Below are 118,652 nucleotides of genomic sequence, written 5' to 3' on the forward strand. Positions count from 1 at the left end.
GGTCTGCCCTGCTCTGCTGCCCTTCTCCGAGAGTCAAGTGTCTGTCCACAGGCACGGGCCATGGATGGTGGTGCCTGGCAGAACAGCCTGCTAAGAGCACTTGGGGAAAGCTGCAACGTAGACAGTGGGATCGAGTGCACCCTCAGCAAATTAGAGATGACACACCAAGCTGAGTGGTGTGGTTGATACGATAGAAGGAAGGGATGCCATCTGAAGGGACCTGGACAAGCTTGAAAAGTGGGCCCATGTGAACGTAATGAGGTTCAACAAGTCTACATGTTAACGCAGGGTGGTGCACTTGGGCTGGGGCAATCCCAGAAAGGAGTACAGACTGGGAGAAGAACCTATTGAGAGCAGCCCTACAGAGAAGGAATTGGGGGTTCTGTTGGACGAAAAGCTTGACATGAGTTGGCAGCGTGCACTTGCAGCCCAGAAGGCCAACTGTGTCCTGGGCTGCATCAACAGAGGGGTGACCAGCAGGGGAGGGAGGTGGTTGTCCCCCTCTGCTCTGCCCTCGTGAGGCCCCACCTGGTGCCTTGTGTCCAGGTCCGGAGCCCCCAGCACAAGAAGGATGTGGGGCTGTTAGAGAGGGCCCAGAGGAGGGCCACGAAGATGATCAAGGGGCTGGAGCACCTCTCTAGGAAGACAGCTGAGAGAGCTGGGGCTGTTCAGCCTGGAGAAGAGAAGGATCCAGGGTGACCTCACTGCTGTCTTTCAGTACTTGAAGGGGGCTTATAAAAAAAGTGGAGAGCAACTCTTTGCTCAATCAGATATTGACAGGATGAGGGGGAATGGTGTTAAACTAAAAGACTAAAAGGTTTAGATTAGAGGTTAGGAGGAAATTCTTTGCTCACAGGGTGGCGAGGCACTGGAACAGGTTGTCCAGAGAAGCTGTGGATACCCCATCCCTGGAGGTGTTCAAGACCAGGGTGGATGATGCCCTGGGCAACCTGATCTAGTGGGTGGCATCCCTGCTATGGCAGGGGGCTTGGAACTGGGTGATCTTTGAGGGCCCTTCTAACTCGAGCCATTCTGTGATTCTCTGATTCTTTCCCTGTTCTCTGCTCCATCCCTAATCTTAACATTTGAGTTACTCTGGCTGTTGCTGAGCACACATCAAATACTCTATCACAATTCTTGCTGCTGAGCTGCAACAGTTCAGAGCTGGGTATGTGCACAGTAGGGCTGCTTCTCCCCATTTGTGTATTTTCACCTATGTTGAACATAATCTGCCTTTTTTATTCCGCTCACTGTATGTTGTTTGGTCTTCCAGCAGTCTTTGCAGCTGGCAGATGTCTTTACTAACCTGAATAACTTAATACTATCTGCTCCCTTGCTGTTCACAGCATTTCCCAGCCTGTGTCTGCATGTGTTAAGCAGCCTTGCTCCCAGCACGCGCTTCCCCCTCCCAACACACGCAGTTCCACTGCTGGCTCCCTTGCTAAGTGGCCGTGCCTTGCCGTACCTTTCCTCAGCTCTTGCAGCAATTTCCTTACCCCAGCAGCAATTGCCACAGTTTGACTGTGTACAGAAATCTCCCTGTTGCTCCTCCACAACCCAGTTCTTAGGGGAAATAGTAAATACACATTACCTGCTTGCCTGCTGTGTGTAATTTATGTTTCTATTCCCCTTTTATGTCTCCACTCAGAGTCTGCCCTCCCTTCTGCCTGTTTACCCAGCTCAGTCCTGGCACAGAGGGGCCCTCATGTCTGGATGCTCACCTTGTCCCCTCCCAGTTCCGCAGTGTCAGCCTGCACGGGGATTTCAGGGCTCTGTGTCGGTCTGTATCATCATTTTGTCTGATCTAGCTCTATGCTCTCCTGATGAACGCCCTCCTCTGCTGTTCCTCTGCACTTCCTAGTTCAGCATTACAGTGCCTTCCTGGTGAGCCTCCTCCCAACAAGCCCATGGCATGCTGATGTTTCGCTGAGGATTATTCTAGTTCTAGCTGGACTAGGCTTTGAGTAACCTGGTCTAGTGCGAGGTGTCCCTGCCCATGGCACGGGGGTTAGACTTAGATCATCTTTAAGGTCCCTTCCAACCCAAACCATTCCATGATTCTGTGATTCTGATAGGAATGGTTGTGCTGTGCCAGGGCAAGAGCCTGTCCATCCCAGTGTCTTCTCTCATGCAGCAGCTGGCCACGGGCCCTCTTACACCATAGCACCATGTAGGACTGTGAGATCTGGAGACACACATGGGCCATTCAGGCTGATTTTGGCTAAGCATTTTCTAATCCATTTCCAGGAAAGAGTAGAAGTCTAGAAGATGAATATGAAGCCTTTTGGTTTGTATGGGAGCCTAAATCATCGAGTCCCCCTGGAGCTGGAATTTCAGTGCCTGCAGGTTGGTGTGGGAGGAAGCTGAACTAACTCCAATACAAAGTACAGAGAGGCCTGAGAGCTATAAAATATCCCCTTGACAGTGTGTCACTTCGAGTAAATTGCAGCATTTCCTGTGTTTTGATGTGCTCATAATTAAGGTGGTGGCAAGTTCAATTGCAGTTAAATCAGCCCAGAGCACAGGTCTGCATTTCCACTATGCTGCAGCCAGCTTTGTCCAGTGTCAGAGCCTACACTGAGCATGTAACAACAGTGCAAGCCCGTACTGACACCTCCCTGATTGTGTCTCCCATCTCCAAGTAAACTGTGGCTCAGGAACCTCCTGGGACTGAGTATTTCCATGCATTTAACAGCCCACTCCCAGTAATTTGTCCCATGCCTTTTTGAGCCCATGCGACTCTCTGGACTACGCAGCAGATTATGGTAAGGAGTTCCAAAGCAAATCTACATTTTCTTTCACCTATCAGCTACAAAAACCACGGTGAGAACTTGATTTTTCGAGGATGCAACTGAGTTAATTAAAGCAAATAGCCAAAGACAATGAATCTAAGGTTTGTATGTTTCCTTTTATTAAGCAGTAGTAGAATTATTCAGTACTGAACTGTATGACACAGTGGTCCAGAGGCTGTCTCTACTCCAGAAACATGCACATGGGCTGCATTTGAAGGGAGGAAATGTCAACTCAGGACATGGAATGGCAAAAGAAGATGAGAAACATACCGAAGGAAACAGCTGGAGGTAGCAGCTTCTGTACCACCAGCTCCCCTTACTGCTGGCTGCATACAGGGACAGCTTTGGCTACAAGTACAGAAAGACAACATATGCTACCATTTCTCAGCTCTTGCATGGATCCAACAAAAAACTCTCTATAGAGGCTCTCAGGAGAGCTGGACAACTGAAGGGAGGGAAAGCAAAAAATCTGAGTGATTTGATTGTACACATCAGAGAGAGACCAAACCACTCCCAATTAAGGGTATATGTGGTTTAGAGGCCTCCAGAAATATTGGATGGACTGAGGCAGTAACAGCAAACACAGATAATGGATATGAGCCCAGTAACACTTAACATCGGCCTGACATGATGCCTACATGGAAATGTGTTCTCCATGCAGGAGGCAGGCATGCAAAACTAAAACTATGGCAATGCCACACTGATCTTCTAAAAAAAATGTTTCCAATATGTAAAGATACAGAAGAAAGAATGAATAAAATTTCATTTCTCATTACACCTCATACAAAGACATCCTTATATCTAAAGAAATATAAAGGAAAAAGTACAACATCTTACACCAAACTGACTGGAAATAAGCCAGGCTGATTCATGAATTCCAGTTAAATTATAGAAGACAATGGATTAAAACGCTATAAAGAAATGCTCAGATGAGTCACCTAAACACCGTAACTGCTGTACAAACATTACAAAACATGAAAGAGAAGAAGGAAATACTCTACGAATAATAAGAAAAAAGAATATATTTAAAAAATGTCAAAAATGCCAGCAGCAAAACAAGTCCCAACAAAGAAAAAATTCTTCACCAATGAAATAACACGGAAAAAAAAAGTAGAGGGTTTTATGATTAATTAGAGAAAATATTAAGGAAATAAAGATTAGAGTCTGGGTCAAGAACGCAGCGGCGCAGGAGCTGCATGTAGGTGAGGTTCTCGTGCGTGTTGGGGTCGAAGAAGCCCTTGGTGTCGTCGCTGGGGTCGGAGAGGATCTGGTTCATCTGCTGGTCAAAGTAGCCGCGCTTGTAGGCAGCCTCGACGGGGAGGCGGTGGCTGTGCACGGGGTCGATGATGCCGCCGGTGGCGATCTGGGCCTCGAGCAGGCGGATGCCGTGCTCCTTGACGATGAGCTCCTTCTTCATGGCCTGGAAGAGGGAGATCTGGTCGCCGGTGTAGGGGTCGGTGTAGCCCGTCACGGCCCTCTCGGCCGACAGCAGCTTCTCGTGCAGCTCGCTGCCCACCAGCCCGGACGAGACGGCCTCGTCCACGGAGAGCTTCTGGTTGCTGAGCGGGTCGACGAGGAAGCCGGTGGCAGCCTGCGCCTCCAGCAGCACCAGGGCCGTGCCCTGCCTCAGGATGCCCTTCCACATGGCCTGGTAGATGCTCATCTTCTCCATCTTGGCCGGGTCGGCCTTGGACGGCACCAGCACACCGGCGATGCAGCCCGTGCCGTCCAGGTAGCGCTTGACGGAGGCCATTTCCGTCACCTGCTGCACCGTCTTGGAGCCCTGCACCAGGTCGGCCAGCGTGTCCTTGTCGATGATGCCCGAGTCCAGCAGGTCCGAGGCGGTCACCTGCCGCCTGAGGCCCGTGAATTTCACCTTGCTGCTCTGCTCCACCGCCTCCTGGATGAGGACGCTGAGGAGCCTCGCCAGCTCGTCCAGCGCCAGGCTGCCGTCGCGCACCTTCCCCAGCAGCTCCTGCCTCTTCGCCTCGGACACGTACTTGGAGAAGAGGAGCTCCCACAGGGAGACCTTCCTGCCGTGGAAGCCGCCCGCCGAGACCTCGACGGTGTGGGACGTCAGGGCCCGCTCCAGCTCCAGCTCCCGTTCTTGCTCCCGCTCGCGCTCGCGCTCGCGCCGGGAGCCCGCGGCCTCGCCGTTCTCAGCCGGCGGCGGGGCCTCCCGCTGCGTGGGCTTGCGGGCCAGGGCGGCGCCGTGGCCCTGGCCCTCGGCCCCGCTGATGATGGCGGTGAGGAGGGTGATCATCTCGGAGATGGCCAGCGTCCCCGCCTTGTACTTGCGCAGGAGGTCCTGGCGCCGGTGCTCGGGGATGTAGCGAGAGAAGAGGAGCTCCCAGACGGTGACGCTCTGGCCCTGGAAGAGCCCCACGCTGACGGTGGTGCGGGCAGCCTGCAGGGCTTTGCGGGCGTCCTCGCTCAGCTGGTAGAGCACCGAGCCCTTGTCCATCAGCTGCAGCATGAGCAGCCCCGTGTCCGGGTCGGGCACGCAGCGGCGCAGGAGCTGCATGTAGGTGAGGTTCTCGTGCGTGTTGGGGTCGAAGAAGCCCTTGGTGTCGTCGCTGGGGTCGGAGAGGATCTGGTTCATCTGCTGGTCAAAGTAGCCGCGCTTGTAGGCAGCCTCGACGGGGAGGCGGTGGCTGTGCACGGGGTCGATGATGCCGCCGGTGGCGATCTGGGCCTCGAGCAGGCGGATGCCGTGCTCCTTGACGATGAGCTCCTTCTTCATGGCCTGGAAGAGGGAGATCTGGTCGCCGGTGTAGGGGTCGGTGTAGCCCGTCACGGCCCTCTCGGCCGACAGCAGCTTCTCGTGCAGCTCGCTGCCCACCAGCCCGGACGAGACGGCCTCGTCCACGGAGAGCTTCTGGTTGCTGAGCGGGTCGACGAGGAAGCCGGTGGCAGCCTGCGCCTCCAGCAGCACCAGGGCCGTGCCCTGCCTCAGGATGCCCTTCCACATGGCCTGGTAGATGCTCATCTTCTCCATCTTGGCCGGGTCGGCCTTGGACGGCACCAGCACGCCGGCGATGCAGCCCGTGCCGTCCAGGTAGCGCTTGACGGAGGCCATTTCCGTCACCTGCTGCACCGTCTTGGAGCCCTGCACCAGGTCGGCCAGCGTGTCCTTGTCGATGATGCCCGAGTCCAGCAGGTCCGAGGCGGTCACCTGCCGCCTGAGGCCCGTGAATTTCACCTTGCTGCTCTGCTCCACCGCCTCCTGGATGAGGACGCTGAGGAGCCTCGCCAGCTCGTCCAGCGCCAGGCTGCCGTCGCGCACCTTCCCCAGCAGCTCCTGCCTCTTTGCCTCGGACACGTACTTGGAGAAGAGGAGCTCCCACAGGGAGACCTTCCTGCCGTGGAAGCCGCCCGCCGAGACCTCGACGGTGTGGGACGTCAGGGCCCGCTCCAGCTCCAGCTCCCGTTCTTGCTCCCGCTCGCGCTCGCGCTCGCGCCGGGAGCCCGCGGCCTCGCCGTTCTCAGCCGGCGGCGGGGCCTCCCGCTGCGTGGGCTTGCGGGCCAGGGCGGCGCCGTGGCCCTGGCCCTCGGCCCCGCTGATGATGGCGGTGAGGAGGGTGATCATCTCGGAGATGGCCAGCGTCCCCGCCTTGTACTTGCGCAGGAGGTCCTGGCGCCGGTGCTCGGGGATGTAGCGAGAGAAGAGGAGCTCCCAGACGGTGACGCTCTGGCCCTGGAAGAGCCCCACGCTGACGGTGGTGCGGGCAGCCTGCAGGGCTTTGCGGGCGTCCTCGCTCAGCTGGTAGAGCACCGAGCCCTTGTCCATCAGCTGCAGCATGAGCAGCCCCGTGTCCGGGTCGGGCACGCAGCGGCGCAGGAGCTGCATGTAGGTGAGGTTCTCGTGCGTGTTGGGGTCGAAGAAGCCCTTGGTGTCGTCGCTGGGGTCGGAGAGGATCTGGTTCATCTGCTGGTCAAAGTAGCCGCGCTTGTAGGCAGCCTCGACGGGGAGGCGGTGGCTGTGCACGGGGTCGATGATGCCGCCGGTGGCGATCTGGGCCTCGAGCAGGCGGATGCCGTGCTCCTTGACGATGAGCTCCTTCTTCATGGCCTGGAAGAGGGAGATCTGGTCGCCGGTGTAGGGGTCGGTGTAGCCCGTCACGGCCCTCTCGGCCGACAGCAGCTTCTCGTGCAGCTCGCTGCCCACCAGCCCGGACGAGACGGCCTCGTCCACGGAGAGCTTCTGGTTGCTGAGCGGGTCGACGAGGAAGCCGGTGGCAGCCTGCGCCTCCAGCAGCACCAGGGCCGTGCCCTGCCTCAGGATGCCCTTCCACATGGCCTGGTAGATGCTCATCTTCTCCATCTTGGCCGGGTCGGCCTTGGACGGCACCAGCACGCCGGCGATGCAGCCCGTGCCGTCCAGGTAGCGCTTGACGGAGGCCATTTCCGTCACCTGCTGCACCGTCTTGGAGCCCTGCACCAGGTCGGCCAGCGTGTCCTTGTCGATGATGCCCGAGTCCAGCAGGTCCGAGGCGGTCACCTGCCGCCTGAGGCCCGTGAATTTCACCTTGCTGCTCTGCTCCACCGCCTCCTGGATGAGGACGCTGAGGAGCCTCGCCAGCTCGTCCAGCGCCAGGCTGCCGTCGCGCACCTTCCCCAGCAGCTCCTGCCTCTTTGCCTCGGACACGTACTTGGAGAAGAGGAGCTCCCACAGGGAGACCTTCCTGCCGTGGAAGCCGCCCGCCGAGACCTCGACGGTGTGGGACGTCAGGGCCCGCTCCAGCTCCAGCTCCCGTTCTTGCTCCCGCTCGCGCTCGCGCTCGCGCCGGGAGCCCGCGGCCTCGCCGTTCTCAGCCGGCGGCGGGGCCTCCCGCTGCGTGGGCTTGCGGGCCAGGGCGGCGCCGTGGCCCTGGCCCTCGGCCCCGCTGATGATGGCGGTGAGGAGGGTGATCATCTCGGAGATGGCCAGCGTCCCCGCCTTGTACTTGCGCAGGAGGTCCTGGCGCCGGTGCTCGGGGATGTAGCGAGAGAAGAGGAGCTCCCAGACGGTGACGCTCTGGCCCTGGAAGAGCCCCACGCTGACGGTGGTGCGGGCAGCCTGCAGGGCTTTGCGGGCGTCCTCGCTCAGCTGGTAGAGCACCGAGCCCTTGTCCATCAGCTGCAGCATGAGCAGCCCCGTGTCCGGGTCGGGCACGCAGCGGCGCAGGAGCTGCATGTAGGTGAGGTTCTCGTGCGTGTTGGGGTCGAAGAAGCCCTTGGTGTCGTCGCTGGGGTCGGAGAGGATCTGGTTCATCTGCTGGTCAAAGTAGCCGCGCTTGTAGGCAGCCTCGACGGGGAGGCGGTGGCTGTGCACGGGGTCGATGATGCCGCCGGTGGCGATCTGGGCCTCGAGCAGGCGGATGCCGTGCTCCTTGACGATGAGCTCCTTCTTCATGGCCTGGAAGAGGGAGATCTGGTCGCCGGTGTAGGGGTCGGTGTAGCCCGTCACGGCCCTCTCGGCCGACAGCAGCTTCTCGTGCAGCTCGCTGCCCACCAGCCCGGACGAGACGGCCTCGTCCACGGAGAGCTTCTGGTTGCTGAGCGGGTCGACGAGGAAGCCGGTGGCAGCCTGCGCCTCCAGCAGCACCAGGGCCGTGCCCTGCCTCAGGATGCCCTTCCACATGGCCTGGTAGATGCTCATCTTCTCCATCTTGGCCGGGTCGGCCTTGGACGGCACCAGCACGCCGGCGATGCAGCCCGTGCCGTCCAGGTAGCGCTTGACGGAGGCCATTTCCGTCACCTGCTGCACCGTCTTGGAGCCCTGCACCAGGTCGGCCAGCGTGTCCTTGTCGATGATGCCCGAGTCCAGCAGGTCCGAGGCGGTCACCTGCCGCCTGATGCCCGTGAATTTCACCTTGCTGCTCTGCTCCACCGCCTCCTGGATGAGGACGCTGAGGAGCCTCGCCAGCTCGTCCAGCGCCAGGCTGCCGTCGCGCACCTTCCCCAGCAGCTCCTGCCTCTTCGCCTCGGACACGTACTTGGAGAAGAGGAGCTCCCACAGGGAGACCTTCCTGCCGTGGAAGCCGCCCGCCGAGACCTCGACGGTGTGGGACGTCAGGGCCCGCTCCAGCTCCAGCTCCCGTTCTTGCTCCCGCTCGCGCTCGCGCTCGCGCTCCCGCCGGGAGCCCGCGGCCTCGCCGTTCTCAGCCGGCGGCGGGGCCTCCCGCTGCGTGGGCTTGCGGGCCAGGGCGGCGCCGTGGCCCTGGCCCTCGGCCCCGCTGATGATGGCGGTGAGGAGGGTGATCATCTCGGAGATGGCCAGCGTCCCCGCCTTGTACTTGCGCAGGAGGTCCTGGCGCCGGTGCTCGGGGATGTAGCGAGAGAAGAGGAGCTCCCAGACGGTGACGCTCTGGCCCTGGAAGAGCCCCACGCTGACGGTGGTGCGGGCAGCCTGCAGGGCTTTGCGGGCGTCCTCGCTCAGCTGGTAGAGCACCGAGCCCTTGTCCATCAGCTGCAGCATGAGCAGCCCCGTGTCCGGGTCGGGCACGCAGCGGCGCAGGAGCTGCATGTAGGTGAGGTTCTCGTGCGTGTTGGGGTCGAAGAAGCCCTTGGTGTCGTCGCTGGGGTCGGAGAGGATCTGGTTCATCTGCTGGTCAAAGTAGCCGCGCTTGTAGGCAGCCTCGACGGGGAGGCGGTGGCTGTGCACGGGGTCGATGATGCCGCCGGTGGCGATCTGGGCCTCGAGCAGGCGGATGCCGTGCTCCTTGACGATGAGCTCCTTCTTCATGGCCTGGAAGAGGGAGATCTGGTCGCCGGTGTAGGGGTCGGTGTAGCCCGTCACGGCCCTCTCGGCCGACAGCAGCTTCTCGTGCAGCTCGCTGCCCACCAGCCCGGACGAGACGGCCTCGTCCACGGAGAGCTTCTGGTTGCTGAGCGGGTCGACGAGGAAGCCGGTGGCAGCCTGCGCCTCCAGCAGCACCAGGGCCGTGCCCTGCCTCAGGATGCCCTTCCACATGGCCTGGTAGATGCTCATCTTCTCCATCTTGGCCGGGTCGGCCTTGGACGGCACCAGCACGCCGGCGATGCAGCCCGTGCCGTCCAGGTAGCGCTTGACGGAGGCCATTTCCGTCACCTGCTGCACCGTCTTGGAGCCCTGCACCAGGTCGGCCAGCGTGTCCTTGTCGATGATGCCCGAGTCCAGCAGGTCCGAGGCGGTCACCTGCCGCCTGATGCCCGTGAATTTCACCTTGCTGCTCTGCTCCACCGCCTCCTGGATGAGGACGCTGAGGAGCCTCGCCAGCTCGTCCAGCGCCAGGCTGCCGTCGCGCACCTTCCCCAGCAGCTCCTGCCTCTTCGCCTCGGACACGTACTTGGAGAAGAGGAGCTCCCACAGGGAGACCTTCCTGCCGTGGAAGCCGCCCGCCGAGACCTCGACGGTGTGGGACGTCAGGGCCCGCTCCAGCTCCAGCTCCCGTTCTTGCTCCCGCTCGCGCTCGCGCTCGCGCCGGGAGCCCGCGGCCTCGCCGTTCTCAGCCGGCGGCGGGGCCTCCCGCTGCGTGGGCTTGCGGGCCAGGGCGGCGCCGTGGCCCTGGCCCTCGGCCCCGCTGATGATGGCGGTGAGGAGGGTGATCATCTCGGAGATGGCCAGCGTCCCCGCCTTGTACTTGCGCAGGAGGTCCTGGCGCCGGTGCTCGGGGATGTAGCGAGAGAAGAGGAGCTCCCAGACGGTGACGCTCTGGCCCTGGAAGAGCCCCACGCTGACGGTGGTGCGGGCAGCCTGCAGGGCTTTGCGGGCGTCCTCGCTCAGCTGGTAGAGCACCGAGCCCTTGTCCATCAGCTGCAGCATGAGCAGCCCCGTGTCCGGGTCGGGCACGCAGCGGCGCAGGAGCTGCATGTAGGTGAGGTTCTCGTGCGTGTTGGGGTCGAAGAAGCCCTTGGTGTCGTCGCTGGGGTCGGAGAGGATCTGGTTCATCTGCTGGTCAAAGTAGCCGCGCTTGTAGGCAGCCTCGACGGGGAGGCGGTGGCTGTGCACGGGGTCGATGATGCCGCCGGTGGCGATCTGGGCCTCGAGCAGGCGGATGCCGTGCTCCTTGACGATGAGCTCCTTCTTCATGGCCTGGAAGAGGGAGATCTGGTCGCCGGTGTAGGGGTCGGTGTAGCCCGTCACGGCCCTCTCGGCCGACAGCAGCTTCTCGTGCAGCTCGCTGCCCACCAGCCCGGACGAGACGGCCTCGTCCACGGAGAGCTTCTGGTTGCTGAGCGGGTCGACGAGGAAGCCGGTGGCAGCCTGCGCCTCCAGCAGCACCAGGGCCGTGCCCTGCCTCAGGATGCCCTTCCACATGGCCTGGTAGATGCTCATCTTCTCCATCTTGGCCGGGTCGGCCTTGGACGGCACCAGCACGCCGGCGATGCAGCCCGTGCCGTCCAGGTAGCGCTTGACGGAGGCCATTTCCGTCACCTGCTGCACCGTCTTGGAGCCCTGCACCAGGTCGGCCAGCGTGTCCTTGTCGATGATGCCCGAGTCCAGCAGGTCCGAGGCGGTCACCTGCCGCCTGAGGCCCGTGAATTTCACCTTGCTGCTCTGCTCCACCGCCTCCTGGATGAGGACGCTGAGGAGCCTCGCCAGCTCGTCCAGCGCCAGGCTGCCGTCGCGCACCTTCCCCAGCAGCTCCTGCCTCTTCGCCTCGGACACGTACTTGGAGAAGAGGAGCTCCCACAGGGAGACCTTCCTGCCGTGGAAGCCGCCCGCCGAGACCTCGACGGTGTGGGACGTCAGGGCCCGCTCCAGCTCCAGCTCCCGTTCTTGCTCGCGCTCGCGCTCGTGCTCGCGCTCCCGCCGGGAGCCCGCGGCCTCGCCGTTCTCAGCCGGCGGCGGGGCCTCCCGCTGCGTGGGCTTGCGGGCCAGGGCGGCGCCATGGCCCTGGCCCTCGGCCCCGCTGATGATGGCGGTGAGGAGGGTGATCATCTCGGAGATGGCCAGCGTCCCCGCCTTGTACTTGCGCAGGAGGTCCTGGCGCCGGTGCTCGGGGATGTAGCGAGAGAAGAGGAGCTCCCAGACGGTGACGCTCTGGCCCTGGAAGAGCCCCACGCTGACGGTGGTGCGGGCAGCCTGCAGGGCTTTGCGGGCGTCCTCGCTCAGCTGGTAGAGCACCGAGCCCTTGTCCATCAGCTGCAGCATGAGCAGCCCCGTGTCCGGGTCGGGCACGCAGCGGCGCAGGAGCTGCATGTAGGTGAGGTTCTCGTGCGTGTTGGGGTCGAAGAAGCCCTTGGTGTCGTCGCTGGGGTCGGAGAGGATCTGGTTCATCTGCTGGTCAAAGTAGCCGCGCTTGTAGGCAGCCTCGACGGGGAGGCGGTGGCTGTGCACGGGGTCGATGATGCCGCCGGTGGCGATCTGGGCCTCGAGCAGGCGGATGCCGTGCTCCTTGACGATGAGCTCCTTCTTCATGGCCTGGAAGAGGGAGATCTGGTCGCCGGTGTAGGGGTCGGTGTAGCCCGTCACGGCCCTCTCGGCCGACAGCAGCTTCTCGTGCAGCTCGCTGCCCACCAGCCCGGACGAGACGGCCTCGTCCACGGAGAGCTTCTGGTTGCTGAGCGGGTCGACGAGGAAGCCGGTGGCAGCCTGCGCCTCCAGCAGCACCAGGGCCGTGCCCTGCCTCAGGATGCCCTTCCACATGGCCTGGTAGATGCTCATCTTCTCCATCTTGGCCGGGTCGGCCTTGGACGGCACCAGCACGCCGGCGATGCAGCCCGTGCCGTCCAGGTAGCGCTTGACGGAGGCCATTTCCGTCACCTGCTGCACCGTCTTGGAGCCCTGCACCAGGTCGGCCAGCGTGTCCTTGTCGATGATGCCCGAGTCCAGCAGGTCCGAGGCGGTCACCTGCCGCCTGATGCCCGTGAATTTCACCTTGCTGCTCTGCTCCACCGCCTCCTGGATGAGGACGCTGAGGAGCCTGGCCAGCTCGTCCAGCGCCAGGCTGCCGTCGCGCACCTTCCCCAGCAGCTCCTGCCTCTTCGCCTCGGACACGTACTTGGAGAAGAGGAGCTCCCACAGGGAGACCTTCCTGCCGTGGAAGCCGCCCGCCGAGACCTCGATGGTGTGGGACGTCAGGGCCCGCTCCAGCTCCAGCTCCCGTTCTTGCTCGCGCTCGCGCTCGCTCCGGGAGCCCGCGGCCTCGCCGTTCTCAGCCGGCGGCGGGGCCTCCCGCTGCGTGGGCTTGCGGGCCAGGGCGGCGCCGTGGCCCTGGCCCTCGGCCCCGCTGATGATGGCGGTGAGGAGGGTGATCATCTCGGAGATGGCCAGCGTCCCCGCCTTGTACTTGCGCAGGAGGTCCTGGCGCCGGTGCTCGGGGATGTAGCGAGAGAAGAGGAGCTCCCAGACGGTGACGCTCTGGCCCTGGAAGAGCCCCACGCTGACGGTGGTGCGGGCAGCCTGCAGGGCTTTGCGGGCGTCCTCGCTCAGCTGGTAGAGCACCGAGCCCTTGTCCATCAGCTGCAGCATGAGCAGCCCCGTGTCCGGGTCGGGCATGCAGCGGCGCAGGAGCTGCATGTAGGTGAGGTTCTCGTGCGTGTTGGGGTCGAAGAAGCCCTTGGTGTCGTCGCTGGGGTCGGAGAGGATCTGGTTCATCTGCTGGTCAAAGTAGCCGCGCTTGTAGGCAGCCTCGACGGGGAGGCGGTGGCTGTGCACGGGGTCGATGATGCCGCCGGTGGCGATCTGGGCCTCGAGCAGGCGGATGCCGTGCTCCTTGACGATGAGCTCCTTCTTCATGGCCTGGAAGAGGGAGATCTGGTCGCCGGTGTAGGGGTCGGTGTAGCCCGTCACGGCCCTCTCGGCCGACAGCAGCTTCTCGTGCAGCTCGCTGCCCACCAGCCCGGACGAGACGGCCTCGTCCACGGAGAGCTTCTGGTTGCTGAGCGGGTCGACGAGGAAGCCGGTGGCAGCCTGCGCCTCCAGCAGCACCAGGGCCGTGCCCTGCCTCAGGATGCCCTTCCACATGGCCTGGTAGATGCTCATCTTCTCCATCTTGGCCGGGTCGGCCTTGGACGGCACCAGCACGCCGGCGATGCAGCCCGTGCCGTCCAGGTAGCGCTTGACGGAGGCCATTTCCGTCACCTGCTGCACCGTCTTGGAGCCCTGCACCAGGTCGGCCAGCGTGTCCTTGTCGATGATGCCCGAGTCCAGCAGGTCCGAGGCGGTCACCTGCCGCCTGATGCCCGTGAATTTCACCTTGCTGCTCTGCTCCACCGCCTCCTGGATGAGGACGCTGAGGAGCCTCGCCAGCTCGTCCAGCGCCAGGCTGCCGTCGCGCACCTTCCCCAGCAGCTCCTGCCTCTTTGCCTCGGACACGTACTTGGAGAAGAGGAGCTCCCACAGGGAGACCTTCCTGCCGTGGAAGCCGCCCGCCGAGACCTCGACGGTGTGGGACGTCAGGGCCCGCTCCAGCTCCAGCTCCCGTTCTTGCTCCCGCTCGCGCTCGCGCTCGCGCTCCCGCCGGGAGCCCGCGGCCTCGCCGTTCTCAGCCGGCGGCGGGGCCTCCCGCTGCGTGGGCTTGCGGGCCAGGGCGGCGCCGTGGCCCTGGCCCTCGGCCCCGCTGATGATGGCGGTGAGGAGGGTGATCATCTCGGAGATGGCCAGCGTCCCCGCCTTGTACTTGCGCAGGAGGTCCTGGCGCCGGTGCTCGGGGATGTAGCGAGAGAAGAGGAGCTCCCAGACGGTGACGCTCTGGCCCTGGAAGAGCCCCACGCTGACGGTGGTGCGGGCAGCCTGCAGGGCTTTGCGGGCGTCCTCGCTCAGCTGGTAGAGCACCGAGCCCTTGTCCATCAGCTGCAGCATGAGCAGCCCCGTGTCCGGGTCGGGCACGCAGCGGCGCAGGAGCTGCATGTAGGTGAGGTTCTCGTGCGTGTTGGGGTCGAAGAAGCCCTTGGTGTCGTCGCTGGGGTCGGAGAGGATCTGGTTCATCTGCTGGTCAAAGTAGCCGCGCTTGTAGGCAGCCTCGACGGGGAGGCGGTGGCTGTGCACGGGGTCGATGATGCCGCCGGTGGCGATCTGGGCCTCGAGCAGGCGGATGCCGTGCTCCTTGACGATGAGCTCCTTCTTCATGGCCTGGAAGAGGGAGATCTGGTCGCCGGTGTAGGGGTCGGTGTAGCCCGTCACGGCCCTCTCGGCCGACAGCAGCTTCTCGTGCAGCTCGCTGCCCACCAGCCCGGACGAGACGGCCTCGTCCACGGAGAGCTTCTGGTTGCTGAGCGGGTCGACGAGGAAGCCGGTGGCAGCCTGCGCCTCCAGCAGCACCAGGGCCGTGCCCTGCCTCAGGATGCCCTTCCACATGGCCTGGTAGATGCTCATCTTCTCCATCTTGGCCGGGTCGGCCTTGGACGGCACCAGCACGCCGGCGATGCAGCCCGTGCCGTCCAGGTAGCGCTTGACGGAGGCCATTTCCGTCACCTGCTGCACCGTCTTGGAGCCCTGCACCAGGTCGGCCAGCGTGTCCTTGTCGATGATGCCCGAGTCCAGCAGGTCCGAGGCGGTCACCTGCCGCCTGATGCCCGTGAATTTCACCTTGCTGCTCTGCTCCACCGCCTCCTGGATGAGGACGCTGAGGAGCCTCGCCAGCTCGTCCAGCGCCAGGCTGCCGTCGCGCACCTTCCCCAGCAGCTCCTGCCTCTTCGCCTCGGACACGTACTTGGAGAAGAGGAGCTCCCACAGGGAGACCTTCCTGCCGTGGAAGCCGCCCGCCGAGACCTCGACGGTGTGGGACGTCAGGGCCCGCTCCAGCTCCAGCTCCCGTTCTTGCTCCCGCTCGCGCTCGCTCCGGGAGCCCGCGGCCTCGCCGTTCTCAGCCGGCGGCGGGGCCTCCCGCTGCGTGGGCTTGCGGGCCAGGGCGGCGCCGTGGCCCTGGCCCTCGGCCCCGCTGATGATGGCGGTGAGGAGGGTGATCATCTCGGAGATGGCCAGCGTCCCCGCCTTGTACTTGCGCAGGAGGTCCTGGCGCCGGTGCTCGGGGATGTAGCGAGAGAAGAGGAGCTCCCAGACGGTGACGCTCTGGCCCTGGAAGAGCCCCACGCTGACGGTGGTGCGGGCAGCCTGCAGGGCTTTGCGGGCGTCCTCGCTCAGCTGGTAGAGCACCGAGCCCTTGTCCATCAGCTGCAGCATGAGCAGCCCCGTGTCCGGGTCGGGCACGCAGCGGCGCAGGAGCTGCATGTAGGTGAGGTTCTCGTGCGTGTTGGGGTCGAAGAAGCCCTTGGTGTCGTCGCTGGGGTCGGAGAGGATCTGGTTCATCTGCTGGTCAAAGTAGCCGCGCTTGTAGGCAGCCTCGACGGGGAGGCGGTGGCTGTGCACGGGGTCGATGATGCCGCCGGTGGCGATCTGGGCCTCGAGCAGGCGGATGCCGTGCTCCTTGACGATGAGCTCCTTCTTCATGGCCTGGAAGAGGGAGATCTGGTCGCCGGTGTAGGGGTCGGTGTAGCCCGTCACGGCCCTCTCGGCCGACAGCAGCTTCTCGTGCAGCTCGCTGCCCACCAGCCCGGACGAGACGGCCTCGTCCACGGAGAGCTTCTGGTTGCTGAGCGGGTCGACGAGGAAGCCGGTGGCAGCCTGCGCCTCCAGCAGCACCAGGGCCGTGCCCTGCCTCAGGATGCCCTTCCACATGGCCTGGTAGATGCTCATCTTCTCCATCTTGGCCGGGTCGGCCTTGGACGGCACCAGCACGCCGGCGATGCAGCCCGTGCCGTCCAGGTAGCGCTTGACGGAGGCCATTTCCGTCACCTGCTGCACCGTCTTGGAGCCCTGCACCAGGTCGGCCAGCGTGTCCTTGTCGATGATGCCCGAGTCCAGCAGGTCCGAGGCGGTCACCTGCCGCCTGATGCCCGTGAATTTCACCTTGCTGCTCTGCTCCACCGCCTCCTGGATGAGGACGCTGAGGAGCCTGGCCAGCTCGTCCAGCGCCAGGCTGCCGTCGCGCACCTTCCCCAGCAGCTCCTGCCTCTTCGCCTCGGACACGTACTTGGAGAAGGGGAGCTCCCACAGGGAGACCTTCCTGCCGTGGAAGCCGCCCGCCGAGACCTCGACGGTGTGGGACGTCAGGGCCCGCTCCAGCTCCAGCTCCCGTTCTTGCTCCCGCTCGCGCTCGCGCTCGCGCTCCCGCCGGGAGCCCGCGGCCTCGCCGTTCTCAGCCGGCGGCGGGGCCTCCCGCTGCGTGGGCTTGCGGGCCAGGGCGGCGCCGTGGCCCTGGCCCTCGGCCCCGCTGATGATGGCGGTGAGGAGGGTGATCATCTCGGAGATGGCCAGCGTCCCCGCCTTGTACTTGTGCAGGAGGTCCTGGCGCCGGTGCTCGGGGATGTAGCGAGAGAAGAGGAGCTCCCAGACGGTGACGCTCTGGCCCTGGAAGAGCCCCACGCTGACGGTGGTGCGGGCAGCCTGCAGGGCTTTGCGGGCGTCCTCGCTCAGCTGGTAGAGCACCGAGCCCTTGTCCATCAGCTGCAGCATGAGCAGCCCCGTGTCCGGGTCGGGCACGCAGCGGCGCAGGAGCTGCATGTAGGTGAGGTTCTCGTGCGTGTTGGGGTCGAAGAAGCCCTTGGTGTCGTCGCTGGGGTCGGAGAGGATCTGGTTCATCTGCTGGTCAAAGTAGCCGCGCTTGTAGGCAGCCTCGACGGGGAGGCGGTGGCTGTGCACGGGGTCGATGATGCCGCCGGTGGCGATCTGGGCCTCGAGCAGGCGGATGCCGTGCTCCTTGACGATGAGCTCCTTCTTCATGGCCTGGAAGAGGGAGATCTGGTCGCCGGTGTAGGGGTTGGTGTAGCCCGTCACGGCCCTCTCGGCCGACAGCAGCTTCTCGTGCAGCTCGCTGCCCACCAGCCCGGACGAGACGGCCTCGTCCACGGAGAGCTTCTGGTTGCTGAGCGGGTCGACGAGGAAGCCGGTGGCAGCCTGCGCCTCCAGCAGCACCAGGGCCGTGCCCTGCCTCAGGATGCCCTTCCACATGGCCTGGTAGATGCTCATCTTCTCCATCTTGGCCGGGTCGGCCTTGGACGGCACCAGCACGCCGGCGATGCAGCCCGTGCCGTCCAGGTAGCGCTTGACGGAGGCCATTTCCGTCACCTGCTGCACCGTCTTGGAGCCCTGCACCAGGTCGGCCAGCGTGTCCTTGTCGATGATGCCCGAGTCCAGCAGGTCCGAGGCGGTCACCTGCCGCCTGATGCCCGTGAATTTCACCTTGCTGCTCTGCTCCACCGCCTCCTGGATGAGGACGCTGAGGAGCCTCGCCAGCTCGTCCAGCGCCAGGCTGCCGTCGCGCACCTTCCCCAGCAGCTCCTGCCTCTTCGCCTCGGACACGTACTTGGAGAAGAGGAGCTCCCACAGGGAGACCTTCCTGCCGTGGAAGCCGCCCGCCGAGACCTCGACGGTGTGGGACGTCAGGGCCCGCTCCAGCTCCAGCTCCCGTTCTTGCTCCCGCTCGCGCTCGCGCTCGCGCTCCCGCCGGGAGCCCGCGGCCTCGCCGTTCTCAGCCGGCGGCGGGGCCTCCCGCTGCGTGGGCTTGCGGGCCAGGGCGGCGCCGTGGCCCTGGCCCTCGGCCCCGCTGATGATGGCGGTGAGGAGGGTGATCATCTCGGAGATGGCCAGCGTCCCCGCCTTGTACTTGCGCAGGAGGTCCTGGCGCCGGTGCTCGGGGATGTAGCGAGAGAAGAGGAGCTCCCAGACGGTGACGCTCTGGCCCTGGAAGAGCCCCACGCTGACGGTGGTGCGGGCAGCCTGCAGGGCTTTGCGGGCGTCCTCGCTCAGCTGGTAGAGCACCGAGCCCTTGTCCATCAGCTGCAGCATGAGCAGCCCCGTGTCCGGGTCGGGCACGCAGCGGCGCAGGAGCTGCATGTAGGTGAGGTTCTCATGCGTGTTGGGGTCGAAGAAGCCCTTGGTGTCGTCGCTGGGGTCGGAGAGGATCTGGTTCATCTGCTGGTCAAAGTAGCCGCGCTTGTAGGCAGCCTCGACGGGGAGGCGGTGGCTGTGCACGGGGTCGATGATGCCGCCGGTGGCGATCTGGGCCTCGAGCAGGCGGATGCCATGCTCCTTGACGATGAGCTCCTTCTTCATGGCCTGGAAGAGGGACATCTTCTGTCCTGTGCAGGGGTGTGTGTAGCCCGTCACAGCTTTTTCTGCACAAAGAAGTTTCTTCTGTAATTCACTGCCCACCAGCCCTGATGTGACAGCTTCATCCACAGATATCTTTTTGTTTTTGACTGGGTCTATGATGAAGCCGGTGGCAGCCTGTGCCTCCAGCAGCACTAGTGCTGTCCCTGGCCTCAGGATGCCCTTCCACATGGCCTGGTAGATGCTCATCTTCTCCATCTTGGTGGGGTCAGCCCTGGATGGCACAAGCACACCAGCAATGCTTCCAGTTCCCTCAAGGTATCTTCTCACATTATCCATTTGCGCTATTTCTTGTGCTGTTTCCTTTCCTTCCTGGAGTTTCTGCATAGTTTCTTCTGTGATTATCTCTGCACTGAGAAGTTCCGATGCAGTAATTTGTTGTCTTATTCCTTGGAACCAAACGTCACTTCTGTCCTCCTCTTTTTCTTTAATGATATTTAGTATTGTTTCAATGATTCTTTGTATAATGTGGTGGGATTCCTCTTTATATTTTTTCACCAGTTCTTTTCTTTTCTCTTCTGTGATGTACTCAGAACAGAGAAGTTCCCAGAGTGATAATTCATTCCCTTTGTATTTTCCAACAGACACTTGTACCTTTGTTGATATTAGGGCTTGTTTTGTTTGCTCATCAATGTAGAAATAGTCATCTTCCTTCTCCATGACCTGCAGCAGGTACAGTCCAGTATCTCTGTCTTTGGAACATCTTTGCAGGAGCTGACTGTAACTTATTTTCTCATGAGTATTTGGATCTATGAAACCTTTGCTGCCATGATCTGGATCAGAAAGCAGGAGAAACGTATCGCCATCCAAGTAGCCCCTCCGGTAGGCCACATTCACAGGGATGCGGTGGCTGTGCACAGGGTCGATGATGCCACCAGTGGCAATCTGGGCCTCAAGAAGGCGGATGCCGTGCTCCTTCATTATTATCTTATTCATTATGGCCTGGAAGAGGGATATTTTAGTGCCTGTCTGGGGATCTGCATATCCTGTCACGGCTTTTTCTGCTGACAGGAGCTTCTCGTGCAACTCGCTGCCCACCAACTTGGCCAAGACGGCCTCGTCCACGGAGAGCTTCTTATTTGTCAGTGGATCAACAATGAAGCCGGTGGCAGCCTGCGCCTCCAGCAGCCCCAGTGCACATTGCTCTGAGAGCAGACCCCTCTTCAGGGCCTGGTAGATGCTCATTGTCTCTTTCCTTGATGGAAGTAGAACTCCTGCGATGCATCCGGTGCCATCCAGGTACCTTTTTACCGTGTCCTTCTTTGTGAGGCTATGAAGCGAGAGACTTCCATCCTGCAGCTGATCCAGGGTCTTCTTGTCAATTATCTCGGAGTTAAACAATTCTGACACTGACACCTCACCTCGGAGTCCTTTGACCTTGAGGGCTTCTGCTTTTTGCTCCGTATCCTCAATTGTTTTGAGGATGAGAGCTATAAGGTTTTCCAGAGTTAGAGTTTTACATTTATATTGCTTCACTAGTTCTTTCCTTTTCTGCTCAGAGATGTAATGGGAACAGAGAATTTCCCAGACAGAAACTGTTTGGTCCTTGAATTTTCCAACTGTCACTTTAATGGGCTTTGAGTGCAAAACCTGTTTTGTCAATTCATCTATGTAGAAGTACCTTCCCCCTTCTTGGACAACTTGTAGCATGTACAACCCAGTCTCTGAATCTTGGACACATCTCTCCAGGAGCTGCATGTAGGTGAGGTTCTCGTGCGTGTTGGGGTCGAAGAAGCCCTTGGTGTCATCACTGGGGTCGGAGAGGATCCGGTTCATCTCCTCATCGAAGTAGCCGCGCTTGTAGGCCACTTCCACGGGGAGGCGGTGGCTGTGCACGGGGTCGATGATGCCGCCGGTGGCAATCTGGGCCTCGAGCAGGCGGATGCCGTGGCTCTTCACTATTAGTCCTTGTTTCATGGCTTCAAATAGGGACATTGGTGCTTTTGTGTAGGGGTCAATGTAGCCTGTCACAGCTCTTTCTGCACAGAGTAGCTTTTCAAAAATTTCACACCCAATTAGACCTGCCTTAAATGCTTCCTCCACTGAAAATTTCTTGTTTCTCTCTGGGTCAATGATGTAGCCGGTAGCAGCCTGTGCCTCCAGCAACACCAGTGCTGTCCCCGGCCTCAGAATGCCCTTCCTCATGGCCTGGTAGATGCTCATCTTCTCATTGCTTGGCTGTATAAGGACTCCTGCTATGAAATTGCTGCCCTCCAAGTATCTGCGGACAGAGTCCATTTCAGTGACTTCTTTAACTGTTTTCTTCCCCTGGTTGAGCTCATCAAGGGTTTTTTTGTCTATCAGTTGTGACTGGAAGAGATCACTGGCGGACACTCTTTTCCGCAGACCTTTGAATGCAAACTTCTTTCCTTGCACCTCAGTTTCTTTGATGATTTTCATGACAATCATTATGATTTCATGCAGCACTTCGGTATTTTCATCTTTGTACTTTTGCACCAGCTCTCTTCTTTTTCTGTCTGAGATGTATTCAGAGTTGAGAAGATCCCAGACTGACACCGTCTGTCCTTTGAACCGTCCTATGTTGACACAGACAGTCACAGATTTCAGCATCTCCATGGTTTGTTCATCCACATAGAACATTGCATTTTCCGACAGGGGAAGGAACCAGAGGCCTGTCTCAGCCTCATAAATGCACCTGTCCTTCAGCTGCTGGTAGGTCACGTTCTCCTTTGTATTTGGATCAAAAAAGATTTTGGTGCTGTCATTCAGCTGGGTGAGGTTTTGGTTTAAGTCCTCATCATAGAAGCCGTACCTGTATGCAGCCTGGAGTGGAAGGTGATGATGGTGAATAGGGTCAATGACTCCTCCTGTGGCCAGCTGGGCCTCTAGCAAAGGAATGGCTTCACCCAGAGGAATGAGCTCTTTCCTGACCGCCTGGCACAGGGAGATGGAGCTCCCTGTGTAGGGGTCTGTGTAGCCAGTCACTGCCCTCTCAGCTAGGAGAAGCTTCTCAGTGAGCTCCTCACCAACAACAGCTGCTCTCACAGCATCCCTCACGCTGAGTCTCTGGTTTGTTGCTGGGTCAGTTAGGTACCCTGTGGCTGCCTGAGCTTCCAGCAGCTTCAGAGCAGCCCCAGGGAGGAGGAGATTGTTTTTCATGGCATTGTAAAAACTCATCTTCTTTTTGGATGCCTGTATGATTACCCCGGCTATGCTGCCTGTGCCCTGCAAGTACCTCTTCACACTCTCCATTTCAGCCACTTCCTCGGGAGTTCTTATGCCCTGAGCTAGTTCTTCAAACATCTTCTCAGTAATGATGCCAGCCTCCAGCAACCAGACCGCGGGGACACTTCCCTGCAAGCCCTGGAAGGTGATGTGGGTGCAGGCTTTCATCTCCATCTCCCTTACCAGTCTGAGCACAAGAGCTACCAACTGCTGCAGTGACAGTTCCTTAGCACGGAACCTCTCCACAAAGTCACTCCTCTGCTCGTCAGTGAAATACCCAGAGTGGATTAGCTCCCAGAGGGAGACCCCTTTTTCCTTCACCATAGTTTCCTTGAAAAGCTGTTGGATTTGTTCATCTGTGTAGACAGGAACTGCTGTCTCTGGTAGAGGCAGCAAGTGGAAGCCAGAGATCTCATCCTTCTGGCAGCGCTCGATGAGCTCAGCGTAGGTCACGGTCTCTTTGCTGTCTGGGACACAGAAGGCTCTGTTGCTGTCACTGGGCTTAGAAAGGGCCTTGCTTGTGTCCTCATCCAGGCACCCTCGCTTTTGGGCAGCTTCTATGGGGAGATGGTGGCCACATGTTGGGTCAATGATGCCTCCTGTAGCCATCTGCACCTCCATCAGCTGCATGGCCTGTTTGTCAGTGATCAGGCCCTTCTTCATAGCCTGGAAGAGAGGTATCTTCTTGCCTGTGAAAGGATCCTTATAGCCTGACACAGCCCCTTCTGCTTGCTGCAGCTTCTCATGGACTTCTGGCCCAATGACTCCTTCCTTGACGGCGTCATCCACGCAGAGTTTCTGGTTGTTCACTGGGTCAATGATAAAGCCTGTGGCAGCCTGGGCCTCTAGGAGTGGTAGGGCTACTCCAGGTACCATGATGTTCTGTTTCATGGCCTCATAAATGCTTATCCTCTGGTTTGATGGCTGGAGTACAATCCCCCCGATGCTGCCAGAGCCATAGAGGTATCTTCTGACAGAGTCCATGCGCAGGACTTCCTCTGGTGTGACGGATCCCTCCAACACCTTCTCAAACAGGGCCCTGTCAATGATGCCCGTGTCCATCAGGTGATAAGCGCTGATGCTGCCTCTCATGGCTGGGAACTTGATGGGGGCCCATTTTTTGATTTCCTCCTCTAGCATGATCCGGATTTGCTCCAGGGTGAGCTTCCTCAGCCGGTAGTGGTTGAAGATCTCTCGGCGCCTCCCCTCGCTGAAGTACTCGGAGTTCAGCAGGTCCCACACCGAGACCTTCTCCCCGCGTAAGCGCCCAAACCTGACAGGCATCCAGGAGTTCCTGAACAGCTGCCTGGTGGCGTCGTCAATGAACTGGCGCTTCCTGCTGTTCAGAGGAAGGAGGCAGAGCCCGGTGGACGGCTCTGTGATGCACTTCTCTTTCAGCTGCAGGTAGGTGAGGTTCTCGTGCGTGTTGGGGTCGAAGAAGCCCTTGGTGTCATCGCTGGGGTCAGAAAGGATTACATTCATCTTCTTGTCGAAGTAGCCCCGCTTGTAGGCCACCTCCACGGGGATGCGGTGGCTATTGACAGGGTCGATGATGCCTCCGGTGGCGATCTGGGCCTCGAGCAGGCGGATAGCGTGCTCCTTGACAATGAGCTCCTTCTTCATGGCCTGGAAGAGGGAGATCTTGGTCCCTGAGTAAGGATCTCTGTAGCCAGTGACTGATTTCTCTGCAGTCAGTAGCTTGTCATAAACATCTGGACCAATGACATTTGCTTGTAAAGCCTCATCTACAGAATAGCTTTTGTTGGCAGCTGGGTCAATGATAAATCCGGTGGCAGCCTGTGCCTCCAGGAGGATCAGTGATGTTCCTGGCCGTAAAAATCCTTTCCTCTTTGCCTGGTAGATGCTCATCTTCTCCTGGGAGTCAGGAAGCAGCAACCCAGCAATGCTACCTGTCCCTTGCAGGTACTTCTTGACAGTGTCCATGCTGACAACTTCTTTGGCTGATGTTTCTCCTTCCTTCAGTTTCTTAAACAAATCTTTGTTGATGATTTCAGAGCTCAGGAGCTGGTCAGCTGTCACGCGACCCCTCAGTCCTTCAAAGGTGACATTGGCAGTGGAAGCCATTTCTTCAATGGTGACACTGACTGCCTTGGCCAATTGTTGCATAGAGAGCGTCCCTGCAAGGTACTGCTGGGTGAGAGCAGCTCTTTGCTCACTCTGGATGTAGTCTGAGAAGAGGAGTTTCCAGAGAGACACTGATTTTCCTTTGAATTTACCTAAAGTAATGGGTACCTTTGTGTTTTCCAGAGCCGTTTGGGTCTTGTGGTCAAAGAAGACGGGGGTTCCCTTGGGTCCTTCTCCACTGTCTCCACTAAGTGGCAGCAGGAGGAGCCCTGTGTTGGGATCAGTGACACATCGCTTTAGCAGGTCTGCATAGGTCAGCTTCTCCTTGGAGTTGGGGTCAAAGAACCCTTTCAGTTCATCAGCAGGACTGGAGAGGAGCTGTCTGGTGGTCTCATCCAAGTATCCCCACTTGCAAGCTGTCTCTGTGGGGACACGGAAGTGCCGGCCCGGAGCAATGATGCCCCCTGTAGCCATCTGAGCCTCCAGAAGGCAAATGCCGTGGTCCCTGGGGATGAAGGCCTTCCTGACGGCTTGGAACAGGGAGAGCATTTCCCCAGTGTAGGGGTCCCTGTACCCAGTGATGGTCCTCTCAGCTGAAGACAGTTTCTCATGAAGCTCTGGGCCGATGAGGCCAATCCTGACAGCCTCATCAACAGAGAAGGTTTTGTTCTTTATGGGGTCTGTCAGGCTGCCAGTGGAGGCCTGGACTTGCAGGAGTGTCAGAGCAGTGCCAGGCAGGAGGAGATGCTCTCGCAGGGCCTGGTAAAGGCTTTTCCGCTCACCAGAAGGCAGGACAACACCAGCGATGCTCCTTGTCCCACGCAGGAACTGCTGGACAGAGTCACTCTCTGCTACCTCCTGGGCAGAAACTCTTCCCTCCTCAAGACCTCTGAACGTGTCGGGGCTGATGATGCCAGCCTCCAGCAGATCCCTGCTGCTCACCCTTCCTCCCAGCCCTGCGAATGTGATTTGCAGGGGCAAGAGGAGGAAGCCTGAGGCTGGATCAACAACACACCTCTTCATAAGCTCCATGTAGGTGACCCTCTCCATAGTACTGGGGTCGAGGAACCCTTTGCTGTCCTCGTTGCTGGGGTCAGAGAAGAGCTGCCTCATCTCTTCATCTAAATATCCCCTCTCACAGGCAACATCTGCTGGGAGCCGGCAGCCTGTGGCTGGGTCAATGACGCCTCCGGTTGCCATCTGGGCCTCTAGCAGCCGGGCTCCTTGCTCTCTCCCAATCAGGTCCTTCTGGATTGCCTGGTAGAGGGAGATTTTCTCTTCTGTGTAGGGATCCACAAAGCCAGTGGCAGCTTTCTCTGCAGAGACCAGCTTCTCCTTCAGCTCCAGCCCCACCAGCCCCAGGTGCACAGCTTCTGCTACAGAGACGTGCCTGTTCTTCACCGGGTCAGCAATGAAGCCCATGGCTGCCTGGGCCTCCAGAAGAAAGAGCGCCGGATCCAAGCTCAGAAGATGCTCTCTGGTGGCATCATAAAAGCTCATTATCTTCTTCAAAGCCTCTACATACACTCCAGCAATGCTGCCAGGTACCTCTGAAGGCTCACTGGCAGCATCCATTGCTGCCACATCCCCGCCAGCTGCTTTCTGTTTGCAAGGCAGTGTGCCCTGGCAGCAGTGGTTTGTTCCTGGCACATCTTCCTGGTGAGACATGGGGGCAGTGTGGCCATTCACTGCTGGCTTGCTCGCCATCCTTCCTCTGCGCACTCCTTCCACAGCTTTCTGCAGAGATGGGAGAGAGAATGGGGACGCTCACTGAGAAATCAACTCTTTTATGCTTTGTGGGCTAAATTGGGGAAAAAGGGAAAAGAAATATCACACAGGCAGTGGGAAGTAACAGCCAAAGGTGGAGCACATTTGAGGCAGTGTGCTTGTCCCTGCCCCTGGCGTGCAGAGCCAGTCCTGCCAGAGGCAAGCACACCACGGGTCCATACTGGATGCACTGGGATATCTTGATGTGCAAGAGAGATTGGGGCTCCACCTGTGGGGCCCGTGGGGCACTGGGCTGAGGCAGGTCCAGCTCCTGAGAGGAGAAAAGGCCCCACGAGCTGTAACGTGCATTTGGTCACCAGTCTGAGCAGGGCTTTAGGCTGTTTCGGGTGGCACTTCAAAGGCCAGGAGGGCAGCTGGTGTGGGGCGAAGCACCAGGCCAGGGCAGCAGCCCCAAGGAGGACCTGCACTCATCGGGGTGCTGCTGGACGCGGCAATGGGACAAACAAGCCCCGAGGCAGCATGAACGGCTGCAGCCTCTGCCAGGGGCCGGTGGTCAGCCTGGTCAGCAGGGGCCAGAGCAGCCCCAGCAGAACCCCGGGGGTCCTTTGGTGCTGTGGGGTGGGCTGTCTGCCCTGCCTGGGGACAGACGGTGTGGGCAGAGGGGGCAGGAGGGAGCGGGGCCAAGGGAAGCAGCACAAGGAGAAGCTGGTGGGTGCCGCAGGCCACACTGGGAGCACATTAACCTGCAAGCCTGCCTGCACACTTGAAAAGCTGCTGGGCACGCTGGGATTGACCACAATACGGCCATTACACAGGCAAATAACATGCCAGCAGGGAGCCGGAGGCTGTCAGGCACTGCGCTGTGCAAAACAGAGGGCTGGAGGGCGTGCGGAGAGCGACTTTTCACATGGGTGGGTAGTGACAGGACGAGGGGGAACGGTTTTGAACTGAAAGAGAGGAACTTTAGATTAGACATTAGGAGGAAATTCTTTACTCAGAGGGTGGTGAGGCAGTGGAACAGGTTGCCCAGAGAAGCGGTGGATGTCCTGTCCCTGGAAGTGCTCAAGGCCAGGCTGGATGGGGCTTTGAGCAACCTGGTCCCATGGGAGGTGTCCCTGCCCATGGCAGGAGGGTGGAACTAGAGGACCTTTAAGGTCCCTTCCAACCCGAACCATGCTATAATTCTATGATTCTATCATTTCTTGCTAGGCTGGAGTTTTGCAGGGGTCTGGGAGCTGTGGTGAGGCACGGCCTGAGGGCCACACAGAGGAGCCTCAACGTCTGCAGCCTCTCACAGCTTCAGTCCCACGGCTGGGAGCTGGTTCTGCCGCAGGATCGAGGCACAAGGGACCGAGCACAAGGCGCTGCAGCAGGCAGACAGCAGCCGCTGGCCTGAGCTGCCATGGCCAAGCTGGCTGGGTGGTGGGGCTGGCGGGCTGCAATGCTCTGGGCTGCGAGGACACAGCCGGAGAGGGAACGGGAATGGGAATGGCAGCTCCTGGAGCCGTGCCCTGGGGCCCAGCACCCTCGCAGGCAGCAGTGGGGAGGAAGGCATGCCAGCCCCTGGGGAACCATGCCCCGTGCACCCACTGCAGTGGTCGCACCAAGCGGGGACAGCGAGGACCGGCTGCGTCTCAGCACCAGGGAGTGGATCCTGCCCTCAGCTCACAGACCCACATCCACCAGAGTAAACACAGCAAGAGCTCAGAGCAGGGTGCCGTGCCCTTCCAACAGGCTCTGCGCTCCCGGCTCTGTGCCCCTGTGCCCCCTCCAGCTCCTCCCGCTCCCCCAGCACCTTTGCCTCACTCCTGGCCGTGCTCCAGGCTCCGTCCCCACAGGAGAGGTCCCAGCAGGCTCCGTCTGCCCGAGATGTCATCGCAGGCACTGCTGCACGGGCTCGGATCTGCCCAGGCAGTGCCGCCTGTTTGCAGGTTTGGGATTGCATCCAGCTGTGGCGCCGAGAGGTGGGGACGGCAGAGGGAAGGGCCGTCGGTGCTCCTGCCCCTGGGAAGGGCTGTCCTGGGACAGACAGGGCCAGGGGAGCAGGGACATGGGGGGTTCTGCACGGTGAGGGGGCTGCTGCTTGGTGGGACAGGGGCAGTCGCTCTGCCCCGCACTCTGGGCCCTCTGCTCTGTCCCCTGGGTTCCTACGTGCTGGTGCCCTGTGCCTGGGACATACTTGAAATGCAAAGGGGCTGGCAGCACCTCACCACCTGCTTTGCCTGCACACTGCTGGAACCGTGCAGGGTTGTGAGAGCTTCTCCAGGCCCGCAGCCCTTTCCTGGCAGCGCTGCCAGGAGACGGGGAGGCACTCAGCTCAGCCACGCGCACTCAGGGGTGGGCAGTGCTGGTGCGGCTGCGGGGTCCGCAGAGCCCCACGCAGATCCCTGCAGGTCTCTGGTCAGAGCCAGACACCAGCACCGGGGTGCAGAGGGGATTTGGGCACTGCCACCCATCACAGGATAGCTCCCAGAAGGGTCAGGGGCTGGGGCAGAGACCCCCTGGGGCAGAGCTGGGGCTGCTGCTCCTCAGGGCTGTCCCCAGAGCAGCACGGGGAGGAGGCAGCGGGTGTACAGGTGGAGGAAGGACGCTTCTCCCGGTAATCAGAAAGCGTCAGCCCCATGGAAACTTTTAGTAACTGGCTCTGCCTACAAAGCCAGGTCGATTCCTGGCTGCGTTTCAGGCGCTGGCATCCGCAGCCCTCCCTGAGGCCACAGTCTGTCCTAGCGTGGGCAGCCTCCCTAGCAGCGGTACTCGCCGCTCCGCACCTTTCTGGCTGCGTCAGGAAACGCGCTGGCTCTGGTGCAAGCCATGGCCTTAGATGGTACCTCAGGTCTGCGCATCCCCTTTGTGCCCCTGGAGCCGCTCGGCACAACCCCCTCGCCAGCGTGAGTCACGGCAGGGAGGCTTTGCCTCACACCCAGCGCGCGGGCGCATTCCAGATACGCCTGCCCGGGTGCTCCACGGACGCCCCCTGCACATCCGCACAAACAGGGCTGGCGCCAGCTGGGGAGGGAGACATGGGGAGAAGGGACAGGTTTTACTTGCAGGGTGGGGGGCTTGGTTTCGGGGAGGAGGTGTGCCTGCCGGGGGAGGCCCCAGAGCAGAGGGAAGGGAGCAGGGCTGTGGGTGGGAGCCCGGCAGGGCGGTGGAGAGGGCTGTGGGGTGGCCCCGGGTGGAAGGGGCTAACGCCGGGGGCATTTCAGGGGGAGGGAGAGCAACAGAGGAGTTTGCTGGGGCAGCGACAGAGGGGCGATAGGAACAGGGAGAGGAGCTTGAGGGGTCCTTGCTTTGAATAGGACTGGGGGCAGCCCAGAACCCCTTTTGGGGCAGTGCCCATCTGGGGAGGGGCGCAGAGGACACAGTCCCTGGTGGTGCCAGTGACCATTAGTGCAGGTGCCCGGAGCAGGTTCCACCGCAGCAAGCCCCCAGGGTCGCACCATGCCCACGTGGGGCAGTGCCCCAGCCCCACATATCCCCGCCTCGCCGGGCACCATGTCACGGTGCCTGCCACGCACCGCCCCAACGCCTGCCCCATCCTCAGCACCTGCCACCCCTACGAGCCTCGCCGTGCCTGCTGGAGCCCCAGGGCAGCGGGAGCTTTAACCAGGAGCCATCCTCCCAGGAGGTTCCTGACCCCGACCCACTCCTGGGCATGCCAGGGGCAGGGGTCAGCATCCTCCCGCTGTGCTCGGGGCTGGCGGTGCCGTGCCGTAGCGCCGTGCGGCTGTTGCCCTATGCCCACTGTCACCTGGCCGCTGCCCAGTGCAAGTGCAGGCAGTGCCGCATTCCTCGCATGCCTGAGACCTGCGCGAGGGCCTCCGGCTGCCGCGGCTCCTGGCACAGCCCCACGGTGCCCCGCTGGGCCCCTCTGCTCCGGACCTCTCCTACCTGCCCACGGTGGTCGCAGGACGGGTCCGCCCGGCAGGTGCCCGCAGTCCCGCTGCTTTCACCGCTGCTTCCTGCCGGGGACTGGAGCGCGTTTAAAACCTTTCCCTTCCCCGCCCCTGGGGATGACACACCAGCCCAGCCCTGTGCCGTAAGCTCATGGATCAGCCCTCCCCACAGCTCCCTCCATGCCCAACGCCCCCCTTGCCGTGGTCTGGCTGCACATGGCCCCGCTGGGCTGCGTCCCTGTGCCCCATCACCGCAGCCTGCCCTGTGCCCTTCAGGCAGGAGCGGGCCGGGCTCTGAGCAGGGCAAGTCCCCAGCTGGCCACGATGCCCATCGGTGGTCCTGTCCCACAGGCAACCACCTGCTCGGGCAGTGCCCTCTGTGGAAGAGGAGGGAGAAATGGGGAGAGACAACAGGGCCTTTGTGCCTGCGCTGCTCTCATCTCCAGCAGCCTCTCCTCCTTTTCCCCATCTCGCAGCAGCCCCATAACCACCCCTGACCCCAGCAACTCTCCCACTGAACGCTAAAATGCCCCAGCACCTCATCCTGGTGGCAGCTCTCACCCAGCTCCCCTCCCATGGCAGCCCCTGCCGTCCCCCTGCTGTCCCCATCACCCCGCGCATGCTGTGTGTCCGTCCCCTGCCGTGTGTCCATCCCCTGCCCAGTTGGCCACAGCGGTGTGTCCACACCCTGGGCTGCAGCTGCAGGGCTGACAGACCCCAGCTTCCAGCTGGCACCAAGGCAGCTGAGGAGGGAGTGGGGGACCCCCATTCCTGCCCCCCCCCAACTTTGCACTCATCCTGTTTTCCAACATGGATGTGCAGGTGGAGCCCGCACTGCCCCAAACATGCCCAAGCCACCCTACTGCTGCCTGAGTCACCCGTGCACCCCTCCTCTGCCTCCGTCACCAGCCCCACGCCTTTCTCCGGACCCCGCTCCCAGCCCCACACCCGGCTCCCCATCTCCACCCTGCGCACCCCTGCTCCTATCACCAGGGCCACGGGTGCTTGGTGGGCCCCAAAATAATCAGGCACCAGGCACGGGGAGGTGGGCCTCTGGGGATCTGGGCGCTGTGGGGTCACGCTGCAGCGCCGTCCTGGTGCCAGCCCTGCGCCGTGCCGGGGAGGACGGATACGTGCTGCTTGGGCAAGGTGTTTATGGTGTGTAGGAGTGTGTTGTCTGGAGAGCTGCCGGTATCCAGGCGCGGGGCTGGATAGGCGAGCTCCTGGCACAGCGTGGTCCAGCAGGCACATGGAGATGGCTCCTGCTGTGGGTCCCCATGGCAGCAGCGCTGCACCCCACGCGGAGACAGCCCCGTGCTCGGTGTAGCCGTGTGCCCACGCATGGACCCGCTCCGTGCCCGCTGCCTGAGCAGTGCAGAGCCCAGTGCTCCGGGACTGCAAACACCCTCGGGCCCATCCTGGGCAGCAGAACTGTGGCACCAAGAGAGGGGCTGGCCCAGGTGCCATTGGCAGGTGATGCCCCACAGCTGGGGGTGATGTCCAAACGGGGCAGCATCAGCAGTGGATGCGGTTTCCCCCTGGCAGGGCCAGCAGCCAGCGCCGTAGCTGTCCCCTGTTATGGTGGTACACTGGGAGGAGGCTGTGTGCCAAAAACCAGCGTTGGTTTCCAATGGCCACATGGGCATTGCCAGTGACTGTTGCAGAGGTTTCACTCCCAGGAGGAGCCCAGGAGCCTTAATCCAAAGGCAAACAGTGATGAGTGCTTGGCTCTGCAGAGGGATCAGCACCAACATGTTGGAGTGGTGCCGTCACCGCAGAGTTTCCCGCAGGCGAGGCTGACCCGCTGGCCTCTAGTGGGGTCCTGGACCCATCCATGGCCTCCCCAAGGCTGTGCTGCCCTCGGCTGGGAGCAAGGATGGCCCCGTGGCTGCAGCAGGGCCAGGCACGGTGCACGGGGGCCAGGACAGCAAGACACATCTTGCCAGGGGCCAGGCAGCTGACGGGGATCATCCCCTTGCTTTCCTGAAGAGGAACTGTGCTGGGCTGTGCTAGGTTGTTCTGCTGCTACGCCTGCCGACAATGTTTTGCTTTTGCTTTTTTGGGCACGCTGCCCAAACGCAGGGGAAAGCATCTGGTTACGGTAATTAGCAGTAATGTGTGGTTGCAATTCATGCGTATGCATTTGAACTAACCGTCTGTGGCTTAACCAAAACATCTTAGCTGCTAACAAAGAAAAGGGCTCAAACCAGCCAGGGCACCTCTCCCGGCCCATGGGCGGCTGTGGCTCAGTCTGGAGGATTCTGTTCGCTCCCAGGAGCCGCAGTGAATCCCCTGCTCCCCGGGCTGCTGAGCCAGACCGGCTGCTGATAGAGGCTTGCTGGGGGCAACGGGAAGCTCATGGGCAGCCCAGAGGCGTGCACATGGGGATGTGGCTGCTCAGCGGTGCAGGAATGATCCCAGGGTGGCCAGGACCCCCTCAGCTGGCGGGGATAGCTGAAGGAGACCGCCACGGCAGGCTGGTGGGCACGGCGGGGAGGGCGCTGCAGCAAGGGAGCAGCGCTGGAGGTGCTCAGCCAGCACCACGCTGTGTGCCCCACGGGGTGCCTCTCCTGAGGCTGCCAGGCTGTGCTGGCCAGCTGCAGGGAGCGTGGCCCCACAAGGGCAACACCAGCACGGGCAGTGCAGCTGGGACAGGCTGGGATGGGGCGAGGTGTGCAGGAGCTGGCCCGTGCCCAGCTGGGACGCGGTGGGGCTCAAGCCAGACGCTGAGCTCAGCACCAGGAGGTATCTGCTGCGGCTCTGCTGCCAGGTACCTGCACTCACACATACGAAAACTGCCTTGTGCAGGTAGGTGAGAGTGGGGGATCACACACACATACCCATGAAAGTGGCGCACACGTGGGCTTGCACATGGACTGGCCCCAGCTCAGGAGCAGGGCTGGCACGCAGACATTGACCCCGGCATTACCAAAGCCACCAAAAGCTGTCCTGTCAGCTGCTGTCCCCAGCATGCCACTGCCTCCAGCCCCAGGGGCATTCTGTCCCTGTGCCTGGCCCTTGGCTTTGCAGGATCAGGATGGGGCCCAGGGATGTGATCTGGCTCCGTCTGGGGCTGTGCGGGGTGCGCAGGGCGAGCACACGGGGCTGGCCCCTGCTCCTGGGGTTCCCACAGCCAGGGCAGGCACCGGGGCGGTTGGGGAACAGGGCAGCATCCCCGTGGCCCTCCGTGGGGACCCGCTGGTGGTAGGGCTGCTCCGCCACGCAAGCAGGGCCCCACAAACCCAGCTCCACCGGGACAGCTCGGATGTGGAGGCTCGGGTGCCTGTGCCCGGCCGTGCTGCCCATCCGGGGCTGAGCCTCCAGAGCTGCGTCCCTGCACTTGGCAGCTGCCCGCTCGCTCGCTGCCCCCACGAACCACTCGTGCAGCAAAGCAAGGCAATGTGCTGCAGCCCTGTGACGCTCCCCCCACAGCAGGACAGGCAGCAGGATATGGAGAGCTCCCTGGCACCGTGCTGCCATGAGGATGGCGCAGCCGCAGGGGGTCCCTGTGCTCCTCTGTGGGTGCCGGTGCCTGCCCAGCCCTACGAGCAATGCGGGGCCACGCGCTCCCCCCGCTGCCCCACGCCTGTTGTCTTTGCGTCCCAGCCAGAGTCGGTGCCTGGGGCCCTGGATGCGGCTGACACAGGCTGGTGGTGCCGGTGGTGCGGGGTGTGTTCCCCGCCTGGGAGGGGTGGATGCCATTTCCACAGGCAGAGGAATGTGCAGTGCAATCCGTGTCGGCCGCCCCAGCCCACGCCGGCAGCACCGCGCGGAGCAATGTGGGTGCCTTGGTGGATGCTCTGCTCTGTGGGGCGCAGGGGGGCTCGGTGATGGTCAGGGGGCTGCAGGGCCCCTTTCGTGTGGGTTGGATGGGGCACGGGCACCGGTGCATTTCCAGACCTGTCCCCCTTTGGCGATGTCCAACGCAGAAGTATTTTGTTCAGGGAAAATGAGTGCAGAGGCAGTTTTAGGGGACAGTGGTGTAGAAGTGGGACTAAATCCCTAAATCCCATGAGAGCCAACAGGACGAGGGTAAGGGAGGAGGCGGACAGGCAAATCCCAGACCCCACTGGAAGATCAGCAGAGGGCTGTGGCTGCCCTGGGTCACGGGGGTCTTGGACTCATTTCCCAACACAGAGAGGTGCCAGGGAAGGGCTCTGCTGCTGTGACACCAGGGGACAGTCCCCACACAGGGTGTCCCTGCGGGGCACAGCCACATCTCCACTGTGAGCAGTGCCTCGGGACCCAGGCCCAGGCCGTCCTGCAGCCATGCATCCTGTTGAGGTTTAACCTGGTTTAAAGCAGGACACATCCCCACAGGACATCCCCACAGGACACATCCCCATCCCAGCTTCCCCTGGCACTGCCGGACCAGTAACACCACTGCGGGGCCGTGCTGGCCGGGGACCTCGCGTCTGGAGGCTGTGGGGCCAGAGAAGGGCAGCGGGCACATGGGGACAGCGATGCCGCGTGTCCCGGTGATGCCTGCCATGGGCGTGGGGCGCGACACAGGCCTGGCCCCCCTCCCTGGGGAGAGGTGCTGGGCACAGCAGGAATCCCAGCAATGCTTTCCTCAGAAAGGAGGTAACGTGGCACGGCGCCTGCTGGCACCCGCGGTGGCAGCCCGGGCTTGTCAGCCTCAGCCCCAGCGCTGCGCGTCGCCGCCGGTGGCACGGGGCTGGGAGCACTGCCCCCCGCGCTGCTGCGCAGGGACAGCAGGGTGAGCGGACAGACAGACGGCAGCAAGCCCCGGGTGCTTATAGAAAAAGAAATCTACTCTTTATTGTGGCTGGCAGGGCCGTGCCCCGGCCAGGGTTACATTCAGCTCTACTGCTGTCCGGTTAGCGGGGTGGCGGTGAACATGCGTCAGCAGGGCAGGGACCCGCCACCCGAGGGGTGCTGCGGGCGGGATGGGGGCACGGGGACCCCCGCCGGTGGCAGCCCCAGCCCTGCCGGGGCGGGGGACAGCTGTGGCCAGGGCCTGGTGCGCACACACCACAGGCCCACGGGGTGAGGGTTAGCACCAGAAATGGGGCTCTGCACCCGGTGAGGGGCCCCGGCGCCCGGCTGCGGCACCCTGCCACCTCCCACCTCTCACCAGGCACGGGCAGGCAGCGAGGGCAGGCTCCCTGACGGGTGGTGCCAAATGTCCGGGGCCTCAGCAGCTGCCTTAAGAGCACAGGAGCCTGGGGGAGACAGGCGGGGGCCATCCCCGGGGCACAGGGGCCACCGGGGCCCTGGGGGAGCCCAGCACCGCGATGATCCAGGCCGCCCGCAGCTGCCCCGGGTGCTCCAACTGGGGCACCCGCCTTGCCGGGGGGGGTGGTGGGGCTGGGGGATGTGCCAGCCAGAGCCTGGGGGTGGTTTGGTGTGTGTCGGGGGACGCTTGCATATATGCTGGGGTCAGTGATGGACAGACAGCTCAGCCCTTGCCGGTGGGCACCCTCTCGCAGGGCCGCAGCGCGGTACCGGGGCGCGCAGGGCGGCCACCCTCGGCCCGGAGACCCGTGGGGCGCACGGCTGCAGCTTCGCCGTCCTCAGCCCCGTGGCGGGCGGCCTCCGGGGAGAAGAGTCCTGAGTGGGGCCGGCCAAGGGTGCTGGGCGCAGGGCGGGTGGCTGGGGGGGCTCAGCGGCAGGGGCTGCAGCGCTCTGGGGGGGACCCCTCAGGCGGCTCTGAAAGGAAGGGGCAGGGCTGGAGCGGCTGCCTCGCTCCTGGGGCTGGGGGACAGACCCCACCCTGACCCCCACCTCCCGGACGGCTCCTGCTCCCCACGCTTCACCCCCCTGCTCTCCCAGCCCACAGCAGCCCCACAGCCCCCACCCCACGTCGGCACAGCCCTCACCTGGGGGTGCCACGTCCGGGCTCTCCTCGGCCGCGGTGAACTGCAGCTCGGCCCCGTCGGGCAGCAGGGAGCCCCGGGAGCGGGGGCACCGGTCCCCAGAGCGCGTCCTCCGCAGCACCGACTGGGGAGGGAAGAGACGCAGGGGCTGCAGTAGTGTTGGGGGGGTCAGCGCTGCTAGGACGGGGGCTCGGGGCTCCCCAGCCCTTACCTTCCTGGCCAGGGGGCTGCTGGGGGCTGAGGCGCTGCTGTAGAGGCTGAGGCTGGAGTTGGAGCGGCTGGGGGACAGCACTTTGGAGGAGGGGGCCGACTGGTTCCCCGCGCACTTGGCCGCGGTGGCCCCGAAGGCATCTGGGGACAGGTACTTCTCGTTGATCTTCAGGTTGGTCCTGCCCTTCACTGGAGAGGGACAGCAGAGGCGGTGAGACCCCAGAGCACGCAGCCCAGACCCGCAGGGCACCGGCTGGGCGCGGGGACGGCCGTGCCCACCTCTGCAGGGGTCGTTCTTCACCAGGAACTCATCCAGAGCAATCCAGCCCCCGCCAACCCGCACCATCAGGGTGCTGCGCAGGATCCGCACCATCCGCAGCTGCTGCGACTCCCCAAACTGTGGGGAGAGGCGTGTGAGGGCACGGTGAGCACTGGAGGGGTTTGGCTGGGCCGGGAGCTGGGCACGAGGGCAGGACCCAGCACCCAGCGGTGCCTGGCACCAGCCCACCAGGTCCCCCCTCCATCAGCACAGATGCTGGGTTTTCCCTGCAGACAGGCAGGGGAAGGAGCCCCTTGCTGGGGCGCAGAATGGGTGCTGCTGCCATAGGCATGTGGGAAAGGGGGCAGCCACCCATGTCCCACGTCCCCCTGGGGACAGGGATCCCATGGGACATGGGTGGCTCTGCCGTGCCCTCTCTGCGCCACTGCAAAGGCTCTGACAGCAGGGGCTGTGGAGCTGGGGGACCTCAGCACGGTGCAGGCTGTGTGTGGGTGTCAGAGCAAGCCCAGGACCCCCAGCTGGGGGGTGACAGCAGCGAGGGGCAGCAGGGGGGGGTGGCACCTACCCGGTACCTGTTGGCGCTGATCTGCTCCACCTGGAAGCGCTTGGCACAGTTGCACTGGGCCACCTGCCTGTTCACCTGGAAGAGGAGCCCGCGTGGGTCAGGCCCGTGGCAGGGCACCAGCCTCGTGCCACCGCGGCCCCCTGGCCGTACCTCGTCCTGGATCTGGTCGGCATCCGCGGTCCGGCGCAGCGGGTCCCGGTTGGGGTGCAGGGTGCTGACGAATTCGTAGTAGTCGATGAAGCCGTCCCCGTTCATGTCAAAGATGCTCGCCACGGCGTTCATCTCCAGGACGTTGGTGGGGAACTCTGGGGAGGGACGGGGACCCTCAGCCCTGCTGTGCCCTGCGCACCCCGGTACCAAGCCCAGCCAGCACTGGCACTGAGCCTGGGTCCTCCTCCCAGGGGGGTGCCCGGCTGTCAGCTCCTGCCCCCACTGCTCCCAAACTGCCCCGTCCCGGGGGGCACGGCCCCATGAGCCAGCCCCAGCCCACCACGGGTCCTGGGCACACTCACTGGAGGAGAGGACACTCTCGATGAACTCCCGCTGGCTGATGCGCCCATCCTGGTCCCTGTCGATGCCACGGAAAACATCCAGGACCCGGGACTTCATCTGGCTGATCCACTGCATGTAACGCTTCCTCCAGACCCCGAAGTCGAAGTGAGCGAACTCCTCCAGCTCGGAGAGGCACAGAGGAATTAGCACGGCTGCAGGAAAGTCGCTCAGCCCCCACCTCAGGACCCGCGCTGGGGCTCAGCCCCGATGCTGTGCCACCAGCTTGCTCCCGGCCCCGACCCATCAAAGATGGGCGAAGGGAACCCAGGACCCCCAGCTCGGGGTTGCACTGGGGAGCTGCAGGCTCCAGTGAGGTTGGCTCCGGTCCCTTGGGGTCACCCCCTGCCCATGGGGACACGTGGGGACAGGGTCAGGGAAGGCTCCTGGCTCTGCCTGTGCTGTTCCACTGACCCCGGGGCCATCCCCACCCATGCACAGGAAAGGAGCTGCTGGCACGAGCCAGGGCTGCAGCACTGCCCCTACCTCCCGCAGGCGCTGCAGGGCCGTCTCCAGCCGGTACTGCCTGTCCAGAGCCAGGAGCCAGAGCTGCTGCCAGCGGTGCAGGAGCTGGGCCATGAGGGGCGTCTGGGGCTCCAGCCCCCCAAGTGGCACTGCCGGAGCGCCCTGCGCCTTCCCCACGCTGCGGCGCCCTGCAGCCAGCACAGGCAGGGGTGAGGGCACGGCCGGGGGCCTGGGGCGCAGCGCGGGGGCAAAGTGGCTCTTACGTGTGGCCAATCTGCGGGCAGATGGTGGCCCCAGCTCAGTGGCCAGCTTCTGCTTGCAGCTCTTGGTGACCTTCTCCACATCAGGCTGCTTGCGGTTCAGCTCTTCCATGAACACCTGCCACAGGAGGCCGGCGCTGAGCGCCCACCGGCCGTGCCAGAGGGGCTCCCAGGTGTGCCCCCCACCTGCCAGCACAGCTGGAGCACGGGGCTGAAGCCAAGAGCGTGGCCACCCACCAACCAGCCCCAGGGGGCTCCTACATCAGCATCCCTCGCAGCAGAAGCAGCAGCTCAGGGATGCACCCAAAGCGCTGCAGCATCGTGCATGTGCCGGCTGCAGCCACGAATGCACCCAAAGGTCCTCGGTGGGGCTGAGCGCTCCCACCAGTGCCAGGAGGGCACGGGGAGGACGGCGAGCCCCCGGCATGGCAGGGAGCTGTCTGCGGGGCCCTCACCGCGTGCTGGGCATGGAGCTCCTCCAGCTGCTCAGCCTCCTCCGGCAGCGGCTCCTGGTCCCGCAGGCTCAGCGCCTCCTCGGCGGCCGTGATCCAGTCGACGAGCTGGGCCATCTCCTCCCGCTCGGCCGCCAGGCTGGCCCGCTGGGCCTGCAGCCTCTCGCCCTGCTGCTGCGCCCAGCTCAGCACCTACAGCAAGGGGCAGGGGCTGAGCCACCGGGGCTGGCGGTGGCGCGGTGCCGGACACACGGCGGTGGCACCGTGCCGGCAGCCCCAGCTGCGCACTGCTGCGGGGGGGTGAAGTCTGGGTCTGGGGAGCCACGGCCCAGCCCTGCCGTGGGGCAGGAGCACAAAATCCTGTCCAGCTGCCCCAGTGACCACAGGATAGGAGCACTGGGCAGGGACATGAGTGCTCCATGACCCAACGTGCCATGGGGCGGGAGCATGGGGCAAGAACGTGGATGCTTTGGGACCTATCCCTGCCTGTGGGGCAGGCTCAGGGGCCCGCTGTCAGGGCTGACAGCTCTGCCCCTCATGTGCCAGGGACCTTGCAGCTCCTGGGGCTGCCACCAGTGCTTTGAGCACCACTGCTCAGCACATCCCTGCGGGTGGTGGCCAAACGTGCCTGTACCCAGGGCCGTGCTGCTGCCGACGTGCTCACTGCCCCCGCAGCATCCTCGCTATCTGGGGCGAGCGGGGCTGTGGGTGAGGGCAGCCCCGCAGGTGTTGGGACTGGACGTGCTGCTCCACACCCTGGGGCACCCTCAGATCAGATGCACGGATCCCTGCTCACTGAGGGCTTTGTGCGGGGATCGGCCAAACCGGACAGACCCGTTCAGGGAGGAATGGGAACCGGGAGGAATGGGAACGGGGAGCACTGGCAACGGGGAGCACTGGGAACACGGGGAGCACTGGGAACGCTCTTCCCTGCAAACCCACAGAGCAGGGAGCCTCTGGGGGAGCGGGGTCTGTGTGGGGATCCCCGAGACTCCACTCCCCAGGGACCAGGGGACGCCATCTCATGCGCATGGAATGAGCCACCACCAGCCCGGTGGGGCTGGAGAGGCTGTGGGTGCTCCCCTGCATGGCCCCGGGGTGGGGGGCTGTGTGGGGTTGTGGGGGGCTGTGTGGGGCTGTGTGGCTGCTCCCTGCAGGGACAGACAGAGCCGGGGCACGCAGCTCACCTCCTGGAAGCGGCTCTTGGCGACGGTGACCCAGGATTTGATGGTGATGATGGAGTCTGGGTGGCTGGTGGAGAGGATCTCCTCCCCCAGCGAGGTGATGCACTCCAGCTCCAGCTGCTGGCACTGCAGGGACTTCATCAGCTCCTGGGAGGGCACACAGAGTGTGGTACCACGGGGTCCCAGCCCCCCGCATCCCGCTGTAGACCCCAGAGACACCGGGACCTGCTCCCACCCAGCCGGGCATCCAGGCAGGGGAAGGGCATGGGGTGCTTGGGGCCCCAGATCTCCATGCCTCGGGGTGCTTGGGGCCCCAGACCGCCAATGGGACAAGCAATGGGACATCCTGGAGCAGGAATGGAGATGTGCCTGGAGGTGGGGGCTGGCACTGACCTGCAGCTGGTTCTGGCACTCCTGCACAGCCGCCTCCTCCTCGGGGAAGACGCCGTACTTGAGGGTTTTCTCTGACTCGGAGAGGCGCCCCAGGAAGGACTGCACCAGGGTGTGAAACTCCTCTGCCTGCCACGACAGCCCGGGACCTGCTCAGTGCCCACCCTGCAGCCCCCCGCCCCTGGCGAGCCCCCAGCCCTGCAGCTGTGCACAAGGCACCCGGCACAGCCCCTTCTGTGCAGCCCCAGCCCCGCTGAGACCCCACAGCAGGACAGCGGGGATGATCTTCACCCCAAAGACTCCTCGGGACACAACTTTCCCTGACCCCCATCGGTGCATCCCCTCTGAGGAGGGCACCCCGTGCAGCACCCTGCCTCGTGCACAGGCGCCCTCCGTACACGTGCACCTCCAGCAGGTGCCTGCAGCTCCCAACCTGGCACCCTGCTGCAGCACCTTGCGACATGGCCACCCACAGCCCAGCACCCCACACAGCACCCCGCAATGCATGGCCACCCACAGCCCCACAGCACCCCGCAATGCACGGCCACCCACAGCCCCACAGCACCCCACACAGCACCCCGCAATGTACGGCCACCCACAGCCCCGCAGCACCCTGCAATGCACGGCCACCCACAGCTGTGCACCCCCTGCAGCACCCCACAATGCACAGACGCATGCAGCCTTCCTGTGGGGGGCTCCAGCTGCAGCCCCAGACCTTGCAGCCCCCCGGTCACCGCCCGCACCTGCCGGAGCGCAGCCTCCAGCCGGGCCTGCTTGGAGACGGAGAGCTTGCAGACCAGGTCCCACCGCGTGCTCAGCTCCTCCATCTGCTTCTGCAGCCACTGGGAGTCCACGCTGCTGCTGCCGCGGGTCAGGTCCCGCACCGAGCGCTTCAGCATCTTGATGCAGCTGGCTCGCTTGCCCAGCTCCTTCTGGAAGACCTGAGGGGGAGAGAGCAGGAGGGAGTGGGAGCTGCCGGGGGTCCCAGTGGCTGTGCAAGTGCCCCAGGTGCACGGTACGTGGGGTGCGTGGGGCACATGGGGCACCCCAGCACTGCTCGGCGTGACGGGGGGCTGCGGGCAGGGCTGGTGCTGAGCCCAGGGCTGCCCTGGGGCTGTCGCTCCCCAGGGGTCCCATGGGGCCAGGACGCAGCAGGCAGCCCCCTGCACGGCCCAGGACGCCCACCTTATGCTTGTCCATCAGGTCGCTGACCAGGTCCCGGTCCCCTCCGACGGGCACGTCCTCACTGAGCTGCGGCTCAGCGCGGTACAACCAGTCCATGAGAGCCTGCAGCGCGTCGGTGAACTTGCCTGAGAAGAGCAGGTCCTCCTCCAGCTTGTGCTGCCTGCAGGGGAACAGCCACAGCCCTGAGTGCCTGGGATTGCCCGTGGCTGGGGTCGGATCCCGGCTCCACCTCCAGGGGCCATAGGCTGAGGTGCTGAGGCTGGGGGTCCCAAAGCGACAAAGCTGGGGGTCCCGAGGCGAGTGGAGCGCAGACATCCCATCCCATCCCATCCCATCCCATCCCATCCCATCCCCATCCCATCCCCATCCCATCCCATCCCATCCCATCCCATCCCATCCCATCCCATCCCATATCCCCATCCCCATCCCCATCCCATCCCATTGTGAGATCTGTTCATCTGACTCGTGTCAGTATGGAACAACGCTAGGGCCACATGGTATGCTGAACGTGACCTTCTGCCTTACAGACCCTTGTGTAACCACAAGTCTAAGAAAAACGGAGTGGTTGATGTATGTAATTTTTGTATCTTGCAAAGGAATGTTTTAGCAATTCGTGTCAATAAAGAGCTTGAAGGGAAATGTTTTTGTAGGTTTTTCCTTGAAGTCTCTGATATCTGGGGGGTTTCAGAATAACTGCTAAATATTATGACTATTGCATGGGACACGATGCAAGTCTCTGCTATCTGGCCAGGAGATTAAGGAGACGGGGAGAGCTGAAGAACAACTAAAAGACAAAGCTTGCAGGGGACGCTGCACAAGTCTCCGACATACAGCCAAGTTGAACAAAGGAGAAGGACAAGAGGGAGGAAGACTATGAGCCTTCAGCACGAGAGACCCCCAGAGACCCCCAGAGGGACCACCGGAGACTGATATACATGCTCCAGTCGGAGGGTTTGGATTCCGGAAACTAATTATAATAACCCTGGTTTTTTTAGAAGTAGTAATGAATTTGTATCAGCCTAGGAGCATAAAAATCAGCTGCTTGATGTAACTGGTGTGCGTCCTGGTGGAGCAGAGACTCCCGGCGCACCCAGCACTGTTTGCTTACCTCTATTCCTTTAATAAATTGTAAACTTTGATTATAGTCCTGTTTTGAAGACTGAGCCATTTATTGCACCATCCCATCCCATCCCATCCCACCCCATCCCTATCCCCATCCCATCCCCAACCCCATCCCCAATCCCACCCCACCCCACCCTCCGGCACGGGGCAGGTTCCCTGACCTCTCGGCAGCCCGGCTGCACAGCGCGTCCCAGCGCTCTTTCAGCTCCCCCAGCAGCTCCTCCAGCGGCTGCAGGTCCTCGGGGAGCCGGGCTCTCTCCCGCAGGGCCCTCCCGCTGCGCAGCGTGGCCTCGTACACCGGCCGCTTCGAGCGCAGCTCCCTCTGGAAAGCCTGCGGGCAGGGGGGGTGAGCCCGGACCCCGGGGCTCAGCGGGGCGGCCGGGGGTGCTGATGCCCCTCACCCAGGGGCAGATGTGGAACGATGCCCAGCCGTGGCATGGGGTGGGCTGGGAATTGGGGAGCCCCTCTACAGCCCCCAGCTCTGCTCCCGCTGCCCTTGGCCAGGCAGTTTGGGACTCCCCCACGGGGCAGCTCGCCCCTCACCTTGTGCTCAGCCAGCTGGCACTTGATCTCCTCCTGGCTCGTGGCCGTGTCCTGCGGCGCCTCCAGGGCCTGCTCCGCCTCGTCCATCCAGTCCAGGAGCAGCCGCCGGGACTCGCTGAACTGCAGCGGGGAGAGGGGACTCGTGCAGGGCGCACAGCGCCGGGGCACAGCGCCGAGGAGCCACGGGCAGCGCGGCACAGCTCCCTGCAGGGCCCGTGCCCTCGCCACCCCGGCCGGGTACCTGCTTGGTGCGCTTGCGAGCCTCCTCCAGAGTCGCCCCGCGCTCCGCCGTGTGCTGCAGCACCTTGCCCAGCCGCTCCTTGGCCGTCAGCACGAGGTTCTGGATCACGGCTCCGTCCTGCTTCCTGCTGAAGTCCTTCAGGCGCGACGCCACGGCCTCCAGGCTGCTCAACTTTTCCCCGTGGGCGTTTGCCTCCTTCACCAGGGCCTGAGGGCAGCCAGACGTGGCTGGGGTGCGTGGGCAGCCCCAGGGCAGGAGCAAGCCCCCAAGCCACAGGGCAGACCCTCACTGGGGGGAGCCCTGGGGGCAGCCCAGGGGGATTTCCTCTGATGGTGCCGGTGCTGCTCAGGACCTCTCCGGAGGACCCCAGCCCCCAGGAGCCAGCCCACGGACCCGGGGTGTCCCCCTGCGGATGGGGCAGAGCCCTGCCAGCCTGGCCACACTTGCCTTGTGCTCCTGGATCTGCACGGTGACAGTGTCCAGGATGAAGCTGGGGGGCGCGGGGGAGCTGAGGAGCTCCTCTGCGTGTGCCACCCAGCGCAGCAGCTCCTGCATGGTGCCGTGGAACTCGGTGGTGACGGTCAGCCCCTCGGCCAGGCGCTCCTGCAGGCACAGCGGGGATGCTGACCGGGACGGGCGCCCGCAGACCCCTGAGCTGGGCAGGGTCCGCACCCCCAGGTGGGCAGCGCACCCCCACCCCACACACCTTCCTCTCCTGTGCCTCGGCGTGGACGCTCTCCCACTTCTGCTCCAGGATGCGCAGGCTGTGCTCGGTGCTGCAGGGCCGTGCCGCGCGGCAGGAGCCCAGCAGCCGCTGCAGGCGGTCCCGCACGGCGTCGTACGTCTCCTGCTTGGACTCCATCTCCTTGCACAGCTCCTGCCGAGAGAGCCCGGTGTCACAGCCCCGTGTCCCTGCCCCAAGTGGGACGGGGAGCACAACGCTCCAGCTGTGACCAGGGGGCCTGGGCAGCCAGGGAGAGGAGCAGAGGGGCTCTGCCCATCTGGGGAGGGGAGGAGGCAGAGAAGGGTCCCAGCACCCCAGCGTGGAGAGGACAGAGGGGGGCACCCCCCAGGGATGGTTCTGCAGCTTGGGGGGCACAGGGAGCTCACCAGGTGAGCGGCGAGCTTCTCTTTGGTGGTGTCTGGGTGGCCCCACGCCGGCTTGGAGAAGAAGAGCTGCAGCTCCACGTGCTCCAGCCACTGCAGCAGCTCCGTGATCTCCAGCGTGATGTCCTGCACCTGGGGGGAGGCGCAGGGGGCTCAGCACTGCCTCCGTGAGCAGGGGACGTGGCAGCGGGGGCGGCCGCCGTGCTCTGCACCTGGCTGAGGTTGTTCTCCAGCTCCAGCTGGCGGCTCTCGGTCTCGCTCTGCACCACGTCCCAGCGCTGGTTGAGCTGCTGCAGGCTGCGCTGCAGCCCCTCCACGCTGTCCCCCAGGCTGGAGAGCAGCAAGCCCTGCCCGGCCTCGTTGACGGACTGCACGGTGCGGGCATGGGACATCACATCGTTCCGCAGCACCTGGGGACAGCACGGGGCCATCAGGGCCAGCACCTCACACCCTGCCGGGCACCTGGGCCACCTCCCCACCCGCTCCAACGCTGCCATCACGGCACGGGGACTGGGGAGCGCCCTGGCAAGGGACACCCAGAGCAGAGGGTTTTGTCCCCCAAGTGGCACAGGGCAGGCGCAAGGCAACAAATTTGCTGCTTCGTGGCAGGGGGGCTGCTAGGACGGGGGATGGATGAGGCTGGGGCCGCCCTGCCATGCATGGCCCCCCTCCCCACCGACGTGCACCTCGCAGCACCCTGCTGACAGCAGGCACGGCACGAGCATGCCTGGGCAAGGGGAAGGAGACAGCTCACTCCTTCCATGCTGTCACCGCGGGAGGGGACGCGTTCTCACGCCGCCCGCCCCGAACCACAGACCTGCCTGGCCAAGCCACCATTGCCCCGGGGCTTGACGCCTTGCGATGGGCTGGGCAGTGCCAGGAGCTGGGGGGAGCAGTGCCCTGCGGCACAACACGGCCCCGCAGCAGGAGGACCTCGAGAGGGACCGCACGGTGCAGTGGGACCCCACGGCAGGGCTGTGCCCGGTCCCCTTGGGGGACACGCAGCCAGCAGCCTGGGGGCAGCCCGGGATGGGGCGTGCAGGGGGCCCCGTGCCATGACCGCCCTCACCTTGTGCTTGGCCAGCTCGATCTCGCAGCTCTGCAGGTCGAGGCGCAGCAGCGTGGGGCCCTGCAGCTGCTCCGTGGTGTGGGACAGCCACTGCAGCAGCTCCTCCAGCTGGTGCTGGAACTGCCCCAGGCCCAGCAGAGCTGCCTCCAGCTGGTGCTGTTGGAGGCAAGGGCAGGATCAGGCACCCGTTCGGTGGGGTCAGCCCTGCCCACATGCACCCAGCACCGTGCAGCACCATGCACCCAGCCCCACGCACCCACACTGCTGCGGCTCTCACCTCGTGCCCATCTCGTGGCCGATCTGGTCACCAGCTCATGCACCCCCACCGCCTCCCAGAGCTGCCACCCCAGCCCTGCCCCAAGCCTGGGACTGCCCCGCACTGCCCGAGCCCCCCTCACCTGGCGGCTGACGATCTCCTCCTCCAGGCGGTCCCAGCGCTGTCGGAAGTCGCTGAGTGGGGCCGGGGGGTCCCCCTGCCCCTGCCCCCCGGGGCCAGCCTGGTGCCGTAGGCTCTCCACGTCCACCTTGCACTGGTAGAGCTCCCGCTTGAACTCCTGGGGGCAGATCATAGAATCTGAGCACCAGGTAGGTTGAAAAAGACCCCTGAGATTATCGAGTCCAACCATCAGATGGGTGGTGGCACACGGTCCCTGGCCGTGTGACATGGAGCCATGGGCCTGAGGTGCCACCAGGCATGGCACGGCACGGCATGGCACAGCATGGCATGGCACAGCCAAGTGGCACGGTACAGCATGGGAAGGCTTTGTATGGCACAGCATGGCACGGCACAGCTGAGTATGGCACACTATGGTACAGGATGCCATGGCACAGCACAGTTTGGAATGGCACAGCACAGCTTGGCACAGCCTGGCACAGCCTGGCACAGCCTGGCACAGCTTGGCACAGCCTGGCACAGCCTGGCACAGCCTGGCACAGCCTGGCACAGCTTGGCACGGGCACTTGGGCCCAGAGCTCCTCCCCGTGGAGAGCCAGGAGCCCTGCCCACTTGGGGCACCTCGGGCAGGAGGGATTCGGGCACCCCGGGCAGGTCCTGGCCACCCTCTGCAGACCATGAGCAGGTGCAGGGGGCACCGGCTCTGTCCAACACCCCGCGCCCTCATCCCGCTGCCAGGAAATACCCCGAGCGCCCGCCTGCCCCCTGCTCCCCATGCCCGACCCCAGGCCGGGGAGGCATCCTGCAGCACCGCACACCTTCAGCTCCGCCAGCTGCTGCTGCACCATGTCCAGGTCCCCACCGACGAGGAACTCCTCCGCGATGCGCAGCTCAGCCGCGTCCAGCCACTCGAACAGCCGCTGGGGACGGAGGGACCGAGGCGTTGGGCAGGGCGGGGGGCCCTAGGCGCTGTCCCCATCCCTCTCCCCGCACACAGGACACGCCAGCCCTCCCGGCACCCCACCTGCATGGTCTCTTGGTAGCTGACGGAGGCCTGGAGCTGCTCCTCGAGGCGGGCGTAGCGCTCCGTCCACACCTTGTTCAGGCTGTGCCAGGAGGAGTAGAGCTGCGGCAGGGCGCGAGGGTCAGCGGCACCGCGCGGAGCTCGGGGGGGTGGGCACCGGCACAGGGCGCAAGTCAGCTGGCACCACCACGGGATGCCAGGGACACCGTCCCCTGTGCAAGGACACCAGCCCGGAACACCCACCCTCCCTGCAGCACAGCCCAGGGGCACCCACGGGGCTTGGGAACGCGCCTGCCCCTTCTCCAGGGCCCAGCTGCGGCTCGGCTCTGAGGATGTCCCGTTCCCACACCCCCCATGCGGACCCGTGCCCACCACAGAAGCCCCCCGGCCCCCCAGCCAGGGCGCTCACATCATCCAGGCTCTTGGTGACGTCGGGCTTGTCGGGGTCCCCGCAGGAGGACATCAGCTCCACGCCCAGGATGCCCAGCGTGTCCAGCTCGCCCTGCAGCGAGTCAATCTCCTCCCGCAGCGCCTGTGGGTGGGGAGGGGGCTCGGAGCTGCCCGTGCCATGGGGCTGCCCTTGGGGACCCCTGCCCTGTACCTGCATGGTGCGGAGCCGCGTGCGGATGGCCTCGGGCTCGCCGCCAGCCTCCTCCAGGCCCAGCACCAGCTGCTGGGTGTCGCTCAGCGTCAGGGCCAGCTCCGAGAGGCCGTGCCAGAAGCGGTCGGCCAGCGCCAGCAGCTCCCGCAGCCAGCGCTCCTGCTCCTCGCAGCGGCCCCGCAGGCGGCCCCACTGGGACAGCAGCTGCGCCGTCCGCTCCTGGATCCCTGCGGGGCGCAAGAGGGACAGGGCTCGGCCTGGGGCGCCACGCGGGGCCTTGCACCCACACGGGGACGTGCTGCTCCCACACCCCCTGCCAGCACCTCTGGCAGCAGCGTCGGAGTTGGCTGCCTGCATGCTGGCCAGCAGCTCGGCGCCCTGTGCCTGCACGGTCTCCAGGGCCACCCCCAGCTTCTCCAGCTCGCCCAGGGCCAGGCTGTTCTCCCGGATCTGCTCCCGAAGGTGGGCCGTGTCGCCGCGGACAGAGGGCTGGCTCTGCAGGCGGCTCTGCAGCCGCTCCAGGCACTCCAGCAGCAGGTCCATGCGCTCGGTCAGCTGGGGAAGGTGCAGCGGGACCGGCCCGGTCACCGGAGGGAAGCTCAGGGGGACCCAGCCCCCGTGCCGGCCGTACCTGGCTGTAGCGCGGCAGTGCATCCTCCAGCACAGCGGCCGCCTGGCGCACACGCTCGCGGACGCGGCAGTATTGCTCCTCCGCCTCCTGCCAGCGCTGCTGGAACGGGGCGCCCTGCTCCGGGCTCAGCTCCACCAGCTGCGCGGAGACGCGCTGCAGCTTCCCCATCAGGGGCCGGTGCTCCGCGATCGCCTCCCGCAGGCACTGGTGGCAGAGGAGAGGCCGTGGGAGCGTGAGGGGCCATGGGACAGGGAGCACGGGGCCAAGTCATGGGCTGAGCCCGGTGCCCTCCCCACCGCACTCCCACGGGGTGCCAGAGCTCAGCCCAGCCTTTGCCCTTCCCCAGCCCTCACCTGCAGCAGCGCCTGCTGCTCCTTGAAGGCCTCGTAGCTGATGGCGTTTGGGGAGAGCTGCACCCCGACGGCCTGCGTCTCCTCCAGCCACGGCAAGAGCTCGGCGTGAGCCTCGGCAAACTGTGCGAGCAGGGACTGTGCGTGCTCCAGCTGCACGGCGCAGGCCCCGCTGTGCACGAAGAGCTGCTCCGCGCGCTCCCGCAGCGCCTGCACCGAGGGCTGCAGAGACACACAGCTCACCAGGTGCCCGCTGCCAGCGCAGGGACACGGCACAGCCGGCCTCGTCCCCCCGTACCACCCGGCACAGCCTCGCTGCAGCCGCTCACCTCCAGGCGCTGCTGCAGGGGCTCGGGGCAGGACCTCAGCAGCGGGTCCGCGATGCCCAGCAGCCGCTCCGCCAGCCCGCGGTGGTGCAGGATCTCAGCAGAGAGCAGCTGCAAGACACAGGCAGGAGGGTGCCGCATGGCAGCTCTGCGGGGCTGCACGGCCAGACCCAGGCACACGGCCCCTGGGGGCTGGCTGTTCCCCGGCCCTGCGCCGACGACCCTCTGTGGGGGGACAGCGGCCAGCCCCCAGCCCCGGGGATGGCACGAGCAGGGCGCACGGTGGCCCTGAGCAGCTTCTCCGACCCACCTTCTGGTCCGAGAGCTGCGAGCGGAGCGCCTGCGCGTCCAGCTGGACCTGGCTGACCGCCTCCAGCCGCTCGCTGAGCCCCTCCAGGTGGGCGAGCTCGGAGCCCAGGATCTGCTCAAACTGCAGCAGGGAGGGGAGCTGTTGGCTGTGCACCGTGGGGGGCTCCCAGGGCAGAGCCCCCAGAGCATTCGGTCAGGGCAGGACTTCCCCACTGCCCGGCACGGCCCATCCCTGCTCCCCTCCAGACCCTTCCCTGTCTGCGTGATGGGGACAGAGGGGGACAGTCCCCAGGGCCCGTCCCCAGGGACCCCATTTCCCGCACCTTCTCCCTGTCGCTCGTGCTGACTGGAGGCTCCTGGCCGCCGTGCTGGCTGTCCCAGGAGGCCAGCTCCTTCTCCACGCGTCCCAGCCAGAGCGCCAGGTCCTCCTGGGCAGTGCCCACGCGGGAGGAGGCCTCCAGGGTCTGCCCCAGCCGGTGCACGGTGTCAGCGCTGCTCTGGCCCACGATGAGGTACCGCATCCTCAGGGATTCCATCTTCTCCTGCGCCAGCTGCGCCTCCTCCCCTGCGGCGGTGCCAGGAGCAGCCTCAGCACCGCAGCACCATCCCCAGGGCCAGGGACCTGCCGCAGCGAGCGCGCCCTCCCTCCCGACGGTCTCCACATCCTGCTCTTCCCCTCCTCTGCTCCTCCTGGGCCTGGCTCTGCCCCCTCATCCCCACCAAGTGCCTGTCTGCTGCTGCTGTGCCCCATCCCACTGTGCTGCCCTGCCGTGGGCTCCCCCCGGCCGCTCTCTGATGGGATCCGTGTGCCCCCTCCACGAGGCAGGGCGGGCATCGCACGATGCCGTGCTCCCAAAGTCAGTGGCAACCCAGTGGGGAGCCCCAAGGACACCCAGCACCATGGGGTGCCCCCACTGCCACCTCCCTGGGACATGCCTTGGTGCCGGACAGCCCAGGGCAGAGCTCTGCACCTCTCCCTCCCACCTCCCTGTCCCCACCCTGTGGCCCTCCACATCCTCAGGGACCCATCTCCACATGGGCGCATCTCACCCTGCTCATCTGGGGGCATCTCCACTGCCCCCCATCCAGGCCAGCCCCTTCCTGAGGCTCTGCCCTCACTGGGATTGCAGCGGGTACCCCACAGACCCCGCTACCCGAGCCCCGGGGCTGCGGTCCCCCACGTGGCACCGTCCCCATCTCACCTGTCACCATCTGCAGGACCCGCTGCCCGCTCTCCAGGACTCCTTCCAGCTCCGCCAGCCGGGCGCGGATCTCCTCGCAGAGGGCCTGGGAGGGAGGCTCCTGTGGCAGCGGCTGCTCTCCCCGTCCCAGCCCTCCCCGTGCCCAAATTCTCGGCTCCCTCCACGCCCTGTCCCGCTGTGTCCGTGCCCGCCCTGACCTGGGTTTGCTGGTGGGCTTCCTGCACGCGGCTGACGCAGCCGTTGGCACGCCAGAGCTGGGCCAGCTGCCGCTCTGTGGCACCGAGCCACTCCTGGAAGGAGTCCACGGCTTCCTGGAAGCTCTGTGCTGCCGGCAGGATCCGCTCCAGGTGGCCGTACCTGCGCCGGGAAGGTGGGTGAGCTGGGCTGAGCTTCCCACCCCGACCACGAGAGGTGAGGCCGGCATCCCCCCGTCCGCCCCAGGGACACGCTGCGGGCACCTTGGGCTCAGGGTCCAGGGAGCGGGGACACAGGGACACAGGGACACAGGGACACAGGGACACAGGGACACAGGGACACAGGGTGAGGCGGCCCCTGCCCGGCTGCACCAGCCCCAGTCCTGCTCCATCTCCATTCCTCGCAGCAGGGCGAGCACAGAGCCGCTGACCCCGCACAGACGTGGTGAGAGCACGTCCTGCTGCCGCTGCAGGGCACGGCGGGGGAGCTGCACGGCACCGCCGGCTCCTGCGCACACAGGGCTGGAGGTGCTGACCCTGCTGAGAAATGCCTCAGCCCTGACCCACCTGGCTTCTGCCTCCTGCATCAGCTTGCCCCACTTCTCCCCGAGGCTGGACAGGCCGCTGCTCCCCTCGGGTGCTGCTGCCGTGGTGCCCGGCAGCGCCGCTCGCTCCTGCAGGACGTGCTCCACACGGGGCCTCCGCTCCTCCAGCAGCCGCTTCAGGAGCTGAAGGGGGCACGGCACAGAGCTGTGCCGGGGGGGCTGCCTGGCCCCCAGCCCCCAGCCCCCAGCCCCGTAATCCCCGGCTGGAGGGAGACCAGCGTGGGAGGGCTGCGCCTGCCCAGGATTTGCCGACCTTCTGCTCCTCCAGCTGCGCCTTCGCCACCTTCACTTCGGAGGAGGGCGGCTTCTGGTTGCTCACCAGCTCCTCCATGTCTGCCACCCAGGCCAGGAGGCTCTCCAAAGTGTCCTGGGCTCGCTCCGTACCTGCCACATCCTCCGGGACGGGGACAGCCCGCAGGGACACCTGGGGAGAGAGGTGGCTGAGCCACCCAGGCTCGGGACGGCCGCGGGGCTGGGGTGCTCCGGTCCCTGCGATGCCCAGTCCCGGAGGCGGTGCTGGGACAGAGGCACCCAGCCCAGCCCCAGTCCTCCCCAGCACCCCCAGCCTGGCCCCATGTCACCTGCCGGTCCCATTGGCACAGCCGTGCTGGGGAAGGGCTCTGCACAGACCACTCGGTCCTCGGGGCCAAAAGATCAGGCACTGCCTGCAGAGCTCTGGAAAGCCCTAGCGCACACCCCAAAGCACCCAGCACAGTGCGCACCCTACAAGCTCACGGTGCCAGGGGTAGGCTCGAGCCCCCACCCGCCGTGGCAGAGGGGAGGGGGCTGCTCCGACCTCCTGGCACCTGGCTGGGGGTGCTGGGCCCCCCCAGCCCACGCCTGGGGCTGGCACGGCGTCGTCCTTGGCGAGAGGCTCCTGCCCGGCAGTCACCTCTGGGGCATCCGCGTGTCCGGCTGCGAGCTCCCCCGCGCGCTCCGTCAGCACCGTGACCGTCCGGGTGACCAGGGGCTCGCCCTTCTCGCCGGCCGGGTACTCGGTCACCTCCACAATCTCCGTCACGATGGTCTCCGTCACCTCCGTCACTTCTGTCACCTCCCGCGTGGTGACGGGCTTCCAGGACCAGGCGCTCCGGGGGGCGCCGGCCCGGGGGGGCGTCCAGGCTGCGCCCCGCGCCTCTCCCTGCCCCTTGAGCGGGACGCAGGCTGCGCCCCCGTTCTGCACCGCCACCTCCGAGAGGCTGCGCTTCAGCACGGGGCTGCCGGCCCCGCTCCGGCCAGCCGCAGGTGCCGGGCTCCAGCCGTTCTCCACCGGCGCCGGCGGCTTCTCCAGCGGCCCCATCTGGGTCTCCGCGACGCTCCCGCCGGGCGGCTGCCCCACGTCCAGCCCCAGGTCCCGGAGCTGCGGCTCCCGGAGGAGCTCCTCTGAGCGCCGGCTCTTCTCGCCCAGGCAGCTGGGCCGACTCACCGAGTTCCCCATGGCGTGGGCGCCGGGCCCCCACCTCAAATCCCGGCCTGAAACGAGCCAGGAGGACGCATGTCATCGGGGCCAGGAGGGCGCATGTTATCGGAGCCACCACGGGGCTGCTCGGCGGCCGAGCCCCACTCTGCAGTGCCTGGGGCCTCATCCTGCACCCCAGGACCCCGGCTCCCAGCTGCACTTCTGCCCCAAAGGATGCTGCTGCCACCCGAATTCCTGCACAGGCCTGGGGGACCCAAAAGCCCCCGAACAACAGGGCCAGGGCCCTGGGGACAGCGGGGGGATGAGGCACTGGTGGTCACCCAGACCCAGCTGTCACGGGGAGAGGGATGGCGCCGGGTGGGGACGCCGCGGGACCTGTGGCTTTGCCACCTCTCGGCGGGCAGCGCGCGTCCCTGCCTGGCAGATGCGCGTCTCGTTAAGAGAAATGTAAATGAAAGGTACCGGGAGGCAGCGCAGGGCGCCCGCAGACAGGCAGATGCTCCCCAGCAGCATCGCTTTGTGCCATTAGATTAACTCCGAGGCGAGCGGAGCCGGGAGAAAAGAGCCATCTGTCTGCGGCGCCCTGACAAAGGCAGCACCGGGGACCTGCGGGGGGGAGCGGGGCCGGGGCCGTCCATCGGGAGCACCCCCCCGGCAGGCAGCTCCCCGCCTGCCGCAGCCATAAATCCCCCGCGCCACCCGCCAGGACCCTCCCACGCCAGACCCAGCCCGGCGCTGCCGCAGCGCAGCCTGCGCCCAGGGCCTGGTGCTGGGCATGCACCCGTGTGCAGGAACACACACACACACTCACACACACACACACACACACACACGCACACGCACACACACACTCAGGGGGGGGGCTTGCAGGGGCACACACACGCGTGCACCCACCCGCATCACCGACCCCTGGCTGCTGGGGCTCTGTGTGCACGCGCAGCCCCCTGCCCACAGCCCCCTGCCCACAGCCCCCTGCCCACAGCCCCCCAGCTCCACGCAGGGTGCGTGCGGCCCCGGGGCACTGCACACACCTGCTGCTGCGTGCACCTGTAGCACGGCCACGCTCCCCACGTGCACTTGCACCCGCACTTCACACGCACCCGCACTTCACACGCACCCATTCAGCCCCTCGCCATGCAACAGGCGCAGCCCCCACCACGCTGCACGCACGCACCCCGCAGCCTCGCAGCCCCAACCATGCCCACGCCAGCTGCGGGCACGCGCAACGGGGGCACACGCGGGGTCAGGGTGCACGCCCCGCAGGGTGCACGCCCCGCAGGGGTCAGCCCCGTGGGTGCACGCTGAGCCCCCCGGCACGGCGCAGACCCCACACGCGGCACCTGCGCCCGCTCTCGCTCGGCTGCACCTTGCAGGGGGGCTCCGGGACCCCGCTCCCGGCCCTGCACTCAGCGGCCCCCGACCCCCAGGCGCGCCCCCCGGCCCCCCGCAGGATGGGGCTGCCCCCGGGGGAGGCCGGGGAGACCCCCCCAAACCCCCCGCACCCCGCGGGGACCTCGCGCCCCGCCCCGCCCGGCCCCTTGGCGCGCCCCCCCCGTGCGCCCCTCGCCCCCCGCGGGTCCCCAGGCGGGGCGGGGGGCGCAGCCCCGCACTCACCCCGCGGTGTCCGTGGGCCGGGGCCGCCCCGCTCCCGCCGCCCGCTCCCGGGGGCGCCGCCGGCCCCTGGCGGCGGGGCGGGGACGGGCGCGGGGGGCGCGGAGCGGGGACGGGCCCCGGGTCACCGGCGCGGGGACATGGCCCGGGGGGCTCGGCGCGGCTCGGCGCGGCTCGGCACGGCTCTGCTGACCCCGCCGCACGCCCCCCTCGTACAATACGGCCGCTCGCGTTAACCCTTGGCGTGCTGAGCCGCGGCGGGGCCGTTACCGGGGAAACCCCCGGGGCCTCGCAGCCATCCCGGGCGGGGGAGGGGAGCGGCGCCGTTCCCACCGCCCCCCTCCCCGGCACCTGCCCCCGGCCCCGGACCGGGCTGGGAGAACCCCGGGGGGCCGGGACCCGGCCCCGTGCGCGGCCCCCCCCCGGGCTGGACGGGGGCTACGGGGAGGGGGGGGCGAGGGGGGCGCCGCTGCCCGACCCCGGGTCCCGAGCGCGCCCCCCCCCAAGGGGTGGCCGGGGCGCGGCCCCCTCCCCGCGCACCCCAACGCTGGGGTTGGGGGGTTTCGGGTGGGAGCAGGAGGCCGGGAGGGGGGCGGCCGGGCAGGGGGGCGGCGGTGCCAGGACAGAGCCCACCGCCCCCCCGGGGGGTCTCCGGGCCGGACTCGCCGCTGCCCTGGGTGCGGGAGGGGATCGGGGCTCCCGGGGGGGTCGGGGCTCTGCTGCTGCCCGCGGTGCCCGCGCCGCCAGCCCCAGCGCCGGAGCCTGCCCGAGCCCACCCCGTGGGGGGCACGACCCCGGGGCCGGGGGGCTCCTGCCCCGCACAAGGAGCGGGTGCCCCTCGGGGGGCCCCGGCAGCGTCGCGGCGCTGATGGATGGGGTCCCTTGGGCTCTCCTGAAAGCAGCGGGCGGAGGCGTCCGGGGGCTTTGTCTGCCAGAGACGCGGCAGGGAATTAGCATAGCCCGGGTCCCTGCGGCTCCGCGGCGCCTTCCCGCTGAGCGGGGGGCTCAGCACCCGCTGCCGGGGGTGTGCGTGGGCGCCCTGCAGAGCCGGGGGCCTCCCTGGGTGCTCCGGGACCCCCCAGGGGAGCCGCGACAACGGGGAGGCACCCGGGGGCTGCCCAAGGGTGCTGAGCCCCTGGTGCTGGCTCTGTGCTGGGGGGGTGATGCTGCCCCACTGAGCACCCCAAAGAGGAACTGGCCGGGGGGTCTGCACCCCTCTATTGCTCCCCCAAACCCAGCTCCATCTGCTCCTGCAGCACGGCTCTCGCCCCCCACCACGCAGCCCAATGCAGGGTGTGCAGGAGCTTGGACACCCCCGGCACAGCCCCCACGCTGCTGAGGCTCCCGTGCCCCCGAGCGCCCGGCCGGGGCCCCCCGAGGTGGGGGCAGCAGCCCCGGCTCCCTCCCGGAGCCTCTCGCTGTGCCCGACCCGCGCCTGCCAGGAGCTCCCTTGGCACGCTCCCTGGCCTCAGGTACGGGCTGGGGGTGGCGCGGGTGCCCCGGGCAGAGCGAGCCCAGCGCGGGGCAGCGGCGGGAGCGGGCGGCTGGAATCCGCAGCCTCAGATCCCGGGAGCTGGGTGGGTTTCTCCTCGGCCTCGGCTTTGTCTGCGCCAGGGCCGCGATGAATGGCCCTTTCAGTTTGTGCTGTCATGTGTGCGCGGGGAGCCCGTGTGCTGGCCAGCCCCAGAACAAAAGGAGCCAGCGAGGGGCTGCTCACAGGGCCGCGAGGAGGGGCTGGCCAGGGCAGCCCCCACCGGCCGGGTGCTCCCGCTGCTGCCCCGCACCAGGGGGACGCCTCACACCCTGCTGGCAGGGCCCTGCGAGCAGATGGGCACACGGCGAGGACACGGCTGGGCAGCGCCTGCAGCCCTCCCTGCACAGCTGCACGGCCCTGGCTGGATGCAGGGGACGCAGGACGGGGCTGCACGGGGGGCAGGGGGTGGCAGGGACCGGCTGCCAGCGGGGGCTCGAGGCTCCAAGCCCTCCGCAGCCAAAGGAGGTGGCGGTGGGGTACGGAGGTGCAGCCATGCCGCGGGCAGGTCTGGGTGAGCGCCGTGGGGACACAGCCCCCTGCCTGGTCCCTCGGTGCCAGGAGGAGGTTGGCAGGGCCGTGTCGTTGCCACCAGCCGCAGCCAGGCGCTGTCCCGTTTGGGGACCGAGACCTCACCAGCCTCCGTGAACCGTGGGCTGGGTCCTGCCTGGCTCTGCCGGCCGCCGTTCACCCGGGGCCAGCCCGATACCTGCAGCGCAGGGCCCGGCTCCGGCAGCCTCTTCTCCACGGCGTCCAGCCAGTGCCGCAGGGCCAGCAGCTGCTCGTGCACCTCCAGCCGCCACTCCGTCCCCTCGCCCCGCTGCTGCGCCCTGCGGAGAGAGCGTGGGACACGCGGGGCTGCAGGGGCGCAGGACACAGCCAGGATGTGCAGGGTCCCCTCCAGGGACCCCTCGGTTTGGGTGGGACAGCGATGGAGCTGCCTGCAGCACCCTTGTCCCTTTCCCAGTGGCTGACCCAGGTGGGACGGTGCCAGATTCACCCCAGCCATCACGAAGATGCCCACGAGCAGTCCCTGGCCCTGGGCAGCCCTCGATGTGCCCAGCAGACCCCTACCTCTCCAGCTCCTCCGCCTCTGGTGACAGCCCCTCCGTGCTCGTCCCGGAGAGCCCGGTGCCATCCGCAGCGAAGCGTGTCTGCAGAGAGAGCAGAAGGAAGGGGTGGGACGGGGTTTTTTGGCAGGGGTGCAGCGGGGCTGGTACCTGCAGGCAGGAGGAGCAGCGTGGTGCTGCAGAGCTGCAACCCAAGAGGGGCTCCAGCCCACGCTGACCTGCAGTGCTGCCTGGGGGGTGACGGCTCCCAGCGCCAGGGCAGGGAGAGCCCCTGAGTGCCCCACAGAGCCCCTGAGTGCCCCACAGAGCCTCTGAGTGCCCCACAGAACTCCCCACCTGCCCAAACCCTGCACACTCAGGCACTGCCCTGTCCCTGTCCCTGTCCCTGTCCCTGTCCCTGTCCCTGTCCCTGTCCCTGTCCCTGTCCCTGTCCCTGTCCCTGTCCCTGTCACCGAGCCATGCTGCCCCTTCCTGCCCCGAGCCGCATTGCACCCATCCCTGCAGGGCCCGCGGGTGGGTGCAGGACGCGCCGAGGGCTGGGCAGGCTTCACAAACCCCAGCACCAAAGCCCCAGGAGCAGCAGCTGGCCCTGGGCTGGGGGCACTGCTCGGAGGAGGCTGAGCTGCACGGCACAAAGCCCCCCCCCCCCCATATTATCTCGTGTGCTGGCTGCCTGTGGGAGTCCTCCCCTCCCTCCAGTGCCACCCCTGTGCTCCCCCAGTCCAGACCAGTGGGCTGGCAGGGCTCGTCACTAGCAGTCTCGAGATGGGCACGGCACCAGCAGCGATGACTTTCTGACCCCGTCCCCACCGGAACAGCATCACCTCGCCCCATATCCACCTCCTGCACATCGACTGCGTGTCTCAGACCAGACACCGCATGCCTGGTCCCTCCAGCCCGTGGTCCCGCACGTACCCTCGTCCTCGCCACCCCCAGCAGTGGCCAGAGCAGCCCCGAGCCCCGTGCCTGAACCCAGGGGCACAGCCCCAGCCCTGCCCCGCTGCAGAGCCTGCAGTGAGCGTCCGTGTCTGGGACAAGGGGCTGCACCTACAAAAGGTTGCAGAAGCACGTGGGAAGAGGGGACACAGCCAAGCCCGAGGCATTTGTTGGCAGAGCAAAGGAGCTGAAAGGAGCTCAGGGTCACACAGAGCTCACCCAGGGCACAGCCAGAGAGCTGCCGAGATGGGGGAGCAGGAGCACAGCCGCTGCGAGAGGCTGCGGGAGGTGAGGTACAAACCTCCTGTGGGATGCTGCGAGGAGGGGGGTGACAAGGAACGTGAGCACGAGGCAGAGCAAGGGTGGGCGGGTGGCCCCCACACCGATCTGCCGGCCGTGTGTTTGCGACGCCGTGCATCGGCGCTGCCTGCGAGGGGCAGAGGCTGAGGACCACAGGCTCGACAAGCAGGGCCGTGGAATATTTTCACAAGCACGAGGAGCGTCCCTGGTGTTCACAGTCAAGTTCAGGCACTCCGTGGGGCTCCTCGCTGCCCGTGCTCCCCCCTCTGCCCCCAGCTCAGCGCAGCAGTGGGAAGAGCTGGGACAGCCACCAGGCACAGCTCCGTCCTGGGACATGACAACCAGAACGAACGGATTTGGAGCTGCCTGACAGCAGTGACGCGGCGCCTCAGGAGGGGGGCACGGGTCCCTGCACTGCCCCAGGTCCCATGGCCCTGTCAGCGGCTTCAGAGCTCAGAGCACCCCGAGGCCACTCAGCCTCACCGCAGCCCCTGGCCGGCCCCGCAGCCTGGCAGCACCCAGCCCTGCAGCAGGTACCGGGCATCCAGCACCACCAGCCCCCCTCCTGCCTCCCGGGGCCTGCAGCCAGCAGAGGGGTGGGATCAGCAGCCGGGACCACCGAGCACAGTGCCAGCAGCAGCCCGCCGTGCTGACCGCACCGTGCCACACAGCGGCACCGGGACACGGGCACACCCCATGGGGCAGCGCTGTCCTCGGCTGATGAGCACTGAGATTTCCATGGGGGGCTGGGGGGCTGCGTGCCACCCCACAGCAAGAAGGGGCTGCGTGCCCCGGGGCTGCGGCAGGCCACAGGGGAGCTGCTGGGCTCCACACGTGCAGAGGAAGCAGAGCGGGGCAGTTTATCACCCTAAAGAAAAGTTCAGCACCCTGGCGAAGGGGGGGCGTGGGAGAGGCCGGTGCTGCTTTGTGGCTGCCCGCTAAGCTGTACACAGCGTTCCCAGCGCGGCGAGCCACGGGCTGCAGCGCGGCGCCAGCAGTGCCCGGGGCGGCGGGCGCAGGGAGCTGGCAGGCGCTGCGTGCCAGCGGGGACGAGCTGGCGGCCGTGGCCCCGCTTGGGACGGCAGCCACAGGTCCCCCGCGGCCGGACGGGGCCCCGCAGCCAAGGGAACGCGCACCCCAGAGCCAAAGGCAATCCGTGCCGGCGGCAGTGCTGGTGCCCGGCTCGGCTGCCACGCACCTGGGAGCACCGAGCCCCCCTGGCGAGCGTCGGCGGGGTCCCCGCAAGTGCTTTGTGTGAGCTGGTCACCGGCTGTTTGCAAACGTTTGTGCGCACAGGGCTGAGTGACAGCCATTATGGGCACCGCATTCAGCGCCCCGCACACCCAGGCTTTGACGCTGCGCGGCCGCTGAGCTCGCGGGGGCTGAAAGGGGTGAACTCTGCCCTGTGCGTCAGCGGGGCAGGCTAAGCTGCGGCGCATTAAAAACGGGAATATAATAGAGTTATCCATCATAATTAGCCTGGCCCAATTACACGCTTGCTCGGCCGCTCCCAGCGCGCGGTGCCGTGCCGTGGCTGCTGACGCTGCTCCCCCGGCACGGCTGCAGCCCCGGCGCTCCCTCGCGCGGTGCTTGTGCTCGCTCGGCTGCGCCGGGGCCACCGGGGCTGCAGGCACCGGGCAAACCTGCAGCAGCTCCAGCAGGGAGCAGTGGGACCAGGCAGCCTGGCTGATGCCAAGTCCTCCTGCGTGACACCGAGGCACCGGTGCTGCCCCATGCACAGGGAGCAACGCGGCTCTGGAGTGAGTGTGTGGGAGCCAGAGAGGTGTGGGTATGGGGGGTAACCCACCCAGCACACCCCACCAGGGACCTGCCCCTTTGCCAGGCACCGCAGTGGGGTCCCACCGCCCGGCCCCACTGCCACGCCAGGAACTGCCCATGCCATGGCCAACACGGGCACGGTGCTGTGGGCATTGGGCACGGGGTCCCCTCCGGCAATCGGGTGCTGCTCCCAGGGGCTGGGGCTTCCCAGAAGGAGCCTGCAGGATTTGCAGAGCTCAGGGTTTGCTGTCAATTCTCAGCCCCAGGAAGGGGAGGTCAACCCCACCCAGGAGAGTCTGCGGGTGAGGGTATCTCGTCCATGGAGGGGGGTAGGGACAGGGGCAGGAGGGTCTCAGTGGACTCATGGGGTTTGTGAGAGGTGTCCAGCCCCGAGGGGCGGCAGGAAGGCTGAGGTGAGGCAGCAGGAATTCCCTCTGGTGGCAGTGAGGCCGTGCACAGCCCCGGGATGCTGATGAGCACAGGGCGCAGGCTCTGCACCGGCTGTGCCACCCTGGGGAGCTGCCCCCTGCTGGGACCCATCCTGAGCCCACCAGGATGGGCGCAGCAGCCTGCAGCCACCCCAGCACCAGGGCTGTGCCCGCACGGTGCCCCCACCCCTGCCACCTCCAGCAGCCGTGTCCCAGCGCACCATGCTGCGGGGAGGGACCACGCTGCTAATTGCTGACGCACAAGGCAATTAACTCGCTCCCCAGCCACTGCCATCTGTCCGGGCCAGCCCAGACCCTCCCCGGGTGCTGCTACAGGGCCGATGCGCTCAGCTGCCCCCAGCACGGTCCTGCTGCTGCTGGGCAGATCCCACCGGCCCCAACATCGCACGGAGCAGGCGCTGCCCCTGCACACCCGGCAGCCCACTCGTGCCACGCTCGGCCCTGCTGTGCCAGCCCTGGTGTTCCTGGCGTGGTGCCTGGCACCCGGCCCAGCCCAGGGCCTGCAGGGCTGCAAAGACTTCACGTGCCGGTAGAGCCAGTGCCAGGAAACCCTCCTGAGCAGGTGCCTCCACGCTCAGGTTTGTCCCCACAAACCCTGCTGCTTGGTCACCGCCCAGCTCGCCCCTGCCTGCCCAGGCTGCTCTGTCCTGGAAGCCACGCGGGGTGTCCCCAGGCACTGGGACCCATCCCCGCTGCTTTGTGCACCACCCGGCTGTGTGAGCCACGCTCCTGTGGCACCGCAGGGACAAGCAGAGGCCGGCAGCCCGCTGTGCACAGCCCCAGCAAGGCCCTTGCTCGGGGCACGGCGCCACGCAGAGGGACAGAGCGGTGCTCGTGCACAAGAGGCACCCTCAGAAGCCTCCACGCCACCAGCAGTGCCCCCCTGCTGCTGCTCCCCCCATCCCCAAAACCAGGGAGCCACTGGCAAGGGGCTGCAGCTTCCCAGGGCCATCCCAGGGCCCCGCTGCGCCCACACTCACCTTTCTGCAGAGCACACCCGGTGCCGGGAGCCCAGGGCAGCCAGCAGCATGCCCGGGGTCCCCGGGGACAATCCTGCAGCCCTGGTCTGGGCACGGTGGCACCGGGGAGGCTGCCTGGGCATGGCTTAGCATGCACTGAGCACACCGGCACAGCACTCACACCGGGCACTGGGCAGTGCCTGCAGGCAGCAGGGTCCTGCTGGCCCCAGGTCACAGTCCCAGTGCCCCAGCCATGCCCCAGCTGGACAGCCAGCCTCCTCCTCCACCCCGCCAGCAAGCACCCAGTGTGGCACAGCCCCAGAGCGCAGGAGGTGGCCGAGAGCCCCCGGCCCACCCCCGGGGCACGGCTGCTGACCAGGGAGCAGGGAGGGTGAACAGACCACGCGGAGCTGCCGGCTGGTTTCATAGGATCTCTTTTACTGACCTCACTGGGGAGAGCCATGGGTCCATACTGCATGTTTTACAAACACTTCACGGTATATACAAGTCAGGTTTTAGTGTTTTGCCCCCAAAAAAAGAGATGCTTTTGGATTATTGATAAGCCCCTGCTGCCCTGATGAGAAATGATTGGGAAATCAGGGAAGCGCAGGGACCCAGAGGAGCGGGAGCCCTGGCTCGGGCTGGGTGTGTTACAGAATCGCCCACGTTAGTATGTCATGCAAAAGCAAAACTGGATAATGAGAATAATAACAAATGCTGAGGAGTAACATGATCGATTTACACATGGCGAAATGAGAGAAGGTGGGAAGGAGGAGAGGTGCTGTGGAGATCCGCGAGCGAGCCGTGGCACCGTGCGTGGAGGCTGATCCTGAGGGAGGACGGGGTGCACGGCACGGGGCGAGGGGAGGGCCAGGCAACCGCGCAGGTGCCTCTGGGGCCAGGGGGGCCGGGCCAGGCAGGCACAGCCCCCGCTGCCACCTCACTTATTGCTTCAGCCCCTGCTGGGGCACCGGTGGAGGATGTGGTGGGGCTGGGGCCAGGCGCTGCCAGGGGGCAGGGGCGGCTGGTGAGTCGGGGGCTCCCGTGCCATGGAGCACCTCCTGCACCCGGGCAGCGTGGCCCCAGGTCTCTGAGCGGGGATCTGGCAATGTGCAAAGGGAGAGGGAGCATTTCCCAGTGTCCTCAAGTGCGGTCCCACTTGCCCCAGCACTGGGGGACGGGCTCCGTGGCAGCGGTGAGGGGAGTTGGGATGGACATCCAGCAACACTAAAACAAAGCGAACAGAAAAGATGGGATGAGACAGGAGGACTGGTCCATGAGATGAAGCCACTGAGCCCAGCCGGCAGCGCCACGCGCCCGCCCCACACCAGCCTGCTCGCCCCCACGGAGCCTGGGCACAGCGGGAGCTCGTGCGGGGAGCAGAACTGCTCCGGCACGGCCGCGGCTGGAAAGCCTCCACCGCCGGCCACGCTTCCCCTGCACGTGCCTGGAGGAAAGCAACGCCCCGTGGCCGTTTCACGGTCACAGTCTGGAGGACGTGCCCCCCCCTAGCAGCAGCCCAGAAGCAGCCCCGCAAGCTGCAGGACCCCAGGAAGCCCCCCGAGAGTAGGGAAAGGTCAGCATTACCTGCGCAGGTGAGCTCAGCCGAGGCGCTGCCGCGTCCAGGGCTCCCCTCGAGCCGATCCACGACCTGCTAACGTCGGAGACCCAGCTGAGGAACTCGCCCAGCGGCAAGGGGACATCTTTGGTGGGACTGGAAAAAGACATCTGCCAGAGAGAGAGCGCGTTATTGCGGGTGACGGGAAGGAGAGGAAAGCCAAGAGGAAAGGAATTCCCATCAGGAAGAGGAGTCTGGTTTTAGAGATCCGCTTTCCCTCCAGCCAGAGCGCGCTCCAGGCCCGCCCCACGCAGAGGCTCCCGCGGCTGGAGGAGCCTCGGCGAGGGGCAGGCGCGCAGCCGGGCAGGGGGCTGGGGTCTGGGTGCAGAAACCACGTGCGGCGCGCACAGCCCCGGGCCGGCTGTGGCAGCAAGGAGTCAGCAGGGCTCCAGCGCGGGCGCTGCCGAGCGGCTGGCAGCTGGTTAGGCTACGTCAGCGTTAAGGAACAGACCTTGTGCGGAGCACTTCCCAGATACACGGAGAGACAGACAGATAGAGATAGACAGCGAGGTGCAGGTGCCGCTGCGCGTGGGGCAAGCCAAGCGAGCGGGCGGGCTGGCGGAGGTGGTGGGCACGCAGCGAAGCCCCTGGGTGGGCGCAGCGGCGGTGCGGGGCAGCTCCCTCCGCATGGCGCGGAAGCAGCGGGCAGCGCCAGCGCGCACTTACGGTCGGGCACCGGGTCCGCGGCGGCGGCAGGGCTGTGCCGGGAGGCCAAGGAAAGGAGCTGGGGCAGCTCGGGAGGGGTGCAGAGCCCCTTTGCCGTGCTGAGGGCAGGTGGAAGGGTCCGGGTGGCTCCAGGGTGGTGCAGGGGATCGGATCAGGCTGCCCGGTGCTGAGCGGCGGGGGGAGCCCGCGGCAGCGTCCTCCTCCATCGCAGCCGGGCACGCCGCAGGGACAGCGCCATCTCCTCCTTCAAGGTGCGGGGGTGAAGCCGGTAGGTTTTAATTACAAAAGAGTCGCTAAGTGGTTAGATCAAAAACACAAAACTGTTTTCAGGTTCTGCTTCGCTGTGTCCGAGTGGCTGGGCAGGATCTGCTCTGCAGAGGGCACGAACGGCAGCAAGCTCCCGGGGCTGCGGATCTGGGAGGGTAGTGTGTTCTCTCTCACATCTCTTAATATACAAATACTGTCAGAACAATCGTATATATTAATATATTAGTCTTTTTGGTTAAACTTTAGGCACTGCTTTGGAAGAATGGAGTTTAAAAATTAAAAAAAAAAAAAAATAGTGATTAGCCAGCAGCATTGCAACATGCGGAGCAGGAGAGGCGGGCGGGCTCCTCGGAGGCTGGACAGGGCAGGCAGCCTCACGCCACGCTGAGCGGAGGCGCCCACAACCCTGCCACGCTCGCCTGCTGCCCGCAGCGCCCGCTCAGGAGGGATGGGGTGATGGAGGAGTCTCCTGCATCCACCGCACTCTGGGGACCTGCCGTGTATCTGCGCCCAAAGCTGGAGGACGAGAAGGAGGAGGAAGAGTAGGTCATGGAGAAGCCAGAGCCGGTGGCGTCGAAGCTCCCTCGCCTGGAGCTCGACCTGGATCCCGTCCGGGAGCCCGACCGCGAGCCCGAGGTGGATCCGGCACTGCTGACGTTGTAGGGGCTGTAGTAGCCCTTGCTGGACTGGGAGGAGGCCTCCAGCAGCCGCAAGCCGGTCCCGTCCTCGATCATGCTCCGGTCCATCGCGTCCTTGTAGGAGATCTTCAGCTTGGTTTTGGGGCAGGTGAGATACTTGGAGTAGGTGTTGACGTCCCGCAGCTTCTGGGCCGTGCGCGTGTCAATGGTGCCCTTCTGCAGTGCCTCATCCAAGGAGACCCGGCCCTCGACGTCAGGCTCGATCAGGCCCCCCGTCAGGTACTGCACCTCCAGGAAACGCTGCCCGGCCTCGTAGTACAGCCAGCCCTTCTTCAGGGCCTGGGCTGCTGACATCTTCGTCTTGGTCCGCGGGTCCTCGAAGCCGTAGAAGGCCTTCTGTGCCAGGTTGATGCGGTCCACCATGATTTTGTCAACCAGGCCCTTGTTCACCGCATCCGCGACAGAGCACTTGTCCCCGGTGTTGGGGTCAATGATGCCCCCGGTGCAGGCCTGGGCCTCCAGCAGTCTCTGCCCCGTGATGTTGTCTACGAGGTTGCGGTGCATTGCCTCGGTGATGGACACCTTCTCCAGGGTGTCCGTGTCCAGGATGCCTGCCACCGGCCCCGTCTCCTCGGTCGGGTCACTCCACATCTGCGTTCTCAAGGGGGCCGGGCTGACGGTGTAGGAGGAAGAGGAGCCCACGGAAGACGACCTGGATCGGAAGCCACCCATGTTGCCGGACAGCATGTCTGCAAACTCGGTGATGGAAAGGGTGCCTGAGCGGTACTGGTCCAGGGCCGACTGGTCGATCAGGCCCTTGCTGATGGCATCATCTATGTCGTACTGGCGCCCCGAGCGCCTGTCGATGATCATGGACTTCACCACGCCGTCGGAGGAGGAGGTGGTGATCTCCTCCCACTCGCACTCCTGCTCTGACAGCTCCAGGTAGGTCTGGTGGTCGATGAGGCCCTTGCGATAGGCTTCGTACACGGACATCTCCTTGCCTGTCTCTGGGTCGACGATCACCACCCTGCGCTTGCGGACAGAGGACTTGGAGGAGGTCTTCCTCTCACGCTTCTTCTCCTTCAGGGGCAGGAGGCAGAGCCCGGTCTCTGGGTCGGTGATGCACCGCTCCATGAGCTGCAGGTAGGTGAGGTTCTCCTCCGTGTTCGGGTCGAAGAAGCCCTTGGTGTCATCACTGGGATCCAGCAGGATCTCGTTCATCTCCTCGTCGAAAAGGCCCCTCTTGTAGGCAATCTCCACAGGGAGGCGATGGCTCTCCTCGGGATCAATTATGCCTCCTGTGGCAATCTGGGCCTCGAGCAAGCGGATCCCATGGTCCTTCAGGATCAGACCCTTCTTCATGGCCTGGAACAGGGAGATGAGCTTTCCGGTGTAGGGATCCCGGTAGCCAGTGACCGCCCTCTCAGCAGAGAGCAGCTTGTCCTTGAACTCAGGGCCCACGATGCCCATCCGCACAGCCTCCTCCACCGTCAGCTTCAGGCCCTTGATGGGGTCAATCACGTACCCCGTGGCTGCCTGCGCCTCCAGGAGCTCGAACGCGGTGCCTGGCCTGATGATGCCCTTCTTCATGGCCTGGTACACGGACAGCCGCTCCTTCGTGGAATCCACGAAGACGCCGGCAATGCAGCTGGTGCCCTCCAGGAACTTCTTTAGGTTCTTGGAGACCTCCTCGATGGAAGTGAGGCCCTCCTGGAGGCGCTGGGCAGTGGCTTCGTCCATCACCTGCGAGCGGACCAGCTCCTCCACGGTGATCTGCTTCCGCAGCCCGCGGAAAGTGAGCTTCCTCGTGTCGCAGAGCGGGAGCAGGAGGAGCCCGCTGGCCTCATCTTTGCGGCACCGCTTCAGGAGCTGCGTGTAGCTGAGCTTCTCATCCGTGGATGGATCCACGTAGCTTCGCACCTCGCTGGGCTCAGACAGCATGTCATACGTGTCCTTGTTGATGAAGCCCCGCTGGTAGGCCACCTCCAGGGGCAGATGGAAGCCCAGGTGTGGGTCGATGATGCCACCAGTGGCTATCTGGGCGTCCAGGAGCTTGAGGGCCTCTTCGCTAGGAATGAGGTCTTTCTTCATGGCCTGGAAGATGGAAATCTTCTGTTCGCTGTATGGGTCTCTGTAACCTGTCACAGCCCTCTCTGCGGACAGGAGCCGGTCATGGATTTCAGGCCCCACCAAGCCCTTCCTGACGGCTTCATCGACGGTCAGCATCTCATTCTTTATGGGGTCAATCATGAAACCGGTGGCTGCCTGGGCCTCCAGGAGGGAGCGGGCCACTTCTGAGCTGATCAGCCCCTTCTTCAAAGCCTGGTAGATACTGAGATTCTGCTTGGAAGAGGGGATGTAGATGCCAGCAACGCAGCCTGACCCGTAGAGATACTTCCAGATAGTCTCCACGTCCAGGAGCTCCCGGAAGGTTTTGGAGCCCTGCTTCAGCAGGTTGTAGATGTCCTGAGAGATGATCTTGGCCTCATAGAGGTCCTCGGCTGTGATGCGGCGCCGGACATAGTCATAGGACGTGAGATTCTGCTGCCGAATGATCTCAGTCTTCTCGATGATCTCGATGATGATGATGATCATGCGCTCCTTGGACACACGGCCTGACTGGAACTCCTCCATGAGCTGCTTCCTCTGCTCCTCGGGCAGCAGGTCTGAGTGCATGATCTCCCACAGCGACATAGAGGAGCCCGCCCTGCTGCCCACGGGGATGTCCACCTGCGTCTCCTCAAACACCTTTCGCGTCTCTGCCTCCGTGTACACGTGCGTGGTCTCTACCACCGTCGGCTTCTCAGGCTCCCGCAGAGGCAGCAGGTACAGGCCTGTCTCAGGATCCTCGATGCACCTCTCCTTCAGCTGCATGTAGGTGAGGTTCTCGTGCGTGTTGGGGTCGAAGAAGCCCTTGGTGTCATCGGTTGGGTCGGAGAGGATCTGGTTCATCTCCTGGTCAAAGTAGCCGCGCTTGTAGGCCACTTCCACGGGGAGGCGGTGGCTGTGCACAGGGTCAATGATGCCGCCGGTGGCGATCTGGGCCTCGAGCAGGCGGATAGCGTGCTCCTTGACAATTAGTCCTTTCTTCATGGCCTCAAAGAGTGAGATGGTGTTCCCCGAGTAGGGGTCTTTGTACCCCGTGACAGCCTTCTCAGCAGACAGCAGCTTCTCGTGCAGCTCAGGCCCAACAACACCGGCCTTCACCGCCTCGTTGACGTACAGTTTCCTGTTCTTCACGGGGTCAATCAAGAACCCAGTTGCTGCCTGGGCCTCCAGGAGGACCACAGCAGTGCTGGACCTCAGCAGGTTCCTCTTCATAGCCTCATAGATGTTCAGCTTCTCCTTGGTCGCCTCCACGTAGACGCCGGCAATGCAGTCACTCCCATGCAGGAATCTCCTCACTGCCTCTGTCTCGGCGAGCTCCTTCACTGATTTCTTGCCTTCTTTCAGCTGCTCATACTGGGCTTTGCTGATGATGCGGGACTCCACCAGCTCACTGGCAGGTACAGGTGCCCGGAGACCGGTGAACGTCAGCTTCTCCTGCTTTTTGGTCTCTGTCTCCTCAATGATGGTGATCACGATCTTGATGATCTTCTCAATGGTCACTTTGCCAGTCTTGTACTGTCGGAGGAGCTCCCGACGGTGCTCCTCTGTGAAGTACTCGGAGTGGATCAGCTCCCAGACAGTCATTGTCTGGCCCTTCAAGCTGCCTGCTGGGACTTCCACCACCGCCTTATCGAAGCTCTCCTTTGCCTGGCTGTCCGTGTAGATCTCCTCCTGCTGTGACTGGATGGCTTTGTCCGAGAGGGGCAGCAGGTAGAAGCCAGTCTGCTTGTCACGGTGGCAGTTCTTCTGCAGCTGGGCGTAGGTGACATGTTCTTGGGTGTTGGGACAGTAGAAAGCTTTGATCTCATCATGGGCTGCGGACAAAGCCTCGTTCATCTCCGGGTCAAAGTAGCCCCTCTTGTAGGCAACCTCGAGCGGGAGCCGGTGGCTATTCACAGGGTCGATGATGCCTCCAGTTGCAAGCTGGACATCCAGCAGACGGATCCCGGTGTCACCGGGGATCAGCCCCTTCTTCAGCGCTTGGAAGAGGGAAACTGTCTGGCCTGTATAGGGATCCTTGTAGCCGGTCACAGCCTTCTCTGCGGACAGCAGCTTCTCATGAAACTCTGGCCCTACAGCCTCAGCCTTCACTGCCTCGTCAACAGAGAACAGCTTGTTCCTCACGGGGTCGATGATGTAGCCCGTGGCAGCTTGCGCCTCCAGCAGGGACAGGGCGATCTCTGGCTTCAGCAGGTTTCTCTTCAGGGCGTCATAGAAGGTGAGCTTCTGGCCAGTTGACTCCACTAGGATGCCAGCAATGGCATCGGTGCCCTTCAGGTACTGCCTCACGGACTCCATCTCCGCCACATCCTTCACAGACTTCTTGCCCTGGTGCAGCTGGTTGTAGAGGTCCTTGTTGATGATTTTGCTTTCCAGCAACTCGGCGGCAGGCACAGGGGCCCGGAGCCCCTCAAAGCACATCTGGCTCTTCCTCTCACTTTCCTCCACAACCGTGATGATGATCTTAATGATCTTCTCCACTGTGATCTTGCCAGTCCTGTACTGCTGGATCAGATCCCGCCTTTGGTCCTCAGTGAAGTACTCAGAGTTGATGATCTCCCAGATGGTCACCGTCTTCCCTTGGAACTTGCCAAATGGTGCTGTCACTGTGGCCTTCTTAAAGACGTCCTTGGCCTCTTGGTCGGTGTAGACCAGCTCTCTCCCCGCAGCCGCCTGGTCAGTGAGCGGCAGGAGGCACAGTCCCGTGTCCGGGTCAGTCACACACCGCTCCATGAGCTGCAGGTAGGTGAGATTCTCCTGTGTGTTGGGGTCAAAGAAGCCCTTGGTGTCATCGGTTGGGTCGGAGAGGATCTGGTTCATCTCCTGGTCAAAGTAGCCGCGCTTGTAGGCAGCTTCGACGGGGAGGCGGTGGCTGTGCACAGGGTCGATGATGCCGCCGGTGGCGATCTGGGCCTCGAGCAGGCGGATGCCGTGCTCCTTGACGATGAGCTCCTTCTTCATGGCCTGGAAGAGGGAGATCTTGTCTCCCGTGTAAGGATCTTTGTAGCCAGTTACCGCTCGTTCAGCAGACAGCATTTTATTGTGCAACTCCGGCCCAATCACTCCTTCTCTAACCGCCTCGTTCACTGAGAGCCTCGCATTCCGCACAGGGTCAATTATGAAGCCAGAGGCAGCCTGCGCTTCCAGGAGGACCAGCGCGGTGCCTGGGCTGAGCAGCTTTTTCTTCATGGCTTCATAGATGCTCATCTTTTGATTGGTGGGTTTGATTAACAAACCAGCAATGCTGCTCTTGCCCTGCAGGTACTTCTTGACGTCTTCCCTCTGCGAGAGCTCACCGACACTCACAACACCCTTCACCAACTTGTCTAAGTTCTCCTTGCTCAATATGCCAGCCTCAGCCAGCTTCTCTGCAGATACCTTCTGACGGATGCCATCGAAGGCAAACTCTGGCTCCCCGTTTTGTGCTAAGCCATCCACCACGTCTCTGCCGTTGGGCACGGCTTTGATATCTGGCATCTGTGTCATTGTAACTAAAACCTCCTCAGGCAGGTCATCTGTCTGGATCATGATCTCTCGTGTCTGGGCAAGGGCGGCCTTGTGCTCTTCCTGCATCTGCTCGAGCCTCTCCCTAAGTTTCTTGTTTTCCTCTTCAAGGAGTTTTTCTTGCTGCTGCCGTTGTCTCTCCAGCTGCTGCAGCTCCTCCTGCTTATGCCTAACATTCTCCTCTGCTTCCTTCTGATGCTTCTTGGCTTCATCCAGCATGGCCTTCAGTTGCTGCTTCTCCTGCTCCATCTCCTTCTGCTGCCGCTCCTGCTCTGCCTTCAGGTTCTGTGCTTTGTCCACCTCGTCTTTAAAGAGCTTCTCCAGCTTAGCTTTCTCCTCCTCGATAAACTTCTCCTTCTGCAGCAAGGCATCCTTCTCCGTCAGGAAGGTCTGCTGGAGGAGCTGTGTCTCCTGGCGGAGCTGTGCCTGCTGGGCTACCTGCATCTGGAGCGGGAGAGAGGACAGCACAGTCAGATGGCAATGTTTCCCCAGGAGGACAGCACCGGCAGGGCAGCGGGGGTGGGAGGACAGGCAGCAGGGTGCTACTGGGCTGGGCTGGGGACCCGTGCTGGTTAGGGATGTGTCACCCAACCACTCCACTACGCAGGGTAAGGGTTAAGGGAGCAGCACTGGGGTTAGGGAGCCACAGCAGGCAACACGTGGGTGAAACGAGCAGGGAAAAGACACAAGCTCTTCTGTGGGATGAGGGACTCGCCACCCGGCTACCGAGGCGCGGAGTTGGGGACAGCTCCTGTCTGCAGAGAGGAGCACGGCAGGACGCCCCCGGGCAGAGGCCAGCAGCCAACTCAAGCGCTGAGGCCAGCTCCCAGAGCCCGTCCAGCCACCCATGCACCCACTGTCCTGGGACACGGCGTGGGACAGCTGGGGAGAAGGAAGGTAGCCCCGCGTACCACCACCAAGGGGACCCGTAACCCAGTACCTCCTCCGCCTTCTGCTGCAGCAACGCCGCCTCCTGCTTCAGCTTCTCCTTCTCCTGCTCCAGGTCGGCGATGGCCCTCCGCAGCTTCTCCGCATCCTGGTCGCTCTGCTGCCGCTGGATCTCCAGGGTGTGCACCAGCGTCATCTTTTCCTGGGTGGCCAGCTCAGTCTCGTGCAGCCTCCCGCTGATCTCCTCCGCCTGCTTCTTGAATCGCTTGGCCTCCTCCTCAGCCTTGGCCTGGGCCATGCTCATTTCTGCCACATGCAGCTTGAGGCGCTCAGCCTCGGCAGTGATCTCCAGCTGCCGCCGGCGCTCAGCCTCCAGGGTTTTCTGGAAGCCCTCGGTCTCCTCGGCCAGGCGCTGCTGCATCTGCTCCTTGTCCTCCTGCAGCCGCTTGGCGTGCTCCTGAGCCAGGTCCTTCTGCTTCTGCAGCATCTCTGCCTCGGCCTTCAGCCGTGTGGCCTCCTGTACTGCCTGCATCTTCTCCTTCAGCATCTTTTCTGCCAGCGCCCGCTGCTGTGCCAGGTCATCCTCAGCCAACTTGCGCATGCGGGCAGCCTCCTGGGCCTCCACACTGAGCCGGGCGGCCTCCTCTGCCACCTGCTTCATCTTCTCAGCCTCCTCCGCCAGAAACTTTTGTGTGTTGTCCTTGTCCTTGAGGATCAGCGCCTTGTTCTCCTCCTCAATCCGACTCTTCAGTTTCGCCAGCTCCTCCATCTGCACCCGGACCTTGAAGAGCTCCTCCTCCACCTGGGCCTTCTGCCGCACAGCGTCGGTCACCTCCTCCTTCAGCCGCTGCAGCTCCTCGTCCAGGATGCTTTTCTGGTGGTCCGTCTCATCCAGCTGCAGCTTCACCTTGGTCAGCTCCTGCTCCACCTGCGCCTTCTGCCGCAGCGTCTGCTCGGCGAACTTCTTGTGCTTCTCCATCTCGGCATCCGCCAGCTGCTTCTGCCTCAGGGCTGCCTGCTCCGCCTGCGCCCGCTTCGCCGCCTCCAGCTCAGCCTCTTTGCGCAGCTTCTCCGCGTCTGCCTGGGCCTCCGCCTTGGCCTGTGCCTCTTCCTCCGCCCGCTGCTTCTGCCGCTCGGCCTCTTCCACCCGCTGCCGAGAGAGGCTGGCATCCTGCTCGGCCTTGCTGCGGGCAAACTCAGCCTCCTCGGCCAAACGCTTGGCCTTCTCGGCCTCCTCCCGCAGCCGGTCAAGGAGGCTCTGCTCCTGCCGCCGCGTCTGCAGCAGCTCCTGCTCCTTCTGCTGCACGGCGGCCAGGTGGGCCTTCTCCTCCGCCGCGATGCGCTTCTGCGCCGCCTCCCGTGCCAGCTGGATCTGCCGCTCCGACTCCTTCTCCGCCAGCTCCTTCTGCCGCCGAGCCTCCTCCACTGTGGCCTTCAGCCGCTCCACCTCCTCCAGGGCCAGCCGCCGCTGCCGCGCGGCCTCCTCCTCCGCTGCCAGGATGGCCTGCACCTTCTCCTCGGCCTCCCGCCGCCGGCCCTCCTCCTCCAGTGCCAGCGCTCGCTGCCTCTCGGCCTCGCGCTCAGCCTGCTCCCGGCTGCGCTGCACCTCCTCCGCCTCGCCACGGATGCGGTTCAGCTCCCGCTCCAGGTCGGCCTTGCCCGCCGAGGCCTTCTCGAAGCTGGCCTTCAGCGCGCGGATCTCCTCCTCGACCTGGCGCCGCTGCCTCAGCGTGTCCTCCACGAGCCCCTTCTGCCGCTCCAGCTCGCTCTCTGAGGAGCGCTTCAGCAAGGCGATCTTCTCCTCGATGTCCTGCTTGTGCTGGGCAGCCTGCTCCTCCAGCAGCTTGCGCTGGTAGGCTTCATCCTCTGCCAGGCGCCGCAGCCGCTCGTTCTCGGCCTCCTTCTCCTTCAGGGCGATCTCAGCCTCTGCCTTCAGCCGCGAGGCCTCGTTGATGGCTGCCAGCTTCTCCTTCAGGATCCGTTCAGCCTCAGCCCGCTGCCGGGTAGCCTCCTCCTCAGCCAGCTGCCGCTGTCTCTTGGCCTCCTCGGAGAGGGCCCGCAGCCGGGCGGCCTCCTCGGCCAGCTCCCGCAGCTTGCTGGCCTCAGCCTCCAGCCGCTGCTTGGACTTCTCGCTGGTGGAGCGCGACTCCTCCTCTGTCTTGGCCTTGCTCTCCAGCAGGACTTCCATCTCGGCCCGCAGCTTGGCCAGCTCCTCCTCCACCTCCTTCCTTTTCTGGATGGCCTCGCTCACCTCCTTCTTCAGCCGGAAGAGCTCCTCCTCCAGGAGCAGGCGCTGCTGCTCCCTGTTCTCCATCTCTGCCTTCAGCCGGATCAGCTCCTGTTCTGCCGCCAGCTTCTGCTGGGCCGTGCCCTCTGCGAGCTCCCGCTGCTTCTCCAGCTCCTCCTCCGCCAGCTCCTTCTGCCGCAGGGCCGACTCCTCCGCCTTGGCACGCTTGCGGGCCTCCCGCTCCGCATCCTCCTTTTGCTTCTCTGCCTCCTCCTGCGCCAGAGTCTTCTTGTGGGCCACCTCCTCTGCCTGCAGCCGCAGCCGCAGCGCCTCGTTGGCCTTCTGCCGCCAGTGCTCCAGCTCCTTCTCGGCCTCCTCCCGCGACTGCTCGGCCTCCAGCTGCTGCTTCTTCAGCCGCTCGGCCTCCTCCTGCAGGTGGGCCACTGTGATGTGCTCCTGCTGCAGCGACAGCTCCAGCTGTGCCGTCTTCTCGGCAAAGGAAAGCCGCTTGCTCTGCAACTCAGCCTCGGCGCTCCGCTGGGCCACTTCCTGGGCCACCTGGATCTGCCTCTCCTTCTCGGCCTCCGCCTGCCGCATCCGCCGCTCAGCCTCCTCTGCCTGCAGCCGCAGCTTCTCCAGGTCCGCCAGCGCCTTCTGCTTCTCCCGCGCTGCATCCCGCTCGGCCTGCACCTTGCGCTTCAGCTCCTCCTCGGCCTCCCGCTTCTTCTGGCTCTCCTCCTTCACCTGCCGGCGCAGGCGCTCAGCCTCCTCCTGTGCCTGCCTCTTCTGCCGCTCGGCCTCCTCAGCACGTGCCCGCAGCTCCTGCAGCTCCGTCTCGGCACCGGCCCGCTGCTTCTCGGTGGTCTCCAGCTGGAGGCGGATGAGACGGATCTCCTCCTCCACCTTCTTGCGGTTGTACTCAGCCTCCTCGATGAGCTTGACCTTGGACTTGATTTGGTGGTCGGAGTTCTGCCGCAGCTGCATCAGCTCCTGCTGGATGTTCTGCTTCTGCTGCTCAGCGTCCACGGCCACCACCTCCCGCCGGGTGACCTCCTCCTGCATGCGGAGCTGCAGCTCCCGCGCCTCCGCTTCCGCCTGCGCCTTGGCTTTGGCGTGGGCCTCGGCCAGCTGCCGCTGCTTCTCCAGCTGGGCCTCCACCTCCGCCAGCCGCTTCCTCTCCTCCTCCTTCAGCTTCTCGGCGGCTTTCTGGAGGAGAAAGAGGGTGCAGAGAAAACAGGAAGGGGGAAGAGAGAGAAATCACAACGGATGCGACCAAGCCACGGCGTCAATGCCAGCCACAACCACGCACCACCGAGACACGGGACGGTCCGGGGCAGAGGGGTGGAGGATGCGCATGGAATGGCGTCGGCTCCCTGGGCCTCCCCACGAGCTGGAGGCGGTGGCGCCAGCTTCCAGAAGACGTATGGCAGACAGGGGACACATGACTACTGATCTGACTTAGCAGGGCGCAGGCAGACAGGCGACAGGACCCGGACAGCGGTGCAACAAGCAGGATGACCCACGTACCACGGACAAGGAATGGAGCGCGAGCCAAACCCAAGGCAATGGAGACGGATGCAAGCAGCTTGCACACCACCACCATGCCCACTGCCGTCCGGGCAGAGCCTCTCCCAGCCCCATGCACGAGGGGAATGAGAGCCCCGGCCGGATGCAGCAGGACAGAGGGGAGCTGGGGCGAGGAAGGTGCCAGCTGCGCTTTCCCTGCCAGGAAAACCTCGACGATGTGGAAAGCGCTCCAAGCACCAGCACCGCCCCTGCCGGTCCGAGTCCCCAGCCGGCCCGCTCCAGACAAGCCGGCTACCGAGGAGCCGACATAGCTCGTGTGTGGCTTGCGCCGTGCTGCAGAGTGCTCGTGCTGCATGCACCGCGAGCTCGGGGACAGCCCTGGGGACGGGCATAGGCAGCACACGTGCAGGTGAGCCGGGTCCCCTTGTGCCATCCCGAGAGGTGCAGTGAGTGCCCAGGAGCGCAGGCAGGAGGGGAGGAGGAAGGCGGGAGGGCAAGCGGCTCCCCGGAGGGCAGGCGCAGTGAGCAGGAGCAGGGCGCGCAGGCTGCGGGCAGCCACGGGGTGAGGCAGGGGTGCCGTGAGGAGGGGGACATGCGCAGAGTGAGTACCTGGTGCAGGGATGCCAGAGTCATCCTGGTTTTTTACCCTCCATTAGATCCCCACCAACACAAACATCCCCCAAGACAAAGCACTGGCAAAGCGGCTCGACTTCCAAGGGCAGAAACCAAGAGTTAGAAAGGTTACCAAGACAGAACAACCGAGGCATCCGGTCCCGCGGCGCCCGAGCACAGCGTCATGCTGATGGCGGGTGCTGACTGCACTACGTGTATCTGGGAAGTGCCTCCTACCACCGGTCACACCAGAGCCCGGCAGCGCCCACAGCCGGCTGCGCACCACCCCGGCTGGCCCTCGCTGCTCGGAAATTTGCTGCACCCAGAGCCAGCGGCTTCGGTCCCAGAAGCCCAGATCAGAGCGGGGTTAGAGGCCGTGGGCCAGTGTTAGTGATGGGGCTGGCACTCGTCATGAACCACGTTCCCCATTCTCATGAAGAAGAGAAAATGCAGCCGGAGTCATGCCGCCCCGCACGCCCACGCCCCGTGCCCCTACCTCCTCCTCCTCCAGCCGCCGCAGCGTCTCGGTGATGAACTTGATGTACTGGCTGGTCAGCGTGGTCAGCTCGCTGTACCGTGTCCGCAGGTCCACGTACTGCAGCGGACAGTGGGGTCAGCGGGAAGGGAGCACACCACAGTGACCCCAGCCCTGCCACCCCGCAGAGCTGTGGCCAGCCCCTATATCCTCCCCGTGCTGCAGCCCTCTGCTCCTGCTGAAGGAGCTCCAGGCTCAGCCACGTTCCGGGACCACCCCGAGGTGTCCCCCCCCTCACCTCCTGGATGATGCTGTCAGACGCAGACTGCACTTTGGGCTTCTTGGCTGGGGAGGCCATGGGCTCTACCTGCGCCTTGAAGGTGACGAGCTGTAGTTCGTAGTCCTGCCGGGGAGAAGCCAGGTCAGCGGGGGGGGCAGCGCTCCGGGGAGCCCCCGTGCCCATAGAAGCCACGGTCCTGCACTGCCCCCCCAGCCCCATGCTGGCCCCAGTGCCCCTGTCAAGGCCAGCCTGCAGCATCACGCATGGCCAGCTGCGCACCTTGATGGCATCGATGTACTGCTTGGCATAGCGCTGGCACTCCTCCACCTTCTCCTTGTTGCGGTCGCACTCCTCCAGGAGTTTCTGGGGAAACGCACGGGGGTGAGCTCAGGCACCATGAGCACTGGGAGCCCACCCACGCTCACCCTGCCCCGGGTGCTACCTTCTCCTGCAGCAGCTGCTCCCTCACGGTCTTGCTGTCGGTGATGGGCACCGCCTGGATTTTCTCCTGCCGCTGCTTGGCGTCCTGGATCCACTGGAGCAGCCCGTCGCAGCTCTCGCGGTAGTAGCGCAGCTGCCGGCCCAGCTGGTCCAGCTCGCGCTGGCGCAGGTCGATCTGGGTCAGGACGGCTTGCCAGCGCTCCAGCAGCTGCTGCACTCGCTCCCGGTAGCGGTCCAGGTCCACGTCCCGCTCGCTGTGGCCCCTCACCATCCGCTCGTTGACGTCCTTGGCCTTGCTCAGGTCGGTCTCCAGCGTGCTGAAGAAGGGCTGGTGCCCCTCCACCTGCGCACGCAGCCGCTGCAAGGCACAGAGCAGAGCTCAGCACCGGTCCCCGCCGGCCCCAGCCCACCCCCAGCACGGTGCAGCCCCGGTACCTTCAGCTCGGCCTTGCTGGCCTCCAGCTCCTTGAGGTCAGCTGGCACGGTCTGCACGTTCTTCAGCTGGTCCTCGTACTTCTTGACCAGCTCCTCTGCCCCCTGCGTGCTGCGGATCACCAGGTTGATGGTCTTCAGCCTGCAGAGAGAGGGGACAGCTTCCGTGGGTGCCAAGAGCCGAGCAGGCAGCAGCGTGAGCGAGAAGCGTGCAGCGAGGAGACGGGAACACCGCCAGGGCACAGCCAGCTGCCTCCTCCTCCTCCTCCTCCTCCTCCTCCTCCTCCTCCTCCACCCCTGCCGCTGCCCTGGTGCTTGTTCCCAGCACGGAGGATGAAGAACCACAGTGTGGAGCCACCCGTGGCTGGGCACTCACTTCTCCAGGTAGATGCTGGAGAGGCTGTACACCTGGTCCATCTTCTGCAGCGTGATCTCCAGCTCTGAGCGCAGGACAGGGGCCGAGCTGGCCTGCTCTGGCTGGGCCAGCACCTTCTCCGTCTTCTCGCTGACCTTGTCCAGGCTCTTCTTGATGCCCTCCAGCTCCAGGTGGATTTGCTGCAGGGAGAGCAGCGCGTGTCAGCTCACAGGCTGCTCCATGAGCCTGGTGCCTACACCCATGTTGTGCCAAACACGAAATCCCGACAGCAAGAGGCTCCCCAGGCGTGGAAGGAGCAGAGGAAGGGCAGGGGTCTGCAGCCCAGTGGCACAGCAGACTGGGCGCAGGGGTCCCCACGTGCTGCACGCCTGCAGAAGCACACACCTGCTGCTCGGTGATGCGCTGGGCGCACTCCTTGACCGGGTCCTTGTCGAGGGGCAGGCGGATCTTGTGGATGGTGCGGCTCTCACAGCCCTCCAGCTGCAGGCGGATGTCCTTCAGCTGCGAGATGTAGTTCTTGCAGAGGGACTCATCCTGCTCTCCTGCGGGGACATCGGGGCCGGGTCAGTGGCTGCTGCGCTCACCCTGCCCACACCCCTGGGAGGGACGGGATGCCCGGCTGGGGCTCACCTTTCTCCTGGCTGCGCAGCAGCAGCTCGTACTTCTGGGTGCAGGCGTTGTACTCGCGCTCCACCTGCAGCCGGTCGTCGGGCTGGAAGCTCTGCGAGTCCTGGCTGTCCCTCATGAAGTCCTGGTAGTGCATCTCCAGGCTGCGCAGGACCTGCCTGCACTCCTCCACCTGCATGGTGCGGAACTGGGGGCACGCAGCACCGTCAGCCCCCGCGGGGGGTCCCGGGGCCCCACGGAGCTGCCCCTCAGCAGCCCCCTGTCAGGGACTCACCGTCAGGTGGGACCAGGACTGGATCTGCTGGATGTCGCGGATCAGGTACTGCCAGGACAGCAGGCTCCTCATGTCCAGGTGCAGCTGGTGCCACAGCACCAGGAGCTGCTGGTGGGTGGCCTCCAGCCTGCGGAGAGGCAGCGTCAGCCGGGGGGGCGAGGGACAGAGCAAGCGGGGACCCCCGCTGGCGGCTGGGGGGACACTGGCAGCGCTCACCTGTGCACGGCCTCCAGCGCCTCCTTGTTGGGGGGCGGCACGAGGAAGCAGACGGAGGGCACGATGGACTCGCTGCCGGCGGCGCTCAGCACCTTCCACTTGTAGGGCTGGGCGTTGCTCAGCAGGGCGCACTCGTCGTTCTTGTGCACCGTGATCTGCGGGGCGGGCAGGCGTCAGCCCGGCGCGGGCACAGCGCCGTCCCCTCACCGCCGCCGCCCCCCCGGCCCCCTCGCACCCTGCTCACCTCCATTTGCTTGTAGTCGCAGACGGCCTGGATGGGCAGGCGGCCCTTGAGCGGGGCGGCCGGGCTGCGGGGCTTCAGCTGCACGATGGCCTTGGCGCGCCGCGCCAGCCCCGCCAGCTGCCCCTGGTACTCGGAGAGCTGCTCCTTGGTGTCCTGCGGCACAGCGCGGCGTCAGCGGCCCCGCAGCCCCACAGCACGCTGCGGGGCAGGGGGGGACTATGGGAGGGTGAGGGGGTCGTGGGGTCTGTCTGCAGGCTGGGGGGGGGCAGTGGGCACTGCAGTGGGGGGCAGCGACCTGGGGTGCTGCCGTGGGGTGCACACACGGGGGTTAATGTTTTGGTGCACACCTGGGGGATCAATGTTGGGGTGCTGCAGTGGGGTGCACGTGGTGGGGGTCACCCTGGGGGGCTGCAGCAAGGCGGGGGGGCAGGGGGGCACTCACAGCGCAGTCCTGCAGCAGGTCCTCCAGGCGTGTGACCGTGATGCTGCGGTCACAGGAATATTTCTTCTTCATGTTCTCCTGCATCTTCCTCAGGAACTCCTCAGCCTCTTTCACGTCAGCAAAGAACTGGGGGGGCAGAGCGGGGTGAGCAGGGCCGCACAGCCCAGCCCCGGGGGGGGGTCGCGGCCGGTGGGGGCCCCGTGGGCGCCCCCGCCCCTACCTGGAAGTAGGCGCTGTTCTCCTTCAGGTGCGCCTCGATGCAGCAGCACAGCTGGAGCATCCAGCTCCACTGCGTCTGCAGGGCTGCCTGGAAGGCCTGGGACAACGGGGACAGGGGGGGACACGTCAGGACAGAGCCCCCCAGCAGTGCCCCCCGCACCACCCCCACCCGGTGCCCCCCTCCCTGTGCTCCCCGCTCACCTCCACCGTCTGCCTGCCCGGGTGCTCCTCCCGCAGCAGCCGGTCCCCCGTGCTCTGGATCTCTTTGATTTTGCGCTCCCGCAGCTCCAGCTCCCGCATCAGTCCCTGGCGTGGGCATCGGGAGCGGTGGTGAGCTCCAGGGCCCCCCCGTGCAGGGCCGGCACCCCCCCATGGGTGTGCACACACAGCTCTGCGTGTGCTCTGTGCACGCTGGGGCGCAGCTCTGCAGCTCGGGGACACGCCAGGGGGATGCGCGGGGTGTGTTGGGCAGGAATGGGGAGCTGGGGGGCACAGGGCTGGGGGTGCTGGGGGATGGGGGCACGGGCTGGGTGCTGAGGCCCGCAGCCCCCCCGGCGCTGCACGTGCTGCAGCTGGGGGTCACGGGGTGGCGTGCACTCAGTGCTGCAGCACGCAGATGTGGTTTCATCCAGGCGACCAGATAGCGAGAGGGGAAGAGCAGGCTGCTGATGCCAGACCAGACAACAAAAGAGATAAAGAGCAGCGCTGGCACGAGGAGGAGATAAAGAGCTACAGAGCGGGGTGGGAGCAAGCGGCGCAGCACAGCACGTGAGCTGAGCTGAGATGGGGGGGCTGAGGGCCACAGAGAGCCCCCCCTGCCCCTGGCTGCACGAGGCATCACGCAGAAAGGTCACCGGAGGGACTGGGACATGGGGAGCCACGCACAGGGCCGGGGGGGCTGGGGACCCCCGAGGACAGCCGGGTGCGCAGCCGGGGACAGCGCGGGACAGGGACAGGAGGGGTTGGGAGGGCGCGGGGCGGCAGTGCGGGCGCTGCGTACCGAGTAGTTCTCCTTCTTGGCCGTCATGTTGGGGTTGCGGTCGCTCCAGTCGAAGTTCACCTCCTCCTCCTCCTTCTCGTTCAGCCACATCAGCTCCTTGGTGGCGGCGCTGACGAAGGCGTGGAGGCTCTCCAGGTGCCGCAGCCGGGACTTGGAGGAGTTCTGGGGGGGCGCAGGGATGGGATGGGTCTGCACCCCCCACACGCATCTCCTCCTTCCCCCCCTTGGCATTTTCCTCCCCACATGCCCCCTCCATCCTCCTCCCCACTTCTCCATGTCCCACACATCCTCCCCACACCACCCACACCCTGCACCTCCTCCCCACGTCTCCCCCACCCCCTGTGCCTCCTCCCCACGTTCCCCCAGCCCCCAGCCCAGTTCCTCACCAGCAGCTTGGCGTACTGCAGGTCCAGCTTGCCCAGGCACTCCCGGTAAGCGTTGCGGGGACCTGGCGAGAGCTGCGCCTAGGGGAGAGCGAGCCGTGAGCACAGGGCGGCAGCCCCGCTGGCAGCCACCACAGGGACACCCTGCGCCCCCAGGGGACAGGAGCACCCCAAAGGGAAGGTCCGGGTGAGGACACCAGCGTCGGGGAGCACTGGGAGGGTGGTGGCAGCAGGCTGCCGGCTCACCTCGTCGGCACGCGCCCGCTCGATCTTGGCGCGGAACTCCTCGATGGACTGGTGGAGGCCGCGGTGGCTGCCCAGGTGGGACTCCACGGTGGGCAGGTCCACGCCCCACTCGGCCGCCCCCAGCCGCCGCTGGTTCTCCTCCACCCACGCCAGCAGGTCCTGCAGGTAGCGCAGCGTGGCGTCGTCCAGCTCCTGCCGCGGCCGCTGCCCCAGCGCCGGGGGGGCCTGGGCGGCCACCGGCGCCCCCGACTTGAGGCGCAGGTTGTACTCGGTGCGGATGGCCACCAGGCGCTCGTGCAGGCGGTACACCCTGCGGTACATCTGCTCCCCCTGCGGGTGCCGGCCGTCCTTCAGCGTCTGCACGTCGTTGAAGAGCACGCGGATCATGGCATCCGCCTTGTCCAGGTCCCGATCGATCTCAGCCGCCTTCTGCGGCGCCTTCCCCGCGTTCAGCAGCCGGATGTCCTGGGGATGGGGCACGGTCAGGGCGCTGCTGCACTGCCCCGCACCGTGCCCTGCCACCCCACACCGAGCCACAAGCAGCAACTCACCGACTGCAGCAGGGTGTCCGCCTGGTTGAGCTGCTCCTCGCAGAGCCCCGACTCCATCTGCAGCTTGCTGACGATGCGCTGCAGCCTCTCCAGCCTGCGCGGGGAGAGGGCAGGGTTGGGGACAGTGCATAGGCATGGATGCTGCCCGTGCTCGGCACAGCCCCTGCCCAGGAACACGGATCCTGCCCACACACAGCACGGGCTCCATCCAGGCACAGCAAAGGACACGGAGCCCATCCTTGCATGGCCGAGGCCCCGTGCATGCACTGTGCAGGTTGCTGCACAGCACACATCCCGTCTGGGCACGGCTCGGATCTGACCCGCGCAGCCCAAATCCTGTCCCTGCAAGGCACGGATCCTCCCTGTGCGTGGCACAGCGCCCGTCCCTGCACTGCTCGGATCCCGCCCCGGCGCGCCTCAGATCCCTGCACACTCAGCCCGGACTTTGCTCCAGCACAGCCCAGATCCCACCCCTGCAGGCGCGGATCCCATCCCGCGGGCTCCTCGCCCGTCCCCACCCAGCGCAGCAGCACCCGCCCCCGGGCTGGGATCCAGCCCCGACCCAGCCCTGGCCTCCCGCCGCGGAGCCCCAGCCCCATTCCTGCCCGTGCCGCCAGTCCCGACGCACCCGCGCTCCCCTGCCCCGGCGCAGCCCCCCTGGCACACGGCAGAGCCCCCCCGGCACCCAGCGCACCCACCCGGCGCACAGCAGAGCCCAGCGGCAGTGCCGTGCTCGGGGCTGGCGCTGCGCTGGCTTCCCGAGGGCGGGCAGTGACTCATGCACCCTGCGGTTCCATCCTCGGACGGGGGGGCCGCAGGGACGGCCCGGCCCAGCCCAGCCCAGGCGGAGCTCAGCCGCATGCGAAGGAGCCGCGAGGCCGCAGCAGCTGCAGAAGCCCCCGCGCCGTGCCCCCGTCCCCGTGCCCGGTCCCACCGCGGGGCACTCACCTCTCGAACTCAGCCCGCAGCAGCTTCTCGCGCTCCAGGATGGCCACGTGCAGCTTGCCCCATTCCTTCTCCACGTCCAGCGGGTGGTACCCGAGGGGCACCTTCAGCTGCCCCGACACCACGGCACCCTGCGCACAGGGGGGCTTGTCAGACCCGCCAGCCGGGGCCCCGGGGGGCAGCACAGTGGCTGGGGGGGGGATCGGGACCGGTGGGCGGGGGGCAGCCCTGGCCGCGGGTGCCACGTCTCAGCTGCTGATGCCGGAGGCAAAGCCTCACGGAAACAGAAATGGGAGAGGCACAGGACGGCCTCCGCCCCCAGCACCAAACAGACAGTGTGAGAGGATTGCCCCGGGATCCTCCAGGACGCCCTCCCCAGCACACTGGGACCCCCAGAGCCCCCGGCACAGCCCCCCCGGGGTCCCGCTCACCTCCAGGGACTGGAAGATGGCTTTGGAGCGGTTCTTGTCGGCCTCCTTGGCTGGGAGCTCCGTCTCCTTGAACTTCAGGAACTGGCGCCAGAGGATCTGCCAAAAAGGGGGCAGCTACAGGGGGGCAGCCACGGGGGGCAGCCATGGGGGGGCAGCTGCAGGGGGGCAGCACAGACGCCTGGCCCCATGCGCCCTGCTGTGGGGCACAAGCCATGGCCCCACTCCCCATCCAGCCCCCTGCCCGCTGGCTGCCAGCCCAGCCTGACCACGAGCCACGGCTGCCTTCACACCAGCGCCAGGCTGGGGGGCAACTCAGGCAATCCCCCCCCCAACTTTCCATGGCACGCAGAGCCCGCAGGAAGGAAGGGGCCGGGTGGGGAGGCTCGTGTTTGCAGAGGGTGACTCACGAGGAGCCTGCCTGGAAAAGCTGAGTCAGAGGGGACCCTCCCTGCCCGCGGCATCCCGGCTCCACCACTCGACCACCACAATCAGTGCCAGCACAGCCCCAGCCCTGGCCCCGAGCCCATTCCTGCCCCACAGCCCCCCCCTAAAAAGGGCCAGGCTGCAGGAACCGAGAGGGACCAGCGCCAGGCAGCACCCGGCTGGGGACGGTGCCCCCGCAGAACCACGCAGCCCCCACGGAGCAGCAGGGCTGGGTGCGTGCTGCCCGGGGTGCCGCAGCGGGAGCCAGCCCATGGCTGGGCCGCCGGCCAGCTGGGCCAGTGCCAGGAGGCTCCCCGGGCACCGGCACCGCTCCCCTCTGCGCTGGGGCCTTTCATCCCCCGCCAGCGGCACGGCACTGGGACGCAGCTGCGAGCCGCGCGTGGGAACGGGGCCGGCGCGCGGCACCGGAGGGGAGAGCCGAGATTTCGGTGCCAAGGCGCAGGCACCACGACCGGGAGCGCTGGCGTCCCTCGTCCCCCTGCACGGGGTCCCCACGCACACCCAGCCCTGGCCCCAGCCACCGAGACCCCGTGGTGAGTGGAGCTCGGAGGCCGCCCTGCCCCAGCTCCCTCACCTCGATCTCCTCGTAGCTGGCGGGGAACCTGCGCTCCTCGAAGACCACGGTGTGGTGGTGGATCCACTGCAGCAGCAGCGTCACCAGCTCGTAGTACTCCTGCCAGCGCAGCTGCAGCTCCTGCGGCACAGAGGGGAGCCGTGGGGCCGGGTGTCCGCCGGTGGCACGTGGGCGCAGCCCGGCCCCAGCACTCACGTTGGCCTTGACGCCGTCCTGCACGTCGGGCACGCGGGGCATGGCGTCGTAGAGCGAGGAGACGTAGGTGATGATGGACTTCTCGTCTGGCTGCGGCACGTCCACGTCTGGGGGCACAGGGGGCAGTCAGCTCAGCGGGGGCCCCAAGTGGCTCCGTGTGCCCGCAGAGGCTGCTGCCACCCCAAGGACACCGTCCCCTTGCCGCAGCGTGGGGACACGGGGGGGACGGGTGGCGTGCCCCTACCTTCAGGGTCCAGCAGGCGCGTCACCCCCAGGTCCCGCTCAGCCACGGTGAAGGCCTGGTCCAGGTTCTCCAGGTTGCTCTGGCGGTACACCTTGTTCATGTCGATGAGCATGGGCCTGCGGGCAGAGGGAAGGGGGCGCTGAGCTGCTGTCCCCCCGGCCAAGGACCCCCCCCGGTGGGTGGGGGGCAGGCTCCGCACCGGCAGCCACCCTCCCTGCCCCACGGCACGTATTTTGGCAGCCTGAGAGCTCGGGGGAACCCCGGGCACGGCGGTCCCACCCTCCTCGGGTGCTGCCTGCACCTCTGCCGAGCCTCAGCATGCGCGTGCTGTGCTCCACAGCTTGGGGAGCCAGGGGTCCCACACGGGGGCACAGGGAGCTGGGGACACCCCCAGACCCACCCCAGGAGCCTGGGGAGCCCAGGACAACCCTGCTGCAGGGACTGTGGGCGTGCAGAGCCAGTGAGGCCCCTGCGCAGACCCGAGCAACAAACAGCCCCTCGACCAACCCACGGGCACGGGGGGCCTTTGATGCCCCCTCCCCTGGACCCACAGACACAGGGAGCCAGCAGCAGCCCCGTGCAGGCACCCCAAGGGGCAGGCAGTGCCCCACGTCCCCATGCACAGACCCCAAGACACAGCCCCCCCCGGCTGCATCCACCCCCCTGCTCTCCTCTCCCTCCCCAGCCAGGGGCCTCAGCCGGAGTGCAGGGCTCTGGCCCCAACCCCTAGCCCCATGGTAGGACCGTGAGCCCCCGCCATGCCCAGGGTGTGGGGAGGGGAACAGCTCCCCCCGCCCAGCATCCTGGGGGGCTGTCAGCACCCCCCCGCCCCCAGCCCCCATCCTACAGCTCCTTGAGGCGCAGGGTGGAGTGCACGGAGTAGATGGAGCCGCTGACGCTGGCGGCCTCCAGGCGCTCGGTGGCGGCAGGAACATCTTCGCAGAGCAGCACCACCCCGTCCTCGGCCCCCGGCAGCGCCCGCGCCGAGCTCCCTGCGCCACGGCGCCGCGGCTGCTTCCTGGCGCGATGCCGCGCGCTGCGCTCCATGCCGGCACCGAGCCCCGCTGAGCTCTGACCACGGCAGGGGCTCGGCACGGAGTGTGGCACAGCTCGGCACAGCTCAGCACGGGTGCCTCCTCCCCACCCCGCGCGGGCGCGGCGCACCGGCACGTATTTGCGTGCCCCAAAGGCTCGCAGCCCTGGCAGGGCCGGCGGGGGCCTGCCCGCCCCGCGCCCCGGCACGCTGCGCAGGCACGGTGCCGCGGCCGGGGGCTCAGCGCCGCCAGCCCACGCGGCTGCTGGGAGCGTGGGAAGGTGGCGAGGCTGCGCGGCTCCCTGCGCCACGGCGCTGCCGGTGCAAGCCGATGGGTCGGGGCTTGTCGGGAGCTCGTGCCGACGTTGCCCTGGAGCGGCGGTGCCAGCGAGCACGTGCCTGCCCTGCGCATGGCTCAGCCCTGCGGCTTGGTGCAAGCGGCCAAATCCTGCCTGAGCTACAGTGCCCCAGAGGCTGCTGCTCCCCACGGCAGGGACCCAGGGGCTCTGCACGGCTCCGCACCGAACAGGAGCAAAGGCAGGGTACGGCTGTGTGACCAGAGAAGTGCCACGGGAACGGAGAGCCCCACAGCTGGTGGTACGGCATCAGGCCGCCCCGATACCCCCGTGTGCTGCCCTGGCACGCCGCAGCGAGCAGCAGGCACGGGGACAAGCCTGGGGACAGCCGGGTCCCTGCCCCGCTCCGGGGGACCTACTTGTGCCGGTGGATGATGGCGTTGAAGAGGCGCCCGTCCCGCCAGCTGGTGGTGAAGTTGTCGCAGCGCAAGCCCTGGTAGTCCTCCACCATGCGCTGGGACCAGAGCAGCAGCTTCTCCTTGGCCGTCATGTCCTCCGACTGCCCCGTCACCTGGATGTCCGAGATCTGCAGGGACACGGCCGTTACTCCGGGTGAGCCACGGCCCCCATCCTGCGCCGCGCCGCGCGCTGCCCCCCGACCCGGAGGTGCCGCAGAGCCCCGGCACCGCCTGCCCCACCTGGAAGTGCAGGATGATCGTCCAGATGAGGCCCAGCGTCAGCTTGGGGTTGCCGTCGGCGATGTCATCGTTGCGGATGTTGACCAGCTTCACCTGCCAACAGCGAGGCGTGCGAGTTGCAGGGGGCTGGGGCCGCACCGCAGCCCTGCAGCGGGGGTCCCAACCAAGGACCCCCCACCCCTCGCGTGCCCAGTGCCCCCCTCACCTGGCGATGCTTCAGGTAGTTGAGGGCGATCTGCACGTTCTGCAGCTTGTGGAAGCGCATCCGGCCCTTCTCCCGGGGCTGCAGGGAGAGAGAGCAGGCATCTGAGCTGCGGCCCCCCCAGGATGCAGCCCCGCAGCCCCCCCAGACACCCGGCCCCTCCCAGAGCTGCGCATGCCAATGCCACACACCCTCCGCACTCTGTCCCTGCGCTGCGCCGCGAGGAGCCAGCCCCTGCTTGGTGGGCAGGGAGCTGCCCCCAGCCCGGGGACCAGCCCAGCCCGAGCACGAGCAGCCCCCAGGGCCGTGGGCTGCGGTGCAAGGGGAGCCCAACACCAGGTAGGGATGAGCACTGCACAGCAACCCTGCTCCCCATGGCACACACCGCACGGGGACCCAGCCCCATCCCCATCCCCACGTCCCCACCTCGGGCTCCTGCCCAAAACATGAGAGGAACCAGTGCAGGGTGGGTGCAGGGGGGAGCACAGGCTCCGTGCACCCCGTGGCTGCAGGGATCTGACCCCTGGTGCTCCCCGTGGTGCAGAGCATCACCAGCACCAGCACCACCACCCCCGCACTGCCAGCAGGCAACACCTGCGCAGGAAGGAGCGAGCGCGGAAATCCTCCCCCCGTCCCGTCCCGTCCCGCAGGGAGGAAGCGCTGCCGGGCCCAACAATGGCAGCGTCCCGCTGGCTGTGCCTGCGCTTCCTCGCCGTGCAGCACCGCGGCCCCTTGGCACGGCACGGCCCCGCACGGCAGGGCTGTGCCGGTGGCACCGGGGAGCTCACTGGTGCACTTGTGGCAGGGACCAGGCGCTGCCACGCTAGGACTTTCCCCTGATGGGATCTCCCCAGCTCTGCAGGGATCCCTGCTCAGGATCCTGCAGGCAGCTCCCCTGGCACACCTCGTGCCTGGCCGGAGACCCCAGGCCCTCTTTGCCCCACAGGCGGTGGTTTTCCCTGACCCCGGCTGCAGAAGGTGCCAGGAGACCCCGGCCCCGCCACGCTGCAGCTCAGCGATGAGCCAAGAGGTTTTTCTGCCCCCAGGGCCTGCGGGCTGCAAGGCACCAGCAGGGAGCTGCCACCTCTGCCGTGCTGTGGGTACCCTGGTGCCTCCGCAGCCACGAGGGCCGGGAGGGCCCCACGCAGCTCGCCCTGTCCTGCACTGCCCGGCTCTCCTCTCCTCTCCTCTCCGCTCCTCCTCGGCCACAATGGCCAAGCACCAAGCACACAGCGCCGAGCGCATGGAGCTGCCTCGCCTCCGGTGACCCCGGCACGGGGCAGGACGGGGTGGCTGTGCCGGGGCGGCTCCCGGGCGCACGCCGCGCTGGGCCATGCGGAGAGCAAACGGCAGAACCACTCACCAACCGCAAGTTCCTGATCACGTCGCGCTCCCTCGGCTACCCAGCAAGAGCAGTGCAAAGAAAGGAGGCAAAGGCCAGAGGGGAGAAGGTCAGGGTCAGATCAGCAAACAGGAGACCAGTACAGAGGAGCAGAGTTCACCAAAGCAAAGAAACGTTAATGTGTTAGAGAGGTCGCGGCGCGGCAGAGGGGCAGCGGGGACGGGGCCTCGGGGCGGAGAGGCCGGTGCCAGCCCCAGGTCGACCCCTCTCCGGTGCCGGGCAGCTCCCGCGCCGGGACCAAAGCAGGGAGAGGCCAAGCAGGGCGGGAGGTGGGTGCAGGAAGCGGGGACGGGGCAGCCGGGGGTCCCGGCACGCCAGCGCCCGGCCCGGTGGCGCGGCACCTACCAGTGTGTCCCCCGAGAGCACCTCCAGCAGCGAGATGAGGTTGTGTCCATCCCGCAGGTCCTCGTACAGGTCGTTGACGTGGCGCTGCGCCTGCAGGGACGGGAGGCAGCGTTACCAGGATGCCACGCACGGCACCAGCTGCCACTCGCCGCTCCAGCCCCGCTCCGACGGGCACTGGCACGGGAGCGGCAGGGGGAACCCGCACCCCTCCGCCACAAGGTGCTCGCACACGTCCTGCCTGGTGCCCAACAGCAGGACCGGCCCCCGGCCCCGCGTCCCCCTACACACACCCCCAAGCACACACAGGGCAGCTCCCTCCCTGCACCCCAGGGACCCGAGGCCAGGCGGGTTGGGTGCAGGCTCCTTCATGCACGTGGCCCCACCGCCCACCGTGCTCGTGGCCACGGGGCCGTCAGCCCCGGTGCGGGTGAAGGGAAGCAGTGAGAAAAGAAAGGAGCGTGGAGAGGGGCAGCCCGTGCCCGGAGAGGGAGAGCACCTACCTCTGCTCGCCAGTGCTGCCGCAAGGAGGAGAGCCAGAGAGAAAAGAGAGAGGTTAGGAGAGGCAGGCGGAGAGGAGACAGGCTGGAGACTGGGGGCGCGGGGTCACCCCGAGGTGCCCAGCCCACGGCACGGCACTCGGCGCCGCAGGGCTGGGCCGCCGGCACGCGGGGACACGTCGGGGCACGGGGGCTGGGGGAGACGTCTCGGCGTGTGCCAGGCGCTGACGTGGGCTCTGCCCGCGGCGCAGCAGGGACGGGTGCCGGCACGCTCGCAGGGCCCTGGCTGGGTTTGGCAGGGACGTGGTGCGGGCGGCACGGGGGAGAGGGAAAGTGTGGGGGACGGGAGGATGGGACGGGACCGCGGCAGGCGGCAGCGCCCGGGGACATCAAGCCCCTCTGGGACAGAGCCAGCCCCTGTGGGGACAAGCTGCTGGAACTGGCACCCTGGAGCCAGTTCTGGAGGCTGGCAGGCAGCAGAGGGCACCAGCCTGCACCGCCCCCAAAGCCCCTGAGCCCGGCAGAGCCCCCGAAACTGCTGCTTCAACCCCCGTGGAAGGTCCCTGCTCACCCCAGGCCAGGGCAGGGTCCCCAGCCCCGTGTGGGAGGGGGTGGCACAGCCGTGATGGGGCCAGGGAAGGGGAGAGGCAGCGCCGGCGGCGCCCCCAGGAGCTCGGTGCTGTGCCAGAAGGGGCCAAGCACCGGGTGCTGCTGCAGCCCACGCCCCGCCACGCACATCCCGCAGCGGGGCTGCAGGCCAGGCTGGATGGGGCTTTGAGCGAGCTGGCCCGGTGGGAGGGGTCCCTGCCCACGTCAGGGGGCTGCAGCCGGGAGCTCGGGAAGGGCCCTTCCAACCAAACCGCTCTGCGATTCCCTGAGCCCACGCTCCTGCGCCCGGGGCTGGGCACCACGGCTGGCAGAGCCCGCCCGGGGCTGAGATGTCTGCAGGAAGAGGCGCGCGCCCGTACCTTGATGAGGTGCTTGTTGACCCATTTCGTGAAGGTTTTCTTCTGGACCCGATCTCGCTCATCTGCAAGAGAAGAGGAGGCAGAGATGAGTGTGAGTGTGCAGCGGAAGGAGCAGGGGAAGCCCCCGGGGGGGCTGGCAGGGCCCCCACCACCCCGCGGGAGGCATTGGCAGCAGGAAGCGATGAGCCAACCGCGATGGGGAACCACGGTGAGTCAGCCGGCGCGCAACGGGAAGGAGACAGTTAACGTGAACCAGCCCCTGCACAGCGAGCAGCACCGCAGCACCGCGGGGAGAGGCTGCGCCCGCCCTGCCCGCGGCCCCGCGGGTGCTGGCGGCAGACGGGACCGCGGGGCACGGCCCCGAGCACCTCCCGTGCACCCCGAGAGAGACGGCGAACGGGGCGGGGATGAGCCCGCTGACAGCCTGCACCGACACGGCCCCAGGTGCTGCACGTACTGCGTGGGGGCGAGCCCAGGGGCACCCCACAGCCCGCGGTGCAGGCGCGTGGGGAGCGGTGCTGCGTGGCGAGGGGCAGCCCGGGGCTGGTGGTCCCCGTGGGGTGCGCACGGGGACAGGTTCCAGGAGCGGGAGCCCCCCGGGGCCTGCCCCACAGAGCCTGGATACCCCAGGGCGGAGGCAGCCGGGGGCTGCCCCTGCTCCCAGCCGCGAGGGGTGTCCCTGCCCGCGGGGCTCTGAGTCACCGGGCACTCCCTGCCCCTCTGCCCTGTAATTACGGGGACGGGGCTGACGCAGCCGGCCGGGCACCACGAGCCGACGCTGCCCGGAGCCAGGCAGCCCCGTGGGCCCCACCCGGTGCCCTTCCTGCCCCCGCTGACGAGGGCCTGCATTGTTACCCCTGCTAACGAGTGCCCAGGCCACTTATCTCCGCTAATGAGCACCCACCCCACGCGTCCCCGTTATGGACGCTTCACCCGCCTCGCCCCAGCCGTTCCCAGCATCACAGCCCAGGGTGGCCGGTCCTGGTCCCAGCACGGGGACAAGGAGGGTTCAATGGCACATTCGGGGCAATGCTGCTGGCCCCCTCCTGCCCACACCGCAGCGATCCGTCGGGATCAGGGTGGCGCATGCCACATCTCGCCCCGCCGCAGCGTGCCGGGATCTGCCCACGCAGCGCCCCGCTGCCAGCGCAGCACCCAGCCCTCCGCACCGGGGACACCCCAACCCCACAGCACCCTGGTGGAGTGAACCCCACGGGCAGCTTGTCCTCGGGGCCTGGGCACACAGCACGAGGCCAGGGCGCTGCACGGGGATGGGACGTGCAGGGGAGCAAGCGCGGGGAGTGGCACAAGTGCGCAGGGAGGAAGGAAGTGTGGCGGGCACCCGCGCCCGGGCGGGTCCGTGCGCACCACGGGGAGCGCTCCTGCGCTCAGCACCCAAAGTGCCCCGCAGCCCGCTGTGCCCCGGGATGGGGACAGCCACCACGAGCAGGCAGCCGGGGCGGGGCGGCCGCGGGCAGGACGGGCAGGGCGTGGGAGGAAGCGCTCGCTGCCGCCGCGGGCAGCGCCTGCGCCCCGCGCTGACACAGCAGGGATGGGGACTGGCGCCGGCGTGGGACTGGGACTGGGGCGGGCGCCCCGGCTGCAGGGCACTGCAGGGCCCGGTCCCGCGGGCTAGCTCTGGCCCCACGGCGTTGCCCCATGGGACAATGGGCCAGCGTGGAGGTCTGTCCCACAGCCCCACCAGGGGACACCGCCCCAGCGTGGGATGTGCCCCATAGCCTAACCAAGAGACACCGCCCCAGTGCGGGGTCTGTCCCATATCCTAACCAAGGGACAGCAGTTCAGGATGGGGTCTGTCCCACAGCCTAACCAAGGGACACCGCCCCACTATGGGGTCTGCCCCATAGCCCAAACAGAGGACACTGCCCCTGTATGGGGTCTGCCCCATACCCTAACCAAGTGGCACCTCCTCAGTTCGGGGTCTGTCACATAGCCCAACCACGGGACACCGCCCCAGCACGGGGTCTGTCCCATACCCTAACCAAGGGACACCCCCCCAGCGTGGGGGTCTCCCCACAGCCGAACCAGGGGACACCCCCCCAGCGCAGCCTCTTCCCTGGTGAGGCAGCACCGAGGCTCCCCGTGCCGCTGGCCGTGCCATTAGCGCAGGAGCAGCCCCCGCGCCCCCTACTACCTTTCTTGCCCTCGGAGGCGCGCAGCACGGCCAGGTAGAGGTTGTCCTCCGAGGTGCTCCTCTGGCCCGCGGCGAGACCCTCCTCATCCTCGCGGCACCATGCGCGCTGCCGGGACATGGTGGCTCGGGCTCGGGCTCGGCGCTGCGCTCGCTGCGCTCTCCCCGCTCGGCTCGGCTCGGCTCGGCGCTACCCCGGCTGCAAACCCCTCCCCGGCCCGGCCCCTCCCGGCCGAGGTGCGGAGCTGTGGGGCGGGGGCGGGGACTGGGGCTCCCCCCCCCACCCCAGGAAGCCGCCGGCCCCTCCTCGCCCTTTCCTCCCCACGCCATGCGCTCGGGGCGCGGCCCGGGGGCTGCGGGCGCGGGGCAGAGCCCCCGGGAGACCCCTCTGCGGGCCGGGGGGGGGGGGGAGCAGAGCCCCGCGGACCCCCGCGCCTCGGCACCCCCGGGTCTGTGAACCCAGTGGGTCGGGACCCCCAGCCCCCCGCCCCAGAGCTGTAGGACCAGTGGGACCCGCTCTCTGGGGGCTCAGGACCCCCGGGTCTGCAACCCAGGGTCCTCAGGACCCCGGCCCTGCACCCTGCAGCTGCAGCACCTATGGGACCCTGCAAGCACAAAGCACTTGGAGCCCCCAGGTTCACAAGCTGAGGAGGCTTGGGGCCTCCCAGCCCCACACCCCACAGCTGCAGGACCCATGGGACCCCTATCCAGGGATTACAAGACCCCAAGTGTGCAAGCCCAGGAGGCTCAGGACCCCCAGGCTCACAAGCCCAGGAGCCACAGAGACCCCGAGCCTCCCCCGAGCCTCCCCCAGGCCCTGTCCCCAGGGAGCTCGGCACCACTCGGTTCCCTAGGCATGGGGATTTGGGACCCTGCGCGCCCACAACCAGGGACAGCAGGACTGCCAGGTTTGCAAGGCTCAGGACCACCAAATCCCCGTGCCCAGGGTCCTCAGGACCCCCAGAGCTACAGGACTCGTGGGACCCAAAGCCTGGGGCTACAGGACCCTGAGGTTCACGAGACCAGGAGGCTCGGGACCGCCAGCCCTGTGCCCCACAGCTGCAGGACCCACGCTCCCCACACTCAGGGGGCTCAGGACCCCCCTGCCCGAGGGCTGAGAGCTCCATCCCCATATCCCCATGCCCACGCGGGCGCAGGAGCTGGGCTCCTCCACCCCAGGCAGCGCGTGGGGCTGGAGCCAGCGTGGGGCTGGAGCCAGCGCTCCCGGCAACGCATTCCAGGCGCTCCTGCGCCGCGTCTGGCACAGCCAGGGCGGGCAGCCGCCGGCCCTGCGCCTGCTGCCAGCACAGCACCCGGCTCTGCTCAGCCCCCGGGGCCTCTCCCCACCGCCCCCTGCCCCAGGGGCACCCATGGGGCGCTCACAAGGGATGGGGGGTGCGGGCGGTGCTGCCAGGGGGCACCCGGAGGAATCCCGTCCCTGGCACCAGGGAGCATCCCTGCTCACGTGGGACCTGGTAACCCGCCTGGCCATGCATCCCCCAGGGGACCCCCAGCTGCTGTGACCCTGCCCAGGCGCCCAGCACGTGGGCTGCTGGCAGGAAGGAGGGCACCAAGAGAAAGGGCAGCAGTGGCGCGGCGCGGCCCCACGCAGAGGCTGGCACCCACGCAGTGCCAGCACCGGCGCCGAACAGCCCGGCCCCGCCGCTGGTGCCAGGACACGGCCCGACCCCTACGTGGAGTCTGAGGGACACAGAGGCTGGCACACATCACCCCGTGCCCTGCTCATGGCACACCGCAGGCAGTGCCCACCGGCACCGACCCCACCGGGACGGCTCCGGCAGAGGCGGGCGGGGGGCTGCGGTTCTGGCTGCCCGCTGCCGGGAAGGAGCCTCCCCGCTCCCCGCTCCCCGCTCCCAGCGCCGGCCGCTCTCCCGGCCCAGCACCGCCTGCTGGGCTGGGGCCAGGGCCAGGCGCTGAGGAATGCGGGCGGCAGCAGGCTCCAAAGGCACAGATTTTCCACCAACAACACATCTGGGGCGGCGAGCTACAGCTGCGGGAGCGCGGCTGACGCCAACGCGCGTCAGAGGGCAGGGACATACCTGAGCCACAACTCATCCGCACGCGGCACCGCGGCGCTGGCTGCCACAAATGGGACGGGCACAGGGGGCAACGGTGCCTCAGCAGGGGCTGACGTGGGGCACCCGGGGCAGGGGGACAAGGGGCGCCTGTGCCGCCGGGTGGGGCCACACGGGTGGCTCCGTGTCGGCGTGTTTTGTTCCACCTGTACCCACACCCAGCACCGGCACCACGGGGACAGGGCACAGGCAGCGCCCACAAACTGCCGAAGGATTTGGCCACCGCGGCGCAGCCGAGAGCTCTCCCCACCGGAGTGGAGAGTGCCCAGGCTGTGGCACAGGTGGGTGCCCCAGCACCGATCCCAGCCCTGGCCCTGCTCCAACGCAGTGCCGGAGCCTGGGCACCGTGTGGTGACGGCACGAGACGCTCGGCACAGGCTGCTGGCGAGGGCTGGATCCAGGCTGCCACAACAGCCCCGGGGCCGGGAGGCAGCGCCAGCTCCTGCGCTTCCCACGGTGAGGCACCGGGCGCTGCCAAACCCCTCGCTCGGTCACGCAGCGGCCACCAGCGCCCTGGTGCCACCGCGGAGCGTCCCCAGCTGGTGACAACCCCGGAGCCCCGTGCCCCGGGGGTGAGCAGAGCGTCGGGCAGGGTGGCGCAAGAGGCAGCTCACAGCCCGTGGGCAGGCCGGAGGGCGGCGTGGGACGGTGCACGGTGGCGGCGGTGGCGGTGGCGTGGCTACGGTGGCGCTTTGAAGATCTGAAGAGTCCCGGAGCAGCCCCGGGGACAGGGAGGGCTCCCAGCACCGGGAGCTGCCAGCCCGGCCTCACCGGGTGCCCGAGCTGCTCCCCGCCTGCGCCGGGGGCCGTGGGGCTCCGTGGGCGCTGCACCGGCCTGGCCGGCCTGTCGGGACCCGCCGCCCCCTGCGGCACCGGGGGCACCCGGACCCCGGCCCCCACCCGTGCCCGCGCCCCTCCCGCAGCACCGGGGCCGGTGCCGGCCGGGGGGGGGGGGGGCTCCACGCGTGGCTCCCCCGGCCCCGTGCCCCCCGGGGCTGCCCCGCGGCGGGGCTCGGAGCGCCACGGACCCCACGGTGACACGTGTGGGGGGGCTGCAGGGGGGGGGCGGGGGAGGGGCGGGGGGTCCGCGGGGGTGTGACCGGGGGTCCCGGCGGTGCCGTGCAGGTGCGCGCGGCCACGCCCGTGGAGCACAAACACGCGGGAACGCGCGGACACGGACACGCGCGGGTGCTCCCCGGACCCGCCCCCGCCAAATTGGGGGGGGGCGGGACCCGGGAGGGGGCGGGGCTTAACGGGCAAGCCACGCCCCGTTAACCCCTCCCTGCCCGGCGCAGGCCCTGCGCCACCCTTCCCGGCCCCCCCGTCCCACGGCGGCGCGTCCCGGTGCAACCCGGCTCGGCTCGGCTCGGCTCGGCCCCCCCCGGCTCGGCCCCCCCGGCACGGCCCCGGGCATGGCGCAGCCCCGCAGCAGCCCCCGGCGCTGGGCACCCCCGGGCACGGCGCAGCTCCCGGCAGCAGCGCGCCCGGCACGGCTCCGCTCGGCACACACCGCGCTGCCCGGGTGCGCAGCGGCCCCGTCCCGTCCCCTCCTGTCCCGTCCCGTCCCCTCCTGTCCCCTCTCGTCCCCCCCGTCCCGTCCCCGCCGCGCTCCCCGGCCCCGTCCCGTCCCTTCCCTCCCGTCGCACCGGCGCAGCAGAGCTGTGCGCTCAGGTACCGCTTCCTCTCGGGCTCGGAGCCCCCCCGCAGCCACTCGGAGCCCGCCATCGCCGCGCTGCTGCCGCCGGCTCCGGTCCCGGCCCCGGCCCCGGGGCCGCGCGTGGGTCCCGCCCCGCGCCGCCCCGCCTCGCCCCGCCGCGCCGCGCCTCCCGACGGGCCCGCTCCGGGCCCCCCCCCGCGCCCCGGGACCCCCGCGCCCGCCTCGCCCCGCGCCGCCCCCCCGCTCCCCGCCGCCCCGGGCACGGGTGGGGGCCCCACGAGCCATCCCCGCGTGCCCGGGCCCCCGGTAACCCCCCGGTTACTCCACCAACCACGTCCCAGGTGCACGCCCGGGGGTCCCCGCGCCCCCCCCGGCTGGCTCCCGGGGCGGGCTCGGTCCCGGCCTCGTGCCCCGCACATGCCCCAGTCCCGGCGAGGCCACGCAGGACCCGCGCCAGCAGCAGGCACACGGCTCCCCTGCCCCCCTAGCACCCCAGTGGCCGCCCCACGCCGCATCCGAGTGCCCCCCAGCGCAGCGCAGATGCCCCTCTGTGCCCCCCAGGCACGCGGGGGCGAGCGGAGCTGCGCCGGGGGCGACCCCACAGGGATGGCAGCCCCGGGCTGGGGGGATGCCACCGGACCCCTGGCACCTGCCTTGCCACTCGCAGCAGCAGCAGCAGCAGCAGCAGAGGCGGCGCAGCATCGTCGGGCCCTGCCTCGCCGGAGACGGCCGTGCTGCGCTCTGCTCCGCGCGCTCCCGCATCTGGAGGGGAGCCGTGGGACGCGGTGACTCACACAGCCCAGGGCCGCTGCCAGACCCGGCTCTTCCTGCCCCCGGCCGGCCGCTGCCGCCGCGGACGAGCCCACCCTGGGGCTCACCCGGGGGTCCCCTACATCCCGGAGCCGCTGCGTGCCAAGAGCTCGCAGCGGGACCAAAGGGCCTGGCCTGGCAGGCACGGCACGGCATGGCACGGCACGGCACAGTGAGGGGAGCTGGGGGGCCGGGGGTCGCTGCTGTCCCCCCCGCCCCGTACCAGGAGGGGGCTGCAGCCCGGCACAGGGCCCCACCAGCCTGCACAGGGGGAGCACCGCACCGTGGGGCTGTGGTGCAAGAGCAGCTCATGGGGTAGGGCTGGGCACGGCCTGGGCCAACCCCACGGCTCTGCCCCACGGATCAGCCCCACGTGCTGCTCGCATCCCATCTGTGCTGCCGAGATAAGGGGCAGGAGGGGACCGATTGCATGCAGGACAGGCAGGGCCGGGGTGATTAGCACCAGGCGAGACGGAGCAGGAAACACGGCTGGGACGCAGGCAGAGCACTTTCTTTGGGGTGCCTGCGCTGCTCCCCCTGTGCTCACCCCACTCGGGACCCCAGTCCCAGCCGATGGGACCCCGACAGGCTCCAAACTGCAGCGCTGGGGCTGGGGCCAGAAACCAGGGCTGAGCATCCGCACGCCAAGGGGGGAGATCCCCCACGTCCTGCCCCCCCTCGTGCCACAGCCCAGTGCCACCGTGCCAGGGAGCCTCGGCTGCTGCCGAGCGCAGGCAGCAGCTGCCAGCACGGCCCCAAGCCGCAGCCTTCGCCATTTCCTGCGAGGCCGGTGACTCATCAGCGAGGCCAAAGCCAGCGGCAGCGCCCGACCCCCCCTTTGGCCCCCGGCCTGGCACAGCCGCAGCCGCAAGGGCTGTGGAAAAGCTGAGTGGAGAGGCCGGGCGGGAGGATGGGGGTTCCCAAGCCTCTCTGGGGGCCTCCTCCACCCACAGCCGCCGCTGCGGCGCAGGCCACGAGCAGCCTCTGGCAGCCTTGGTAACAGGAGCCAGGCCCAAACAAACAGCCGGATCCTGCTACCGAAACCAGCGCGCCGGCCGGCTGCTCCGCTGCCACCAGAACCCGCACGCGCTCCTGCAGCTGCTGTGCCGCGGCCCCCAGGGCCCCCTCCCAAGCCTGCCGCCTTTCCCGGTGCTGCCTCATCGCCCCCAAGCCCCTGCCCCAGGCGGGGGGCCCTGCAGCCCCCCATGGCCACAGCTCCAGCCCCACTCGATGTGCTGGGGGCTGCTGCTGCCCCTCTCTGCCCCGGGGATCCTGCACCCAGCTCCGAGAGAGGGCCCAGAGGGGTCCTCACATCTCCACAGCGGTGCAGGACGGGGGTGGCTCAGCCCTGGCATGGGGACGGAGGAAAACGAGGCACGAGCAGAGCAGGGGTGCAGAATCCCGGTTAAACACCCCAACACCGTGCCGATGGCACAACGGGGAGCAGGCAGCAGCGCAGTGGGGCAGAGCCCCATGGATACCCCTGCAGAGTCCCCACCCCGCGCTATTCCAGGAACAATGCCCAAAAATAACCCCGACGCCCCGCAGGGTGTCCCCGCCGAGTGGCACCACGGTGGCGCGGGGACCGTGGGACAGGGACCCCAGCCACGCCGGAGCACTGGGACAGGGACGAGGGCGCACAGGGACGGCGCCGTGGGGAGGGAGCGGGGACACCCGGCACGGGGGCGCAGGCAGGGCCGGGTGGGATGATGGAGCCCAGCAGCTGCGACCTTGGGGGTGCCCTTTGGACAGCACTGGGCAGGTGCCAGGGACAGCAGCCCCGCGGGGGGGCCGCGCTGCGCCAAGGTGCCCTGCTCGCACTGCTGGCAGGGAGAAGAGGCCGCGGCATCGCCCCGCACGGGCAGCCCGCGGCACCAGCTGCAGGATTGCGGTTTCGCGAGCGCCAGCACCGGGGCACCGCGGTCTGGCTGCCATGGCAATGTGGGTCGGTGCCTGGCCCTGCTGCCGGTAGCGTGACAGCTCCGAATGCCGTGCACAGATCGACGGAAACCACAGCCAACGCCCTGGAAAGAGCGGCGGGGGGGCTGAGACCACAGCCTGCATCCCCCCCGCATCCGTCAGCCCTGCAGGATTGGGGCAGGAGGAGCTGGAGGAGGCCGCCCCAGCCACAGGCACGGGGGTCTCACAGCACCTGCCCCCCACCAACCCCCAGCAATTCCCCGGGGGAGACGGTGCCGTAGGCGCAAGGGGACGCGCGAGGAGATCCCCGGCTGCGGTGCTGAGCCCCTGACCGCAGCGGCTGCCCGGCCTCACCGCAGCTGGCCCAGCCCTTCTGCAGTGCAAGCGTGCCGCACCGCGGGCAGCCGCGCCAGGACCCCCCCCACCGGGCGGCTGCGCCCTTCAGACGCTGCCTGCACCGGGCACGGTGCCAGCGTCCTGCAGCGGGGCGGGGGGGGCTGTGCCTGTCTTTTATGGGGGGGCAATGGGGAGCGGGGGCTTCGTGAAGCCACCACACAACCTGTGCAGGAGCTGCCCCCCCTCACCGCCCCTTCCAGCAGCACCGGGGCACAACCGGGACCCTGCAGCCCTCTGGATGGCCCCGTGTTGGGTGGGGGCAGACGCACCGAGGACCCCCCCGGCGGGCAGCCCGGAGCCGCGCAGGCGTGGAGCTGTCGCTCCCCAGCGCCCCCCTGTCACCAGAGCCCTGTCCCCGAAGGCATTTGGCACCTCGGCGCCCCGGGGCAGCACCTGCCGCCGGCACCGGGCTGCCGGGAACGGCCGGGGAGGGGCCGGGCTGGGGACACGGGGGGACACGGAGAGAGAGGGGGGGGCACTCAGCATCGCGCCCCCCCGCCCCGCGCAGCGCTCGCGCCCCAAAGCCCCCTACAGCGGCCCCCGACCCCCCCCCTGCGCCGCCTCCCGCCCCGACGGCGCGGCCGGGCCCTCCCCCGCCGGGGCTGGGCCGGTGCCCGGGGGCGGGGCGAGGGGCGGCGGCGGGCGGGGGAGCCCCGGAGCCCCGCGGCTCGGCAGCCCCGGGCCGGGCCGGACTCACCTGCAGCGAGGGGCTCGGCGCGGCGCCGCCAGTACCACACCAGGGCGAGGGACACGGCGTGCCCCGCCGCCACCAGCGACGGGAACAGCGACCCGGGGCCGTCCATCCCGGCGCGGCTCCGCGGCACCGCCCGCCCCGCGGCACGGCTCGGCTCGGCTCGGCTCGGCTCGGCGGGGCTGCCGGGCCCGGCGGGGCTGGGAGGCGCCAGCGCCCGCCCCCCCGGGGCCGCTCCCGCTCCGCCTTAACCCCTCCCGGTGCGCGGCGCGGAGCCGCCTTCCCCCCGCCGCACCGGCAGGAGCGAGCCCCGCGGGGGCGGCCCCGGGCCCGGCGCCAGCCCCTGCCCCCGGTCCGTGCCCCCCCCCCGCCCCCCCACAGCCCGGTGCCGGCTTTTTATACGGCGGGCGGTGCCGCCCCCCCCCGGCCCGGCGCGGCCCGGCCCGGCTCGGCCCGGCGCGGCTGTCGCCTACCCGGCACGACCTTCATGGGCAGCGCGGAGCGAGGCGCAGCGGCTCCGCCGGTCAGCCCGCGGGGGAGGGACGCAGCGGGCGGGCGCCGATATAAATAACCGGGGGCCCGTCACGGTGCCCGAGTTAGAACATGACACGGACGGGGGCGGGACGGCCCCGGCCCCCGGCCCCCGGCGAGGGGCGAGCCGCCGGGGGGTACCGGCCCGCACGGCGGAGCCCCCTGCACCGGCCCGACGGGGCGGCCGCCGCCACCGGGGGATGCGAGGCCGGGGCTGGATGCGGGGCCGGGATCGCCCCCGGTGTGCCTCGCTGTGCCCCCCGCTGCCCCCCGACGGCACAGCCCCGTGCCCCCGCCGCCGGTTCCAGGCCGGGTTTTCTCGCACCGACGGCCCCGGGTGGGTGGAAAAACCGGGGGCAGAGCAGCACCGGCCCGGTCCCGGTCCCCACCGGGTGTAGGGCACGGACACGGACACGGCACGGACACGGCACGGGCGGCACCGGCTGCAGCCGGGGGAGCTGCCCCCGCCCTGACACTGCCCTGCGCGGGGCCGCGCCGCGGGCACGCGCACCCAGTCCCCGTTGCCCACGTTGCCCACGCGTGCAGGCGGCTCCCCCCCGACCCCCCCCGCGCTGACTCACGGCCTGGCCGGGGCGCGGGCTCGGCCCCTTCCTGCTGGAAACTTGGAGCGGCCGCGGCCGCGGGGCTGAGTCACGGGCGGCGGCACGGGGAGGGCGAGCGGCCGGCACCGCGGCCTCGGGGCGCAGCAGCCCCCGGCCCCCCCGCCGCGGATGCCCCGCGGCCCCCGCCGGATCCAGCTGCCGCCGCGCCCCCCGGCCGCGGATCGGGTGTCGGCATCGCGTGTCCGCGGGGCGGGGGGGCGCGGCAGCCCCCTCCCCACCAGCCGCCCCGTCTGCCCCAGCTGCCGCCGTCCGTCCCCGGGCTCGGCCCCGCTGCAGCTCCGAGCATCTCCCGCTGCAGGACGCGGCGCCAGGGCCCCCCCCCGCCCCGGTGCATCCCCTCCGTGCCCGGAGGATTCCCCCCCGGCAGGGCCCGGAGCCCCCCCCGACCCCCAGGAGCCACGCTGTGCCCCGGGGTCCCCGCGTCCCCACCCCCGCACCCCCCGTCCCCACGCACATCCGCATCCCCGTGGGTGCCCTTTGGTCGGGCGGGGGGGTGGGAGGAGCCACCCCCTCTCCGGGATGGGAAGAGGGGCACGGCCGGCACCGGCACCCGCGCTGCAGAGCCCCCCCCCGTGGGCAGCAGCCCGGCGCCCCCCTCCCGGCTCGGCGCGAGGTCCCACGCGGGTCCCCCCTCCCCACGCGGCTGCCGGGATCTACCTGGGGCCGGGCCGGGCCGGGGGCCCTCCCGGGACACCCCCCCGGCGGCAGCGCCGGGCTCCACGTGCTGCTCGCCCTCCTCCTTCCTCCGGTACAGCCGGGAGCCGGGGGGCTCCTCGCGCGTCCTGCCGGGGCCGGGGGGCGCGGCGGGGCGGCGGGCGGGCGCGGGGGGCGCGGCGGGGCGGCGGGCGCGCTGCAGGGACAGCGGGACGATGTCGGGCGGCAGGCGCAGGAACTGGCGCAGGTAGGCGATGCCCTCGTCCGTCAGGTACCAGTAGTAGTGCCGCCAGGCGAACGTCTCCCGCACCAGCCCGCGGGAGCGCAGCGAGCCCATGGCGCGGATCACCTGCACCGTGGGCACCCCGGGCAGCTGCGGGTGGCAGCGCCGCGGCCGCCGCTCCTTCTCGGCCACCAGCACGCCCTCGCGGAACAGCAGCTCCAGGATGGCGCGGAGCCGCTCCAGCGGCATCAGCATCCCGGCCACCATGGCTGGGCTCGGCACGGCACGGCACGGCTCGGCTTGGCACGGCTCGGCACGGCACAGTCCCGCACGGCTCGGCACGGCCCGGTTCTGCAGGGCCCGGCTCGGCTCGGCCCGGTTGTGCACGCCCCGGCGCGGTTTGGCACGGCCCGGCCCGGCTCGGCTCGGCTCGGCGCGGTTGCTCGCAGCGCGCGGCGGGGCAGACTGGCGGCGGCTCCACCTCCCGGGCTGGGCGCGGGGGGGGGGGTGGGGGGGGGCCGGGGCATTCGCGGCTCGGCGGCGGCCCTGACTCAGCGGCCCCTCCCCGGCCCCGCGCAGCCCCCCCCCGGGCCGGCCCCGCGGCTCCCCCGGCCCGCCCCGACGCACCGGGCCGGTTCCCCGCGCCGTGGGAACCCCCCGCGGGACGCGGCCCCGGGGGAAGGGCGGCGGGGAGGAGGGGGGGGGCACCTGCCCGGGGACGTGGCCCCCGCGCCCCCCCCTTCTCCCCCGTCGCCATGGCGAGGAGGAAGAAACAGGCGGGGGCCGCCCCGGGCCGCATCGCCGCGCACCGGGGCCGCGCACCGGGGCCGCGTCCTGCCAGCGCCTCTGTTTGCTCTGCTGCTGTTTGAGCAGGGCCGGGCCCGCCGCGGGGGGGGGTTCCCGGGGCGCGGGGGGGCTCCCCCGGGTCGGGCCGGGCGAAACGGAGTCCCCGTGTCCCGTGCTGGGATCCCCCCCCCGGTGTCCACGCTGCCCGTCCCCAGGGCTGGCGGCTGGGGGGCTGCACAGGGAGGGACCCCAGAAGCACCCCCCAGGCCCGGTGACGGGCACAGCCCCTGGGGCACCCAGTGCGGGGTCTGGAAGTGGGTTCAGTGCGGAGCCCCCACGCCACGTGCCCCATCATTTCCCCACCTGGCATCACGCACCCAGTCCCAACAGGACACCCGGTGCCCGCACCACCCTGTGGGGAGCCCCCCCGGGCTGAAGGGGTCCCGCAGCAAAGTGACCAAGGATGGGCGTCCTGCCAGCCCCAAACGGGACAGGGACGTGAGGACAGATCCCGGCACGGCTCTGGGGCCAGGCCAGGCTGGCACGGGATGCAGCCGGAGGAACGAGGAACCCCTGGTGGTGGCACAGGGCCAGGGGCCTTGGGGACACCGTGGCACTGGGGATGGCACCAGCAGGAGAAGTGGCACCAAGGCTGGTGCCCCGCGTCCTGCGAGCTGTGCCCTGGGGAGCAGAGCAGTGATGGGGGCTGGCAGTGGCGGGGAGAAGGGATGGGCACGGGTGGGGGGCCAGGGGTCTGTACCCAGCTGTGCTTGGCCCCACGCAGCAGTGAGCAAGGAGGTGAGCGCAGCCCTGGGCATGGGCAGCGCCTGGCACAAATCACTGCAGGGGCTCCCGAAGCCCCTCACTCATGGGCAGCAGGATTGGGGTGCACAGCACAGCCCCACCCGCTGCAGCTTTGGGCACCCACCAGCACCCCCAGCAGGCTCGGGAGCTCCCAAGCGGGCAGCGTTTGGGGAGGACCCGTGCCCCTCACATGCAGCCACGTGGATCACCCCCAGCCACGCTCCCCCACCGCAGACCCCTCCGTCTGGCCCAGGAGTGACGGGGCCCGGAGCTGGGGCACCGCGCACCCCGCTCCACCCGGCTTCCCCCCCCCGGGGCAGGGACGGCGACAGCAGCCGTCACGTCACCGCCAGCACCGCGTCACCTCCGCAGCTGCGCCAGACCCCAGGGCAGGGTCCCCACCCGGCAGCCCCCAGGCTCCCCCGGCAGGGCAGGGAGAGGCAGGGACGCGGCACCACGGCAGCAGCCGGCCCCCTGCATGCAAATCCCCGCAGCGCTGCTCCCTCTGCGGCGCCACGGAGGGGGCATGGAGCTGGGGAAACCCCCCCGTGGTGGCTCCCAGCCCGGGGTGCCCCCAGCCCTGCCCATGCCGGGCACAGCAGAGGGGACAGCACGGAGCTGTGGGGACAGGACGGGACAATGCGCACGGTGCCAGGAGCACAGCACCCACACTGCAGCCACCAGCAGCGGCCTCCCCGTGCGCAGCCCCCTCAGCCTCCCCACGCAGCCACCTCCTGTCCCACGCAGCCACCAGAACCAGCCCACGGCCCCCCCGGGCAGCACCATGTCCCCACGTTGGTGGCACAGGGACAGCTCGGGGACGTGCTCGCATCCCTGGGCCGGAGCATCCCCCCAGCCCCCCCGGCCCCCTGCCCAGTGACTGCAGCACGCCGGGAAGTGCCGAGTCAGCGCCCGCCGCAGCGACCCGCTGCGCTGTGACAGCACAGCCAGCTCCGGCTGCTCCCTCCTGCCGGGGACACCGGGCACGGTGCCGGACCCCTCCCTACCTCCCCCCAACCCATGGCTGGGGGTCCGGGCAGGCTGCAGCCCCACGGCGCTGTGGGGCAGGCGGGTGGGCAGCGGGGGCTCCGGCCGGCAGCCCCTGGCCCCCAGCCCGGTGCCGGTGCCCCTGGGGCTGGCGTTGCCGCAGGGCTCCCGTGCCGAGGCAGGAACAAAGGCGCCGCTGTTCGCAGGGCGCTGCGGCCGAGCCAAGCGGCCCGGGAGCCCCGGGGGGATTAATGAGGACGGGGCCGGCGGGGGTCCTGCGGCCATGCCCGTTCTCACCATAAATCTCCCCGCTGGCAGCAAGGGGGGGAAGGGACGGGGGGAACAGAGCCCAACCTCTCCCTGACCCTGGCCGGGGTCCGAGCCAGCGCGGCCCCAGCCCCAGCGCCGCGGCTCGTTAGCGTAATTGGCCGTGCAGTGGCCGCATGCCCGCTGCGGCGGCTTAGAGGGGACAGGAGCACGCGGTGCAGCAGCCCCGTGACGAGCATCCGCGGGGCCCGTTACTCACGCCCCAGCGCACCGGCTCTGCGGCATGGCACGGCACGGCACAGCCCCCCCCCCCCCAGCCCCTGCCCCCCCGGCAGCTCCCCAAGCCCCTCTCCCGTGCCGCATGCATTGCGCCCATGCAGCCGAGCAAGCGCTGGTGCAGCAGCGGCCCCGAGACCCCCACCCACAGGATCAGCCCCCCTGCAAGTGGGGGGCTGTCCCCTGACAGTGACCGTGCCCCCCCGGGGGACAACTCTGCCCCAGGCTGGCCACAGGGCAGTGGGAGTGCTGGGGACCGCAGAACCACACAGATGGGGCAGGTGCCCAGCACCCCACACATCCCCTGCCCCACTGCAGAGCATCCAGGGTGGGCGCTGAGCACCCTGCGTGCCCCCAGCCCCACTGCGTGCTCAGCTCCCCTACACCCCCCCAGCCCCACTGCAGAGCACCCAGGGCAGGTGCTGAGCACCACGGACGCCCCCACACCACTGCAGAGCACCCGGGGTGGGCGCCGAGCTCCACGCCTGCCCCCAACCCTACTGCAGAGCGCCCAGAGCCGGTGCCCAGCACCCCACACGCCCCCAGCCCCACCGTGGAGCACCCAGGGTGGGCACCGAGCACTTTGCCTGCCCCCAGCCCCACTGCGTGACGAGCTCCCCACACACCCCAGCCCCACCGCAGAGCATCCAGGATGGGTGCCAAGCCCCCCACACACCCCCAGCCCCACTGCGGAGCCTCCAGGGTGGGTTCCAAGACACCCCCCCACGTCCCCAGCCCCACTGCAGAGCATCCAGGATGGGTGCCAAGCCCCCCACACACCCCCAGCCCCACTGCGGAGCCTCCAGGGTGGGTTCCAAGACACCCCCCCACGTCCCCATCCCCACTGCAGAGCATCCAGGGCGGGCGCTGAGCCCCCCCCTCAAGCCCCCAGCCCCACTGTGGAGCATCCCGGGTGGGTGCCGAGCCCCCCGCAAGGTGACCCCGCGGGTACCTTTGAGCGAGATGATCTCGTGGTGGATGGAGCGGGACGTGTCCATGTCCATGTCCATGGCCCGGCTCGGCTCGGCCCGGCGCTGCGCCCCGCGCCCCCCCCCCTGCATTTATGGGGCGGCCGCGGCCAATCAGGGCCGGTCCGCCCCGTCCGGGGCACCGGGAACGGGCAGCTCCTGCGGCAGCCCCGCCCCCGGCACGGCTCGGATCGGATCGGATCGGCACGGCTCGGATCGATCAGCACGGATCGGATCGATCAGCACGGCTCGGATCGGCTCGGATCGGCACCTGCTGCGCCACAGCCCCCCCATCCCCATCCACCGCAGCGCAGCCCCCCCGCCCCGCCCCATTAACGCCTCACCCCCCCCCAACCCCATCCCGGCGCAGCCCCCCCCTGCGCAGCCCCCTCCCCGCGGGGCCCCCCCCGGCACCGGGTCTGGGCAGCAGCACAGGGGCTGCAGCGCCCCCCCCACGCTGCCAGGGCCACCGACACGGGTGGGGGGGGGAAGGGGGGGGGCACCTACGCAGCCCCTGCCACGGGCAGAGCGGAGCTGCAGCCCCCATGGAGCTCCCCCCAGCCCCAAATTGCTGTGGCTGGTGCTGCCCGTGCCTGGGGAGGGGGACAGAAGATGCCTCCCAGGTGCCCCCCCGGTGGTCCCAGCTGGGCAGTGATAACGGCAGCACCCAGCAGCCGCCGGCACCCGGGCACGTGCCCATGGGGAGGGACGGCGCCATGCGGCACCCGCGGCACCCCCGGCATCGACGCCCGCGGCACCGCCACCGCCGCGTCCCCAGGGCTCGTGGTGGGCACCCTGCGACCCCCGGGGGGCTGCCGGTGCCAGACCTGCTGCCCTGGGGCTGTTTGTGCTCTGTTGGGGACAGCTCGGGACATGGGGGTGTCAGCAGCAGGAGGAATGCACCGCGCGCCCCCCCTGCGGCACGGCCAGGCCTCCCCAGGCAGCGCGGCCGCGGCGCACGGCCAACGGCAGCTCCGTCCTGCCGCCGGCGTGCTCCAGCTTTTATCCTTACACGGCCGCCTGCGCCGGTCTGCTGCGCTTCGCCGGGGGGGGCACGAGCCCAGAGGCAGCCCCACGAGTGCGGGGCGCAGGCAGCTGCCCCCAGACCCCCGCCGGTGGCCGCGGTGCCCACGCAGGGACACCGAGCACGGCGACGCCGAGCCCCCCGGCCATAGGGTTGGGGCTGGGGGTGGTGGGGGGGCCGTGCCCGTGGCCCCTCGCTGCGGTGCCCGCGGGGATGCAGCCGGAGCTGCCTCTGCCCGGGGCTGGCGTGCGCCAGTGCCACCAGCCCGGGCGGCGCTGGCAGGTACAGGCGGTGCCGGCGGGCGCGGGGCCAAACCGTCTGCTCCTCGCTCGCGGTGTCAACGCTTTTTGCAGAGCCCCGAGGCTCGGCTGACGCCTCCCGGCTTTGCCAGCAGCTCTGGGACAGCGGCGCGTGCGGTGACCCCGCTGGCTGCGGGGAAGTGACCCGGCCCAGCGCCACGGGAGGGGTCGGCACCCAGACCCCCCCCACCAGTACCAACAGTGGGACCGGCCACCGGGGCACCCTGGGGACCCCAAGCTGAGCAGTGTCGGGGGGACCCCAGGGCTGGGATGAACCCTAAACCGCCAGCCCCAGGCACGTGGAGTCACGCACAGGCAGGGGCCCCCCCGTGCCCCCCCGAAAGGACACCCGATGCGTCCGCCAGGATGTTGGCCGGGGTCCCACCGCGGTGCCGCCGCACGCACAGGGGAAAGAAGCCCCTGGGGCGCAGGGACAATGCGGGGACGGGTCCCCAACGAGGGTGGCAGCGCAGCCGAGGCTTGGCCGTGCGTGCCCCCCCCCCGGCTCCCCGGCCCCCCGCGGGGATCCCCCCAGCCCCCCAGCCTCGGTGACGTGCCGGGGTCAGGCAGCGCCGGCCGCGCTCGCGCCCCTTGTAAGGGCATGGCTGCTCCGAGCCCGCCGCCGCCGCACCGCCACCGCGCTGGGGGGCCCACGGCGGCCCCGAGCCCGCGCCCCACACCCTGCGCCCCCGTCCCCACCCCACGGCCACCCCCAGACCCCACGCAGCCCACGGCCGGGGTGGGCAGGGGGGTCTGGGTGCCTCTAGGGTGCTGACACTGACCCCCCGCGCACTCCCCACGTGCCCCACGCAGCCCCCCACGCACCCCCCACGCGTGCCCACCCCTCCCACGCGCCCGTGGGACACCAAGTGCCCACCAAGTGGGCTCCACACGGGGGCACAGCCCCCCTTCCCCTCTGCCCCCCCTTCCCGAGCTCTGCCCCGGCTCCCAGCCCCACGGCGACCCCCGCCCGGCGCGCCCCGACCCCCCCCTCCCCACGCGGAACACGCGTGGGGCCCGGCGCTACCTTTGTAGCGCTCCCGCACGTCCTCGTAGGCCTGGATGAAGTCCTGCTCCTCGGGGTTGGGGGGCAGGCTGCCCAGCTCGTACGTGGCCATGGCCGGGCCGGGGGCGGCGGGGGGGGCGCGGCGGGGGGGGCGCAGCCGCGTGGGAGCCGTGGGAGCCGCGGGAGCCCCGCGCGGCCCGGCCCGGCCCGGCCTTAAGGGAAGCGGACACGGGGGGGGGGGGGGGGGGGCGGGGGGCGGTGGAGCGGCGGCGGGGGCGGGGCGCGGGGCGGGGGCAGGGGGCGGGAGGGGCGGGGGGCGAGGGGGGGCAAGGGGGGGGGTGGGGATGGGACGGGGCAGGGTGGGGATGGGGACAGCGCAGGTGAGAGGGGCGAGGTGGGGGGACACGGGGTGGGACGGGGGGGACAAGGGACGGGGGGACACGGGACTGGGGGGGGACACGGGACGGGACGGGGGGGACACGGGACGGGATGGGGGGACACGGGATGAGGGACGGTGTGGGGCTGGGGGTGCAGGTGACAAGGGACAGGACACGGGGACAGGATGGGGCTGGGGGCGCAGGTGAGAGGGGCGGGATGGGGGACACAGGAGGGACAGGGGGACAAGGGACAGGGTGGGGGGACATGGGACAGGGGATGGTGTAGGGCTGGGGGTGGAGGCGACAAGGGACAGGACCTGGGGATAGGATGGGGCTAGGGGGACAATGCAGGTGACAAGGGACAGGACGGGGGGATGAGGGACAGGACAGGGGGACAGGATGGGGGGACAAGGGGTGGTGTGGGGCGGGGGGTGCAGGTGACAAGGGACAGCAGGGGACAGGGCCAGAGGTGACAAAGGACAGGACAGGCGTGCAGGTGACCAAGGCTGGGACATGGTGAGGAGGGACAGGATGGGGCTGGGGGGTGACAAGGGACAGGATGAGGCTGGGGGGGTGACAAGGGACAGGATGGGGCTGGGGGTGGGGGTGACAAGAGGTGCACAGGACCCGGGGTGCAGGTGACAAAGGGTGGGACAGAGGACACGGGTGGGAAGGGACAGGGTGGGCACAGGTGGGAAGGGATGGGGGGGGTCTGGGGGTGTAGGTGACAAGGGACAGGACATGGGGACAGGATGGGGCTGGGGGGGCAGGGGACAAGGGACAGGAGGGGGCTGGGGATGCCGGTGACAGGGGGTGACAGGGCCCAGGGGTGCCCAGCACCGGGGCCCAGCAATGGGGGCACCGAGAGTGGGGAGAGGGCTTGGTGCTGCTGGGGGCACTGGGCAGCACTGGGGAGCACTGGGAACTAATGGGGGACACTGGGCACTGATGGGGGGGCTGATGGGGGGCCGTGGGAACTAATGGGGGGCATGGGGCATTGGGGGGCTGATGGGGGGCACTGGCACTGACGGGGGGCACTGAGCACTAATGGGGGGGGCCCAGGCACTAACAGGGTCCCCATGGAGCACATGGGGGTGCCTCCCCGTGGGGGGAGGAGCAGAACTGGGGGGGGGGGGGGCACCGCTGCCCTCGCACGGCGTGCTCATGGCCCTCCCCCGGGCACTGCTCGTGCCCACCCACCCCACTCGTGCCCACGCACCCCCCCCGGCCCCCGCCAGCCCCACGCACGCCCGGTGCCGGATGGCCCAGCCCGGCCCCCCCGCGGCCGCCCCACCCCGTGACTCAGCACCGCAGCGTCACCGCCGCTGCCACTGTGTCCCCAGCACCCCACAGCACCCCACAGCACCCCACGGCACCCCACAGCACCCCACAGCACCCCACAGCCCCCCATGGCACCCCATGGCACCCCACGGCACCCCATGGCCCCCCACAGCACCCCACAGCACCCCCCAGCACCCCACACCCAGACCCTGGGGTCCTGCCCTGCCCCCCCCAGCAGGACCCCCGGACCCCCAATGCTGAGCCCCACAGCCCCAAAATGGGGGGCACCTGGGGGACCAGGACACCAGGACCCCCCCCCCGAGGATTGTTCCCCCCCCACCGGGACCCCGCCAGCAGCGGGGACCCCAGCACGGTGCCGGGCTCAGCCCCGAGGCCGTGGGGCCAAGGCCGGGGAGGGGGGGGGGGGGGGGCAGCGGGGGGGCGGCTGCTAAATCGGGGAGGAGGACGGGCGGCGGAAACAATGCGGGCCCATAGCTGCCAGGGCGCGGGGCCCCCGCCGGGGGGTGCGGGGGGGCACGAACCCCCCCCGGCCGCGTGTGCGCCCCCCCCAGCCGCAGGGACACGGCGCCCACCAGGGGCAGCCCCCCCGGCACAAGGGGGGGGGGCTCGGGGCTCGTGGGGGCGCGGAGCTGCGGTGCCAGCAGCGAGGGCACGGGGACAGCCCCCCCCCGGGGGGGGCACCACGGAGCGAGGTCCCCGGGGTGTCCCCTGCGTGTCCCCCGGGTGTCCCCGGGGTGTCCCCAGCAGCCGCGGGGCCGGGACACGGAGGCGCCGCCTGGGTCCGCGCGCCCCCCCCCCCGCTGAGGGTCTCGGTGTCCGGCCCCCCCCCCCGGCCCCCCCCGCAGCCCGGCCCCGGGGGCCCTCTGACGGTGGCCGGGGACACTGCAGGGCCCGGGGGCTGCGCCCCGAGGGCGCCCCGAGGCGAGGCCGGGACGCGGCCGCCAGAGGGGACTCGGTGTCCCCAGGGGACGGGGACAGCACGGCCCGGACACACGCGCTCCCCCCGGTGTCCCCAGCGCTGTCCCCAGCGCTGTCCCCAGTGGTGTCCCAGCACACGCAGCCCCAGAGCAGTGGCAGCCGCGTCCTGCCCAGGGACACCACGGACACGGTGTGCACTGCCAGGGGCATGGCACGGCCACCACAACGCTGGGACATGGCACAGGGGACATGGCACGGACACCGAGACAGCACGGCACAGGGGGCACGGTGTGGTCACCGTGACACAGCACAGGGGGCACGGCACAACCAGCACAACACAACATGGCACAGCCACCATGACAGCACAGCACGGGTGGCACAGCATGGTCACAACAACAGCATGGCACAGGGGGCACAGCACTGCCACAGTGACACTGTGACATGGCACAGGGGCATGGCACAGCCACAACAACAGCATGGCACAGGGGGCACGGCACAGTCACTGTGACACAGCACAGGGGGCACTGCATGACCACTGCAACACAGCACGGGGGGCACGGCACGGCCACCATGACACTGTGACGTGGCACAGGGGGCACAGCAGGGTCACCGTGACACAGCACAGGGGGCACTGCACAACCACCACAACACAACACGGCACAGCCACTGTGACAGCATGGCACAGGGGGCACAGCATGGCCATGGTGACACTGTGACATGGCACAGGGGGCATGGCACAGCCACCACAACACGGCATGGCCACGGTGACACTGTGACATGGCACAGGAGGCACGGCACGGGCACCATGACAGCATGGCATGGGGGGCACGGTGTGGTCACTGTGACATGGCACAGGGGGCATGGCACTGCCACCACAACCATGACATGGTCACCGTGGCACAGCACAGGGGGCACAGCACAGTCACCGTGACAGGCATGGCCACAGCAACAGCAGGGGACGGCCACCGTGACACTGCAACATGGCACAGGGGGCATGGGACGGCCACCACAGCACCCTGCTGTGGCACAGGGGACGTGGCACAGCTCGGCCACCCCGACAGGGCGCAGGGGTCCCGGTGCCCGCGGTACGGCACGGCGCAGCACAGCGCGCCCCCAAGCCACGGCATCGCCCCCTGCTCCCCGGCCCAGCACTGCTGGTCACGGCGGCACCACGCCGAGTCACCGAATGTCAGGGACTGGAGGGGACCCTGGAGCCAGTGCCACCCCCCTGCAGGAACCCCTGGAGCAGGTCACACAGGAACGCGTCCAGGCGGGGTTTGGATGCCCCCCCAGCCCCCCCGGGCAGCCTGTCCCATGCTCTGTCACCCTCACCATAAAAAAGTGTCATCTCACATTAAAGCAGAACCCCAAATGTTCCAGTGTGCACCCACTGCCCCTTGTCCTGTCCCTGGGTGTCACCGAGAAGAGCCTGGCTCCGTCCTCCTGACGCCGCCCCTTGCCATATTTATAAACGTCCATGGGGTCACCCCTCGGTCTCCTCTTCCCCACCCTACAGAGCCCAGCTCCCCCAGCCTCCCCTCTCAGGGGGATGCCCCGCTCCCCAAACCATCCTCGGGGCTCTGCTGGGACCTCCCGTGGCATCGTCCCCAGGCACCCCAAGGCATCACCCCCAGGCACCCATGGCATCGCCCCCAGGCACCCCACGGCATCGCCCCCAGGCACCGCCGCACACTGCGGCACAGCCCGGCCTCCTGGCCCCAACCAGAGGCCCTTGCCCCGCACTGGGCACAACCACCACGCGCGTGTGCAACGGCGCAGCCTGGCACGGCCACAGCCACCAGCGGGCAGCCGGGTGCACCGGACAGCGCGACCGGACCCCGCCACGACAACACTGGGTCCCTGACGGGGCCGAGCCCTCCCTGGAGCCCCACCAGCACCACCCCAAAACGGCGCCGCCCGTGCCGCCGGCCCTACCTGCGATCCTGATCACCGCCCGCTCGGCGGGGTCCAGCACCGTCCCGTTGCCCGCGGTCGCCTTGGTGCGTTTGGTGCGCTGGTGCTTGGCCAGGTTCCAGGGCAGGGTGTCCCCGGGGCTCGGGGAGCTGCTGCTGCCGCTCGAGCTCTCCTCCGCCATCTCGGCCGGCTGCCGGCACCCCGCCGGCCTCAGCTCCTGCGGCAGAGGGACGGGGTCAGGGCAGGGGGATCTCCGAACGCCACCGTCCCCTGGCACCGCCGCTCCCAGCTCCTCGGCTCCTGGGCGCGCCCCAACCGCCCCGGCTCGCACCTGCCACCGGCAGCGCCCGCAAAACCCACAGCCGGCCCCGTGCCAAACGGGAGGGAGGCGCAGCTGGGAGGGGGCAGCCCCCAGGTGGGGGCACGGGGAGGGGCTGCTTCAGGTGCCCCCCAACAACCACAGCCAGTGCCATGGGGTTGCCACATGGGGAAAGGGGCTGGGAACGGGGACGTGGGGGCGCAGGGAGCGCTGCGGGCGCAGCACCGAGCTGCTGGTGAGAGGCACGGGCAGGACGTGGCCACGGCCTCACCCCCCCAAACGCAGCCCCACGCACGATACGCCCCGAGGCCGGGAGGGGACCGGGGCCACCACCAGGGCGGAGGCTGCGCCGGGGCTACCACGGGGAGCACCTGGGGCCACCGGGAGCTGCTGCCGGGGCTCTGCAGCCTCGTGGCACCTGGGGAGCGCGGCGCAGGTTGCCAGGCGAGGCCGCACGTCAGGGCTGGCGGCAGCGAGGCCGCCTCTGCAGTTCCACCCCCTCCACGCAGCGCCGCGAGAAGCCAGCACCGGTTACGTGATCTCGGGCAATGTTTTTCCACCGGAGCCCGCATCGCCCCGTGCCGGGGCCGGGCAGCGCCAGCAAGGCCGGGAGGAGCGGCCCTGCCACCCAAACGGTGCCCGGCACCATGGGGATGGTGGCACCCCGGTGGCACGGGGATGGGGACCCCCTGCCCTCCCCACCGCTCCGTGCTGCTGCACCATTCCCAGGGGCTGGGGCAGCTCAGGGCCGGCTCAGGGCACAGCATCCCCGGGAGCATCCCCGGGCCTCAGCAATTTGGGGGTCCCTGCGAGCACCGAGCCCGGCTCCAGCTCCCCACCCCGGGGGGCACCCGTGCCCGCAGCCCCCGAGCAGGGGCCGCACGCACAGCACGGCCCCACGGGAACCCCCCGCTCCTGCCCCCTGCAACAGGGCCCTCGGGGGTCTCTCCCCCCCCATCGCTGCCCACACGCCGCGGAGGAGCCCCCCCGGGCCCCCCATCACGGCTGATTCGCAGCCTCCATCCCCTGCGCCTCCGCCACAGCCCACGGCCCCTCCTGCGCCCGGCAGCGCGCCCCCAGCCCCGCGGGGGCTGCAGCCCCCCCCCGCCACGGCACCACCGGGGGACTCGGCACGGGGGGGGGGGCAGCCCGGGACACCCCCGCAGCACAGCCCCTGCCCCACATCCACCCCATCCCATCCCCCAGACCCCCACCCCGCACCCCCTGCACCTCCCCCAGCCCAGCCCCCGCAGCCCCTGCGGCACAGCCCCCCCCCCACAGCAGCCCCCCCCTCCCCGCCCCGCACCCCCGCTCCCCGCAGCCCCATCCCCACGCCCGGCCCCTGCAGCAGCCCCGCGCCCGCTGCTCCCCCGCCGCCCCCCCATTTACCGCAGCAGCCCCGCAGCCCCCCCGCAGCCCTCCCCAAGCCGGGGGCCGCCCGCACCCACACGGGACCCACGCGGGGAGCCCCCAGCCCCCCCCGGCCCGGCCGCACTCACCGTGCGCCGCGGGGACCCCCGGTGCGCGCCCGCCGCGGGGGCATCTCCAACCGGGGGGCTGGGGGCGGGGGGGGCTCGGGCACCGGCACCGGCACCGGCAGCGCTGCGCTGCGCTCCGGCGGGGCCCGGCTCCGGGGGCGGGCGGCGGGCGGGGCCGGGGGGGGGGCGGGCGGGGCCGCCCGTATCTCGCACCCGCACCCGCACCCGCGGGGCCGCGCACAGCGGGCGGCGAGCGGCGACCGGGGGGGGGGTAAGGAGGGGTGAGGGGTTACCGCGACCCCCGCCCCCGGAGCGCACGGCGTGGAAGGGGTTAACCACGACCCCCCCCTCCCGTTCCCTTTAACCCCTTCCGTGCCGTCCCGCAGCGTTGTCCCGGGGCTCCCGGGGCTCGTCCCAGACCCCAGCCCACGGCCACGACCCGGCGGGGATGGGGGCACCGCGGGGCAGGGGACGGGGGCACCGGGTGCCAGGGACAAGATCCCCGGGTGCCAAGGATGGGGGCACCGTGGCGCAGGGGATGGGGGCACCGTGGCCGTGCCACCCGCAGCCCCGAGAGCTGGGGGTGCAGAGCCCGGGTCCCACCACCCGCAGCAGCCCCGGGCACCGTCCCCGCACCCCCCACCCCACACCCCGCTGCCTCCCGCACCCCGTTACCGGGAGCCGCCGCGGCGGGGCCGAGCAGCGCGCCCTGCCACCCGTGCCACCGGTGCCACCATCCCCGTGCTGGTGGCTTCAGCCTTCACATGACCCAGTTCCTCTCCTGCCTGGCGCAGCCTCTGTTGGCTCCGGGCCTGTTTGCGCCGCGGTGGCACCGGAGCCGCGCGCCCCGGCACAGCCGGCCTCCGCAGCAAGGCCCCAGCGGCACCGTGGCACCGCCGGGGGGACCGCAGGCAGTGGGGGCGCAGGGCGGTGGGGGTGTGGGTCCCATCCCTGCACCACCCCCGGGCTCCGTGCCCAGCCACAGCCGCAGGGCACGGCGAGGTGCCGCGGCTGCGCGGCCTTGCAGGAGGCCGCGGTGGGAGCACGGGCAGGCGGTGCCGCCACGTCCTGGCACTGAGTGAGTGTGGTGGCGGCAGGGGGGCAACACCAGGAGCCCGGCACAGGCCCCGGCATGCTGCAGAGAGGGAGAGGAGCCCGGTTTCTGCTCCGCTGCCTCCCCTCCGCCCGCGGCCCCGTGGCAGGGATGGAGCTCGGCACCGCTACGGGAGGCAGCGGGCAGGGGCGAGGCGCTGGCAGCCGGCGAGGCCCCGGGGTTGGCACCGTGCCGGGACCAGGGTGGCGCCGGGTGCGGGCGGCGCTGCAGGCACACAGCGGGGCCGCGGGGCACACGAGCCGGCAGCACCGCGGCTCCGCGGGCACCAGCAGCAGGCACAGAGCGGCCACGCAGACACTGCCGGCACATCTGTCTGTGCCAGGCACGCCCACGTGCACGCAGTGACTGGGTGCACGCGTGCACACACACACACGTGCACACACACATGTGCATGCACATTCATGCACATGCATGCATGCGTGAACACATGTATGCAAAAACACAGGTACATGCATGTGCACAGACACATGGGCACACACGCGTGCACACACGCATGCAAACACACACCCATGTATGCACACACATGCACACACATGTGCACACGCACAAACACACACACTGGGCCTCGCTGGATGCAGCACGCAGGCTCACGCAGATGCAGGCGTGCACACACACACACACACGCACACGCACACACACACACACAAAGTGCATGCCCCCACCAGGTGTGCAAGGCACACCCATGCGCTTGTGCACACACAGCCCCCCCCCAGCAGACGCCCTCTCCCCAGCTCCCAGGCACCTCCCCTGCCCCTCCCAGCGCCTCCCAGTGCCCCCAGTACCCCCCAGCCCCCTCCACCTGCCCACTGGTGGCACAGCCCCCGCCCTGCCCCACGGTGCTGCCAGCACCAGCAGGGTTAGGGGACCCCAGGGCCACCCCCCCCCGGCTCCCTACCGCTGTGTGTGCCCAGCGGCTGCTGCCCGTCCTCGTCCCCGTCCTCGTCCCCGTCCTCGTCCTGGTCCCCGCCGGCCGCTGTCCCCCAGCAGGCGCCGGGCTCTGCTTCGGGCCCCTCCTGCGGCCCCGCTGCAAGGCAAAGCTCTTGGCTCGTGCGTCCCCGCTGCCGACAGGGACAGTGCCCCACGGCACCGTGCGGCACGGCACGGCACGGCACGGCACCCCCCCATCCCGCTGCCCGCCCATGGCCTCCCCCTGCGCCGGGCAGGGCACGGGTGCCCCGGCCACGGCTCCGTGCGGCACCCGGCGGGGGAGAAGGGGGCGATTCCCTCGCTGAGAGCACGGACAAAGGGCCCCATTCAGCGCCGCGCTCAGCCCCGCGGGCCCCTCGGGACAAAGGTCCCGCACGCTTGGCACCGGCAGCGCCAGGCTCCCCCCGCTCAAGGCCCGTGACCGGCGGGGCCCCATGGGGCACAGCGGGGCTGGAAGGGGGCCCCCAGCCCCACGTGGGACAGGGTGCGGAGCCCCCACCCCAGCTGCATTTTGGCACCCCGGGGCCGGGCTCCTACCTGCGGGGCTGCCAGCGGCGTCGCGCTTTCCGACCGCTTCCCTGCAGGAGCAAAGCGGGAGCGATGGCTCGGTGCTGGCACGTGAGGAGTGCCCCAAACCGCTCCCCACCCCGGATCCCGGCACCCGCCCTGCCCGGCCGGAGCTGGGCGCTGGCAGCGCTTCCACGTGCGGATGCGACGCCTGCCCCGGGCCGTGCCCAGGAGGAGCCGGTGCCAGGTCCCGGTGCTGGTGGCACGGGCACGCTCCCGTTCACGGTTGTGCCCGCGGTGCCGTGCCCAAGCACACGGCCCCACCGCCCATCCCTGGCACGTGCTGTGGGCACAGCCCCATGGGTTCACCCCGGCACACCCTAGAGGAGCCCCCGCATGGGAGCCACCCTCCCCCTGCCCACACCGCGGGGTCCCATGGGGTGCGGGGGGTCCGGCAGCCCCCCGGTGCCGCTCACCCTGCAGGAACAGGGGGGGGCCAAAAGCCGGGGGCTCCTCCGGGAAGGGGCCGCCGCAGGATCGGCGCGATGGGAACGGGGCTCGCCCTGGCGCCGCCGTGCCCCTCGCCCCCGCTGCCGCTCCCCGGCTGGAATCCAGCCCCAGGGAGCGGGGAGGAAAAGTCCCACGGCCCCGCGCTGCCAGGGGCCGGCTGGGGGTGGCCCCGCGGGGCCATCGTGCCCGTGCCGCCTCCCGCCACGTGTCACCGCGTCCCCACGCGTCCTACCCGGGGGGCGCGGGCACCGCAGCACGAAGAGCGCCCAGAGGCAGAGGGGGCCCAGAGCCGAGGCCAGCACCCAGAGCACCCAGAGCCACGCGGGGTCCCCCGGTGTCCCCGGGCTCGGCGGGGCCATGCGGGAGCCCCGGGAACTCGCGGCCCCGTCCGGCTGCTGCAGGAGGGGTCCAGATGTGCGGCCTCTCCCCGCTGACTCACCGCGGCCGGCGGGGACGCCTCCGGCTCTGCCTTAACCCTCGCGGGGGCCGCGGTGGGGATCCCCCGGCTGCAGGGACCCCCCCGGCCTCTGCGCCCCCCCAACTCCAAACGCCCCCCAGGATGGGGACCCTGCTTGTGGGGCTGGATCCTGGCACCAGGAGGGTGCGGTGCGGCCATCCCCCGGCTGTGCCGCCTGCCCCACGCCGTGCCCCCCTGTGTACCCCCCCCCCAACATCCCCCAGGCCCCCAGGCCCCCTGTGTGGCCCAGTGTCCCTACATTGCCCGTGTCCCCTACACCCCCTCCCACCCCCACCCCTGCACCCACTGTCTGCAGGCAGCTCCAATGCTCACCCCCGTCCCCTGCATCCTTCATGGCCCTGGCCCCCCGGCGTTGCTCACGTCCCAAAATCTCTCACATCTTGCAAGGAGCCCCCCCACACCCATCCCCTGCACCCCCTTTATCCCCTGCACCCCCCGTGTCCCCTGCACCCCCCATGTCCCCTACACCCCCCCATGTCCCCTGCATCCCCCACATTCTCTGCACCCCCTACACCCACTGCACCCCCATGTCCCGTCCCCCCCCTCATGTCCCCACCCCTGGCACTGCTGTGGGGTGCCCCCCCCAGACAAACACATCCCCAGGCAGTGGCTCCATGCCCACTGCCAGCTCCAGCAGCACCCATGGCCCCAGCAGTCCCAGCCCTGACTCAGCCCCCCCAGGACCCCCTGGTTCTGGGCTCTGGGGACTGGTGGCCCTTTGGTGGCACCCCCTGGGCACTCAGGCCTTGCCCCATGGCCACAGGGACCCCCAGCCCCCAAGGGTCCCCACTGCAGGCCAGCAGACACCGGTGCTGCCCAGTGCCCTGGGGCTGTGCCCGCTGCTGGCACTGTGCTGATGGGCTGGGGGAGGGCAGCAGAGACCCCCGGAGACCCCTGGAGCCCCCCAGGGTGCCCACAGGGTGCAGCGAGGCTCTGCCGGGGGGGGCAAGCACGGGCAGCTGCAGCACAGGCAGGGTGCAGGCAGGGCGCTCAGGGCGCAGGCAGGGCGCAGGCAGGGTCCCCCCCCGCGCTGCCCGCTCAGCCCCCGGGGCGCTGCCGCCGCCGCTCCGGATCCGCCCGCGGCCCCCACGGGCCCCACGCGAGGGGGGAGCGGGGCCGGGGCCAGCCCAGCCCGGATGCCCCCGGGGCTGCGGGTGCCGAGCTCCGGAAAACGCTGCCCA

At 67.8% G+C, this 118,652-nt stretch overlaps 3 protein-coding genes across 29 annotated transcripts; all 3 read right to left on the bottom strand.

Moving 5' to 3' along the window:
• Positions 1 to 2,889: 2,889 nt before the first annotated feature.
• Positions 2,890 to 29,853, bottom strand: EPPK1 (epiplakin 1). Its single transcript, XM_068668118.1, has 2 exons — positions 29,761 to 29,853; positions 2,890 to 25,878 (listed from the first exon to the last, which is right to left on the bottom strand). Exon 2 carries the CDS (start codon positions 25,846 to 25,848, stop codon positions 3,919 to 3,921), a length of 21,930 nt encoding a protein of 7,309 aa, XP_068524219.1. The 5' UTR covers positions 25,849 to 25,878; positions 29,761 to 29,853; the 3' UTR covers positions 2,890 to 3,918.
• Positions 29,854 to 34,520: 4,667 nt separating this feature from the next.
• Positions 34,521 to 56,241, bottom strand: LOC137848753 (microtubule-actin cross-linking factor 1, isoforms 6/7-like). 3 transcript variants are annotated; one of them, XM_068668146.1, is made up of 39 exons: positions 56,135 to 56,241; positions 51,756 to 52,336; positions 51,117 to 51,287; positions 50,826 to 50,986; positions 50,262 to 50,421; positions 50,065 to 50,149; positions 49,186 to 49,427; positions 48,864 to 48,983; positions 48,557 to 48,664; positions 48,231 to 48,449; positions 47,878 to 48,081; positions 47,570 to 47,801; positions 47,247 to 47,473; positions 47,055 to 47,177; positions 46,646 to 46,747; positions 46,440 to 46,541; positions 45,626 to 45,781; positions 45,228 to 45,383; positions 44,371 to 44,568; positions 44,162 to 44,290; positions 43,758 to 43,928; positions 43,499 to 43,654; positions 43,052 to 43,258; positions 42,811 to 42,930; positions 42,429 to 42,598; positions 41,146 to 41,305; positions 40,704 to 40,901; positions 39,964 to 40,089; positions 39,574 to 39,717; positions 38,390 to 38,578; positions 37,938 to 38,052; positions 37,696 to 37,862; positions 37,173 to 37,335; positions 36,811 to 36,965; positions 36,661 to 36,735; positions 36,095 to 36,212; positions 35,817 to 36,004; positions 35,609 to 35,729; positions 34,521 to 35,438 (listed from the first exon to the last, which is right to left on the bottom strand). In XM_068668146.1, the coding sequence occupies exons 2-39, from the start codon at positions 52,299 to 52,301 to the stop codon at positions 35,392 to 35,394; spliced, it is 6,231 nt and encodes a 2,076-aa protein (XP_068524247.1). In that variant the 5' UTR covers positions 52,302 to 52,336; positions 56,135 to 56,241; the 3' UTR covers positions 34,521 to 35,391. The 3 variants fall into 3 exon arrangements, with proteins under 3 accessions (XP_068524247.1, XP_068524246.1, XP_068524245.1); XM_068668145.1 differs by lacking the exon at positions 56,135 to 56,241 and adding an exon at positions 53,898 to 54,034; XM_068668144.1 differs by lacking the exon at positions 56,135 to 56,241 and adding an exon at positions 52,746 to 53,776.
• A 7,076-nt stretch (positions 56,242 to 63,317) lies between these two features.
• PLEC (plectin) lies at positions 63,318 to 117,367 on the bottom strand. Of its 25 annotated transcripts, XM_068668125.1 has the most exons (36): positions 117,226 to 117,367; positions 116,514 to 116,554; positions 115,945 to 116,073; positions 112,160 to 112,355; positions 89,458 to 89,519; positions 88,493 to 88,507; positions 87,993 to 88,082; positions 87,609 to 87,644; positions 86,249 to 86,326; positions 86,044 to 86,136; positions 85,765 to 85,931; positions 84,017 to 84,132; positions 83,773 to 83,879; positions 83,578 to 83,697; positions 82,560 to 82,655; positions 82,132 to 82,259; positions 81,184 to 81,277; positions 80,633 to 81,097; positions 80,390 to 80,467; positions 80,004 to 80,165; positions 79,205 to 79,309; positions 79,005 to 79,100; positions 78,785 to 78,910; positions 78,343 to 78,495; positions 78,099 to 78,253; positions 77,883 to 78,009; positions 77,612 to 77,795; positions 77,366 to 77,523; positions 76,982 to 77,160; positions 76,609 to 76,747; positions 76,175 to 76,531; positions 76,012 to 76,095; positions 75,751 to 75,855; positions 75,474 to 75,572; positions 70,664 to 74,044; positions 63,318 to 70,167 (listed from the first exon to the last, which is right to left on the bottom strand). In XM_068668125.1, exons 1-36 carry the CDS (start codon positions 117,350 to 117,352, stop codon positions 63,844 to 63,846), a joined length of 14,172 nt encoding a protein of 4,723 aa, XP_068524226.1. In that variant the 5' UTR covers positions 117,353 to 117,367; the 3' UTR covers positions 63,318 to 63,843. The 25 variants fall into 25 exon arrangements, with proteins under 25 accessions (XP_068524226.1, XP_068524227.1, XP_068524242.1 ...); XM_068668126.1 differs by lacking the exons at positions 115,945 to 116,073; positions 116,514 to 116,554; positions 117,226 to 117,367 and adding an exon at positions 114,611 to 114,729; XM_068668141.1 differs by lacking the exons at positions 115,945 to 116,073; positions 116,514 to 116,554; positions 117,226 to 117,367 and adding an exon at positions 113,957 to 114,278.
• Positions 117,368 to 118,652: the final 1,285 nt, after the last annotated feature.

This window comes from Anas acuta (assembly GCF_963932015.1).
Source record: "Anas acuta chromosome 2 unlocalized genomic scaffold, bAnaAcu1.1 SUPER_2_unloc_1, whole genome shotgun sequence".
NCBI lineage: Eukaryota > Metazoa > Chordata > Aves > Anseriformes > Anatidae > Anas > Anas acuta.

What these genes read in the sequence shown, in the direction of transcription:
- EPPK1 (XM_068668118.1), bottom strand. Translation starts at nt 25,848, where the DNA reads ATGGCGAGCAAGCCAGCAGTGAATGGCCACACTGCCCCCATGTCTCAC.
- LOC137848753 (XM_068668144.1), bottom strand. Translation starts at nt 52,809, where the DNA reads ATGGCACAAAGCGATGCTGCTGGGGAGCATCTGCCTGTCTGCGGGCGC. An exon ending in AAGCCCACCAGCAAACCCAG is followed by an intron (nt 50,150 to 50,261) that starts GTCAGGGCGGGC and finishes CCTCCCTCCCAG; the next exon opens with GCCCTCTGCGAGGAGATCCG. An exon ending in TGGAGGCTGCGCTCCGGCAG is followed by an intron (nt 40,090 to 40,703) that starts GTGCGGGCGGTG and finishes CTGTCGTGGCAG; the next exon opens with GCAGAGGAGTTTCACACCCT.
- PLEC (XM_068668125.1), bottom strand. Translation starts at nt 117,352, where the DNA reads ATGGCCCCGCCGAGCCCGGGGACACCGGGGGACCCCGCGTGGCTCTGG. An exon ending in CCAAGAAGGAGAACTACTCG is followed by an intron (nt 79,310 to 80,003) that starts GTACGCAGCGCC and finishes TGCCCACGCCAG; the next exon opens with GGACTGATGCGGGAGCTGGA. An exon ending in CTGACAGCATCATCCAGGAG is followed by an intron (nt 75,573 to 75,750) that starts GTGAGGGGGGGG and finishes TGTCCGCTGCAG; the next exon opens with TACGTGGACCTGCGGACACG.